Genomic DNA, 144,179 nt, shown 5'->3' with positions numbered 1-144,179 from the left:
AACTTTCCTGTTCCCCAGCTTACTTAGTATGGACCACAGTATATTTCATTCTGTGTGCTTTATGTGCCTACTTTTCTATGTTTGGGGGAGCTTTCAAAATGGTTTTAATAGGAAGTGAAAGTCACTTCGTGGAGCAGAGTCCCTGTTTCACCTCCCCCACCCCTCTCTCTCAGCCACCAGGCCGTGGCCACACCTTTGGCAGCTGTTCTGATTTGCCCTAGTGGGCACCTGACCTTCTTTTCACAGATGGTGCATGGTACACCGGATTATTGACGTTCTAACTCTGTGACATAGGCGTATCACCATTGCACACACGGACCTGGCTTGCAAGATATATCCTGAGTGAATATTCATCAGGTATATTTGTATTCATGTGGCCTGAGAACCAGGTTAATTTGCACGGCTGGGTTACCCAGAAACGCCAGATCTAGATGCAGCCCTCGAGGAGCAGGGCTGTACACCTAGCGCTAATTTATTATTTATTTTATTTATTTAAGGATTTTTATATACCGGGGTCCGTAAGAAACATCACCTCGGTTTACATTCAAACATTAATTCAGCAAAGAGCTTTACAATATAACATAATAACTGTATGAATATAAGACTAATTATAACTTTGTAAAAAAAAAAAAAAAAAAAAAATTATTTATATAAGAGTGTCTGTAGAAATATTCTGAAAGGTATATAATAGAACTCAGTTTATTGATAAAAGGCTTTTTTGAATAGCCAGGTTTTTAGGTTTTGTTTAAATTTTTTGTGGCAAAGTTCCTGGCGTAATTCAGAGGGCATAGTATTCCATATTGTAGATCCAGCAATGATGAAAGAACGTTCTTTTGTAGTCGAAAGTTTGGTCAAATTAGGCGCAGGGATCTTCAGTTTCGCTAGATGTTGGAATCTGGTAGGTCGGATTGATGTTTTGAATTGTAATTGATCATTGAACCATTGCATTTCTCTGTTGTGAACGGCTAATAGATTTGTCTCATAAAGTTTTCATGACACTGTAGCTGCAGGAAGCCGAGAGACCCTCAGACGTATATTCTTGCTGCTCTTGCGGAGTACGTCTAGGGCTCATGTCATGAGACATCCGGTGATAAGAAGAGGCACAGTTTTCATTTAACAACCCTTTCATGTACTTGCTTTCCCCTCTGAGTACGTGTAAGTCGCCCACATTTTTTTCTTTTTAATTTCACACTCAAAGTTTGTGGCTTTGTGTGTGAAAATCTTGAAAGGTGTTTGGTATACAGCTTTTTATTTTACCTCCTAGTTCAGCAAATATTGTCAATAGCTGCTGTACATTCTCACACACAGCATAGGATATGACACTTCAAACATTTTTTTCAGTGCCAATCAGTGTTCTTTATTCTGTCTGACAGAATTGATTCTTTACACTTTTGGCTGTCATCAGCTAGGAAACACATCTATCGCCCCCCCACCCCCACGCGCCCCCACTTCTTATATAGTTCTTATTCCTCTGCTGTGATGCCACTTCTGACAAGTCCCATTTGACCTCTTGGATTCATCCATCAGATTGGAAAGATTACTTTATTATTATTTCCAGTTGGTTTGAATTAGTGTTCCAGGGATTGCAGACTGGTTGGTTCAGGGGCCAGTCACTTCTAGGAATAGAGATGGACATAAGGATACAGAGCCTGTCACCTCTAGGACAGGAGGGCTCAAGGATTGGGGACAGGGATTCAGAGCCTGTCACCTCTAGGACTGGAGGGCTCAGGGGATGGGCGCAGGGATAGAGAGCCTGTCACCTCTAGGACTGGAGGGATCAGGGGATGGATGCAGGGATACAGAGCCTGTCACCTCTAGGACTGGAGGGCTCAGGGGATGGGAGCAGGGATACAGAGCCTGTCACCTCTAGGACTGGAGGGCTCAGGGGATGGGAGTAGGGATACAGAGCCTGTCACCTCTAGGACTGGAGGGCTCAGGGACAGATGGGTGCAGGGATACAGAGCCTGTCACCTCTAGGACTGGAGGGCTTAGGGGACAGATGGGTGCAGGGATACAGAGCCTGTCACCTCTAGGACTGGAGGGCTCAGGGGATGGGTGCAGGGATACAGAGGCTGTCATCTCTAGGACTGGAGGGCTCAGGGATTGGGGACATGGATACAGAGCCTATCACCTCTAGGACTGGAGGGCTCAGGAGATGGGTGCAGGGATACAGAGCCTGTCATCTCTAGGACTGCTCAGGGATTGGGGATATGGATACAGAGCCTGTCACCTCTAGGACTAGAGAGCTCAGGTTATGGGTGCAGGGATACAGAGCGTGTCATCTGTAGGGCTCGGGGATAGGTGCAGGGATACAGAGCGTGCCACCTCTATTACTGGAGGGTTCAGTAGATGAGGGCAGGGATACAGAGCCTGTCACCATTGGAACTGGAGGGCTTGGGATGGATGCAGGGATTACAGAGCCTGTCACCTCTAGGGCTGGAAGGCTGAGGGCTAGAGAGTCTATCACCTCTAGAACTGGATGGTTTGGAGATGGATAGAGGGAGTAACAACCTCAGCTCAAATCCATTCTATAGCTGTTACCATCTCAAATCCCATCATGGCCTTTGTGACATAAGAACATAAGACATTGCCATGCCGAGTCAGACCAAGGGTCCATCAAGCCTAGCATCCTGTTTCCAACAGAGGCCAAACCAGGCCACAAGAACCTGGCAAGTACCCAAACACTAAGAAGATCCCATGCTACTGATGCCAGTAATAGCAGAGGCCATTCCCTAAGTCAGCTTGATTAATAGCAGTTAATGGACTTCTCTTCCAATAACTTATCCAAACTTTTTTTAAACCCAGCTAAACTAACTGCACTAACCTCATTCTTTGGCAACAAATTCCAGATCTTAATTGTGCATTGAGTGGAAAATAATTTTCTCAGATTAGTCTTAAATGTGCTACTTGCTGACTTCATGGATTGCCCCCTAGCCCTTCTATTATCCGAAAGTGTAAATAACCAATTGACATCTACTCGTTCAAGACCTCTCATAATTTTAAAGATCTTTATCATATCCCCCCCCTCAGCTGTCTCTTCTCCAAGCTGAATAGCCCTAACCTCTTCAGCCTTTCCTCTTATGGGAGCTGTTACATTGCCTTTATCATTTTAATTTAATTTAAATTAATTTAATTTAAGGCTTTTATATACCGATAACCGTTTGCACATCGTATCGGTTTACATGGAACAGGGTGATTAAATAATTATAGGATAACATTTACATGGAACATTTGGTAACATTATCAAAATTAAGATATGGTACAAACTGTAAACATATTAATAAATAAACGTGAATGATATCAGGATTTCAATAGAAGAAAAACAACAACATGTGGAGAACTCAGAAAGGATTACAGTTATAGAGGATTAAAGTTTGGGGGGGTGAGAGAAAGCAGGGAGAGAGGGAAACATCAATGTGTAGAAGGGAGGGTGGGAACAGAGAAGGATCAAGTGCCCTGTACCTTCTCCTTCGCAACTATATCTTTTTTGAGATGCCGTGACCAGAATTGTACACAGTATTCAAGGTGTGGTCTCACCATGGAGCGATACAGAGGTATTATGACATTTTCCGTTTTATTCACCATTCCCTTTCTAATAATTCCTAACATTCTGTTTGCTTTTTTTTTTTTTTAATTCTTTATTTTTCAATTTAGTCAAACAACATTTGACATTCTGGCAATATTTATTTTATTTTTTATTTTATTTATTTATTTAGTTTTATATACCGACAACCGTTTGCACATCGTGCCGGTTTACAGATAACTTACAACCAGATTATATGTAGGCAAAGCCTTTACAAGGAACAGTGTGTAACATAAACATAGTAACAGAGTAATAACTAGGTAACTAGGGGAGGGAGGGGTGGGGATGATCGAGACAGAGGGGGGAGCAGGGGGAGGGTAAGACAGATACATGAGGAAAAAATATGTACAGGGAATATGTACAGGGAATATGTACAGGGAATCAATGGGCAAGTGATATGTACATAGGTTTTATACGAGTATTGTATAAGCGCATAAACAACAGTGAATGAGGTGAGAGGATGTGTATCTTAATACACAGCAAAAAAGAAAAGAACTATTACAAGCAACGTTCATTTTAAGACCTCCATTTGGGGACTGTTAATCTAGACACTAAATTCAAGAAATTCTAGCTTTTTTTATCTATTGTCCATGTATTATTACTCTTTCTTCCTTTAACACTTAGACTATGAGGAAATAATTGAGGGGATTTCTCTATTCTGCAAAAACGTTTCCAACTGTTCCGGGTCAAAAAACAAATACTTTATAGTTCCTATTTTTATTAAGCATCTGCATAGAAATTGTAATTGAAATGTTGCTCCAATATTTACCACCCACTATCTCATTGTGAGAAATGTTTTCTTCTCATTTGTGAGCTTTTGGCTAGATCTGGAAACAATGCTAATTTCTGGCCATAAAACATTTTCTCAGAAGATCTAAAAACCAATTTCATGGTCCATATTTTATCGTGCTCAAGAGCAAACACTACAATTAATGTTGCTTTTCCCACAATCTCATTTTGTGATTCCTGCAGAAAGTCAGTCAAATTTTCCAAAGGAGCTTGTAAGGGAATATTATTCTGATTTTCTGCTTTAACAGGAATATAATAAGCTTTAGTTATTGGGGGTATAGCGTCATGAGATACTTTTAACACCACTGTATAAAACTCTCTAACCATCTCAATAGGAGTCTTTGTTATAGATTTTGGGAAATTTAAAATCCTCAGATTTAACCTCTTAGAATTATTTTCCAAAGCCTCCTATCTACGCTCATTGACTTCCATACCCTTAATCAAAGCTAAATCACACTTTTCCAATTTTTCACATTGTTCTCAATCTTAACAATATATTCTATATTACTTTTAATGTTAGCATCATGCTCCATAACTATAGGTTGTAATGTTTTTACATCTTTTGAAATGCCCTCAATTTTCACAGCAAGGGAAATTTCAAGACTTTTAATTGCTGTCCATAGTGTTTCCAATGTGATCTGCCTTGGGATCTCAAGCAAGCTTGGGACAGTTTCTGACAGATCATTAACCACAGGATTAATATCTGCCATTAATGCCCGAGATCTTATATCTGCAGACTCTCCCATCAAAGATGAATTCAAAGGGACACCACTAGTTTGTCCCAGGTTCACTTGCAGTCCTGGATTCAAGACTGAATCCAAAATTGGTGGAGTACGGACTTCGAGGCTTAGGGAGATGGAATTCCCTGAAGTAGAGGGTAAAGGTATTCCTCAACTTATTCCATTATCCCATATTGGTGTGCTGGTCTCATTAGGTTGCAAAAAACCAACTATGGACTGCTGGGACATCGAAAGAGGAGGTGCTGTGCAAATTGATGGGTATACTCTCACAGTTCCTTTTCTCTTCTTCCCCATAGACCAATCGGTTTTGTAAAAAGAGAAGTGAGGTGGTGACTTACGTCTGGGGAGTGGAAAGTCCGTTGCTCCGAACCACCTGTTATTTCGAGACAAAGCCGTGCGCGACTTTGGCAACTCACTGGTGGCGGCTGCGCGCCGCAGCTAGGCCGATTTTATGGCTTTCCTGGCTCACGGTGATGACGTCGGGATCTGACCACTTCTCAGTCGCTTGCTCTGTCAGAGGTCCGCCCAGCTGAACGCTCCCGGTAGGCACTGTTGCATCCGTCGGTCTTCGACGGCTTCGCCCCGCCTACCTCTCTCTACTTGCGGCTCCTCCCGCTCACCTTGGACTAATGGCTGCTGCGGCGTCTGCTTGCTATTCTCTCCAGCGTCCCGGACCGGCTTTGGTGCTGCCTCTCTCCATTCTCCTTCAAGGTACCTCTAGGGCGCGCGTGCACACACCGCCCTCGTCTTTAGCTCTACGTTGGCGCGAACCTCAGGGGCGTCCCCCTGTTCTGACGTCATGACTCCATGGTATATCGGCCTACAGCATTTGCTAGCTCGTTGAGTTAGCAACGGAATTCGTAGGGATGGGATTCGCTCTCCGTTCCTAAGCTATTCTGCCTCTCCAGCGCTATCTGGAACTCTTTACTACTCTTCGGGGTCTCTAACAGGGTACCCGCTCCTCGGGGGCCTCTCTTCTTCTTTCAGGTGCTATCAGGAAACTGGTATTCGCTCCTCGAGGGCACATGTTCCTTGAGTCGCTTCCTGCAACCTCTTCACTTCAACTTGGAAGAACTACCTTACAGTTACCATCAGTGAGTATAGATACCATCTCTTTCCACAGTACTGCTTCACTGGAACCACGTACTCGTTCCTTGAGGGCCTGTTCTCTGCTCCAGTGCCAGACCTCTCGTCTAGTAGAATCTCTGTTACTGCTAAGTCAGTACGACGCTACTGAGTCTCTCTGCTCTAAGGGATCAGGTACTCACTCCTCGAGGGCCTGCTCTCCCTGCCTCGGAGCCTCTCCCATTTCTACATTGGGACTCTGAATGTTAATCTTATTGTGTGCTCATATCTCTCAGTCTCTTTCCACTACAGCACTGCCCTGCAGAGGATCCGCTGTTCCAGCATTCTGTGTGAGATGCGCCCAGCTGGGCTCTACAACCACTACTCACTACTGCCACCTCTGGTGGCCATTCAAACTGTTTAAATAAAGATTCAAATCTGTGTTTGTCCGGAGTCTAGCCTGATACCGTGGTCCCTCACGGGACTGCCCCCCGTGGGCTTGGTCAGTTGCCACAGTGTCCAAGGATCCACCCAAACACCATTAACCATAACAGGCACCAGGTCTCTCCTCTCTCAGTCCCCCTGTTTGCTTTTTTGACTGCTGCAGCACACGTAGCCAATGATTTCAAAGTATTATCCACTATGATGCCTAGATCTTTTTCCTGGGTGGTAACTCCTAATATGGAACCTAATATTGTGTAACTAAAGCAAGGGTTATTTTTCACATTAAATTTCATGTGCCATTTGGATGCCCAATCTTCCAGTCTTGCAAGTCCTTGTTGCGCTCCTCCCACGGCTGGAGCCATGGGAGGTGCTTACCTTCACCGCCCGGGCCGCTGCTGCTCCCTTGCGGCCCGGAGGCCACCCTGAAGCCTTGCTCCTGCGGCGCGGAGGCAGCGTCACCGCTCCTATCTCCGCAGCTGGGGCCACTGATGTCACCCGCTTCTTCACGGCCAGGAGGCCGCATCCCCAGTATCCTCTTCGTGGCTGGAGCCGCCCTCTGTCCTCCGTGCATGGCCCAGAGGCCGCCTCTCACTTTGGGGCCTGCCCTGAGGCCCAGCTTCCTCCTGCCCTTCAGCCATTCCTTCAGTGCCTTGGCAAGGAGCTAGTCATCTGGGAGTAGTCCTCCCTAGGACTCCTTCGCTTCCTGTTCCTGCCTGGCATTCCTGGTCTCTGGATTCCATGTCTCGTCTTCCAAGTGGTCCCATGTCTCATCTTCCAAGTGGTCCTATACTTCGTCTTCCAAGTGGTCCTATGCTTCGTCTTCCAAGTGATCCTGATGTTCCGTCTTCCAAGTGTTCCTGAAGTCTTTGTTTCCTTGGCTGCGCAAGTCTCCTGTTGATCCCGGTTTTTAACCTCCCTTCCACTGAGTCCCGCCTCAGTGCTGCGGATCAGAGTCCTGTCTCTGAGTACCTGGCTCCGAGTCCCGTCTTTGAGCTTTATCCTTGAACTGTGTCCGGATCTTTGGAGCTCCTTGCGCTTACCTCCTTCTCCTACATGTGTGAGTTCCGTCTTCATTCCAAGATCCAAGCTCCAGTGCCTTTGGCCTTCGTCTTTCTTGCGCCCTGCCTCATGTCCAGCCTGCCACCTCTGCTGCTTCCTGTAGCAGGTCCGAAAGGGCTTGGAGTAGTCGGAGGACCACTCAGAGGCCAACCTTGTGTGGTTGGTCTCACCAAGGCGTGCAGGTTGGCCGGGGCTTGGCCGTCTCCACTCCCAGATGAGGCACGTTCTACTGCAGGGGCACACAATTCTTGCCCCCTAGCGCTTTTCCTGTCCCAGCGCAACAGTTTGCCAAGGCCATGTGCCCGGTGGGGCTGCCTTGTCCCGAGTTTGTTTCCTGGACTTGTGTTCGTACCCCAGAATTTTTGTTTTGGGACTTCCTTCCTTCGACCTGCTGGAGGCACCAGCTGTCTGGATTCTTTGACCTGCAGGAGGTGCCCTCATCCAGACCTCCTTCCTACATCTTTCCCAGGTTGGGGCACCACGACTTGCAGGAGGCGCCCTTCGCTGGAGCCGCCCATAAGCGGCCCAGAGGCCGCCTCTCACATCGGGGCCTGCCCTGAGGCCCAGCTTCCTCCTGCTCCAGCTCCTGTGTCTTCAGCGGCAGGGACACTGCTGTCCCGGGTCCTGCCCAGCTTCCTCTAGGGACGGGGCCCGCCTCTCGTCCCCTGATTTAAAGGGACAGCGCAGGTGTGGTCCATCTGGAACTCCTCCCAGGGAGTTGCCATCTCAGCGCTACAAAAGGGCCCTTCAGCCATTCCTTCAGTGCCTTGGCAAGGAGCTAGTCATCCGGGACTAGTCCTCCCTAGGACTCCTTCGCTTCCTGTTCCTGCCTGGCATTCCTGGTCTCTGGATTCCATGTCTTGTCTTCCAAGTGGTCCCATGCTTCATCTTCCAAGTGATCCTATGCTTCGTCTTTCAAGTGAGCCTGATGTTCCATCTTCCAAGTGTTCCTGACGCCTTTGTGTCCTTGGCTGCGCAAGTCTGTTGATCCCGGCTTTTAACCTCCCTTCCACTGAGTCCCGCCTCAGTGCTCCGGCTCAGAGTCCCGTTTCTGAGTACCTGGCTCCAAGTCCCGTCTCCGAGCTTCTTCCTTGAACTTTATCTGGGTCTTCGGAGCTCCTTGCGCTTGCTTCCGTCTTCTCCATGTGTGAGTTCCAAGTCTTCATCTTCATTCCAAGATCCAAGCTCCAGTGCTTTTGGCCTTCGTCTATTTTGCGCCCTGCCTCATGTCTGGCCTGCCGCCTCTGCTGCTTCCTGTGGCAGATCCGAAAGGGCTTGGAATAGTCGGAAGACCATTCAGAGGCCAACCTTGCATGGTTGGTCCCACCAAGGCGCGCAGGTCAGCCGGGGCTTGGCCGTTTCCACTCCCAGATGAGGCATGTCCCACCACAGGGGCACACAACTCTCACCCCCTAGCGCTCGTCCCATCCCAGCGCAACAGTCCTACTGCAATGTTTCACAATCCGCTTGAGATTTAACTACTCTGAATAATTTTGTATCATATGCAAATTTGATAACCTCACTCGTCGTATTCCTTTCCAGATCATTTATATATATATTGAAAAGCACCGGTCCAAGTACAGATCCCTGAGGCACTCCACTGTTTACTCTTTTCCACTGAGAAAATTGACCATTTAATCCTACTCTCTGATTCCTGTCTTTTAACCAGTTTGTAATCCACAAAAAGACAATGCCTCCTATCCCATGAGTTGGTGGTTTTTGTCCAGTTCTCAATGGGCAGGTGAGGTAAATAAAAAAAACATTAAATGAGAATCACTATTACAGTCACAAATGATCACACCACCCTTGTTTGCAGAAAGAGTCTGGATTGTGCCAGAATGAAAGCAGTTTCTCCAAAACCTGCCTAACTGCACGAGGACAGGTTGTTTCCTTCCCCTCTTGTGTTCTAGTCCTCAGCTGAGTATACAAAACTACAATACTACTGTATCTCGTTAATCCAAAGCTACTGACTCCCCTTCAACAGTTAGCAAAGTACAAGTAGCCGATTTAATTCTTAGTCTGTTCTGGTGCAGAGCGCTTGTAGCCCCTTCAGTCCCTTCCTTGGATGTGAGATGAGGAGGTTCTTGTGAGCGACAGGATGATTTGGGGACTGGAGGTAGGCCATAGCTGAAAAGGAAGTAGGCCGGCAGCTCATCCTCAGTCTCCTCTCCTCTGTGTCCTGATTACAAAGTAAGTGCACATCATGGGGGAAGAGCAGCTGAGAGGATAGCTCACCATGACTTGCTGCTCCTGAGAGGAACCTCAAGGAGGTGTGGAGTGATAGGAATCTGAGAAGGAAGGGGAAGATGAAAAAGAGCCTAAGGGAAAGGAGGGAAGAGAGAACGAGGAGTCCAAGGGCAGGGTGAGATGGCGAGATGAGGTGGAAAGGAGCATGTAGTTGTGTGAAGAGAAGATGGAGAGAAACTTTGTGGGAGAGGAAGAGGTAAAAAGGAACTTAAGGGGTGAGACGGAGAGGTGCCTGAGGGAGATAGGAGGAGACAAAGAAATGGGAAGGGGGTAGATGGATAAGAAAGTGGAAGAAAATATAGCAGGAGGAATAGAGCAAGGGAGTGATAGCAGGAGGGGTGAGGATGCACCACACCATCTGCCCCCTTACTATTCCAAATCCTGGATCTGCCCATGTGTATCCTGAATGATATTCAGTCACATTTCCTTTATGGGGGTGGAGGAGGCCCTTGCAAATTCCTCCTGCCCCATCGGGTTTCCAGCCCAGTTGGAACCGGGGCTGGCATCTGATGCCAGGAGCCTTCATCTGCCACTGCCTCAGGATTTTTCCCTTTTATTTATTCCCTCCCCGTATACTTTGGTCCTATTCTTGTAGCAACATTCATGGGCCAGAGCCCATGCACCAGGGCTCCATTCAGGAGCTGTAAATCCAGCCTCTGGGTGTCATTGTTGCAGAATAGTGGGCCTCCCACCCACCCACCAGATTCTTTGATCGCTACCTCTGCAGCACTCCCAGCCCCGACGAGCCTCGGCAGTAGAAGACCACAGTTGAGAGTCGAACCCAGGTCCCTCTGCATGGCAATGCTGGCCCACAAAGTCAAATGTATTTGTCCTTGCACGAGCAGATTGAAACATTCAGTGGCGGGTGCTGTTCTTGCTTAACTTGCTGCATAAAGCAGGACTCCTGGCCAGACTATGTTCTCAGACTCCCAAGCACCACACAGAGGAGAGGAACGCACTGCCGGATGTGTTCTAGGGGCTGCTGTTTCATTCAGAAAATGATCTGGCACCCGCTCTCACAGTTTCCAGAAAATTAGCCGCACTACTGAGAAACAGTTCCATGATATCAAGTGCCCTATACGCAGCGCTTAAACATAACACCGAGCCAAACAGGGGTATCTGTAGCTAAGTGGTACAAAGTAGCTCCATGGCAACCTTGGCCATTTCCTCTCCATCTCGGTTTCTGTTTCCCCTGGTTTGTCGTTTCTGAACATGAAAACCAGATAACATTTAATGCCTGACCTTTAGATCAAGGTTTCAGTTCTTGCTGTTCATTTGTCTATAAATTCATTGAAACCAGCAAACTTGTTTTTTTTTAAATTTTCTCTTTATTACATTTTTATTTAATACAACAAAGTAAACATACTTTGCAATGGAAATACAAGTGCGGCCAGCAATAAGTAATCCATATCAGAAGAAAAATGTAAACATTGTTATCCTGCACTTTCCCACATCGTAGTAATATTGGGAGGGGGGAGGAACAGAAAAATGAGAAGTATTTACTTTAATCATAATTTACAATATGTAGGCAAAAATGGCTAGCTTTAGGGTTCCCACGTTTCTCATTAATTAGATCCACTACCACGTATATTGCTGACAGGACTTTGCCTTCTAGCCTCCAAGAACTCTCTTAACTGGACAACATCAAAGAAAATATACGTATTACCCAACAACTTCACAACACATTTGCATGGGTACTTTAACAGGAAATTTGCTCCTAAAGAAATTACTTCAGATTTCATCTCTAGAAAAGCCTTTCGGCGTAATTGGGTTGCTTTAGCTAGATCAGGGTAGATTCTCACCAAGCAGAAACATTGTATTCATGACCTTCAAATAAGAACGCAAAACAGTATTCAATTGTTCCAGATAAAAAGTCACTAGCAGTGTTACCCTGCCCATGACTCATCCTGGGACTCTTTCAGGTATTTTGTTAAGTTTAGTAAATTTTCCGGAGGATTTAATCTAGATGAACTTTGCTTTTGTGACAAACATATCATAATTGCAGGAATTTTAACCAGTGGGATTTTTAAATTTTCCCCCAGATACTTTTTTAAAGTAATAAGAATAAGTTCATCTTTTACTTTCGGGAAATTTAACACACGAAGATTTAAATGATGAATAGTGTTCTCCAGAAATTCAATTCTTCTTACTGATGCAAAGTGTTCCCATGTGATCACTGAAGTTATATCTTTCAAATTTTTGACATCCTCCTCCAATTTTTGAATAGCTGTATTTTGTTCCAAAAGTATACTTTGGTGGTCCTGGGCTACCATATTCAATTTTAAAGAAACTCCTTGTATAAACAAAGATTGTTCCTGAAAGGTTGATGAAAGGCCTGCCACCAAATCCCAAAGGGATTCCAGTGTCACAATTGCTGGTTTAATGATCCCCACAGGGTTCTGACTCACCCCTCTATCACCAGGTGCACAATCGATTCCACTCCGCTCCTCCAATAGACCTTCCCCCGTGACACCTCCTCTATCTCAGGGGGGGGGGGTCAGCACTCTGATCTGGGGTTGAAGTCCTGGCCCTCTTGAGGCCCATCCCGTTGGCTCTGTCGGCTGGTAATCCTCCTGCGTCTCCAGCACCTAGGGTAGTATTCAAGGAGGAAGCCAAGAGCAATTGTCGAGGGTCTGGGGGGCTCAAAGATATTTCCCCCGGTGAGAACAGAGCTCCTCTCTCTGTTCCACCAGTGGGGGTTGCCATCCTCAAAGTCGCCATGGGAAACGTGAATTCCCGAATCAAACTCTGATCTGAGGGGAGGCTGGGTTCGGGCGGATACACCCTAACCTTCCCCTTTCTCCTGTGTGGCATATCAACGGCTTCGACAACTTCAAAACCGCAAACAGCAAGGAAATATTCAAAGGAGCAGCGCCAAGTGTCTGCGGCTCGCTTCCCTTCAGGTCGCCATGTTGATTCCTCCCCTTCCCTTAACTCTTGTTTTTTTTTTTTAATACACTTTATTTAACAAATGGTGTACACACCTCAACTCATAAATATCACACGGTGCAGTATGGCTTATTAAAACAATCTTCGAATTACCAAAATACTTACATACTCAGATCATTTCCCAATCTCCTCATATGGCAATAGTCATCCCCACCTTAATTCCCCATTAAAACAACACAGATCAAGTATGCAAATACTGCCAATACTTCCCCAAATCTGTTGATGCTTATCTAGTTTCCCCCCTCTTTTCAATGAGTGTGATATCAGTTAATGAGGACTGCCATTTAAAGATGTTAGGAGTCCCCTTCCAATATACCTCTATTGATGACGAGCAGCATGAATACAGTGATTAATCAAAGTCATATCCTTACCACCCAAAATTTACATTTACATCTCACCACGGTGTTAATGAGATTTTAGATTTACTTATCAAATGGATCTCTCTCGCCACATCCCCCCAAAAAGAAAATACCATAGGACATGCCCACCACATGTGTATATATGTGCCCTCCTGCACACACCCCTGCCAACAAAGCGGAGAAGCAGAACGAGAGAACGTCATAAAAAAGGTAGGATATCTATACTCTCTATGGAGTAACTTCACCATAAGATCTGTTATGACCACAGGCCGCGGCCGTCCGCGACAGGCTCAACTCACATCATGTTATGCCTGGCTCTCCAGTTCCAGTGCTCTCGCGGCGGTGGCCAGTCACCACCGCCGCATTCCTCCTGGTTCTCTGCGCTCCATGTGGTGGCTGGGACGCCGCCGACTGTATTACATCCCAATCAGTATCATCCCAATCAGTATCATCTAATGCAAGTTGCAAATCTTCATTCCATTTTCCTAATAAAGAAACCATCGTCTTTATTGGTTATATCAGTATACATACGTGCTATGGGCTTCCCCTCAACCGAGTGATCACTGACAAATCTTTCCCGAATTGCCTAGGCTAATGGTTTGATAGCAATTACAAACAGCAACTAAAAACTGGTAATGCCTTGCCAAAGCATAATAGTACCTGTTCATCACCTGTGCTGATAACAAACCAGCATCCAATCATTGGTGTATACCTATCTGATTTTCCAATTACCCAACCTTCCACCCCCTCCCCAGTACCCCAACCCCCCCCTTGATTACATCCACCATAAATTCCAACAAATGAACCATTAAGCTCAGAAACAATTTCCAACATATGACCAGTCTGTCAGGATACCCACTTCCTGACACCCTTACCCCTAACACGTATATAGCACGTGCTCTCAGGTAGGACCGATGTCTAGATCTGGAAACACCAAAACTCTCTGTACAATAATACCTTCCCCCCTCCCACTCCCCCATCCCCACATCTAAACATCCCCCCCTTACTCCCTTCAACTCCTCACCCCTGCTATCATGCAGGCCGATGCAATACCATGTGCTGGCCGCAGTGTACGACTCAACATGCGATTGGACGCGCATCCATATCTCCCCCGATGCAAAACAGGGGTCAGCATGTCCAATCATGCACATAGGTAATAGCACTCATCACATGTAAATGCATGTTGATCAGCTACTATATATTTCCCCCGATGCGAAAAATAGAATGTGCGCCCGACGTGTACATTTTTACTCACCAAAATTAACATCTGCCCCGAGCAGGTGTTAATTTTGGAGGAGTCCAAAAAGTATACAGAAAAGCAGAAAATACTGCTTTTCTGTACTTCCTCCGACTTAATATTGTCGTGATATAAAGTCGGAGGAACTAAAAAATTAGAAATGTCCCCCCAAAAAATTAATTAAAAAAAAGGGCGCCGGCAGTCAGATTAGGAAAACGGATGCTCATTTAACTGAGTGTCCGTTTTACTAATCAGCTGACAGCCACCTCTGCCGGGCACCCGCTCCTGAGGAGGCACTAAGGGCATGCAGTTTCCCCTAGCGCCTCCTTTTTACCGCAGCACCTGATTTAAATATTAAATTGAGCGCCCGGGAGAGGTGGATCGGCGTGCATTAAGGGAACGGGCGCTCAATCACAAGCACCTGTTTAATGTGCGCTGATATTGCATCAGCCTGTGTGCCCAGTAAACATCACTACTTCTTCCCCCAGAGAAGAAGTACTTTCTTGAAAAAAGTCCATAAGAAAAATATTCTCCTATATCAATCTGACCCATTAGAAACCCCTCTTCTCCCCCACCCCATTCATTCCAATATTAACCTTCTAGTAGTAAGAAAAATATTGTACAGATAACAATAAACTTGTATCCCCATTGCATATTTATGTAGTAAATCAGCCGCCTGCATTTCAAAACTAGAAAACAATGTTCTGGAACCACTAAACAGTGTTCAGGAGGACCACAGTCCTGACAGTTGTATCACTCAATAAATGCTGGCAGGCTCAACGGACCAAACTACAACTGTGCACTCTGGATCAATATGTTAAACTCATGATAAATTGGACTGCTGTGAACTGAGATCCTCAGATGCAGTCTGCGGCCTCCCTTCCTGACACGCTGCCATTTCGGTTTTTCCTCCAGAAGCATGCTTGATTGATGTTGCTCTCCCACAGGGACAGTAAGACCTGGCACCTTTAGTATCACCCATGCTACCTCTTTCGTTTTAATCTGCGACGTTATGCTGCTTATAGTGAATGCCAAACCACCAGTGAATAAGGAGCGATATTGTATATTTCACAATATCTCTGTAACTGACTGGAGCTCTTTTTGCTTACGAATGGTGATGGAAGACAAATCATTGTAGACACTAATAGAGTGACCTTTCCATAAGATACTCCCCATCTTCCTTGATTGTACCATTATTTTCTCCTTCACACTATAACTGTGCAGACCGGCAATGATGTCTCTAGGGGCATTATTGGGGGGGCGCTCTATGATCCCAATCCAGCAGAATATCCAACTGCTCAGTCCAGCCCTATCCATCTCACTAGCTTTTAGAGGCACACTGCATATTTTTTGCAACATGTGGTGAATGTCCATAAACCCCTCCATCTCTGGCAGGCCCCACAAGCTTATGTATGATTGGTGGGACCTATTCTCCAAATCTTCCAATTTATTATTTAACTCCTGGTTAGATTGGTGGAGAACTATCATCTATTTCTGCAGCTGCATCACTGCTGAGGATTGCTCCTCCATGCTTACTGCTACTTCCTCTACAAGCTGCCCGATTCAGCAAGTCTGTTACGTCCGTCGGTCTCAGACGGCTGCGACCTCTCTGCCTTACCTCTTTCTTTCCCCTTTCTATTCCTCTGGGCATGATGGCTGCCTCCGGTGCTGAGTGCCGTGGGCCTTGGCGTCCTCCGACGAGCATGGGCATCCCCATCCGCCATGCTCACTCCTGTGGCCTCCTAGGGCGCAAGCACGCACACACCAGATGCTCAAATACATGTCATGGTGGGAACCTCGGGGGCGGCCCCACCACATGATGTCAGTACCTCTGGGTACTTCAAGCCTCCGCTTCCGCTACACCAGCGAGTTAGCAAAGTCTTCCCTTCGCTACTCTGCCAGCTCTAAGTTGTAGCTTAGACGCTACTCTCCAGGGCCTTGATCCTCTGAAGCTCCAGACACCCGCTCCTCGGGGGTCCTTCGCTTCTGGTTCCCTTCGGGGTCTTTGCTAACTTAGACAACCGCTCCTTGGGATTCTATCTCTCTCTCTATCTTTCAGGGTACTCACTCCTCAAGGGCCCTTCTCTCCTTATCCTGCACCACGGACCTTCGGTCCTAACTACCACCTACAGGAAGATGCATCTCATTCGTGAGCACCTATACGAGCCGGAGCTCCAACTCCACCCACCAGCCGCGGCACCTCCCGCACTGCGGGCTTTTGCCTATTGTGACCACCTGGGTGAGATACCATCACTGAGCCTGTTGAGCATATTGGCACCTCTGGGATATGTGCCTTTTCTTCCTGCCTACCATCATCTACAGTAGTACAATAAAAGACTGAACTATCTGTGTCTGCTAACTGTGTCAGCCAATCACAATGGCTCCCCATGGGGCTCCTCCAAGGGTCCACAATGCCACAAACACAACAGATTGCTAACTCCATGGACTCGGCTCAGCTTGCAGCCTTGCAGGCCATTCCTGGCCTAGCCCAGCGGATTACAGAACAGCAAAAGTCTTTGGAGAATCTTGTTACTGCTTTCAGTCAGTTGCACGCTCAACTGAACTCCACAGCGCCTCCTGTAAAGGAGTTGCTGACACCAGTGGTAACCCTCAAGACCACTGTGCCTCTCTCTACACTTACCCACTTCACGGGAGAAGCCAAGATGTGCAGAGGATTCCTCAATCATTGAGGCATGCATTTTGCTTTGCAGTCTACCCTCTTTCCCACTGAGGATTCAAAGACCATCTACATCCTGTCGTTCCTCGAAGGCCGAGCCCTGGCTTGGGCTTCACCATTATGGGAACATAAGGACCCTATCCTGGATGACCTTTCAGGATTTCTTCAACTATTCAAGTCTGTATTCGATGACCCGGCTCGCCAGACCATCGCTGGATCTGCACTGCTCAACCTACAGCAAGGTAACAAACCACTCACAGACTTTGCTATTGAATTTAAAACCCTTGCTTCCGAATTACATTGGGACACTGGATGTTTACGTGCCATACTTATGGAGGGTCTCAGCTCCTGCATAAAGGACGAACTAGTGGCTCATGATTTTCCTGAATCCCTAGAGTCCCTGATGGAATTAGCAGGGAGAATTGACTGCCGCATCCGCGATCGCACTCTAGAAGCTAAGAGTCCATGAAAGTCCACAGCGGGGGCTAACCATCCAAAACCTGTGCCCACTACTTCCAGCTCATCATCTGCACTTCCGGAGGAGGATGAGCCTATGCAATTAGGCCGAAGCCACTTGATCTCTAAGGAGAAACATCACCAAAAGTGCATGGGCCTGTGCATGTACTGTGGCCAATCGGGTCATGCAGTCCAAACTTGTCCCATTTGTTCGGGAAACTGATGGGCCTGGGATCTGCAGGAGGACTTCTCCTGGGCCTTATATCTCCTACTCCTCCATTGTCCTTTAATCAGCTGCGATTCTCAAGATCTTCCAGTTTTTTTTCAAAATCTTTCAACAATTTCTCTAAACTATCTGTCTTTCTCCCTTAAGCAGTATATGCAATTTCTAAATCATTCACGCGCAGATCCAGGTCCTCCAGCCGTTCTTCATTTTCTTTCACAGACTCCACCAAGGTAGCTGCCTTTTCCACCACAATAGTTAGTTTAGCGTTGATATGTTTAGTCATTTTCTTAGAAAAAGCATCAAAATATTGTTTAAAAGTTTTCACAGATGCCGATATTACCTGAGAAGAGTCTCGAAGATCTTTGTCGGAGGAAGAAACATCCCTTGCATTGTAAGTATCCTTCTCAGGGTTGTCTTTATCCAGTGCCATCACTTTCTGTTTCGCCTTTTCAGCCCATATTTTGGGTATAGGTCATTTCCCTGAGTGCTTAACACTCATGGCAGCAAAAAAAGGGACACATTGTAAGCTAATCTGCAGCAAAGAAAGAAGGATTGTAGACATGACGAACCAGAGCTCTCGAGCAAGCTGCTCACTGGCTTACTACATCACGTGACTCCCCTTCCAAACCCTGTTTTTGAATAGCTGCTGTCAGTACTGTATTCATGCTTTGCACATATCTGTGGAAAGCCTTTGATGATGGTGGGGGAGAGGGGTTTCTGATGATGATCAGTACAGCAGTATCCCCTCACCTGGATTTTCTTATGCAGTAAAAACTCTTGTATGCAGCATCCATGGGGGCGCTGGTTAATCAAATATGACAGTTACCTGAGAGCTTTCTGCTCCAACCCCTCCCCTCCCCTCCCCTCCCAGGCAACAGCAGCATGGAGGGGGATGAAGCTGAAGTAGACTTGTAAAGGAGTGGCCCTACTCCTCCTTCTTAATCTGTGTGGGACCAGGCTAGATGCCTGGTCCACCTTAAAACCCAAAGAGAGAGAGAGCTTTGTGGGAGGATCCTGCTGGGCAGGATAAGAGGCAGAGCCCAGCTAGGCACAGGAGGCCCCCTGTCTCTAGGAGAAGCCAGTTCCTGAATCTTCTCTAGTGGAAGTTAAGGTGAAAGAACACTGCTGGAAGGTAGGCAGTCTACTAGTGTTTGTAAGCTTATTGTTAGAATAAAGTTGAAGGTTGCATGAAGAAAGGCTGGAGTCAGTGTGGTTCCTGCCTCCAGCCTATGACGTTTATCTCAGCTTATCCCACAGGACTGTATTTCTAATGACGGGAGCTGCTGAGCAGGAGAAGTTATCAGAAACTCCAAACATCAATTTCATCTTGGTAATCATTACTTGTGTAGTCTAACTTTGCTATTTTCCAGTGCTCCTGGCAGACTGCAGCAGTCGGAAATTCATTACAAAGATTAAGAAGTCTGAACCAGAGCCAGCTTTGTGATTCACTGGCTGTGTTACATACTGCTGTGTGGAAGTCCTAGGTTCGGCCAGGATTGGGGGTGCCGAGGAGGCAATGTTCACAGCCCTTGGGTGGGGAGGGAGTCTCAGCCATTGCTCAATAGTGACAGCTAGTGGCCAGACTTAGCATGCACACTTAGAGAGCTGGGCAATTATTACTGTTCCTACTCCAAAGAGCTGATGATCTTAGTTTGATCATGCAAAGTGAAGCAACCTGCTCATGGTCCCCACACCATAAGCAGGTGGATGGGGGGAGGGATAACAATCTCTTCTGGCTTGTAGCTCATATGCTGCACAGTCACTCCATTATAATGCCATACTTGTTTGTTTTTTTTGCTTCAGGTCGGTGGTGATTTGTGTGTTGCTGACTGTATTACAACTGTTGAGCTTGCTGATGATTGGATGGCTGGAGTTTGGTCCTAGTTTATCCTGCTGGCAGTGGGGTTTGGGGGTCTATTAGAATTTGATTTTTATGGGGTCTGCCAAAATGTATTTGCTGGCTGGTTCACTTTCATAAAACTCTTAGGTGATGAGTATATCTCTGGAAACCCTTTGGATTATATACTCTTTGGGTGGAGGAGAGCACGTGCTTTTGTTTTAAGTGGCGGTTGGTAACATCTCATGTTTTTTTTCTTTACGTCATTGAGATTTTAATGATTTATATTGATGTGTGTTTAGTTTTCATCTCATATTGTATTTGAACTTGTGTGTTGTAAACACATTGGGGTAGATTTTAAACGTTGCGTGCGCTATCCGGTGCGCACACATGGATGTGCGATTTTATAACATGTGCGTACACAAGGGGGGGGGGGGGGGGAACAGATTTATTGATTTATTTATTTATTTACGCGGGTTTTTTTTATACCGAGGTATAGCTAGCGGCCATCACTCTGGTTTACAATTACAGCAACCTATTACATTTAACAGTATAACGTAAACAGAGAAACTTACAAATTACAAACGGCTTCAACGTTTATAACAGTGTATATCTGTGAACAAAAAACGATGTAATTTCAAGCATCAAGCGGACTGTGTCATAGTCTTAGTAGTACTGTAGCGTATCCGAAAAGGATATGCATTATGGGGCGCCGGGGCGCAACCTGGGGGCGGGTACGGAGGGCGCGGCCACGCCCCCGACCGCCCCAGGCTGTAACCACGCCCCCGGACCCGCCCCCAAAATGCTGCTGACACGCCCCCTAAACGCCGCGACGACCGGGCCCGCCCCCCCCCCCCCGACACACCCCCGACACGCCCCCCTCGGAGAACCCCGGGACTTACGCGAGTCCCGGGGTCTGCGCGCGCCGGTGAGCCTATGTAAAATAGGCTCACCGGCGCGCAGGGCCCTGCTTGCCTAAATCCGCCCGGATTTGGGCGGATTTAGGCGAGCAGGGCTCTTAAAATCCGCCCCATAATGCATATCCTTTTCGGATACGCTACAGTACTACTAAGACTATGACACAGTCCGCTTGATCCTTGAAATTACATCGTTTTTTGTTCACAGATATACACTGTTATAAACACACATCAATATAAATCATTAAAATCTCAATGACGTAAAGAAAAAAAACATGAGATGTTACCAACCGCCACTTAAAACAAAAGCACGTGCTCTCCTCCACCCAAAGAGTATATAATCCAAAGGGTTTCCAGAGATATACTCATCACCTAACAAGTATGGCATTATAATGGAGTGACTGTGCAGCATATGAGCCCTGCTCGCGTAAATCCGGGCGGATTTACGTGAGCAGGGCTCTTAAAATCCGCCCCTTGGGTTTTACGCTCGTGAGTTTTGAAAATCCGGCCAATTGTCTTTCATTCATTCCTTTCCTTCTCTACATCCGTCCAAAAATTGCTAAAGCGTGTTGTTTCTTCCTCTGTACAATTGCTAAAATACATTCTTTCCTTTCAAAGCATGCTACCAAACTGCTCATCCACTGCCTTATCACCTCCCACTTTTGATTATTGCAACTTGCTCTTCTCAGGCCTCCCACTAAATCATCTTTCTCCAAATTATTTAAAATTCAGCTGCACGACGTCTCCTCCAGTGTCCCTAGGACCATGCAACTCCAACGTTGAGTTCAAGTTTTTCTCCTACAAATGCATTCACTCTGCAACTCCTCATTGCCCTTTTCTCCTTCCCTGGTGACCTCCCTTTATCGGGCAAGTGGCTCTTCTCTGTGCCCTTCTCTAGTCCCAGCTCCTTGCTGCACCGTATGCCTGGAATAGACTTCCTGAGTTGGTGTGTCAGGCTCCCTCTCTGGCCATATTCATTTCCAGTCTGAAAGCCCACCTTCAGAGGCTGCTTTTGATTCGTAAACACTTCCCACAGAGTTTTGTTTGTCTTCATGTTTGCCTTGATTAGAGTGTAAGATCCATGGAGTAGGGACTCTCTCTTATGTGTATCTGTACAGCTCTGTGTACATCCAGTAGCACTTTATTAACAATAAGCAGTAGCAGCAGTGGTAATAAACTGCTTTGGCCAGTTTTTGTTTTTTTTCAGGGGAGACGGTATAAAAATATTTTAAATAAATACTGCAAACATGACAGTAAAACAGATGGATGCTCAGACCACGCCACTGTGTGGAATAATTTATACTTGGAATAGATGAACAGATCGATGTATCTTACCGCACTGCCAGTAATTGCCATTAAAGAGCTGCTTGCTCATGCCCCAAGCCGCTCTGCTTTCCTCTGCTAATTTAATTCATCTTTGTCTTCTTTCTTTATCCTATGCACTTTCTAACCAGCAGTATTCAAATATTTATATATATTTTTTAAGTGTTTTTCCTTCATGCCCTGTTCTCCATGAGGACTGCTCTTCCTTGTCTGCCTTCCTGCCTTGTGAGGCTGGAAAATTGGGCATCAAAATGGCAGATGAAATTTAATGTGGACAAGTGGAAGGTGATGCATATAGGGAAAAATAACCCATGCTATAGTTACACAATGTTAGGTTCCATATTAGGTGCTACCACCCAAGAAAGAGATCTAGGCTGTTGTGAACCCTCTGCCTGCAGGACTTTTCCCCACGAGCAGGCTCTCTCACCGTTGCTGTTGCTTCTTCAGCCGATGCGGCAGGACGCCGCCGTTGGCCTTCCCTCGCGGCCCGGAGGCCGCCCTGCTGCTTGTCTTCGCCGTGGCAGGAGCCACGGACTTTGCTTCATCTCTTCACGGGGCCGGGACTGCCCCTGACGCTACTGCTATCTTCGCGGCGCAAAAGCCGCATCCCTGGGCTGGAGTAGCGGCTGGAGCCGCCCCCAGGGCTCCCTGCAGCGGCCAGAGCCGCTGTCGTCATTGGGCCTGCTCCTCAGGCCCAGCCCTGCGCTCCTGGCATCTGACGTCGGTGAAGGCCACTGTCCATGGTCCTGCACAGCTCTCCTGCTGCTCCTTAGGCGCCGGCGTGCGTCTCTCTTCTGTATTTAAAGGGCCAGGCACAGGAAGTGTGCTGGCTCCACCTAAAGATTGGACTTCCTGCTTCAGCCCTATAAGAGGGCTGCTCCGTCAGTACGCCTTGCATCGGAGTGACATCTCTCTGGAGGCTCCTGCCTGCCAGAGCCTTGTAAGGTCTCCTGTTCTTCGTGGAGCTCCTCGTCTTGTCTCGTTTGCCTTTGTACCAAGTCTCATGTCTTGATGTCTTGCCTGAGGTCCCTGTCCAGGTATCCTAATGTTCCCGTCTTGATCTTCCATGCCCAGATGTCCCGTCAAGACCCTCCACGTCCTGATGTTCCTGCCTTTCCAGATGTTCTTCCCTGCGTCTTCGTCTGTGCTCCTGAGCCTTCTGACCTGCTGGGCCGTGGAGTGGCCTGCAGGAGGGAGTTGTCCCTGTGCTCCTGAGCTTCCGTTCCTGCCAGCCATTGGAGCTTCGGATGTCATTGGTCCCGTCATCGGAGTTCCTTCTCGCCTGGATCTTCCCTGCGCATGTTCCGCTCTCCTAGTGGCCCGTGACCAGCCTCCGGTTGGTGTAGGGTGCATAGTGGGACAGGGTGGTCCGCGACTCAGTCCCGCAGGTGGGCTGAGTAGGGTGCCCTGAGAGACAGTGCAATTGTCCTTCCTCCCAGTTGCCCAACCCAAGTGTCTTCGTCTGTGATGCCGCTGCATCAACCCAAGTGTCTTTGTCTGTGATGCCGTTGCATCAACCCAAGTGTCTTCGCCTGTGATGCCGTTGCATCAACCCACGTGTCTTCGCCTGTGATGCCGCTGCATCAACCCACGTGTCTTCGCCTGTGATGCCGTTGCATCAACCCACATGTCTTCGCCTGTGATGCCGTTGCATCAACCCACATGTCTTCGCCTGTGATGCCGTTGCATCAACCCACGTGTCTTCGCCTGTGATGCCGTTGCATCAACCCAAGTGTCTTCGTCTGTGATGCCATTGCATCAACCCAAGTGTCTTCGTCTGTGATGCCGTCGCACCAACCTTTGTCCTGTCTACGTGCAAAGGCCTCCGTCTGCCCTCAACCTCAGGCCAGGCTTGCTGCTCCATGCTGTTTCTCGCAGCAGGTCCGAAAGGGCTCGGAATGGTCGGAGGACCATTCAACTTCCAACATCTCCTTGTTGTTGGCCATGGGAGCCTGCAGGCCTGGTGGAGGGTAAGACCGCCAGCCATGCTGTATACACCGTCAACCCTCGGCTCGGCTCTGGGGTTGGACTGAGGCCAAAGGGCACACTAAACACCCCGAGTGGGGTTTGCCGTAGCACCCCACTCACAACATAGGCATCATAGTGGATAACACATTGAAATCGTCGGTTCAGTGTGCTGCAGCAGTCAAAAAAGCAAATAGAATGTTAGGAATTATTAGGAAGGGAATGGTTAATAGAACGGAAAATGTCATAATGCCTCTGTATCGCTCCATGGTGAGACCGCACCTTGAATACTGTGTACAATTCTGGTCGCCACATCTCAAAAAAGATATAGTTGCGATGGAGAAGGTACAGAGAAGGGCAACCAAAATGATAAAGGGGATGGAACAGCTCCCCTATGAGGAAAGGCTGAAGAGGTTAGGGCTGTTCAGCTTGGAGAAGAGACGGCTGAGGGGGGATATGATAGAGGTCTTTAAGATCATGAGAGGTCTTGAACGAGTAGATGTGACTCGGTTATTTACACTTTCGAATAATAGAAGGACTAGGGGGCATTCCATGAAGTTAGCAAGTAACACATTTAAGACTAATCGGAGAAAATTCTTTTTCACTCAACGCACAATTAAGCTCTGGAATTGGTTGCCAGAGAAGGTAGTTAGTGCAGTTAGTGTAGCTGGGTTCAAAAAAGGTTTGGATAAGTTTTTGGAGGAGAAGTCCATTAATGGCTATTAATCAATTATACTTAGGGAATAGCCACTGCTATTAATTGCATCAGTAGCATGGGTTCTTCTTAGTGTTTGGGTAATTGCCAGGTTCTTGTGGCCTGGTTTTTGGCCTCTGTTGGAAACAGGATGCTGGGCTTGATGGACCCTTGGTCTGTCCCAGCATGGCAATTTCTTATGTTCTTATGACTATTCAAATCATGGTGTCTGTGGAATATGAGACAGATCCTCTTTCTGTTCTGTAGCTTCCCTGCAAGCTATCTCTCTGTTCCCACGCATGTGTCATATTTCAACAGAAGCACTAGCTTCTTCTTTTACATGAGAGATGGTGCTATATTTCTTAATATAAATGACAAATAAAAATCCCCCACTCTGGAAGTGAATTCCTCTTTGTCATTTCCCATCAGATACAGAACCACCAGTTCCAGCAAAATGTAGTCATCAAAGTTACAGCCCAGAGATCATACACAGCCCCGTTCTCTCCTGCAGAAAAGAAAACTTTATTCCACAAAGAATGGCCTTGCGCCTTTTAAAAGAGGATGAATGCATAACCACAAGACTGAAAACCAGCTGATACTGTGACTTACAGAGTCACGTGAGCCCAGTTTCTCTTTATTTCTATTAATATTTCTCTCTTTTTTGTTTGTTTTGCAATAAATGTACAAACTTCCAAGAGTACTGACACATCTTTTTGTATCAGAGTAGAATAGTCATTCCAGCCTCGCACAATAAGTAAGATTTTGCTTCAGTCAGGTGGACTAAAAGATGATCCAGGACCTCACGTCTGATGTGGTTATGACACAGCCTTGCCAACTGGTCAGGCCTGGCTTTTGCCCCATTTCTGTACTGGCAAGCGAGGAGGGAGGGAGGGTGAATGGTCAGCGAGGAGGAGATGTAGGGATGGAACTTGGGGCATTAGAAGGGTAGGTTGTACTTGGTCATTCTTCTTTACACATGGGGGTGTCAGGTGCCAACAGACCTGGGTTACCCCAAAGAAACTAAGCCAATCCTGGGCGTTCACCACAGCATGCCTGGAGGTGTACTTGTGATTTCCTTAAGAAAAGCAGGCACTGCACCTCCTTGCATGCAGTGGAAGAAACTCAGGACTGGATCAGCCGGCAACCTTATGCAATACATGTATTTATTTATTTAGATTTAACTCATGCTTTTTCATTGGTAGCTCTAGACAAGTTATCTCCTGTACCTGAATGTATTTCCCTACCCCAGGACAGCTTACAGTCAAAGGGCCTCAGTTACTAAACACTTTTCCCATAGAAAGAAAGGAAGAAAAGCCTTAATAAATCAGGCCTTAAGTTTGTACATGAGGCAATGGTTTGTGAAGGGCCTTGCCCAAGATGTTATTCAAAGGGGCATGGGAAAAAAACACTCTGGATACCTAAAGGTTAGAGGACAGAAATGAAGACATAGGATAACCTATGATAACTTTAGCTGTAACGTTTCTGCATAGGGGTAATCTGCAGGGAGGAGCAGCAACTTACTGGGCAGACTGGATGGACCATTTGGTCTTTATCCGCTGTCATTTACTGTATTATTACTGTATAAAATCACAAGGTGTGTCAGTAGAATTTGAATCCTGACTCTCAGCTTGCTGCTGTAATCTATAGGCTATTCCACCACTCCCACTCCTTCCGAGGGCCCTGAGAATGCCTCATTTCTAGGTGGGCTAACAGTAAGGGGGCTCTCACAAGAGAGACTGCTTCTCAGGCTTCATGAAAGAGAGAAGTGACCCCGAGCTCTGGAGACGCTAGTGAAACTTACTGGAAAAGCAGAGAAGAAATGGAGGATGCTGCGGCTTCTGTCCCCAAGCAGGATGCTGCTCCTATGCAGATGCTCTTCCTTGGTGCCCCATCTTTACCTGGACCTGGTCTGCTGCGTGGGGTGGCAAGGGTGACTCCCGCCATGGCACCTCTACAATGGATGTCAATGGGTACTTCTTTGAAATCAAATTTTAAAAAGTCCAAAAATGGGGAACAGTGGAAAGAGAAAACCTCAGGGCCTGATTTTCAAAAGCAATTACATACTTAAAACTAGGTTTTACATGGGTAAATGCACTTTACCCATATGGGCTTTGAAAATTGCTACAATATATACTATTGAATTGTCCATAGGTTATACCTGCATTAAATGCACTTAATGCAGGTAAATGACTTTTGAAAATTGCTATGATATTGTTACATTTACTCCTTTGAAAATTTCACCTGTCAGTATAGTAATGTGTAACTCCTGGTCCATCTGGTGAAAGATTTGAGGACCCTTGCTGCTGTGAAGAGGTTGACTTAACCTATGGAGTAGGCTCTATAGGTTCTCACCTACAGCTGGCAGAGCTATGCAGGAGAGAGAATGAACAAGAGCTTCACCAACCCCTTTCCCCTTGGGTTGAGCCCTTGGGTTCCAGGGGCTGGCAGGTCTTAGGTGAGAGTCTCTATGGAAGTGGCGTATGCGTAGGTCCAGGGCCATGCTAGGGTCAGTGGCAAGTGACAAGCAAGAATAGTCAATGTTCAGGCAAGGGTCAGATCCAGAAGTCAGTCCAAAGGCAGGCCTGGGAGACGAGGAGAAGGACTGACACAGCAGGGCAGGCAGGAAGGCAAAGGGCTGGATAAGATGAGACTGGACAGGCAAGACTAGACTGGACTGCAAGTTATCATAGGTTATCCTATGTCTTCATTTCTGTCCTCTAACCTTTAGATATCCAGAGTGTTTATCCCATGCCCCTTTGAATTCCATCTTGGACAAGTCCCTTCACAAACCATTGGACATGAGGCAGGAACAGGAAGCAGCAACACACAGTATTTATTTATTTATTTAAAGACTTTTATATACCAAAGATCATGTACTAGTACATATCGCTTCAGTTTACAGATAACCAGCATTAGAATTACCATATACATGGTGTACATAGAACCATAAACAATCAACAGTGTACATTAATAAATAAGGAATACATTAAACATGGAGTATTACGCATTAAAAAACGTTAAATTTGAAACGGTAAACAATTAATGAATAAGGTATACATTGAACATGGCATATTATGCAAGTAAAAGCATTAATATGTATGGTGCAGTATAGGTAGTGTGGTGCTTTATTGGTAGCATGAGGATTTAAGTGAAGGCTTCGGTAAAGAGCCAAGTCTTCAGTTTCTTCTTGAATGTCCGCAGGCATGGTTCTAAGCGCAGGTCCGAAGGCAGATTGTTCCAGTGAATAGGGCCAGTATTGAGAAGGCACGTTTCTTCATTGACGACTTAGCAGGGGGTACATAAAGGGTGCCTAGATACATTGTTCTAATGGGTCTGGAGGCTGATTGAGATCTAAGAGGGCAATTTAATTCGAGTGTGGTTTGTGAGTGGATGGTTTTGTGTATTATAGTTAGCACTTTGTATATAATTCTGAACTTAATGGGGAGCCAGTGTAGGCTCTTAAGTATAGGGGTGATGTGTTCACCTCTGCCGGTATTGGTTACACACTAGGATGCAGGAGCCCCGTTGCTGAGGCGATCTTAGTGTGCACGAATGGGCCTTAAGTACCCAGCCGCTTGATGTCATCGGGAGGCGCCGGCAGTCCAGCTTCCCACCGCTGGCCTGTGCACCTAGAGGCACAGGCCAGCAGTGGAAGGTGGATGAAGCAATGGTGGTGTCTTGTTGCGACAAATTTGCCAAATGTCTCCCCAGCGGCAGAATGGTAAGTGCTGCCAGTCATGGGTGGCTCTCGCAACCAGCAAACGTAACATCTAAGGTCACCTTCTCAGCTTTGGGGAGCACTGGGGCCTCTCTTCCAAGGTGGGTGCCTAGTTTCCTAATAAGAACTTTTATTGGTGTTCTAGGGCCTGGTATAATATCTGCAATATCTGCAATGTTGCCAATGTTGTTAGGGTTGTTTTAGTATGGGAGGTTTACTAGATTGTAATGGTAATTCTGTTTGTTCATTGCTTTCGGAGGGCCAAGCTCATATCCAGTAAGCATTACAAAATGTCTAATTCCATAGGAGCTCCAAGTGTCTTTTTTGCAGAGTTTTCTGGTTGGCACCACAAGAGTGCATGTAAATATTAACACTTAATGAACTAAACAAATAATTCAAATAATTCCCACTCAGATACACTCAACCTAAAGTGAAAAACGATAATTTATGCATTCTCTACATCATGAACTATTTCTTTTACTCACGATATCATGTACTATTCCTCTTTCAAGTATCGACCTGAGTTATGAATGTATTGAACTGACCCACGGATTTATAGACCCAAATTATGAATGTCTCCTCAAACTATCAAATAGCCATAATCTATGAATATCTCTTGTGAATCATTGGGATCTTTATTAGCAATGATAGTATAAAATGCTTAAGTAAATATGCATGTTGTAAGTGATATTTTTGCTTTAGCAGACTGTACTCTTCAATGTTCTTTTTCATGTAAAATGTGTTATAAATGCATAATTTCATTGTGTGTGTCTGTAAAGGGTGTGGGAGTGTGTGGGGGGGTGGCGTGTGTGCAAGGCTGTAACTTTTGCCTAGGGTACCTAATACACTTCCTTATCCATGGGTTCTGGACAGGGGGGCTGGTCAGTTTTTAAAAATATAGATTGCATGTCGGAGCTGGGCTTTATTTCATAGGCCCGGGACAGGCACTAATTGAATGGGGGGGGGGGGGGGAGGGAGGGAGGGAGGGAATGACACAGTAAATTTTCCCACAGAGCAGCAAAAAAAACCTAGCACCTGCCCCGAATTTACCTACTGGTAGCAGCTCCAGCACAGCATTCCCTCCTACCGGTGAGGGTGTCTCCAGCATAATGCTCCCTTCTTTGATGGCACTGATTCTGGCACAGCACCTCTCTGGGCATCACACTGGTGGGATTTTGCTGCTCCTGGCAAACATGTGGTTTGCCTAATGGCCCTGAGTTTACGCTGATAACCAATTCCCCCTTACTCTGATAACCAAAAATATGCCCAAAACCATACCCCCATTCTCTCAACCCTCCCCTATAATGGTTACAATCACATTTTAGGTGTCTGTCTCTGAAATGCACCCTTAGAATAAGAATATTTACCTTGTTTATCTCCTGTTTGTATGCCTACCTCTGTAACTCATCTTTTGTTTGTAAGTGTCAAACTTGTACATGGTTGTGAACTAGCGATTCTCACATGGAATGACAGTATATAAAACACTCAAATAAATAAACTCAAGTAAATGTCTTTATTTGTGTGCAGAATCAGGAGCCAAGCATGATCCTGACTAGCTAAATGGAGTTCCTGAACTCCTCCCTCCAGTTTAGTCTAGAGAACTTCCACTCAGCAATTTTAGTCAGCACCTTGAGACATCCTCCCTGATGTTGATTGACTTTGCTGAGATCTTTACCAGTCTGGAAACTGGATAAAGTAAGGGGTTAATTTTGGAGGCCTTATCCCTGGGTAATAGCCTTTGTGAAAATTATCTGCCCCATATGCAAACAACAGTACAGATCTAGTGCCAGTACTTGTGCAGTTAGACTGTTTGTATTTTTAAATAGTCAGTAAGGCAGCTAGTAAGCAGTGTGTTTATTTTTAATAGTCTGTAAGGCAGCTAATAAGTTTGTATATTTAAAAAAAAACAAAAAAAAAAGTAGAAGCTAGAAATAAGCTAGGAACATTGAGTTGCTTATTCACCAACCCCACCCAGCATCTCCTTTTTCTCTCTCCCAGCATCTTTCCCTCTCTCTCTCTCTCCTTCCAGCATCTTTCCCTCTCTCTTCCCCTCCAAATCTCTTTTCTCCTCTCAGCATCTTCTTCTTCCTGTCTCTTCCCCTATCTTCCCTCCAATTTCCAGCATCTTTCTCCTCTATTTCCCCCCCCCCCCCCCACACACACACACTCTCTCTGTCTTTGTGTTTACGAAATTAAAGGTCTACTAGCAGGGGAGAGGGAAGGGCGCTGAAGAACTGCCAGCTCCTGCACTGCAGCGGGCACCCTTCCGGCAGTGGCACCTGTGTGCATAAGTCATCTTTTTGTGTGCGCTTTTTTTTAATATTCACATTTTCAGGTTAGCACGCTTTTTTAACTCCCAATGTATTTGCATATCATTAGCTTACTGTATTGCGAGTTACATTATTTTTCAGTGCATGGGTTAAAAAACTGCTGAATTTCAGCGCACAGTTTTAATGCAAACAGAAACATGATTCCAGAAAGGGTGGTGGTTGTATGGAACAGCCCCCCGAGTGCTGACAAAGGCAAAGTCTGAATTAAAGAAAGCATGGGGTAAACACAGGGGATCTCCGAGGGACGTGTTGGGAATTGGAAAGCTAAATTAGGTGCTGCCATCATATTTTTATTAAATTGTGTTTTGTATAACTAAAACTATGCACACTATGTTTTATAAACATTTGTTAGTGCAGAAAACAAGATGTTTGTGTACACAAAACATGAGCTAGAAGGATAACCTGAGTTAGGGGCACGGTTCGTGCTTTGTATGCACAACTTTTTTGTGTATAAATCATGTTCTGCACAGCAATGCACACAAACCAAGTTTTATGCACCAAAAACTGTGGATGTAGCCCCATAGACTGCTCCGAACTAGTGAAGGGCAGGTTATAAATAAATATTGTATATTGCATTTTCTTTATTTTAGCCTTTATATTTCACCCTGATGGGTTTTAAGCGATTCTGTATTGCCATGCCAGTGCTGCTGTTGCTCCATTTCGGGTCCTTGGGAGCGGCTTGGTCTGGGTTTTGCTGTCAGCAGGAAGGGGGGGGGAGGGAGGGAGGGCGCAGCCTGTTCGTGGCTCTGTTTGCAGCTGCAGTGAGGATGGGGCTGGCGGACCTCCTGTGGCTCCCCGGGGCTGTCCTTCTCCTGCTCTCCGGTGAGTAAGCCCAAAGCGCCCGGGCACCTCAAATCTACCCCCCAAAATATCCCGTGTGCAGCGACGAGGCGGGGCGATTCCCCTCTCTCTGTCCAGCTGTGCAAAACGCCTTGGGCGAGGCTGAGCAGCTATTTTAGGCAATAGGGATGGTTTGCAATATTGTCTCCCCGTCTTTCTAGCTGGGAGAACATTTTTTTTTTTTACTGCATCTACAATTTCACTTACCAGAGGGTGTTGAACTTTCTTAGGATGCAGGCTGTCAAAGGGTCCCTTCAACTTCAAGTTCTATAACACAACCAGCTCATTTAACTGTTGGTTGTAAATATTTAAAATGCTATTAACCTTTTCTTTTTCCTTCCTCTCCCAGTTTAAGCACCCCTGTTTTTTGTAACTGCTTTCTTCCGCACTACAGTTCCAGTTTGTTTTTTCTTTCTATGCACCACTGTTTTAATGTAAACCAGCATGATGTGATTTTATCATGAATGCCGGTATATAAAAACCTTAAATAAAATAAATAAATAAAACTAAAGAGAATGGGATATCAGGATAAAGATGAATGTAGATTGTAAGGAAGGGTCCTGTACTTGTGCAAAGCTGCCACATTCATCCAAGAGCTACTCCAGCCTCGATCACAGTATTCAAATCCATTTAACCTGGTATTCTATAGACTCTCTTTACTTTGTTACCTTTATTGTCCCTTTAATGTTGCTCTTTAGAGTGAGGTTGAGGTGGAAAAGGGCTCCCCTCATGCCTTGGGTCTGGTTTCCAGCATAGGGAGCTGAGCTGCCATTGCCTTTTTTCTTAGAACAAAGTGCCTCCGTAATGTTCCTTCTTTCAACAAGGTTAGGCTCAATTAATTCTATGTTCAGGATCCATCTAGAATTAAACGAAGAGAGCTCATTACTGAAATTCAGGAAACTGCTAAAATCATTTCTATTTGACTTATTATAGGAGAAGAGCACATAAGAATGTCCTCCATAGTCTGAACTGCAGATTGCTAAATAATTCTTTACTGGGACTTTTCTTACACTGTCTTAGTAGAGATTTGCAGCCTAGTTGTGTTTGATTGGTTTTATTTTTTGTTTTAGTTTTGTTCTTATTTTGTTTTTATTGTGTTTAAATAAGTTACTTTTATCTATAAGATTTGTGTTTTTGTTTTATCTGCTTCACTTTTTTGAAGGAGTTAATAAACATGTAGATAAAGGTAAACCGGTAGAGGTTGTATATTTGGATTTTCAGAAGGCGTTTGACAAAGTTCCTCATGAGAGGCTTCTAGGAAAAGTCAAAAGTCATGGGATAGGTGGCGATGTCCTTTCGTGGATTACAAACTGGCTAAAAGACAGGAAACAGAGAGTAGGATTAAATGAACAATTTTCTCAGTGGAGTGCCTCAGGGATCTGTATTGGGATCTGTACTTTTCAATATATTTATAAATGATCTGGAAAGAAATACGACAAGTGAGATAATCAAATTTGCAGATGATACAAAATTGTTCAGAGTAGTTAAATGACAAGCAGATTGTGATAAATTGCAGGAAGACCTTCTGAGACTGGAAAATTGGGCATCCAAATGGCAGATGAAATTTAATGTGGATAAGTGCAAGGTGATGCATATAGGGAAAAATAACCCATGCTATAATTACACAATGTTGGGTTCCATATTAGGTGCTACAACCCAAGAAAGAGATCTAGGTGTCATAGTGGATAACACATTGAAATCGTCGGTTCAGTGTGCTGCAGCAGTCAAAAAAGCAAACAGAATGTTGGGAATTATTAGAAAGGGAATGGTGAATAAAACGGAAAATGTCATAATGCCTCTGTATCGCTCCATGGTGAGACCGCACCTTGAATACTGTGTACAGTTCTGGTCGCAGTATCTCAAAAAAGATATAATTGCGATGGAGAAGGTACAAAGAAGGGCTACCAAAATGATAAGGGGAATGGAACAACTCCCCTATGAGGAAAGACTAAAGAGGTTAGGACTTTTCAGCTTGGAGAAGAGACGACTGAGGGGGGATATGATAGAGGTGTTTAAAATCATGACAGGTCTAGAACGGGTAGATGTGAATCGGTTATTTACTCTTTCGGATAGTAGAAAGACTAGGGGGGGGGCACTCCATGAAGTTAGCATGGGGCACATTTAAAACTAATCGGAGAAAGTTCTTTTTTACTCAACGCACAGTTAAACTCTGGAATTTGTTGCCAGAGGATGTGGTTAGTGCAGTTAGGATAGCTGTGTTTAAAAAAGGATTGGATAAGTTCTTGGAGGAGAAGTCCATTACCTGCTATTAATTAAGTTGACTTAGAAAATAGCCACTGCTATTACTAGCAACAGTAGCACAGAATAGACTTAGTTTTTGGGTACTTGCCAGACCCTTGGTCTGACCCAATATGGCATGTTCTTATGAATGTATTCGTGTAAACCTCCTAGAATTTCAGATAGGCAATCTATGTTTCAATATAAATAATGTTCTTTACTACCATTTAATTTTTTTTCTTTTAACACAGATTTAAATAAGCTGCTTAATATACAAAATTATGCTAATCGGATCATTTAAATTTAGCATGGTTCATGGTAACACAAAACTGTGTTAATTCCACTGTTAACAGGAACTGTACACTTTTGGAGTTGTAGTTAGTTTTTTATGCCAAATGATTTTAATACATGTTGCTGCATGGTAATGCACTATTTACCAAAGCCTTTAGTACATAAAACATGAGATTTTCCATACTGCATCAGACTGAGGGTCCATCAAGCCCGGTATCTTGTTTTCAACAGTGGCCAATCCAGGTCACAAGTACCTGACATGATCCCAAGGGGTAAATGGATTCCAAACTGCTTATCCCTGGACTAAGCAGTGGATTTCCCCAAGTCCACCTTAATAATGGTTTCATGATTTTTCCTATAGGTACATTAACAGCTTTTACTACATCTTCTGGCAATGAGTTCCAGAGCTTAATTATGCATTGTTTCTCCTATTTGTTTTGAATATACTTCTAGTATTGTAGATAGGTGGGCTATTGATTTTTTAATAAATAAATATTGTGTAACTTCATTGTGTGTTCCTTAGTTTTTATACTTTTTGAAAGACTAAACAACCAATTCGTGTTTACCTGATCCACTCCAGTCATTATTTTATAAACCTCTATCATATCTTCCCTTAGCCATCTCTCCTCCAAGCTGAAAAGTCCTAACCTCTTTAGTCTTTCCTGATAAGACAGACTAAGAGAGAATTTGAAAAACTCATAATAAAAACTTTTAAAAATATATCAGAAGCAGGAAGCCTGCGAGGGAGTTGGTTGGACCGTTAGATGATTGAGGTGTTAAAGGGGCACTTAAGGATGATAAAGCCATCGAAGAAAAAATAAATACATTCTTTGCTTCGGTGTGTTCGGATGAGGATGTTGGGGAGATACCTGTTCCGGAGATGGTTTTCAAGGGTGAAGATTCAGATAAGCAAGTTTGCTTACCGTAAACGATGTTTCCGTAGATAGCAGGATGAATTAGCCATGCTGTCATGGGATCTGTCAATCAGGTCTGGGAGGCGGAGCTTGTCAAAGCAGAGATCAGAGCTTTGCTCTCTGTGGCTGCGCGTGTGTTCCCGCGCTGGAAAATAACGGATTCTCCTCAGTCTGTGATTAAGCTGTAGTGTAGTCGAAGACTAGGTGACTGCCAGGGAGGAGGGTGGGTCAGCATGGCTAATTCATCCTGCTATCTACGGAAACACCGTTTACGGTAAGCAAACTTGCTTTTTTCCCGTCGATAGCAGGGCTGAATTAGCCATGCTGTCACGGGAGTCCCAAGCTCCCGATCACGTTATTTGTGATATATATATGTTTGTACTTGATCCTGAACAGTGTGGCGGTCACCTTGGACAGGAGGATAGAGATTGCAGGATTGCTTGCCCTATCTTCGCATTAGTGGGCTGCCTGTTGATCAAGGCAGTAGTGAGATGTGAAGGTATGAAGCGATGACCATGTAGCTGCCTTGCAAATGTCTATGGGTTGCACATTCTTCAGGTGTGCCAATGAGGCTGCTACTGCCCTGACTTGGTGAGCTTTAGGCTCCGAACCTAGTCGTCGTTTCTGTTTATCGTAACAGAATTTGATGCACTGTGCTATCCAGCTGGAGATGGTGCGTTTAGCTACTGGTAATCCAGGTGCCTTTGGATCAAAGGAGACAAAAAGTTGAGAAAACACGGGAATCCGAGTTTGTCCTTTCTTTGTAGTATGCTAAGGCTCTTTTACAATCTAGTGTGTGCAGTAGTTTTTCTCTATCATTTGCATGAGGTTTAGGGAAAAAGGTGGGTAATTCCATGGTCTGATTGAGATGGAATTGAGAAACCACTTTTGGTAGGAAGGATGGGTGAATTCGGAGAACCACTTTTTGATGATGAAACTGTAGATATGGTGAATAATGGACCAAGGCCTGTAATTCACTAACTCTTCGTGCCGATGTTACTGCAACGAGGAATACCACTTTCCATGTGAGATATTTAATATGTGCCGAGTCCATGGGTTCAAACGGGAAAAGCATAAGCTGTTCCAGAACTATATTGAGGTTCCATGGAATCGGAGGCTTAGCGATCGGAGGACGAAGATGAGTGAACCCCTTGATGAAACGAGATAGTAAGGGGTGATTGGATATAGGAATATTGTTAACTGGTCTATGATAGGCACCTATGGCGCTGAGATGAACTCTGATGGAAGATGTTGCTAGACCAGCTGCATATAGTGTATGCAAATAATCAATGAGCAATTCAAGTGAGCAGTCCAATGGTGGTACCCCTTTGGAATTGCACCAGGTAGAATAGCGTTTCCATTTATAGCTATAATTTTTCCTGGTTGTTTCCTAGATTCTAACAAAATGAATTGTGCCGAAGTGGAAACTCCCTGTTCTGTTAAAAGGAGCCTCTCAATCTCCACGCCGTCAAGTGGAGAGATGAGTGAGCGGGTGTGGAAGCATCCCGTGATCTTGGCAGAGAAGATCTTGTCGATTTGGTAATCGAATTGGATCCATGATGGATAGTCGGAGAAGGAAACTGTACCACGGTTGCCTCGGCCAGGCTGGGTCAATGAGTATCAGTTGAGCTTTGTCTGCTATGCACTTTTGAATTGTCCTTGTTATGAGTGGTATGGAAGGAAAGGCGTATAGGAGGCCTGTCGTCCATGGAATGAGGAAGGCATCTTGAGCGATCCTGAATTGGCTTGGTCTTATCGAGCAGAATTTGGGCACTTGAGCATTGATCTCTGTTGCAAAGAGATCTATTGAAGGTGTCCCCCAGTGCGTGAATGTGTCTGGGGCTATTTCTGTATTGAGTGCCCATTCATGAGGATGAAAGATGCGGCTTTATCTGTCCGCTCTTGTATTTGACACACCTGGTAGGTAAGCTGCTTGTAGATGTATGCAATTTTTGTGAGCGTGTTCGAATATTTACAGGGTCTCCTTGCAAAGGGACCATGAACCGGACCCTCCTTGTTTGTTGATGTAAAACATTGCTACTTGATTGTCCGTGTAGATCATGACCCTGAGGCCTTTCAGATGGTCTTGGAACACTTGTAAGGCCTTCCGAATCGCTCTGAGTTCTAATAAATTTATTTGCAGGTTCTGTTCCGAGATTGTCCATAACCCTTGTGTCTCGTAAATCTCGAGGTGTGCCCCCCAGCCCTTGCGAGACACATCTGTGGTTAAGACTGCGTTGTGGGGAGGGGCGCTGAATAATGCTCCCTTGGACAGGGTGGAGTCTAGGAGCCACCATGTTATGTCTTTCCTCATGTCGGAGATCAATGATACTTTCTGTGTCAGTGGTTGAAAGTGTTGTTTCCACTGACGTTTCAAGCCCCATTGCAGGCGTCTCATGTGCAGCCTGGTGTTGGGAACCGTGAAAATAGCCACCGCCATGTGGCCTAGGACTACTAGAACTTGTCTCGCTGAAGGTTTCTGAGTAAGATTCAATTCTTGTAGAAGGTGACGGAAGTGTGATATTCTGTCGTTTGGTGGGTATGCCCTGTTGCAAGTGGTGTCCAGGCATGCTCCTATGAATTGTAGCTGTTGTGTGGGTTATAGGTGTGATTTCTGAAAATTGATCACTAATCCTAACTCCTGTAAGCATTGTATCACCCGATGGAGGTGATCGAGTAAGATATTTGGAGTTGGGCCAATTATGAGCCAATCGTCCAGATATGGAAAGATGGTTATACCCTTTTGTCTGAGATGAGCCACCACCACTACCATGCATTTGGTGAAAACCCTGGGTGCAGCCGATAGTCCAAAGGGAAGAACTTTGTACTGGTAATGTTGATGCCTGTAGCGAAAGCATAGGTAACGCCATGAGGATGGATGGATTGGAATGTATGTTTAAGCATCCTTCAGGTCGATGGAACACATCCAATTGTTGGTTTGAATCAGAGGAAGGATTGATTTCAATGATACCATTTTGAATTTCTCTTTAGTGAGAAACTTGTTCAATTCCCTTAGGTCTAGGATGTGACAAAGTCCACCCGATTTCTTGGGTATGAGAAAGTATGGGGAATAAAATCCTTCTGATTGGGTCTCCGGGGAAAGTTGTCGAATCGCTTGTTGTTTGCAAAGCAAAGCAATTTCCTCCCCCAATTGTGGTTGAAAGCTTTGAATTTTGAGAGTGGAAAGCTGAGGTAATATGGGTTTTGTGACAAATTGGAGTTGATAACCGCCATTGATCGGATGTTATTCTCTCCCAGGCTGCCAGGCAAGAATGAATCCTGCCGGGTGGTGCTTGATGTTGTGGTGGTGGCTGGGTAACTAAAAAGATGGGGTCGATTTTACTGTAGTAGCCGGCTGTTGTGCCTGCTGTCTCTGGTTACGTGGTTTACCTCTACGTTGGGTTGAGGTATTCTGTTGTGGAGTAGGACGCTGGTAAGAAGGGTATACCTGTGTACGAAAAGATTGGTAAGATCTGTAAGGTCTCCTGGCATATGATTGCCGACGAGTAGATCCCATATATCGACGTGTGGTCGAATAGTGAGGATGTGTTGTTAATGATTGTACTGCTAGAGTCTCCTCCTTCAGTTTACCTACTGTGTCCTGGAATCGTTCTCCAAACAGGTTATCTTCTGTACATGGGAGGTTTGTTAGTTTCTCATGTAAATCTTCACGTATCGAACTTGAGCGTAACCATGCTAGTCTTCGGGCTGCAATGGCTGTTGCAGATGCTCTGGAAGGTGTTTCATATGCTTCATAGATCGACCTCAAAAGGTGTCGAGAACACTCTTCCATGTCATGAAGAGGCGGAGGTATTTGATCTGCAGTCGAAGACAACATACCTTTTATAGCTTGTATGCACTCATATAGGTATTGTACCATGTAGAATTGATGATGCATAATTCGGGCATTCAACATTGAGTTATGGTATATTTTCCTGCCAAACTTGTCTAAATATTTGTTGTCTTTCCCTGGTGGGTATGAGGAATGCGACTTCGCTTTCTTGAATCTTTGCATCGTCGACTCTACCACAATTGAAGCATGAGGTAATTGTGGTATAGAGTACGGTGATGTTTTCCTCATACAGAATTTTATGTCCGTTTTCCTGGAGACCGCTGAGATTGCGTAAGGTGTTTCCCAGGATTTCTGTAAGACGGAGTGCAGGATTTCTTGTGGTGAAAGAGATGTTGGTTCCCCTGGAGTATCAAAAATCTTTAGGAGACCAAGGGTTTCTGATCTAGGGTCTGTCTCTTTCTGGACCTCTAGATGCAGTATTGTACCCAATTTTTCCAGAAATTTTGGGTATGTAAGGTCTTCCGGAGGGGATAACGGCTCCTGAGGTTGTTCCTGTGGATCCAATGGGAATCCCATAGATGATGATGGGAATGTTTGCAGTGAAGGAGAATCAAAAGATGTATCCTGTTTATAAATTGGTGAAGTTGGTCGGTTGACTATAGGAGATGTAGGAGGCTCCACCGACGGTTCTCTGTCAGTCTGTGTCTTATGTTCCGGAGAACTGCCAGAGGCAAGATTAGTCATTTTGAAGGATGACTGAAGTGTTTCATAAAATCCTGCCAAAGACTGTGACAATTGATAAAAAGCCTCTTTTGTACGAGGGGGCATTATTGTCCGTCCATCTGGTTCTTGTGACTCACACGCTTTTGATTGCATTGGAGTGGTTTGAGTTAATTTACTAGACCCTTTATGGACTTTCTGTTTCTTTCCACAGATTGTATGTATTGAATCCTCCGAAGCTGTAGAAGCGTTAGAGGAATCAGCTTGTATTACCTCTCTGTGAGAGAAGGTGTTTGAAGCTACATGAGATGTTTTAGAAGTCGAAGGGCTTACTTCCCATGTTGCACTCCTTTTTTCGGACTTTCTGTGGTGGGAGTGCCATGAGTGCTTATGATAATGGTGTGAAAACGAGTCTGTGTGACTTCTACATGAAGACGATGATCGTTTTCTACGTTTTATTGTATACTCTGTCGAAGTAACTCTCGAAGAGAGGGAAGTACCTGAATGAGGTGGGGTTAGCAATGGAGAGGTGGAATAAGATCTTCTGGAATGTTCATGTCGTTGCTTTAACCCATGATATGGTGATTTGCGCGCCGATTCGGGGTTGTGCACACACTTTTGCACATACCTTTTTTGTTTTATGCGCACAGGAGTGATTGGCGCCGATGTCTCCGGCGCCATGCTTACAGACATGTCCTGCGTCGTGCGTGTAGATGTCATCGGCGCCATGCGCGCAGAAATCTTCGGCGCCATGCGCGCAGAACTCTTCGATGTCTTGTGCGCAGAACTCTTCGGCGCCATGCACGCAGAGTACTTCTGCGCCGCGCGCATAGGGTCTTTTGGCATCCTGCGCCCGTGTCTTCGGTGCCGTGCGCACAGTCTTCTTGTGCGCCAATACCTCTTAAGGCGCAGAAGTGTTTATGTTATGCACATAAGGCATCTTAGGCGCAGAAGTATTAGGCCCTTGGATGTTTGGTGCCGATGTTGCCTGTGCCGGCGATTCTGGGTCTATGGATTTTTTTAAATCCAATTGCTCTTGCTGGTTCATCAAGTCCTTATCTCCAAGTTTGGAGGATTGAGGATCCCACGACGATGCCCTCTTTTTTGAGGGAGCCTGTAAAGAAGCAGGGCCGAGCCTCCGATGAGGCAAAAAGTTCCTGAAGCCTATAGGCCCGTTGTTTCAGAGCTCTCGGAGACATTTTTGAACAATACTCACAATCCTCACGATTGTGATCTGGCCCCAGGCATCGGTTACATCGGTCATGGCCATCTGTGACCGACATTACCTTACCGCAATTACAGGGTTTAAACCCCGATTTTGACATTTCTATTCTTTAATGCTGAGGAGAAGAACAGCTCCGTGTGCGATCCCGCTCGCGGAAAAAACAGACTAAGGAGAATCCGTTACTTTCCAGCGCGGGAACACACGCGCAACCGCAGAGAGCAAAGCTCTAATCTCTGCTTTGACAAGCTCCGCCTCCCGGACCTGATTGACAGATCCCATGACAGCATGGCTAATTCAGCCCTGCTATCGATGGTAAAAAACTGAACCAAATCACAGTGAACCTGGAACATGTGGTAGGCCAGATTGAAAAACTGAAGAGTAGCAAATCACCTGGACAGGATGGTATACACCCCGGGGTTCTGAAAGAATTAAAAAATGAAATTTCAGACCTATTACAATTAATTTGTAACTTATCATTAAAATCATCCGTTGTACCTGAAGACTGGAAGGTGGCCAGTGTAACCCAATAGTTAAAAAGGGCTCCAGAGGTGATCCAAGAAACTATAGACCGGTGAGCCTGACTTTAGTGTTGAAAAATTGTGGAAACTGTTATAAAGAATAAAATCATATGGTAGATAGACATGGCTTATTGGGACACAGCCAGCATAGATTTACCCAAGGGAAGTCTTACTTCTCAAATCTGCTACATTTTTTTTTGAAGGGGTGAATAAACATGTAGACAAAGGTAAACTGGTAGATGTGGTGTATTTGGATTTTCAGAAGGCTTCTAAGAAAACTAAAAAGTCATGGGATAGGGGGCAATATCCTTTTGTGGATTGCAAACTGGTTACAAGGAAAGAGAGAATAGGATTAAATAGTCTGTTTTCACAGTGGAAAAAGGTAAACAATGGAGTGCCTCCGGGATCTGTTCTTGAACCGGTTCTTTTTAATATATATATAAATGATCTAGAAAAAAGGTTTGATGAGTGAGGTGATCAAATTTGCAGATGACACAAAATTTATTTATTTTATTAATGTATTTATTTAAAATCTTTTTTATACCATTGTTGTTAAATACCATCACAACGTTTTCCAGGAAGGCACATAAATTAAGTTGGTTAATGTACTGGAACATATATTCTACATAGGTGCCATAAAGATTCGGTAACATAATTTTGTGATCAATATTATTTGGTGAAAGTGATAAATCATGTCCTTTTATACAGGTTTCATTCTAGATTACATGTTTAGTTTATAAATTGAATATTTCTTCTATGTTAACAGTGTGATAAAATATTAAAAGCGCACATATCAAGTTAAGTGTTGTGCGCGGGTGTTCTACCGCCTGCTCCCTTCTATTTTCTATTCTGTATTCTCCATTCTCTTTGTGATAGGCTTGTTTAGAAAGCCAGGTTTTTAAACTCTTTTTTAAAATGTTTTGAGATCTCTTTGTAATCTTATCTCAAGTGGCAGGGTGTTCCATAGTATAGGTCCTGCCAGTGATAATGCCCGTTCTCTAACTTGTGTTATTCTTGCTGTTCAGACAGAAGGGATGGTTAGTAGTGCTTTGTTGGCTGATCTCAGGTTTCTATGTGGGACATATACCCGTAGTGCTGTGTTCAACCATTCTGCTTTTTCATTGTGTATTAATTTATGTATAGTGCATAGTGCTTTGTATTGAATTCTGTGTTCAATGGGTAACTAGTTAAATCACAAGTGGATTGTGATAATTTACAGGACGACCTTGCAAGACTGGAAGATTCGGTGTCCATATGGCAGATGAAATACAACGTGGACAAGTGCAAGGTGATGCATATAGGGAAAAATAACCCATGCTGTAGCTCACGTTGCCCCTTAGTCAGTTGAAGAAATAGCGTTATCACCTGTTCCTCATCTCCTAGAAGCAAAATGTCTCCCACCATTGGTAAATCACTAAATTAGATTACTAAATTAGATTACTAAATTAGATCACTAAATTAGATTACTGTAATTCACTCCTGCAGGGCCTTCCAGCATACACTACCAAACCACTCCAGATGGTACTGAATGCCACTGCAAGAATCCTTACCAATGCCAAAAAAAGGGACCATATCACCCCGATCCTCCAACATCTCCACTGGCTTCCCATCAAATATAGGATTCAGTTCAAGACCTGCATGATGATTCACAAGGCACTTCATAACATCTCCCCACTCAACTTAACTTTCCAGCTTCAACTACACTCTTCTAACAAACCAACCAGAAGGGCATACCAGAATAGAATGATCACACAACCTGCAAAATCTACCCTGAGGAAACGTGCTCTATCCACAGCGGGCCCGTCTCTCTGGAACTCACTACCACCGGACCTCCGCCTTGAACCATGCCACATTACTTTCAAGGCGAAACTCAAGACTTGGCTCTTCCATCAAGCTTTCCCAGAGAGCTAAAAGCAAGAAGAACAAACATCCAGCCTTGTCTTGCAGCAATAATGTAATGTTCATCTTGCTTCAGTTATATGTTCCAAGTTATTTTCTAAGTTGATTTCAGTTGTTTCAAATTAGATTGTACTTTATTATAGATTATCCGTTCACTTTATTCGATATGTTCCATGTTCCATGTTCCATGTAAACCGCCTTCCCGGCGATAGTTATCTCTGTTAATTGTGAACCGGAGTGATATGTATTGTATACAGGAACTTCCGGTATATAAAAACCAAAAATAAAATAATAAATAAAATAGTGTCACCTGAACACATGTTTCAAAGAAGAAATAATCTTTTGCCAGAAAGCAGAGGTTGTAGCTGATTTTAATGATAGTTTACAGATTACTAACAGTAAGTGTGCAGTTTAATTTTTCTGTTCTTTCAGCACTCTGGGATGTATACCATCTGGTCCAGGTGATTTTCTACTCTTTAGTTTGTCAATTTGCCCATTTACATTTCCAGGTTCACTGAGATTTGTTTCAGCTGCTTTGAATTATCACCTTTAAGTATCAACATCTGGAATGGATATCTGCCTTCCATCTTCCTCAGTAAAGACTGAAGCAAAAAATAAATTTAATCTCTCCACTATGGCTTGTCCTCTATTGCTCCTTTTACCCTGATCATCTAATGGTCCAACTAACTCCCTTGCAGTCTTTTTGCTTCAGATGTACTTGAAAAAGTTTTTATTATGAGTTTTTGCTTCCACAGCAAGCTTCTTTTCAAATTCCGTTTTTGCCTTCCTTATCAATACTTTGCATCTAACTTGCCAGTGCTCATGCTATTTCCTGTTTTCTTCATTCAGGTCCCTTTTCCATTCTTTTGACTAAAATAGCTCTCTCACTTCACCTCTTAACCATGTGGACAGTCATTTGGCCATCCTTCCACTTTTTTTAATGCATGGAATATATCTGGTCTGGGCTTCCAAGATGGTATTTGTTGTGAATCCACTCGTGGGCCGGCCCCATGAGTGGCTCATTCACCCCGGGAGGTTGCCAGGCCTCTGACATGGCTTGGAGCACTGCCAACATCGCCGAACTGTGCTGCTACCTTCTGCCGCGGCCAGGACTGCCGCCGATGCCTCTACCTTCCTGCGTGGCCGGGATGCCGCCCCAATGCTGGTTCCTGCTTAGGCGCACGTGCACCTCTCCTCAAGATTAAAACGGCCCATAATGGGAAAAGCCTGCAGCCTCATTTGATGACGTCAGCCTGCTTGCCCTATAAAAAGGCTCTTCAATTTGTCCCTCGTTGCCTTCGCAAGTAGTTGGGTGTTCCTGGAGTTCCTGGTCCAGCTTCTCACTCCTGGAGATTTTCTTGTTCCAGTCTTCGCTTCTTCAAAGCCTTCATGTTCCTCAATGTCCTTCGTTCCATGTTTCTGGTCCCTCGATGGTCCCTGTGTCTTCAGGGGCAGATTTTTAAAAAGTATGCGCAACCGGCGCAAACAAAAGTATGCCAGATTTTAAAAGATATGCGTGTAGCCGCGCGTATCTTTTAAAATCCGGGGTCAGCGCACGCAAGGCTGCACAAAATCGGCAGCCTGCGCGCGCGGAGCCGCGCAGGCTGCCTCCGTTCCCTCCGAGGCCGCTCTGAAATCGGAGTGGCCTCTGAGGGAACTTTTTTTTTTGTCCCCCCCCCCACCTTTCCCTCCCTTCCCCTATCTAACCCATCCCCCCCTACCTTATTGCGCACGTCACTGGCTCCCTGCCCCGGCACAGGCTGCTGTGCCGGAGCACTCGGCCCCGCCCCTGGACCGCCACCACGCCCCCGGACATGCCCTTGAACGCCGCGCTGGCCCCGACACGCCCCCCAAGCAAAGCCCTGGGACTTACGCGCGTCCCAGGGCTTTGTGCACGCCGGCGGCCTATGCAAAATAGGTGTGCTGGCGCGCAGGGCTTTTAAAATCTACCCCTCAACTTGTTCCTGCGTCTTGATGTTCCAGTCTTCATCTCCTCATTCTGCTTCCAGGTCTTCTCTTCATCCACTTCTCCAGGTGTGCCACTGTTGTGGTCCATGACCAGCTCACGGGTGTGTAGGACGCCTCGTGGCACAAAGGCCTTCCTTCAAGTCCACTGTTCAAGTCTCCAGAAAGCCCTTACTTTTAAACGCTGGAGCCCCATCCCTGCTTCTGAGTTGCTGAATCTTTGAGTCCTATTCCTGGTCCAGCGTCCATTCATTTCCAACAGTCTATGCTAGAGTCTGCTCCACCTCTGCGTGGTTCTTGACCAGCCCATGGGTTGTGTAGGGCGCACATGGGACAGAACTCTCCCAGAGTCTACGTCATGTTTCCAGTATCAGTCTTTGTCATGTTCCAAGCCTGGAGTCTGCTTTGCTTGTGACATGGTCCACGACCAGCCCACAGACTATGTAGGGCATGCTGCAGCACAGCGCTCTATCTGCATCTAAATCCTGAAACCAGAACCTTGAGCTTGAACCTTAACCTGAATCTTCGTCTCGTCCCAGTCTTCTGTACCTTCTTCATGTCCTTCTGTCCTCAACCTCCATCTGTCCTGACACACTCGCTGTTCCCAAGCAGCAGGTCTGAAAGAGCTGTCGAGTGGCCAGAGGGCTACCCTAGAAACCAACATTGCATTGCTGGGTCTCACTCCCGTGCATAAAGATGCAGCGGAGGTCCGAATGTCCCAGGTCTCCAAGCTTGTCCAGCCTGTGCTCGGATACACCTCGCCTACCCACGGCATATACCCTGGAGCCATACCCTGGGGTTGTGCCATGGTCCAAGGGCTCACACTATTGAGCAAGTGACAGCACTTTCCCGCACTCACAGCAATATTTTTAAACAACGTCCATGTCTGATGTAAATTTGTGACCTTTGCAGCTGCTCTTTTCAGGTTTTTCCTAACCATTTTTCTCGTTTCATCATACTTTCCCTTTTGAAATTTAAATGCCATAGCAGTAGATTTCCTTAGTGTCCTCCCTCCAGTTATTAAGTCAGATTTGATCATGTTATGATCGCTATTGCCAAGTGGCCCCAACACCACCACTTCCTTCTCTAAATCATGTGTCAATTCTGGTACCAGCTCATCCATGAAGCAGCAGTATATTTAATCTAGAAACTTTACCTCCTTAGCATGTCCTGATGTGACATTTGCCCAGTCAGTACGGAGGTAATTGAAATCACCCATTATCACTGTGTTGCTATTTTGGTAGCATTTCATTGTCTGTCTGTTCACTCTGGCTGGGTGGATGGTAGTACACCCCCTGTGTTATTCTAGTCCCCTTATCACATGGATTTCTATCCATAAAGATGCTACAATGCATTTTGTTTCCTGTAGAATGTTTATCCTGTCACTCTGTGCCCTCTTTAACATATAGCACCACCCCTCCACCAATTTGATCCATCCTATCATTGTGATATAATTTGTACCCTGGCATCACAGTGTCCCATTGGTTAACCTTCTTCCACCAGGTCTCTGAGATGCTAATTACATATACCTCTTCATCCAATACTTATATACTCTAACAAGGAGTAGCCAAGTGGTTAGAGCAGTGGGCTTCAAACCAGGAGACCAGTGTTTGAGTCCTGCTGTCACTCTTTGTGACCTTGGGCAAGTCACTTTACCCTCCATTACCTCAGGTATAAACTTAGGTTTTGAACCCTCTGGGGATAGGGAAATACCTACAGTACCTGAATGTAATCCACTTTGAAGCACTGCAAAAAGCGGAATATAAATAAAAATATTTTTTTTTAGATTTATAGTATTTGTTTACAGACATTTCGACAAGCTGCTCATCAGTTGACGTGATAATTTGGAATCTTTCTGCTCTGTCTGCTCATTACTTAAAGGCACATGGGCTATTTTAACATTTATTGCAACCTCTCTACTGGGATGCCCTAATTTTCCTGTTCTGTTAATATCCATCATCTAGTTTAAAAGCTGCTCTATCTCCTTTTTAAAGTGCCAGTAGCTTGGTTCCACTTTGGTTAAGGTCAAGTCCATCCTGTTGGAATAGGCTCCCCTTTCCCCAGAATGTTCCCCAGTTCCTATCAAATCTAAAAACCCTCTTCCCTGCACCATTGTCTCATCTGTGCATTGAGACTCTGGAACTCAGCCTGCCTCTGGGATCCTGCACATGGAACGGGGAGCATTTTTGAAATCTAGAACCCTGGTGGTTCTAGATTTCAGTTTCCTATCTAAGAGCATTAATTTAGCCTCCAGAACTTCCCTCCTTGCACTTTCTTATGTTATTGATACCCACATATGTCACAAAAATCGGCTCCTCCCTAGCACGCTGTAAAATCTTACATAGGTGGCACATAAGGTCTGCTAACTTCGCACTATGCAGACAAGTTACCAAGCAATCCTTATGCCCACTAGTCACCCAGCTATTTACATTTCTAATGAGCAAATCACCCATTATATTGATATTTCTATTTTAATACAGTCCCCTACTTGAGGTCTCATTAGGACGATTGCTTGTATTATTTTCTTGTACTTTTTTTTTCTGTTTCTTTCTAAGATTGTTCGATATTCTGTGTATGTCAAGTTTTGACTAGAATTTTGGAAAATTATGAAAAAAAAAAAAAAAATCACCCATTATAACGGCCATCATAACCCTTCTCTCCTGGACACACGGCTCTGGAGACACATCCTCAGAATGAGAGGTGATAGTCTCCAGTCAAGAGCTGCTTGACTGGAGTTGGGACCGCTCTACTATGTCCCTGAAGGTCTCCTCTATATCCTCTCTGTCTACCTCAGCGTCTCCAGGTCTGGCACTCTGGCTTCCAGAGATCAGACTTGTTCTCTGAGAGCCAAAAGCTCTTTGCACTGGATGCACACATTCATCTTGTCAACAGGCAGATAATCATACATGTGGCACTCGGTGCAAAAGACTGGATAGCCCCCAACTTGCTGCTGGACTATTGTCTGCATCTTCATTTTATTAAGTTGCTAAAATTTTAAAGCTGATTATGGAGTAGGTATGTCTCTCGGTTTAAAGGGTTGTAAATTATTTGGTGTCTTTTAAAATCTAGGGTTTTTAAATTGATAACTGGGTGCCTTTTGTTAGCTTGTAAATTACCAGCAACAAGACTAAAATTAGTCAATCACAGGGAGAGCAGCTCAAAGGCTCTTATCATCAGCCTCTTAGTCCCCCTGGGCTCTGGAGCTTGCATCGCCCCTTCCCAACATGGCACCGAGTGGCAACCTCACCTCCAACCCTTCTTACCTCATCCGAGAGTCTTCCCCAATCACTCCTGCTCCACAGATCTGGGGTTTTGTATCCGGGTAAGGTTTTTTTGGGGGTTTTTGTGCAAGTAATGAGTTGCCCAGAGCAAATGTTGCCAAGCAGGGGAAATATTCAAATCTTGGGTTTTCTCAGTGTAATTCCAAATGTTAGCTGGACAAACTCTTTGAATATTGATCTCTTGTATTTTTCCTAGTGCAGGAGGGAAATACACTGCTTCTGTTTCTATTTCTGCAGTGTTGCACTGCATACAGAGTCAAGCTTCTTGGAGTTTCCAGTTCAGTTTCTGTCTGAAGGTTTCTGTTTCTAATTTGTGGTCACTTTGCACTCATTCTAGGCAATCTGAATGCCAGACTCAGCTGCGGCTGAGCATCCAGACAGCCTGGGCTGAGCCCCTAATTTCTATCCTGCTATGCTAAACTACCCGCTGCCTCTTGAGCTGCAGCCTGCTGAAACCAATGTCTTTTGATATTTTTAACCCACAAATGTATTTCACCTGTTTTTACTAGGTGCAACACATTCTGCTAATTCCTCTCTCTAACAGAATATGAGCCCTCCCTGATTTTCTCCCTTGTGTATTTATTTTTCCTTATGGCTGAAATTAACATCTATTCAAAGCTTGCAGGACAGGGTATAGTTGGATCTTTGCCTGTTCAGGTTTCCTCTATTAGGACCATGTCATGTTTTATTACGTTATCTCCTAAGACTGAGGAGGATTTCATTGTACAGGTGCTAATAGTGTACATATAATGGTACATTGATAAGGTAAAAAAAAACCCACCAGTTTCTAGTGACAGGCTATTTATACTCATGTATTGATAACAGTAACAAACTGTGCAGACGTTTATGAACAAATAAGCTACATATCGGTTTCCAGCAGAGTCTACTTCTGTTTTATGGACTTGCTCACACAAGAAGTTCAGCATCTCTTTTATGCCTTTCAATTTATTTTTTATGTAGGGAACCTTTGGTTTCCCCCATTAAAGGAGTGTACCATTTAACTGGGGAGGTTCAGTATTGGAATAGTGGAGAGAGGTTTGGGTTTTAGTCCCCCATGTGGGAGCTGCAGATGGTGTGACCTAGCTGTTTATCATCCTCAAGCACCATCAATCCTCGTGGATTTTGACTTGGACTTTCTTGCAGACAAGAGCTCACTGCTCCTGCTGTACAATTTTTTTCCTTATTTATGGGAAAGGAGTTGGGATTTTCTCTGTGAGATCCTGGTCCCCCCTTGTTGCAGTGGATTGGGGCATCCCTGGATAGTGGGGTAGGAAAGACCTGCAGTGCGCTATCTCTCCCTCAGAGTAAAGACCTGACAGTGACCCAATGCAGAGAAATTTCAAGGTTAAATTACCTCGCTTTGGATTATCTCCTGTGTTTGAGGCAAGGAAGTTTTATTCCACCCTTCCTGTCTCTCGTTTGATTTTTCCCCTTTTTGTTCCACTGGTTGCTGATGGCCCTTAGTAACCAAATCCTTGAGAGAGTGGTGTCTTTAATTCTGGAAGAACCTGGAAGAGGAATTCATCTGGTGTAAAGGGAAGGAAACTAGAAGATACAAAGTGATAAGGAACTAAAGGTAACAAGAACTTGGTTGCTGTAACTCAGGTATAATACAAGTGAGAGTAAAAGTACCTACCAGGTCCTTCATAAGGAGTCAAAGGATTTAAGAGAAAATATATTAATATTTCCTAGCAGTGCAAATGAAAGCACTTGTTGAATGGCATTTGAGGGAGCCCATAAAACAATGGGTTGCTATAGAGCAAACATTAGCTGGTGGAATAAAATTAGCGGGCCAAATTTGGCTTCCAAGAAATAGCAGGTTAACTGAGAAAATTACTTCCCCTTATTCCATATTTACTTTCAAATTGTGGGATAATTGGAAAGGTTGCCTGATTGGAGACCAGTCAATATTTCAAGGTACAAAAACTTTCCACCAGGCCTTGGTCCCGGAAGGTTCCAACATTGGTATAGATTAGGCATACGGTCTTTGGGACAACTATGGGAGCAGGGACATATAATGAGTTTTGATCAACTTAGGGACAAATATAATTTGTCCCCCACAGATAAATTTATGTATTTACAACTAGTATACTATGGGGCAGATTTTAAAACATACGCGCGGGCATAGATTTGTTCGCACAACCCGGCGCGAACAAATCTACGCCCGATTTTATAACATTCGCGTGCTGCCACGCACATGTTATAAAATCCAGGGTCAGTGCACACAGGGGGATGCACAATTGTGCAACCTGCGCGCACTGAGCTGAGCAGCCTGCCTCCGTTCCCTCCGAGGGCACTCCGAAATCAGAGCGGCCTTGGAGGGAACTTTTTTTTTGTCCCCCCCACCTTTCCCTCCCTATCTAACCCACCCCCCCAGCCTAACTAAATCCCCCTCCCCTACCTTATTTTGTGGAGTTACGCCTGCACTCGGCCCCACCCCCGGACCGCCGTCACGCCTCCAGCCCCGGGACTTATGCGCGTCCTGGGGCTTGTGCACACCGCCAAGCCTATGCAACATAGGCTCGGCATGCACAGGGGGAGGCAGGGGTAGGTTTTCGGGGGTTGCGCACGTATCTTACGCGCGCAACCCTTTGAAAATCTACCCTGTATCCTTTCCTCTAATGCCAAGGTTCAATTGTCACTGGAAAGGTCACTGTTTGAAGGCCTATGCTTTACGGTGGGGAAGCCTAAGAAATTGATTTCAAAACTATATTCGCTCCTGGCAGGGAAAGAGAAAAATATTCCTAATCACATTCGGGTATGGGAAAGAAACCTGGGTAATCCTCTAGAAGAAGCAGAATGGGATACCTGTTTCTTCAGTGTTAAGAGAAGTTCAGTGTCCTCCATACTAATGGAGAATGGATACAAACTACTATATAGATGGTATTTAACACCTAATAAATTAGATAAGATGAACCCCAATGTGTCCATTGAATGCTGGAGAAAATGTGGACAAGTTGGGACACCAACATATGTGGTGGACATGCCCTAGAGTTGCTAAAATTTGGGACTCTGTTTTTCAGTTCCTGTCTGACTTACTAGGGAACACAGTCGTTAAAGACATTAAATGTTGCCTACTCACACTTCCAATTCAGAATTTGGAAAGAAACCAACAGACATTAACAGCCCAAGTGATTATTGCCACCCGGTAGGTTATAGCTGCAACATGGAAACAAGTGGAGTGTCCGGGACTTGCAGATGTGATACGGAAATTAGCCCACGTTTATTACCTCAATAAACTGATAGCCACGCGGCATGCCACGTCGGAGAAATTCCATAAAACATGGAAGCCGTATGAACAATGGTTATCAACAAATAATAATGAATCGTGAAATTGTGGGGTAAAATTGACGATTATTCCTCTCTTTGGATATTACGCCTTCTCTTAAACAATAATCTGCTCCAAGGCACAGGGAAATGTAAAGGCTTCTTTATTTTATTGTACATTTTTGTTTGCACGTTTCCCACAGATAAAACCACGAGATATGATGAGACGATGTAATATTATGCAAAAATATTGGACAACCTAGGGAGGGGCGAGGGAGGGAGTTGGGACATTATGATTGTAAAAATTTGGTACATGTTATAATTGTTGTGTTGCGCGTCCCGGCCGTGCTGGTGCTGCGACCGGGCCTGCTCACCTCGTGCTTCCTTCCTCCAGCTCCTGGCAGCCCTCCCTCGCGTCTGCAGACAGCTTGCGGCGTCCCCGATGATTCCCCCAAACGGGTCTTCCTCGCAGGCCTCACAGCGGAGCTCCCGTCAGGGCTCCGCGTCCTCGGCCCCACCCCTAGGCACGCGTGCGGCCCACGCTACCATATTTAAAGGGCCCAGGGTGGGAACCTTGGGCTAGGCGCTGCCAGATGATGTCACCTGAGCTCACTACTTAAGGCGAGGTACCTGCCCCAGAACCTCGCCTTGGCAAATGGGTCGACTCATTCGTGAGTAGCTAGTTGCCATCCGTGTTCGTGTTCCATGACCTTGTGCTTGTTCCAGTGTTCCTGCGTTCCTGTCCTTGCTCCAGTGTTCCTGCGTTCCTATGTCTGTTCCAGTGTTCCTGCGTTCCTGTCCTTGTTCCAGTGTTCCTGTGTTCCTACTTCTGTTCCAGTGTTCCTGTGTTTGCTCCAGTGCGCCTGCATTCCTGTGTTCCCGTGGTCCTTCCTGTGCTCCGGCATCTGTTCCTGTTCCACGTTCCGCTACCCAGCTGTACCTTCTTGGACTGGTTCACGGTACTGACCTCGGCTCACCTTTGACCATGTTTGACCGCTGCCTGGAACTGACCTCTGCCTGCTATTGACCACGCTCGGACTGATACCTGGAACTGACCTCTGCCTGCTATTGTCCACGGTCGGACTGACCTGGAACTGACCTCTGCCTGCTACTGACCACGCTCGGACTGATACCTGAAACTGACCATTGCTTTGGCTGACCACACTCAGACGGATACTCTGTCTGTGACCCTTGTGCTCCATTCGGTCACTCTCTTCGCTTCTCCTGTGACCTCCAGACCAGCCTGCTCTGACGCTGCCTGCGGCCTACATCAAGCTACACCAATAGACGCTGCCTATCCTGACCGTAGGACCTTCAGTTCCTGTCTTCTTCCAGTGGTCTCCGGGACTCCTTGTTCCGGTCTAGCTCTTGTACTCTCCTTCAGCCACACACCTTTGCTCTTGGTGGGCACACCTCTTCGCTACCTCTCCGGAGACCCTCAGAGGCCCATCTAAGCCCAGGTGGTCCGGGTACCCAAGGGCTCAATCCGCAGAAACCCCGGACTGGTATTGGTGAAGCTCCAGCTAGCCTCTGTCTCCTCATGTGCTCCGCCTCCTGGTGGCAGGTGCTCTTTGGGTCCGACCAGAGGGCCGTACCAATCCTGCACCAGACCAAGGGTCCATCTCCAGTGCAACATGTTGTTGACAAATATCGGTTTGTTGTATCAATAAGTACAGGCTGTTATTGTTCTCTCTGATCACAATTAATCTTTAAATTATAAAAAGAAAAGAAAAGCAGTATTTTCTACTTTTCTGTACAACTTTTTGGTCTCCTCAGAAATTAACGTCTGCTCTGGGCAGGCGTTAATTTCTGAGCAAAAAAATGTGCGGGCCTGGCGCACATTTTTTTTTCTGCATGTGGGGTGAATAATAGCCTCATCAGTATGCATTTGCATGTGATGAGCGCTATTAGTTTCACTGTGCATTGGACGCGTTTTATGGATGCACTAATCCCCTTATAGCATAAGGGGCTGTGGATGTGCATCCAAAATGTGCAACCAACCGCGGTTAAATAGTGCACTCAGCTGAGTGCACTGTTTTGCATCGGCCCCTGGTAGTTTAACTGGTCTTTGCCCATTGTCTTCTGACTGAGGAGCCAGCAGGTGACTCATCTGTTTAGTCCAAGTCAGGAGACTCTCGGCAGTGTTTCAGGGATGCTTTCCTCACCTTTAGCATCAAGGCTGAAGAAAAAAGACCTCCGACCTCCATTTGTGGCGATAAAGTTGGAAAGCATCACTTTAACCTTCTGAGACCCTGCTGCTCTTCTGCGCTCTCCAAACTGAACTTCTTGACCTCTGGATGTCTCAGACAGGTGAGGCTTAGGTTGTCTTTTAGGCAATATTCCCCCATTGAAAAATCACCTTGATTGTTTGGAGCTGCCTTTACAACAGATCAATCGTCAATGTAAAACCTGTGTGTAGTTGATTTGTCCCATTACACATTGGTGAGCAGGGTCTTTGAGGTCTATATATTATAGATGTGTGTTTGAGTGCCTGGAGGACAGGTGAGTGGGAAGGGTATAAAACAGGGATCTCCCTGCTATTGTACTAACAACAAACACATTATTTAGGTAACAAATCCACTCTAACTAATGGGAATGGGCAGGAGGCCGACAATGATGCATATAAAAGTATTTAGTTGTTTGTTAGTGTGAGATAGACTTGTGGTGATGTATAGAGAGTTAAAGCAAGAGTAGGCAACTTCAGCCCTCAAGAGCCATAAACAGTTCTGTTTTCCTGTATATTCATAATGAATATGCATGAGCTATATTTGCATGGGCTACCTCCATTGTATGCAGATACTTCTGCATATTCATTGTGACTATCCGGAAAACCTGGCCTGTTTGCAGTTCTCAGAGTTGCCTGTCCCCAGTTTTGAAGTGGTTTAGGTCGTTCCTATTTGAGTGTTCCTATCGAGCTAACTGGGGTTGCACACTTCCAGGAGAAAGACCGTTACTTTATGGAGTGCCCTGGGGACTGATTTTAGACCCAAACTGGTGACTTTGATCCAGCGTCATGGGTGTAGTTGGGAGGTTGGCAGATGATACACAATGAGTTGCCTATGTTGATCTAGCACAAACTGAGGATTTGAATAATTCTAATCTATGTTTGGCGATTATTTCTTCTTGACTTCTTTTTTTTTTTTTTTATATATAATTTTTATTAATCTTTCCATTTTACAAAAGAAATACACAGTTTTGTATACTTAACTTGTGTATAGAAACTTACATTTAATTTTAACAAAAACATAGTTTACATTCTGTGCATTCTAGAAAAAATAATTCACTAGTAATTGCAGAAACTGGTGGACAGAAATTTGAGCAGGCTATACCAAAGAAAAATCTCAAAGATAATGTGTCTGATCCATATCTTTCTTAATCCCCCATATTATACTAGGAGATACTATAGGACTAGGAGTCCAGGAAAGCTCGTAGCTGGTCAACCTGATTAAAAATATATCTATTGTTTTGATAGAGAACAATACATCTACAAGGGAAACGTAAGATAAACTTAGCTCCCCGCTGTGTAACTTGTTCCCTCAATACTAGAAATTATTTTCTTCTTAATTGAGTATTTAAGGACACATCAGGAAAAATCCTAATAGGATAACCATGAAAATTTAAACTCTGATGTTTAAAATATAATCTAAGAATTATATCTCTTTGTGAAATGTCTGCAAATTGGACAACTAATGTAGCTCTTGATTTTATTTCAGTATCTGAAGACTTCTCCAAGAGTTCTGATAAATTTATATCCTCTTTCACCTCTTCCTGGTTCTGTTTTCCTAAACCATAATTATTTTTAGCTTGAGTGACATAGTATATTCTGGATATCACTGGCAAAGTTATTTCAGTGTATTTCAATATATTAATTAAATAACTTTTAAACAATTCTCGGGGCGAGAGTAAATGTGTTATAGGAAAGTTTAGAACTCTTAAATTACTTCTTCTAATCTGATTTTCAATTTGTTCCAATTTTTCTATATGAATCTTCTCTGATTTAATCAAATTTAATTGTATTTTCTCCATCTCTTCAGTTTTTATACTCAGACTATTCACTGAATTTTCTACCTTCTCTACTTTTGTTTGCAGAGTTTTATTAACACTCAATCCCTCTTGTACCATTGTAGCTAAGTCACTAATTGATTTCTGCATAGAGATAATCATGTTCCCTATCTCTTCTAATGAAAATTTTTTAAATGTAACAACAGGTATCCCAGCCATTTCTTCCCCCCGAACTCCCTCCGTTCCCTTCTCCTTAGATATCACCACGGTATTCAAGTCCTCTTTCTGATTTTTTAAGAACTGAGACCCAGAGGCTATGGGTGAGTGATTCAAATTACTTAACACTCCTTGTTCATCAGGTGGTAAGATGTTCAAGCTCAGGATCTGGGAATCATCAAATTTTAATTCTCCTCCTTCTCTTCTCGTAGGTGGATCTGGTGTCAATGGGGCACCAGGGCTCAAAGATATCTCATGGGTCAGGGTGTCTAGTCCCTGCTCCTGGACTTCAACTCCAACGACCCCGCCTTCTGGTGACAATATATTGGATCTCCCAAAAAGATCTTGAATACTTGGTTGGTTTAAACTAATTACTGGGGTAGAAGTAATTAGTTTCCCTTTCCTTTTGGTATGTGGCATTACCAAAGGAGCTCAACCAGGTATATTTAAAGGAAAAATTTGAAGAACAGTACCTCAAATCCAGATCTTTGGGACACAATATAAATTCCAACCAGTTCCCGATGGCTGCTGATCAAATATAAGTAACTTTCCTCTGGGAATTCCGTCGTGGTCCGTCTGCGTCCGGCTAAGCCAGCAAAGCCGCACTCGCCCCTTAGGCTCGCGGCTTTGGCAACGCGCCGACGGCGAGAGCGCCGTAGGACGCCGATCTTGTGTGCGTCTAGGGGCTCCTCCCACCGACGTCAGAGCCCGGAAGTCAGCACAGCATGGGGGAGCAGCTGTGTAGCTTTAGCAGTGAAGAAAAGTATCGCAAGTCTTCTTCTTGACTTCTAAGACATAAATTTAATGTTAATCCTCAAATGTCAGAGGTATTGTGGGTCAGCAGAGGTAACTTCCTCTCCAAATTTTTCAATGAATATTTATTGTAAAGATATTTCTAATTTCAGAATCAAATTGGACTCTAAACTCAGTATGCATAGCCAAATTTCAACTGTGATTGGGACTCTGCTTTTCTATTTTTGATATTTATGCCAGTTAAGAATTTTATTAGAAAACCAAGTTCTTGCCGTTATTGTTCATTCTCTAATCCTAAACTGTTTAAATTTCAAGGCTTGCCAGCTATTCAACTGCTTCCAAATATGGAAGCTAAATTTATCTGAAGGGCAAAAAGGCAGGACCACGTGACCCCCTTGTTGATTCAGCTTCCCACATCATGTACAGTGAAGTTTAAAATGTCGACTACTGTCCTTAGGTGTTGCATAGGGGTAGTTCCACGTATCTGTTGGATGTTTTGCTTCCTTGAAACCTCTGCATTGGATCTGCTTACTGTGCCTTTACCTTCTTGAATTGGAAACTCTTCACGGCTCTGTTTGTAGTTGTCGGGCCTTCTTCCTTTGCAGCACAGACAGGAGCATAATGACTTGAGATTTAGGATGGGTGGTAAGAGGTGGCTCCTTACTCCAGGCTTTTGACTGCTAGAAAATTCATAGTTGATTTTGTGTTTAGGCTTCTCTCTCTCTCTCTCTTTATATTTATATTTCTAATCTATTTTCATGGTTTGATTAGTGGACGTAAAAGCATGTTTGATGTATGTACGGTTTATAAAATTCGTAAATGTGTGTGTCCTTCCAAACCCCATCCCGGAACACCCTTGAAATGCCCTCTCTGCATATGCAGACTTCCCATATATCAGTGACAATAAACCTGTATTCCCACATGTCTGAAAGTTTACTTACCGTACACAGAGGCCACATACATGGTGATTCGACTCAGACAACTCCTGTGCAAGTCTATGGAAATTCACCCCTAAGTATTCAGTTGTTCCTTATATGTACTGTTTTATGTGCTGTATTTGTTTTATTATTGTTTCTCGTAAAGCACTCAATTTTTATTATGGAAAAGTGGTTAATCAAATAATTAACTAAATGCTCATAGACAGAATGGGATTGTGGAATGGATTGCTGAAAGGAATTGTCACAGTGCTACATACCTTTAGGTCCCAGTTCAAATCCTGCTCAGGGCAACAAGGCCTTAAAAAGTTGCCTAGGTGCAATTTGTCAGTGGTGCCTCAGCAGAAAAATTCACATTGCATTCCCTCTCAGATTCCTGCAAAATCTGGGACTTCAGCTGCACTCCTGATCATTGATTTATGAGAAGGACACGTGGGGAACAAGACCATGGAGGATAAAACGACCCATAAAGGCAAGCCCCCTGCATCAGCTTGCAAAGTGTTGTACCGTTCCGCTGTGGTTGACTGTATTTACTCTCCGTGCTGCAGGAAAACAGACTCCAAGGGGTTAACAGTCATTAAACCAGTGAGGCATCTGCATGAGAGCCATACCACAGGACAAGAGCCTCCCGAGAGCTCGTTCACCAGTTGACTTACAAATTTGAGTAGACGTAACCATGATTCACTCTGCTCATGTCTGGTATTAATTAATACATGTATTGCTGTATGCCAGGCATATGATTCACTATGGAGTGAAGCTGACAAATAATAAGGCAGCAAGGTTTCTGAGGCTTTGCAACCGTGAAATTTGTCATAGACCCTGCTCACTGCACAGAATCTCTCTTTTTTTAATCATTTCCTTGTTTAAAAAACCTATTATATTGAGTTAAAAGAAGGATAATGACTGAAATTGGTTAAAAAATCCAAAGGTTTCTTCTTCAGAAACAAACTTAGTGAATCAGCATGCTTAGTGAGAGCTTAGGTCAATTTCGAGCACCAATACAAACATGTAGCAGACAGATTGTGTTTTTTAACAAGGTAGAGAATCCTTTTTGCTTTCTCTGGAGGAACCAGAATCAGAGCACAGATACCCTGCTGCAGTGTGAGCTGCCCTCACCTCTGTGCCTCAGGGACAGTTTGGAAAGGCCACCTCCAAGCGTGAGATGGTCATTCAGTCTCCAGCTTTCTTCTGAAACTGCAGATACTGGTGTGGTGCCAAATTATAAGGATGTCATTTTTTAGTGAATTGGATACTGGGAGGTGGGAATCGGACTTATTTCATCCAGGTTGCCACTTTTGATCACTGCTGATCTTTGGTGGGTTTAAACTGGCAATCTTGAGATGAAAGGGCTCTGGACACCTATGAAAATGCACCCAGCCATTCTGTCCAGTACCTTGTTAATGGGATGACTGGTTTTGGTGGTGAGGGGTGGGGGCAGGGGCATTCCTCCCTCCGAGCCCTTTATTGAACTAACAAGTGCAGGATAATATCAATGTGCTTACACTAAGGGCTGATGCTGCTGTCTTTGAAATGAGATGTTAAAAGCAGGGCCAGCCGGTTTATCATCCTGTGCCTGAGTTCTAATCCTGACCCTGCTGCTGACTCTATGATCTTTCAAGTCCCAGGAGAGTGAGAGTCCTTGACTCTGTGCTTTACACAAAGGGATCTGCTGATATTACTGTGTAATCAGAGCTATTCAAGATGGCGTTTTAGGGGGCGTGTTTCAAACTGTCCATGGTGAGACAAAATCCGAGGCTGCTTTTTATCTCTTTGCACCAGTTTTCAAAGAGAACGTATGTGCATCCTTCCCTTTCTGTGGCCATGGTCACTGCCCCTATTTGTTGTATAGATACTTTTTTTCTGTGGAAAACAACTTCCATGGAGGTGAAAATGCAATCTTTCTGTATTTTCCTCCCCTGATCTAAACTCTAGCCCCTCCTCTAAATGCAACAAAGAGTAGGAGCGTTGTGGGGCACCCACACATGCTTTCAGCCATAGTGAGGGAGGGCAATTTCCAGATGGCAGACATAGGGGCATAAATCACTGTTTACTTGCAGAAATGGCTTTGGAACTAGTTCCCCCCCCCCCCCCTCGCCCAGTGTGAGGTGGGTGCCTGCCTTGGACTTCTTTGTAAGCTGCGATCGCCCCTTGCATTATCAGGATGCAGGAGGACTGTGCTGCTTTAAGTCCGTGGGCTCCTAATCAAATCCTGCAGCTTCTGGTTTGTGTTTCCTGGGTTGTGAAGCAATCACAAGGTTCCAGTTAATGTTTCTTTTCTGGTGGTGGGCCTCATGCAGAGAGCAATGTAAACAGGAAATTGTCCTAAAAGCTCTTCCTAAGCAGACTCCAAGTTAAGATAAAGGCTGCCTCCCATGGGGCCCTCTCAGTGGATCAGTGGCAGGGCCGTGTGGAGGGAGCTGGGTTCAGTTCCAGGGGTGACTCCAGAGGGAAGGCAGAGGAGGGGGCGAGGACTCCCCCCAGACAAGAAGATTGCTTCCCCAGCTGCTCCCCCAGTCTAGCTAAACTACTTTGTTTAGATGGAGGGAAAGCAATTGGTGGTTGCCCACTCTGACATTCACTGTGCCCCCTAATACAAACATTTCTGGAGCCACTGTTCAATGCTTGGCTCAGATAACCCGGGACTGGGGGAGTCCCACTCATCATGCAATGGCGACACCCAGTGGCTGGGTTTAGGGCCCGTGATTTCAGGCTCCCAGAAGGAGTTCTAGTGCCTTGGCCCCTGGCCCAGGACTGTTGCTGCAGTGACTGGGCTCAGTGGGTTGCGAGGAAAAGCCCTGGGCAGTGGCTCGTGGTGCCAGATGCCAACCCTGCTTCTGACTGAACTGGAAATCCAGAGAAGGAACCCACCAAGTTACCCCTCCCCCCACCTCCAAGAAAGGCAGACTGATTTATCATCTTTAAGATCATCTCGTGAGAGCTGAATCTTGGAGGTAGATTTTGGAAAGGATCCAGCCACCTTATTTCAGGAGTTAGGCAGCTAGACCCAGCATTTCAAAACCTTAAACCCCACAGAGCAGGGAAATATTGCCCCCTATTATCATTAGGCAGTTATATACAGCTGCTTTGTAAAGTGGGCATTCCTGGGGGCATGGCTTGGGTGGAGAAAAAACTTAGCTGGCTACAGCAAATTCTCAATGCCTGCTGGCTAAGTTTAGCCACTTATGTCTGAGCCCAGAAACAGCAGCAGTATAACTAGCCAGCTAGGCACATTTTCAACTGCAATCCAGCCAGCTATCTAGCTGCTGAGTGGTTAACTGGAAATCTACACCTTGATATTTTAATTTCCCGAATTCCTACCTGGGTTCTTTGCAGTCTTTGGTCCAATGTAAAAATTATGCAAAAATAGTGTTGGTCCAATAAAAGTTCACAGTCTGAAAACAATAAGATTTCTCTAGGATGGATCCAGCTACTGTCCCTCTGCACCCAACAGTCTCAGGTTATTTCCATTTTAACTATTGACAAGTTCATTGTCCGGTCCCTGGAGCAATGGTCTCTGTGCTCTGATCATGATAGTGACCAGGGACAGAAGCCTCTGCTAACATCGTAGATGTCCTGGCTGGCCGAAGTTGGTGCTGGTACTGCTATGAATTAGTTGCGCCTTTCTGTCCCCTTATGTCGTGATATCACAGAAGACTTGGCCAACATGACAGCTTGTGTCCATTCCTTGTTAGTCACTTAATTCTGAGGTTGCCCTTCTTTCTCTTCTCCCAGATGTTGTGATTGTCCAAGCAGAGAATCCGCCTCCTCGCTGGGTGAATGGGATTCGGGGAGAATCTGTCCTCCTTCCTCCTGATGAAATCCCAGGACGACGTATACAAGAAATAGAATGGTTCTTTGGTTCTGGATTACGTGTGTCCATTGGGAAATCGAAAGACGGAATGCTTGAGGAATACAATTATACAAACAGATTTCACCAGAGACTAAAGATGCAGAATGAGACGGCGCTGAGGATTGACGGACTGGAGATGGGGGACACGGGGACTTTTCAGGCTCTTGTTAGATTTACAACAGGGACCGTGGTATCACAAGACTTTCACCTCACTGTCTATGGTAAGTATCATTATTCTATATTTAGCCAAATTTTCAAACAGATAGTGTTTCATGCTCACAAAATTCACAACCCAAAAGCCCAAACAATCGGAGGCAGAGCAAGCTCGCTGTCTGATCAGGAGACCCTTTTAGAGGGTCCCAGATCTCCCTGTTTACACAATCTGCTCGCACAGGCCAGGTATTGACGGTCAGTATCGGGGCAGAAGTAGGAGTGTGCACTGCTATTGCAAGGATTAGGTGATGCAGATAAACACTGCTCCTTTCCTCTCTATCCCCTTCAGAAGCTACCACACAGGCTGGGCATCAGAAATGAGCTTCCAAGCCATGCACACTGGAGGTGGCTGCATGACTGTTAAATTGTAATGCTCGGAGACACTGCTGGAATTTAAAAGAGCCTTATACATTCTAATTTTCTTCACATTGCTGTATCTACAAGAGAAAGAGCTGTGAATTTTTTAAAAATTCACAATGGAAATGTTGAATGTGTGAGCAAAAGCCTTTATATATTTCAGAATTCCCCCTCCCCCACAAAACTTTTGGGAAGTGCTGAAATGCCTGCGGCAGTTATTGACTTAGCAAAACTACAACTTAATTTGATTCTTCAAGACTGAGAAAGGTGTGCATACAAAATTGTTTTAAATCTTGTACTAAAAATTCTCCCACAGTTTATTCTGAGAGAAAAAAATTCATATAAAGTTGCTTTTCAGTTATTACAAATATTTTCATTTGCGGCCTTGTAAAACAAACAAATAAATATATATTTTATTTTTTTCTGACCATTGTGTTTTTTTAAAACATGTTACATCTGTACAAAAACTTTAATTCCAGTTCTGTGGCCATTTTCTATTTTCCACTTTCAGGGATGTCCTGGTTGCTCGCATGCTTTGGCTTTCTAATTTATTCATCTGTGTTTGTTTCTCTGCTTTTCCCCATCTGCCCTTCTACCGACCCCCTTACCCTCACCCTGCCCGGTCTCCAGGATGGATCACATCTAAACTTTGTACCTTCAGGAATGGGGTTTGTGAAAATAGATTAAAAAAAAAAAGAATTGGACGACAATTTATCCAGTGCTGCCTCACAATTTCTTTAAATCAGGGCTGGGGTGGAAATGCCCTGCTTTGAAATCTTGTTCTGAAATTGTGGCCAACTGGAAACTGCAATGACTGGGCTCCTCTGCAGTCAGCAGTGACTCAAAGTCCTTGCCATCTGAAAGCCGTTTGGTGGCCTAGGTGAAATATATTGGTGGTCTCAGTCCAGTTCCTGGGGGCCCACAGCACTTAACTGACACCACTGCTGGCAGTCTCAGCAGAAAGGCCACAGACTACACCAGCTCGGACACCGTGTGTGTGTGTGCGTGTGTGTGTGTGCGTATGTGTGTGTCTGTCTGTCTGTGTCTTTCAGTCCTGCTGTTCGGGTTTTACATGGGAGTAGGTCCCTATCCCCAGAGGGCTCTTGATATAAGTTTATACCTGAAGCAATGGAGTGAAGGTCCAAGGTCACAAGGAGCATTAGTGAGGGAAGTGGGATTTGAACCCTGGCTTCCTTGGTTCTTAGCCCACTGCTCTAATCAGTAGTGTGTGTTAGCAGTTCCAATTTCTGATCACAAGATGGGAAGAGTTTCCTGTTTATCAGCAATTCAAAATGAGTTTATAAACGTTCTTGGTGTTGCGGCCGGGTTCTGCGGCTGAATAGTGGACCCTTGGGCCAACCCACCCCGAGGGGCGGAGTAGGTCGGGAGGCGGAGCCAAGACTCAGAGGGCTGGATGTTAGTAGCAATAGAGTCTGATACAGGATCTTCACCCGGGTACACAGAACCCCCCAGGAGGAGCCCATAGGGTTTCGGTACCTTGGGACTTGGGCCCCCAAGGGAGAGTCCAGCAACAGAGAACCAGGAAGTCCACAGATGACAAGGGCTGGCACAAGCTCTTCACCCGGGCACCCGGAACCCCCCGGGAGGGGCCCGTAGGGTTCCAGCACCGTGGGACTTAGGGAACAGCAGAGACAACTCTATCTCACAGGCGAAGTGCAAGAGGCGCCTGACGTGGAGTCCAGGGTCGTGGCGGAGCAATGCGTAGTCGGGACGAACCAAAGTCAAGGCAGGCAGCTGGCAAGGTGTAGTCAGGATGAACCGAAGTCAAGGCAGGCAGCAGGCAAGGTGTAGTCAGGATGAACCGAAGTCAAGGCAGGCAGCAGGCAAGGTGTAGTCAGGATGAACCGAAGTCAAGGCAGGCAGGGAACACAGCAAGGAACGCAACTCAGAGCTACAGGACTGTAGTGAACCTCGTTGCAAGGCGAAGAGGCATAGTCTGAGCGCCGGTTATATCTGGGTGGCGGGTGACGTCATCACTGCGGGCGGAGCCAGGCTTCCGGGTTCTGGGCGCACAAAGAGTCCGTCCTCGCGTGCGAGGCCACTGCAAGCGGAGCAGGGAAATGGCGGAGGCCACATGGGCCTATGTGCATCCCTGGGAGGCGGAGGATGGTGAGCGCGGCGTTCCCTGACCCGAAGGTAAGCGCCGGCCCAGGCGGAGAGAGGGGAAGCGGAGCAGACCGCAACACTTGGTAACACTGTCAGACATGAATTAGCCTGGCTAAGTACTTCTCCATTATCTTGAATGTAACTAGGAAGACAGGTGATGGTCTCATTGCCCAGCTAATCGGCAATGAATTAGATCTAGACAGGAATATGACAACCCAGCAGACATGGCTGTAAAGTATACAGGGGCACAGGCAAGTGAATGACCTGACTAGATTTGTTCCACATTCAGCACACTCACTGAATCTGTTTGGAGTTCATGCAGCCTTTTCCTCTCTGAATAAAATACTCTAAAATAGAAAATCTTAACCAGTATTCTTAAGATTACATGGAAAAGCCGTAGTCATACCAGCTGGTCATCAAAAGCCTGTGCTATCAAGTCTTTGTGTCAGCAGCTGGCTGGCGTTCTCTAGGCATTAAATCAGATAACAGCACAAACAAGTCCCAACAACTGAGAGCCTCAAATTGATTTGCACACTGCTCATGTGGGAACACATTTTAAGCAATGTTGACTACATCTCTCACCTTTGCAAGGTAAAGGATTGTGCATTAATCCTAGCTGCAAAACTGGTAAACAGATTGCAGAATCATTTGCAACCTATGTATGTTGAAGGGGCATGGCTGGATTTAGGCAGAGGTAATACAGGCACATGCTTTGGGTGTCAAATTCTGAAAGCATCCAAAAACTGATTTCCTCTGCGCCTGTCTGATTTCTGAGGGCAAAATCTCCACCTCTGAGCCTCTGTTTATGGGGCCATAATCCTAAATCCAGTCATGTGAAGAGGCAAATGAAATTGTAAAGGATGCAGGAAAACATGCTCAATCCCTGGGTTTTATTTCATAATTTCCTAAAAAGAAAACGGATCAGAACAGTAAGAAGGCTGGACTCTGATGCTTTCAAAATCACAGCAGAGCAGGCTTTCAAAATACGGTTTAATAGCGTTATGGACGCTGACTGCACATCAATTAGAGATGCTTACTGGCCCTGGCGTCTCCAGCGTGCTTCTTAATCAAATGAGAAAGTGTGCAACTGACTTGGCAATGGAACCTCCTAAGGATCCGCATGCAGTCAAAATCCAGAGTTTCAAATTCCCAGCCACTGCCCCGCCCCAAACTCTTATGTTTGTCCACCGGTGGTGTCTGGGGGCTGCACATCCCAGCACTGAGATAGCTTGGCTTATCCTTGTAGGGGTAGCATCTTGAAAACTGAGACTGGAAAAGAATGAACTGAGGTCTTGAACTGGACCATAGCATCTCTCTAATTTGGCAGTTCTGGCCATGAAACAAACTTTAAGCAGCTTAAGAAGTGTTGATGCTGTAATAAATGTTTACAGGTGTGAAGGGCAGGAAGGTTCTTTGTAACTGCATCACCTGGTCAGCGTTTCAAGCTTTTTTTTTTTTTCAGTGATATGATTTAATTAGAGATTGCCTTACTACAAATGATTTTTTTGTTAGCCATGTAAACAGAAATGTGAATTTTTGTCTTTCTAAATAGGCCATCTTATAGAGGTGCGGTTATCAGAGCTTTGTTAGACCACTTGGACAGTCCATGTGCAAAATATTGTGTGTGTGTATGTGTTGCTGGCACTGCTGCTGCCTGTGCTGTACCTATTCTGTGGATAAATGGCTGACTTTGGTTTGCAGCGCTGTCAATCTGGCACTTATCAAAAGCACAAAAATTCACTAGGACAAAAATGCAGATAAGTTGATGAATATTTTTCATTGAAATCTTAGATTTTGTCCCACATGCTGCTTTTGTAAATACATTGGTTACTGTCCTGCTGACACTTCTTTTGTAGTACTGTACAAGTCAATACCAGAAAAAGGCTAGAACATGATTTCAGTGGCTGAAGCCTTCTCAGAATTGGTGCAGCCTGCCGTGTTCGAGCAAACTGTGGTTGACATGGATGCACATGCACTTACATGCTATATCCTCTGTGGCTTTTCTTTGATACGTTTCACTTAACACCCACAGGAACCAATGGTGCTTCTGAGACACCGAAGCACACTGTTCAAATTAACCAGTTCCTGTACCTCTGGTGTATGATTATTGTCACTTTGCAGGGTGATTGCTTATCGATCTGAGGCCCTCTGCCTGGGCACTCTGTCAGTGCCCAGGCAAAAGCAGGGCACTGACAGAGCAGAAAATCTGCAATTGGAAATGTTAAATAGTTTTGTTCAGTGTTCACTAAAGAAGGGATGAGAGAAGGACAGTCAAGAATTAGCAGGGATAATGGAATGGAGTTATTTCTGACTACTCTGGCTGAGGATGTATTAGGGGTTAGGCTGTATGGATTCCGAGATCTCACCCAGACCAGTTTGAAGACCACTGGCTAACCTCCGAGTGAACTCATTCTTACTGTTTTGCACTCTGAAATGTTCACGAACAGCCAAGAATCTAAGAACTGTAGAGCCAGGTCTATGGTAAGAAAGCAAGCAATTAACTGATACTAAAGCCTGAGAGAGAATGAAGGCCACACAGCTGTGCCTGATAAGAACTCAGAGGGAGGGAGTATTGCTGTGTTTCCCAAGCATTTAGTGTATAAGGAGAAATAACAGCTAGAGAGGGAGAGAGCGCTTCCGGACGTGATAGCACAGACTGATCCTTTGGAAACGTATAAGCTTTATATATATGCAGCAACTAATTCTTCTGTATGATCTGATTTTATTTGTTCTGTCCTCTTATTGCTCAAATAAACCTACTTTCCTAAATACTGGAACCAAGATGTACTAAATGAAAGTTTGTGTATGGCTATTTGTGTGGGGAATAAGTTCCTGGGTTCAAGCCCCCATATATAATCCCAATGGTTGGAATATGTGTGTGTGTGTGTTTACACTGGGTAAGCCTCCCGAGACAGTCCTGTGTGCATGCAGTTGACAAGCCCCTCAGGTAACTCCCTGTGTAGACCCCAGTGAGATTAGCCCCTAGGTCAGAGCCCCTGAGCAGAATGCCAGTGTGCACCTGGTGTCACACCTGTCTCTCTCCTAGGTGTAACTATGAAAGCAGGGGCACACTCAGTACCAGGGCTTTGTCCACATACAGCTCCACTACACTCTGGCATGTGTTCTCCAAAAGGGGGGAGGATTGACCTCCAAGGCCCAAAGCGTAGTGCAAATGTCTCTCCCGTGGATGTGAACTCATTCTCTTAGTCTCTGTACTGCTGAGTGCCAATAAAGAGTTGGGACATATGAGTAGGGGGTTCAGAATAAGTTTACTGTTTTGAGTGGCTTTCAGTACATTCCTCTTCTTGCTACATCTATTATCATAACAATAAACAAAGTCCAAAATGATCTGTATCTCTGGTCCCTTAATCTTTTCCTGTTTTCCCTTGGATGGAACGTAGACTGCCTGAGTTGCACTGGAATGGGTTTTCCTATCCCTAGAGGATCTTCCTTTCCAAATACCTATGGTCCACTGCTTGAGCCTTCTTTCTCCGCACCTCTCCTGCCTGAAACTCCAGTGTGGGGTCCAATTTCTTTCCAGTTGGTATCCAGTCCTTTTCTTCACAGCTCTTTTAGATGATTCTGGGATTTTTCAGTCTGAAAGATTGAAGAATCCAAAAACATTCTGCAAAGAGGGGGGAAATTCTCCTTCCTTCTCCTCTACCTCTGGCAGGAAGGGTGAACAAAATCTCCCACACATAAATTCACACATAACAATATGCTAAAAAAATCAGTGACATGCACTTTACCAACCTGTTTCGTTTGGCTGGTTGTGGGACAGCCCCGTAACTGGCTGCATTGATCCCCAACACCTAAACCAGGATACCGCTAGAAGACCGCCATAGGGCTCCTTACATGCCACCTACTCCTGGGGCACATGCGCACACATTGGCAGGAAACAGTATGAGGCATGCTCCAATGATGTCAAGCCATTTAAACACCGTGGAATACTCACTCAGTGCCTCAGCAAAGGGTGTCCTGCTTTGCAGTGCAAGTTGCTTCAGCATTGTCTCGTCCTTGCTTTGCTGCCTTGTTTCTCCAGCCTGCCGAACCTTGTTTTGTCCAGCCCAGCCTTGTCTCATCAGTCCCTCTTGTCTTGCTCCTTTCTAGATCCAACTAGATCCTGGACATTGACTATGCTTGCTTGCTACTGAGCCTGGCCTGGCCCTTCTACCAGTCCATATCCTGAGAGACTCGCCTAAGTCTTGCTGGCCCCCGGAACTCAATGGCTCAACCTGTGGGGAAAGGGGCTGGCAAAGGTGAAGCCCTGACCAGTCACATCCCAGGCTACATCTGCCAGCTGTCAGCGTGGGCCTACGGGGCTTGTTCCCTAGGTAGTGCCAACCACAACAACAAGGGTCCGCTTCTGTTACACAGCAACTGAGCATGGGGCAGCAAAAATGATCTTTTCCTGCCTAAACTTATTGTCAAAGGTGTTAGACCCAATACTGAATAGGATTAGGGGAATTATTTATTTATAAATTTATATACCACTTATCAAATGTCCTAAGTGGTTCAGAAGGTGTTTGACAAAGTCCCTCATGAGAGGCTTCTACGAAAACTAAAAAGTCATGGGATAGGAGGCGATATCCTTTCGTGGATTACAAACTGGTTAAAAGACAGGAAACAGAGAGTAGGATTAAATGGTCAATTTTCTCAGTGGAAAAGGGTAAACAATGGAGTGCCTCAGGGATCTGTACTTGGACCGGTGCTTTTCAATATATTTATAAACGATCTGGAAAGGAATACGACAAGTAAGGTTATCAAATTTGCAGATGATACAAAATTATTCAGAGTAGTTAAATCACAAGCGGATTGTGATACATTACAGGAGGACCTTGTGAGACTGGAAGATTGGGCATCCAAATGGCAGATGAAATTTAATGTGGGTAAGTGCAAGGTGATGCATAAAGGTAAAAATAACCCATGCTATAGTTACACAATATTAGGATCGATATTAGGAGCTGCCACCCAGGAAAGAGATCTAGGTATCATAGTGGATAATACTTTAAAATAGTCGGCTAAGTGTGCTGCAGCAGTCAAAAAAGCAAACAGAAGTTAGGAATTATTAGGAAAGGAATGGTTAATAAAACGGAAAATGTCATAATGCCTCTATATCGCTCCATGGTGAGACCGCACCTTGAATACTGTGTACAATTCTGGTCGCCGCATCTCAAAAAAGAATTAGTTGCGATGGAGAAGGTACAGAGAAGGGCAACCAAAATGATAAAGGGGATGGAACTGCTCTCTTATGAGGAAAGGCTGAAGAGGCTAGGGCTGTTCAGCTTGGAGAAGAGACGGCTGAGGGGGGATATGATAGAGGTCTTTAAGATCATGAGAGGTCTAGAACGGGTAGATGTGAATCGGTTATTTACACTTTCGGATTAGTAGAAAGACTAGGGGGCACTCCATGAAGTTAGCAAGTAGCACATTTAAGACTAATCGGAGAAAATTCTTTTTCACTCAATGCACAATTAAACTCTGGAATTTGTTGCCAGAGGATGTGGTTAGTGCAGTTAGTGTAGCTGGGTTCAAAAAAGGTTTGGATAAGTTCTTCGAGGAGAAGTCCAGTAACTGCTATTAATCTAGTTTACTTACGGGCCAATACAGAAAAACCTGCGATTCAGAAAAACAAAAAATGCAAATGAGGGCCTGCAGTAAAAGGAGGCGCTAGGGACACTAGCGCGTCCCTAGCACCTCCTTTTTGACAGAAGCGGTGGCTGTCAGCGGGTTTGACAGCCGACGCTCAATTTTGCCGGCGTCGGTTCTCAAACCCACTGACAGCCATGGGTTCGGAAAACGGACGCCGGCATAATTGAGTGTCCGTCTTCCAGGCCGCAGGCAGATTTTTAAATTTCTTTTTAATTTTAAATTTTTTTTATTTTGAGGGCCTCCGACTTAATATCGCTATGATATTAAGTTGGAGGGTGTACAGAAAAGCAGTTTTTTCTGCTTTTCTGTATATTTCCCCGGTGCTGGCCGAAATTAACGCCTACCTTTGGCAGGATTAATTTCTGAGAGTAAAATGTGCGGCTTGGCCGCACATTTTACTTACTGAATTGCGCAGGAATAACTAATAGGCCCATCAACATGCATTTGCATGTTGCGGACGCTATGGGGTAGATTTTAAAAGAAGCGCGATCAGCCTACTTTTGCTTGCGCATCAGACTCAAGCAAAAGTACGCTGGATTTTAGTAGATATGCGCGGAGCCGCGCGTATCCACTAAAATCCTGGATCGGCGCGTGCAAGGCTATCGATTTTGTATAGCCTGCGCGCGCCGAGCCGCGCTGCCTCCCCCCGTTCCCTCCAAGGCCGCTCCGAAATCGGAGCGGCCTCGGAGGGAACTTTTCTTTGCCCTCCCCTCACCTTACCCTCCCTTCCCCTACCTAACCCACCCACCCGGCCCTGTCTACACCCCCACCTTACCTTTGTCGGGGGATTTACGCCTCCCGGAGGGAGACGTAAATCCCCGCGCGCCAGCGGGCCTGCTGTGCGCCGGGCCGCGACCTGGGGGCGGGTACGGAGGGCGCGGCCACGCCCCCGGGCCGTAGCCACGCCCCGTACCCGCCCCCAAAACGCTGCCGACACGCCCCCGAAACGCCGCGACGACCGGGCCCGCCCCCCGACACGCCCCCCTCCGAAAACCCCGGGACGTATGCGAGTCCCGGGGTCTGCGCGCGCCGGTAGGCCTATGTAAAATAGGCTTACCGGCGCGCAGGGCCCTGCTCGCCTAAATCCGCCCGGTTTTGGGCGGATTTAGGCGAGCAGGGCTCTGAAAATCTACCCCTATTAGTTTTGGGGGGATTGGCCGTGCATTTTCGACGCGCTAATTCCCCTTACTGTATAAGGGGTAAAAATAGTGCATCGAAAGCGTGTGGCCAAACCCGGTCTAACAGTGCGCACTATACTGTATCGGCCTGAAAGGGAATAGCCACTGCTATTAATTGCATCAGTAGCATGGGATCTTCTTAGTGTTTGGGTACTTGCCAGGTTCTTGTGGCCTGGTTTGGCCTCTGTTGGAAACAGGATGCTGGGCTTGATGGTCCCTTGGTCTGACCCAGCATGGTAATTTCTTATGTTCTTATGAAATGAGACTTAAGGCTCTGGATATGTATATCTGGCCTGGAGAAAAGAAGAATCAGCGAAGGTGGGAGATGTGAATATCTCCTAGGTATAAATGAATAGGGTGATGTGATAATGAGCTGAGAGACAGTGGTAGCTTTTCTGATCTCCCACTAGATCCCTTTTTATGAAAACTTTGAGCCACATATTTTGCTGGAAAAAAAATGGACAAAGAAGTTGGGGAAAGATCTATAGCTTCCCTGTGGGCCAAACAAATAGCAAAAACTAAACGGACTGGATGAAAAGTAACTTTCTGATGTTCCCACCTCTAAGGAGGAAGCAGGCCCTGCAGACGTGGCTGAAATCGAAACGGTAACGAGCAGCTTGTGTGACAAGATAATGGCAGGTTTGGAAGAAATACTGTAACTTCTAGAATGGCTCAAGCGGCGATGAGACTTCACGGAGCCGTGGCTGGAGGAGCTGGAACTAACAGTGAACTCGCCCAAGATAGAAGCGCCAGAGCAAAAGGTCAAATGGCAAGAAAAGGTGGAGAATTGAGACCAAAGGATACCAGAGAAAACAGAGGACCAGGACTGAGTGCAGATTTTATCAGGGTCAGTGCAACAATATTTGGTGCCTTAAGTGAACCTTGGTCATTTCCCCTCCCCCACAACTTAACTGTTGTCGTAAGCTCCAGCACAGAGTTCCCTCCTACTGCTGGCAGTGGCTCCCATGGCCATCAACAAGTTAAACCATAGCCATAATCCATGCACACACTTTTCAGGGTAAACTTACAATTCTGATGTGAGCCCAGGGAAGGGAGCGAGGGGCCATTTTGAAACGGAAAAAAATATTAATTATTGCCCATGCTTTCTCTGCTGACCTCTAAAATTGGCAGGAAAGTTTTACTGATGTCAAGAAATCTCTCTGTCAGAGTGGCATCAAACATGCCATGTGGTACCCAGGCAGGCTGCGCTGAACATGGGAAGCCTTCTTACTTCTCCAAAAGACATATCAGCCTGCTATGAAGGATTTAGCGACTCTGCACCGGCGAATTAACATGGATACCACCCTCATACCTCAGAACAATGTTTGTGGACTTGTTAACCTTTTTTGCTTCTGGTTGTTCAGTGAACTCTGCTTGTTTAGAAGAACTGGGGATGTGTGTGGGAAGGAAGAGATGCTGGAGTTTTTTTTTCTTTTTCTCAGTGTAACATTTATTTTTAAGGTTTGGTCTGTTGATATTGTTATGCTTCTTTAACACCTGGATTACATCATTTCATTGTATTTGTTTTACCCAGCTCCCTTCCCGACGTTTCTGGCTGCTGTTTTGCCTCATAACTCCTTCGCTCTTGCAGAATGTCACCAGATGTTGTTCTTTCATGGTTGCAAGTGCAGCGTTTTATAATCCTAACGTCAGATACACAAAGCAGGGTTCCATATTAGGAGTCATCATCCAGGAAAAGCATCTCGGAGTCATTGTGGACAGTGCATTGAAGGCATCAGCAGCGGTTAGAAAAGCAAATAGGATGTTATACATTATTCAGAAAGGAATGCAGGATAGAACTGTATGGATCTGTGGTGCGACCACACCTTAAGTATTGCGTGCAGTTGTGGTCACCCCCATCTCACGAAAGGCGTAACAGCTAGAACAGGTGCAGACGAGGGCGACCAAAATGATGAAGGGGATGGAACGGCTTCCTTACAAAGACAGGCTGAAAGAGAGGTTAGGGCTCTTCAGCTTGGAGAAGGCAGGACTACGATGCAGGTTTATAAACTCATGAGTGGGGGGAACAGTCATTTACGCTGTCAGTAAGGGACACTGCATGAAACTGGGCAGTAGCAGATGTAAAACAAATGTAAGAGAGAATTTTGTCAGTGAATATACAATTTAAGTTGTGGAGTTTCTTGCCAAAGGATGTGGTGAAGGCTATAGCTGTCACACTACACGGAAGCAGTCCTAAAGCTAGCCAGAGAAACTTCTCCTGCTCACTTTGAGACAGCCGGATATAGTCAGCAGTGCTCCCAAGCTGCTGAATATTCATTCTCAAATATTTAGAGCCTGCGGAGCCGAAAGTCTTGTTTTCAGTGGGGTAAATTATCATAAAATACACATTACAAAATACAGCATAGTAGAAATACAGACAGACATAACATGTCAGAAGTATAAACGTGTTACCAATGCAGCAATTGAATCCTTCTTGAATTGTGGAATCTGAATTTATTAAAGTTTATTATCCGCACTCATCTCAAACATACATAAAACAGCGTGAGAAGTCCCTCGGATCCTCAGCCTGCTCGGTTACATTATTAGAAGTCACTTTCATGCAGGCCAGCAAAAAGGACCCATATTTGGCACGGAAGGCCCACAACTGGGGGTTACAGTGCAAGCAGGGGTTTTTTTTCCTGCTGTTTTGCGTTTAATCTGCTTTAATAATGATCTTGCCCCTCCCCCTCCCAAATAATTGAATACTCTTGACGTGCTGCCCTCAGGATCTCCATTTCCTGCAGGTAATGGAATGCTTTTATCATGAAAGGTGTGGGGAAAATGCTGAGCTTGTGTAACATTAACCACGTACCCTTTCCACCTCAAAAGGCCTGGGAAAGGAAATCTTTAGAAGCTGCAGTAAAAAACAAAATAAAACAAAACACTTTCAATAAGTTCCACAGGGCTCAATTCTTCCTTCTATCCCCCCTGCAGTTTCTCCTCCTGATGTCTTGTACTTCCAGGGCTTGCTTGTAGTCGCTGTGAAATCTTGTGTCGCCCTGGCTCACTCATTCACATGAGGCGGGTGCAGGGGTCTTTTCTGTATGTGTGTGTGTGTATGGTGGGGGGAAAGAACACACTTCCTGCTTACCTCCAGCTAATATCTCAAATGAAACGCACCACGCCTGGTTAATGTTTGCAAAGACTTCTCCTTTTACTTGAGCTGGATGGCAGATAATACTTCTTTACAACAGCAGATGCACTTCCTCTGCTCCTCTGGGTCAGCTGGCAGGGCTCGTTGGAAATACAATGAAGAAGCTGTTTGAGCAAGAAAGTCCTTCCCTTTTCCCAGCATAATCTCCAGCACCTCCCTGCCCAGCCTGTAGTTTCCAGTAGGATATTCTCCTCTGCGCTTGGTTCCTCTCTTCCTTTCCAAGCAGGCATGGGTTGCAGGGGAGATGGTTTCCCGCCTGAAGTTGTGCACTTCCTTGACCTGTACTGGATGCGACTTCATTCCAAAAGCAGACACAACGTCTGAAGTCCTCAGGCATGCCGATGCAGGGCTGAACCATTTTCTGTCTGGCCTGGGACCGAACTCTCCTGCTTCTCTAGTGGGAAAGATCATGAGTGGACCTTTTCCCAAGAGGAGCTTCTACTGGCAAAAAACACCCACTGTGCACCCAAAAGGGTGTGGAGGATTGTATGAAAGAGTGTGTTTCAGTAATGCAAAGTGCCCTTACACTTGCTTGAAAGATGGGCATTTTTGTGTTCCTTGATGTTACCCCCTGTTTGATCTCTTGGGTGGCAGCATGGTTTTCTGCCAGCATTACTATGGGGCCAATGCTCAGCCAAGCGCATTGTTTAACCCGCGGTTGGGTGCACGTTTTGGATGCGTGTCCACAGCCCCTTATGCTATAAGGGGATTGGCGCGTCCACAACGTGTGTCCAGCGCACCGCGAAACTAATAGCGCTCATCACATGCAAATGCATGTTGATGAGGATATTACTGTCACCCCACATGCAAAAAAAAAAATGTGCGTCCAATCTGCACATTTTTATGCTCAGAAATTAACGCCTGCTCTGGGCAGGCGTTAATTTCTGAGCACCCCAAAAAGTTGTAAAGAAAAGCAGAAAATACTTCTCTTCTGTACATCCTCCAACTTAATATCATGGCAATATTAAGTCGGAGGAAGGAAAGTTTAAAAGATTAAAAAAAAAAATTAGAAAAAAAAAAAAAAAGTACAGGCGGTTAGGTTAGGGAGACAGATGCTCAGTTAACCATCGTCCCTTTCCCTAACCCGTGGTTGTGCAGCTTCCGTTTTCTTAACCCGCGGACAGCCAACCTCTCCTGGGCACCCACTGCCAAGGAGGCACTAGGGGCGAACAATCGACAGTAGCGCCTCCTTGGCAGTGCGACCCCCAGGAGGGGTGTCTAGGCGCGCATAAGGAAAGCGGGCACTGAACACTCGCACGCATTTTTTTTTTTTTTTGCATCGGCCCCTTTGTGTTTGAAATTCCCTCAGGATATGGACTTTGTTGGAGGTTGTTTCACTGGAGATGGTAGATCCTTCGATTTAGCGAGCTTCACCCCCAAACCTGCAGACACATTCAAAGTTGTACTCAGAATACAAAAAAAGGCACTTTAAATTGTGAAAACAGAAAAACAGGGTTTTCCTGTAGGGTCCCTCTGGAGCTCACGAGTACCCCCCCTCCCCCCAGGGATCTTTCAACCACTGTAATGTATTATTATTTTCTTGTCTTCATGCAGAGCCGGTCCCAACTCCAGAAATAAGGATATTATCCTCCAGTAATGACATCTGTAACGTAACCCTGGGATGTGTGGTCCCGGCCGAGGCGGCTGTTAACGTTACCTGGAAAGCACCAACGCACCTGGAAGGTCCGGATCAGTACCAACTGTCACCGGACAGGACCATCCTGCACCTCTCACTAAACCTCAGTGCACTAGACAGAGTCTTCTTCTGCGAGGCCAGCAATCCTGTTCAGATGAAGAGCATCTCCATTAATGCGAGCAGCCTGTGTGCAGGGAGAGGTGAGCTGCAGTGTTTATGATGTTACATAGATTAATAAGGGAGGGATTAATTGTCCCCTAATCACAGAGTTGAACACACAGGGTATCACACACACTAAGCCTAAGCACAGTGGACAGCTCCTTCTTCTGCCTGGCCAGCAATCCTGCTGAGATGAAGAGCGTCTCCATTAATGCGAGCAGCCTGTGTGCAGGGAGAGGTGAGCTGCAGTGTTTATGGACTCCCTGTTCCTTAGTTGAATATCAAAAAGTTTAACTGTCCCATATATGCAGGTAATTTTTCAAGAGAAAGTCTATATGTGACGCCCTAGTTATTCTGCAATTTTAGTTGAACTGTAGGGGTAGAAACTTGGGATTGGGGTTATTCTTTGCTGATTCCCTCCTTGGCAATTAACCTTGCTGTTCCATAGTGAGCCACCTTTGCCAGGCACATAGTCAAACCATGCTGCAAGGCAGATGCCTACAGTCAGGAAGTCTCTTTTTTTTTTTAGCCTCATCAGTTCATCTGTTGTACAATTCCAGGGTTGATTAGATGGAAAGAAGATGAGAGGTTTGTCCTGTCCAGCTACATATAAATGGCATATAGCAGGGGTGGACAGACGTTTGTTACTGAGGATCTGGTTCAGGTGGTGGGGAGGGGAGCAATAGGTGTGTGTGTGTGTGTGTGTGTGTGTAGGGGTGGTCTTCTTCAGAGTTTCTGGTTGAAGAGTGGAGGAGGAAGAAAGAGAGATTCAGTTGTGAGAGGATGAACAGGACGAGCTTTTCTTACACCAGGGAAGTGCACCTCACCCTGCACTAAAAAATAAACCAGGCTTCCATTCAGGTCACATGTAAAGACCGAGGACTGGGGTCCTACCTCCAGCCGGGATGCTTCATAATAAGGGAAACACAGATATTATTCTGACCTTCAGAGTAAGAGCATCCAGCTTTTCAAGGACAATTTAGGATTTGAGGGACATTTTATTAAGCCCCGTTGAATTGCGTTGCCCTGGATGATTTTTTCCTGAATGCAGTACTTGTTTGTTTGGTTTGTTTTTTAAACCAAACGTGATACACAGCAGGACAGTTGGCTGCCATACTGCAAAGGCAGGGAGCTTAATACCCCTCCCAGTGCCCGAGGTCTCTTCTTGTTCTGTGTCACGATCCCCAACTATCTAAGGCCTGGATTCAGACATAGGCAACATAGGTGATTGCCTAGGGCACCAAATACCCAAACCAACAAGGAGTGCAGCTGTGCCAAGGAGGAACCTGCTCTAGCAATCAAAAGGGAACTGCTATGGCATTCTGGGACTTTGGGGAGGTGGTCTAGGGAAAGGGATTTCTCCCTCACATATTTTCTGATCTCCAATGTCTCCCTCACTCTTCAGACCTGCCTATGGCCACAAAATTCTTAAATCTGGCCCTGGTTGGCAGTGGAATCAGATTCATGATCCAGTCATCGGGGTCTCTCTCTTTCTCCCTTTGAAAATAAATATTCAAAATATGTATAGATCCGAGCTTGGTTGGGGAATGATTGTTTTTGGTCAAATTCTGAATGGTTAAAAAAAAACAAAAACCAGTCCAGTGGTTCAACAGTGGCCTGCGTGCTGCCATGCCTAAGATCTGGGGTTGATGCCCTGAGCCGGCTGGGATGTTTCCGAGGCAGTGTACACAACACCTGGGGGTGGGGGAGTCATAGTTTTTTGCACAGTAGTGACACATAGTGGCTGTATTTAAAGCTCACAATTGCAGCAGGGAAGGAGCCAGGGTGCATGACCCCTGGCCAAAGGCTGCCACAGCAATGACCGGGCTAAGTAAGCTGGGAGGGGCTATAAAATAGGGGGGAAAATCCCCAGGTAGTTGTGCATGTAGGCGACTGGCACCAGATCTCAGCCCTGTTTCCCACTGAGCTAGAAGGAATAGCAGAAAATTGCTGGCTCGAATAAAAACCCAACTGTACTGACCTTCAGTTCCAGGTGGAAAGCCAAGGATCCTAGAGTATGTTCTTCTGCCTGTTATTTTCTGTGTGCTCCTAGTCCTGATCTTCATAAGTCTCTTCTATTGGAAGAAGAAAAAAAGAAAGAGCAAAGGTGGGTAACTTGACGTCTACTGGCCTTGACCGCCTTCCCTCTGCTCCACTCCTCCTCCTCCACACCTCTCCTCTCCTCTATCTGTAAAACAAGACCAACGTATTTTGCCTGAAAGGACAATTCAAAAGAACAGTGGAAAACTGTATTAACTCCCCCCCCCCCCTGTCAAAATGTAGGTTGGGGGGATTGGAAGAGGCAAGGGAAGGCTCATTGTCTCAAAGGTCCAGTTCCAGACCTTTCTGAGGATCCTCTGAGGGTCCCATGAAAGGAATTCAGCCCACAAGCACTGGCCGCATTCTCCAATACTGCCCAGTGTCGACGAGGCACTGAGCACATTTTCATGTGGGAGAGGACTAAATTTGGATTTCAGGAGCTGGATCCTGTTTTTATCTTTATTTCACAGTTGTGGCTCGCCAGGGGCCAGGCTCTGCATGATTTACCAGACGGTTTTCTATGGAGAGCACACCCAAGGCAAGTTTGTTTTGCAGCAGCTGACTCAGTCGAGGCATACCGAGTGATCTCTCTGGTTTTTCTGATGCTAGAGGTCCACTTTAGTCACTTAGATTTATTCTCTTATTCACTAACACAACAACCCAGAATCCAGTAGCATAGTGGTGACTGTTAAGTTCAAGGAATGCAAGCAAAATGGTTTAAAGATTGTGCGCCACCGGTAGCACTGGGTCACGGAAGTGGCTTGTGCCTGCAGCTCGGTGCTGTTCAGGTTTCTGTGTATTCCAGGGTTAGTACTGGGAGGCGGAGAACACCCTTCACTTCCCTGAGTCCTGTCCTCACCCACCCCCAGGTAACTAAGCAGCGTTAGGAGTGGGTGAGTGACAGTCTCTTATCATTTATTCACATTCACGGGCCAGTGACCGCTAGTCACGCTGATGGGATGGAAAGATGGTGCAGTAGAAGGCAAGGAGATGGAACATTTTGTTTCCTATGTGATTTCAGCCACAGCTTTGAGGTTTCTCATTCTTTGTTCCCATAAATATAAAAAATCAGATCGCATGCGGGTGACGTCAAGGGGGAAACTATCTTTCTCTCTCTCTCTCTCTCTCTCTCTCTCTCTCTCTCTCTCTCTCTCTCTCTCTCTCTGAGTATGTATATATCTGAAGTTTCCAGCTTCAAATTACAACATGAACGATTCAGGAGTTTGTAACCAGGACCCAGTAACTGTGTGCTCGGTCTGTGAGCCCTCCTGGCAAAGGCGCTGATTTTACATTTTCAAAAGCTTAGTTGGGACGTATGCATCTAAAATAAGAATATACCCTCTGTACATATTGTAGGGATTTAACATGATAAAAATATGCGTGCCGAGTTCTTGCATGTATGTATTTACCACACACACACGAAAAAGGCAATCTGGGAGGTATGTGGGCCATGTCGAGGATTTCCAAATGTAGAATGAACTTTCATAAAGTTGAACGTATAGACCCTGTGCTCCTTACATGTATAACTTTGTATCGAGCCCCCCTCTCAACAGGTCAAGCCGTGCTTGTATATTTAGACAGAGACTGGATCTTCCGGGCCCGCCTGTGCGCACTGAAGGTCCAGCTGGCTCTGTGCGAGCTTGCAATCCTGCAGTTAGGCACAGGACTGAAGATTTAGTCCCAATATGTACAGAAAAGGGATTTCCCTGTACGTACCAGGATCAGTCCAGACTCCTGGGTTTTGCCCCCCCTCTAGCAGATGGAGACAGAAGTTTACAAACCAAACTCCGCCCTATCTAGGCTGGTGCCATCTACAGTCCGGCAGTATTCTTCTATCTCCTAGCAGGTGGAGAGGGTGCAAAACCTACAGTCTGTGCTGAGGCCTAGTTAGTTTAAAACAAAAAACATAGCTAGAAAGTGGTAGTTAGGTTAGTGTTTGGACCGCAGTGGCTTGCCTGCAGGTCCAGTTGCCTGCCTCCCAGGGAGTTGTGAGGTCCTGAGGGGACCACCCCCCCCCCTAGTTTCAGAGGCCGCTGAAGTGTGGGGTTTTCTCACTTGCCAGCGTCTGTTTTCTGCGCTGGGGGTGATACCGGGGAGCCCGGCTCATTCCCCCTAGGTGGTCCTGGAGCCGGTGGCGATCGGTAATGGTATTTAAAAAAAAAAAAAAAGTTGTCTGTAATTTTTCTGTATTGCTTTGCTTGGCGCCAAAGTTTTCTTATCGTTGCGGCCCGGCCGTGTTCGGGGGACAGTGCGCCGGAGGTCCGTGAGCTTCGCGGTTCGATTTTTTTTTTCTCTCTCTTTCCTCGCTCACAATCTTCAGTGATGGGCATGCCGCGATGGACGGCTTGCTGAGTTTGCAGCACTGCGCGGCGCCTCTACCGAGACAGCCTGTGCTCCAACTGTGTCTCGGGGAGCGAAGGGGCATCTTCGCTCCCGGATGGAACACGGGGTCGAGCGCCATTAAGAGCCGCAGCTCCGGGGAACAAGCCCGGGTCCCGGTCAGGCCCGTTCCCGCAGAGCACAGGAACGGGCACCATTTTGGGCGCTAGGGACTCTGCGTCGGCAGGAACGTCCGCCATTTTGTTTCCTCCGGGTCCAGCGGGGCCTGCGTCCCCGTCGCATCGGGGGGAGGAGGACTCGCCGCCGCGTTTATCGCCCCAACGCAGGGTCCCTGAGGGGGGAAAACCTGCGAGGCCACGTTGTTCCAATGATTCTGAGGTCCCTGAGGGGGATCCTGTAGATTGGTCATCGGATTCATCTTTTTCATCAGAGTTTGTGTTATTAATGCACAAGGCATTTAAGGCACATAGATTAACCAAGAAAAGACCACAGGGGTCTCAGGACCCAGACCCTTTGGCAGGATCGGGGAAGCGGGCTAGGCCCGTTCAGGCATTGGATCCCGCTGAGGGGCCCCGGCCTTTCAGGCTGCGGCTCCTTAGGGGGATCCTGATACTTCTACAGACACTGATAACCCAGAGGAGCTGGGTTATCAGTGCATTTCTTTTGTCTCTGATTTAGCTTGCAAAAGGGACACCAGGACCTCTGTATGAGTGTGAGTTCTTAGTTCTCCTGTCTATAAGTGATGTGAAGTTCTCCTTTTAGGACCACTGCCCTATATGGTGTCTTAGATTGGAGAAGTGCTCTCCCACTGGTGTGTCTGTGGCCTAGTTTCTGACATGACACATTTCATTCTTTCTGAGTGCTCGTTCACTTTCACCCACACAAAACCCACTGTCTGCGTCTTTGACTTGTGCAGTAAGATCTGGGCTGCTGAGTCATTTGATGTCTTCACATGGCCACACTGCTGAGCCAACAGTTCCTGGTGACCCAGCTGGAATTGGAAGGGGTCAGGAAAATCAAGCAGCTTTAGCACAGCATGCAAAGGACATAAGATTATAAGACATGTCATGCTGGATCAGACCAAATTTCATCAAGCCCAACATCCTGTCTCCAATAGTGGCCAGTCCAGATCCCAAGTACCTGGCAAATGCTAAAATATATTTATTTGTTAGTAATCCCAAGGATAGCAATGGCTTTCTCTAGACTGTCTGGCTAATAATCTTTTATGGACTGTTCCTCCAGGAACTTGTCCCAACCTATTTTAAACCCTGCTATGCTAGTCACCTTGACGATGTCTTCTGGCAACAAATTTCACAGCTTGATCAGTGTTTAGTCCTAGATTTAGAGGTAAAACGTCATCACAGTGTTGACAGATATAATGTTGCTATTGTTGACATCACCTTAATCTCACATAGAAATAGATTGGACTAGAGGAATTTATTTGCAGGACAGAGATGGAAGTTGGTTGAGATTTCCTCCATGTTGGAGGAGGACTTTCCCTGCTAGTCAGTGAGTAGCCCTATACATGTACTCCCAGAGGCATCTTATGGTTTGAGGGCAATGTCGTGCATGTGTAGAGCAGGGCATGGATTTTGACAAATGAGTGAAAGAGAACTCAGATCTCTAAGGAGTTGGCTGCACAGACTCTACAAGATAGCAAATCAACCGCCTCCCAAACTGATCCTGTCTCAGGGGTTAGAACGCATCTATTTCAGCCCTGAGCTATCATAACCTTCCATGAGTAAATGCAAAACAAATCAAATCCAGGTCCCGTCAGATTTAATGTACCTATTCTGTAAAAGATTACCAGGTTGTTTGTGACCATTGTTGGGGACTGTGATTGGACCAACTTGACTGTACCTAGTGTCCTGCCTCCATACGCTCGTATCTGTCACCAAGAGAGGGATGCTGACATAATTTTCTCCTTATCTTTGTAAGGCTCTGCATCTATTAGCCAAGTAATGGAAAGTTCCCCCGGCGTTGAGTACGCTGTGATCAAGAGGACGCCTCCAGAAGGAAATGATGAGGTAAGGCCTTGGGCTCACAACCTTCCTGTTCTTGTAGGTTATGTCCAAGAACTTTGGGTAAAGGTCATAATGCTGTAGGTCGGATGCAAGCAAGCTTTGTAGAACCTGCATTAAATAGGGATGGCTGCTCACTTAGAAGTAGACTTTAAAAGCCCGGCGCGCACCAAAATCGGGAGATGTGCGCCCACTGAATTGTAAAAGTCGCCCAGATGCGCACGTGTATCCCACTGCGCACACATCTCAAACGTTTTCATAAAGGAGCGGGGCGTTGGTGTTTCAGGGCATGGCCAAGAAATGCGCGAGTAAATATTTACGCGCCTGGGTGTGCGCCCAGATCCCCTGCTGTGTAAGTTTAAAAAAAATTTAAAAACTAGCCATGCCTGAGGGATAAGGGTCTGGGGTAACGGATGGATGTAATGTATTCAACTAGGGGAGTTTGGAAGGCCTAGGTGTTAACTGGGGGAACTGGTGGAGGAACTGGTGAAATTAGCAAGGGCGTGGACGCGCACCCTTTTAAAAAATTCCCTGAGTCACATGGTAGAAGTGGGATTTAGGCGCATATTCGCACGCCCACTTAAAATTGGGCGTACATGTACATATGGTTAGGCTACTTTATAACACACAAGTTATAAAACAGCCGCGTATTTGGGTGCGCAGCCACGCACCTGCGCTAAAGTGCACCTGTGCGCAGGTTTGAAAGGTTCCTGATCCACTAAGGTTTTTTCCCATAGACCCAAAATGGGACAAAAGCCTTAATGAATCTGGCCCTAGATTGGGAAGGGACTTATTGTACCTGAATTCTAACAATGCTGTAAGATGCCTTGAACACAGGGAGGTTCATTTTCAGCTTGTCAGCTTAGAAATTCCCGGGTTGGCCTGCATGCATACATCTTCCAGACCCATCAGAAGCGCTTACAAAGGATCTTTGTATGCACCACCAGCAAAATCACTATTAAGAAAGAGAGCACTATCAACAGCAGGTCCACACCAGACTTACGCCTTGAACCCAGCCAACCTGAGTTTAAAAAACAACTAAAAACTTGGCTCTTTAGACAAGCGTTCCCAGACTCATAATGTAACCAGGCTTCCCGACCTCCTTCCTCTACCCTCCACTTCCACACTACCCATTGCTCATTGCTCAGTCAATCCTTTGACAAGCTATTCAGCTCCAGACTTTCTCCAGCCATAACATTAATTCCATTAATGCAATCACCATTATTGTCTCCTCAAGACATACTGTTGTAACCATTATTGTATAGTGGGGAATCTCATGGCCTATCGGCTACTTACTTTGATCTGTATATTTAACTGTTTACTATGTTTATCTATTACTGTAAATAAGCCATGTTCAACTGTTTCAATGTAAAAAGTTTTAAAGTTTTAATGCAATGTAATGTAAATTTTAATGTTTTAATGTAAAAAGCCCCGGCCAGACAAGCCCCGGGCGAGTTCCCGTTCTCTGTAAACCGGATTGATTTGTATCTCATACAGGAATTTCGGTATAGAAAAATTAAAACTAAATAATAAATAAATAAGTTTCACCTGCTCCCAAGCAGGTGCAGCTTTCTGCTTTTGAAAATCAACCGTATTTGCATAAATACGTTCCCCACCCCACCGAGAATGCCTGCTGCCTTAGTGTGATGCACACCTGCAGCCTCTGCATCACTGTCCACGCACAAAATAATCTTCTGCCTGTATGTTTCCCCACATTACCATTAACATCCCCCCCCTCCCCCCGAGTGGATTTTCAAAAGCCGATTTCCGTCCACAAACTGGGGATTATGTGTATTAATTGTTTTGAAAATGACTCCCTAATTGGAAAGATGGGCTACAATTTTTTTTAAAAAAGCTTTTGCTATACACTACATGGAGGGAACTAGGAAATTCCTTTCTGGGTTTTTTTTCAACTACAGAATCTTTTAATTTTAGAAATACAAGAAAATTAATTTCATTATAAGGAGAATATTAAGTGAATAAGTATAATTTTCCACTGCTCTTTATTTAAAAACATTTTTATACCACTTTCTCCATGGGTTGTTTGATGCAGTAAAGGAGCATACATAATTGATATAAAATAGCAAACATAACTAAAAGCAGAGCAAAACAAACATAAGACTGCAGTTGAATTCAAAATTTGATGGATAACGGTTATACACTAAGTAGTATCGAATAAAAAAGAGACATGGCGCCAAGGCTCGGGAGGACTCTCAAATGGGAGCTATTGATCCAGTTATGGTAGGTCTCCGTGGTCCGACCCAGTCCTTCCCTTTTCATCTTTCCGTCACTGACCTGTTTCGTGAGTGGGACACTCCTGATTTAGGTTTGAAGCTGTACCCCCCTGCCAGAAGAAGCCCTGGACCTCCTCAGGGTTCCCAAGGTAGATGTGGCGGTGTCAGCTGTCACCAAGAAGACCACCATCCCAGTGACAGGCACTACAGCCCTCAAGGATCTCCAAGATCAGAAGCTCGAGGCACAGCTTAAGAAGATATTTGAGATCTCAGCGCATGGGGTGCACGCTGCCATAAGAACTTGCCATGCTGGGTCAGACCAAGGGTCCATCAAGCCCAGCATCCTGTTTCCAACAGAGGCCAAACCAGGCCACAAGAACCTGGCAATACTAATACTAAGAAGATCCCATACTACTGATGCAATTAATAGCAGTGGATATTCCCTAAGTAAACTTGATTATTAATAGCCGTTAATGGACTTCTCCTCCAAGAACTTAACCAAATCTTTTTTGAACCCAGCTACACTAACTGCACTAGCCACATCAAAGCTTGACTATTACCTACTTTTCACCCCCTCCCTTTTTCCCTAAGCTGGATTCAAACTCACGGCCCCTGGCACTCAGAGGACCAAGCCCTTACTGCCCTAGCAGCCAGCCATGTGCAGCAGTTTTACCCTGAGGGCAGGTCTTCGCTGGGTGCAGCAATTGCAGAGCGACGAGTCTTTCTTGAAGGAGGAGGCTGTTCAGGCTGGGCGACTGGAGGCTGCGGTTGCTTACAGTGCGGATGCGCTCTACAATCTGCTACAGACTTCAGCCCGGTCTATGGTTTTGGCTGTTTCTGCCCGCAGAAACAGCCAAAATAGCCGGTTCCAGTCGGTCTTCGGGTTCCTCGGTTTCGGGTTCCTCTGGCTGAGGAATTGGTCAGCAGATGTTTCCTCTAAGGCCCAACTGGGTTCTTTGCCCTTCAAGGGCAAACTGCTCTTCGGGAAGGACTTAGAGGACATGATTCAGTCCTTGGGGGAGAACAAGTTACATCAGCTACTAGAGGATAGACCCAAGTCGAGAGGTTCCTTCCCTCCTCGCTCACGTTTCCGTGGAAATCGCAGGTTCTGGTCTATTAGATCGTCAGGATCCTCATCTAGGCAGAGCTCAGACAGGTACCAGTCCTGGTCCCAGTCCTTTCAGGGCCGGTGCCTTGGCAGAAACAGTACCTCCCAAACTGCGGGAGGAATTAAGTCCTCCCAATGAGGCGAAGCCAGTTCACTCCTCTGTTCCGGTAGTAAGGGGCAGGTTGGCTCTGTTTTACGAAGAGTGGACTAAATTAACTTCAGATCAGTGGGTCCTCAATGTCATAAGACACGGCTATGCTTTAGATTTTGCTTGGCATCTTCGGGACCGCTTTCTCATTTCCCCATGCTCATACACAGAGAAGCGTCAGGCAGTATGGGACACATTGCAGCATCTTCTCAAGCTCAGAGCCTTTGTACCAGTTCCTCCTTCGGAACGAAGGAAAGCCTGCTATTCCATTTACTTTGTGGTGCCCAAGATAGAGGGAACGTTCCAGCCCATACTCGATTTAAAGAGGTCAACAGGTATCTTCGGGTTCCTCTGTTTCGAATGGAGACCCTATGGTCGGTGATTGCTTCGGTGCACAAAGGAGAATTCCAAGTGTTGCTGGATCTGACCGAAGCGTACTTGCACATCGGAATCCGGGTAGACCACCAGAAATTCCTGAGGTTTTCCTTCCTGGGGGATCATTTTCAGTTTTGCACTTTGCCTTTCGGGCTCGCCACAGCACCCAGGACCTTTACTAAGGTAATGGTTGTGGTGGCAGCGGGACTCCGGAAGGGGAGACTCTTGGTTTATCCTTATCTGGATGACTGACTGATTCAAGCGAAGTTGGAGTCCCTCTTTCGCTCTGCCGTGCAGCGGATTCTTCAGCACTTGAGGTCATTAGGTTGGATAGTCAATCTGGCCAAGAGCCATCTGGTTCCCTCTCAGTCCTTGGAGATCTTGGGAGCCCTGTTCGACACAAGTTTAGGCAAGGTTTTCCTCACCGAGGAGCGAATCATCAAGTTGCAGAGGCAAGTTTGGGCCTTGTTGTCCAAGCGTCTCCCCAGGGTTTGGGACTACTTGCAGGTCCTCGGCTCAATGGCTTCCACCTTGGAGCTAGTCCCCTGGGTCTTTGCTCATATGAGATCTCTTCATTCAGCATTGCTTTCCCATTGGAACCCGAAGTCCAAGCAATTTCATCTTCCTCTTACAGATTCTGCACGTTCCAGCCTCGATTGGTGGCTCCTCTCGAACAATGTATGCCAGGGTGTGGACTTGGAGATTCCCTCTTGGACGGTGGTCACCACAGATGCCAGTCTCTCCGGCCGGAGAGCGGTGCACGACCAATGGTCAGTGAAAGAATCAATCGTTTGGAGACCAGAGCAGTGCGGTTAGCGCTACAAGCTCTTCTTCTGGTGCTGCAGGGGATGTCAGGGTCCTGTCGGACAATGCGACAGCAGTGGCTTATATCATTCGCCAGGAGGGGACCAAAAGTCAGCCAGTGGCGATCGAGGCGCGGCAGTTGATCAGCTGGGCAGAGCAGCACCTAGTTAGAATTGCAGCCTCTCACGTTGCCAGGGTTGACAACGTTCAAGCCGATTTCCTCAGTCGTCACCAACTTGATCCCAGGGAGCGGGAGCTCTCCGACAAAGCCTTCAATCTCATATGTGACAGGTGGTCCAGACCGAGCGTGGACTTGATGGTGATGTTTCAAAATGCCAAGGCCACACGGTTCTTCAGTCGGCGCCGGGAGCCAGGAGCAGAGGGGGTGGATGCCCTAGTTCTTGCTTGGCGAAGGAGCATCCTACTGCATATGTTCCCACCTTGGCCTTTGGTCGGCAGGGTTCTGCGGCGCATAGAAGCTCATCTGGGAGAGGTAATCTTCGTGGCACCGGAATGGCCAAGGCATCCATGGTTTGCGAATCTAGTCAACCTAGCAGTGGACGGATCCCTGAGGTTTCAAGGACTCCCAGATGTTCTGCGTCAGGGACCCATTTGTTTGGAAGAGGCAGATCGCTTTTGTCTAGCAGCATGGCTTTTGAGAGGCAACGACTGAAGAGTAAAGGTTATTCAGGTTATTCGGTCAAGAAAAACATCTACCTCCCTGGCCTATGTCAGGGTGGGGGGAATCTTTGAGTCTTGGTGCATGGAGCACAAGGTGGAGTCTACTTGGGCTTTGGTAGCAGATATCTTGGCCGATTTACAAGCCAGCTTGGTTAAAGGCTTATCCTGTAGCTGTCTAAGGGTACAGATAGCGGCCCTCGGTTGTTTCTGTGGTAAGATCCGAGGTGTAGCCTTGGCTGCACTCTAGACATGGTGTGTTTTCTCCGAGGGGCAAAACATTTGCATCCTCTGGTCCGGAATTCTTGTCCTTCGTGGAGCCTGAATTTGGTCCTCAAAGCTTTGTGTGGGGCACCTTTTGAGCCTCTGAAAAGGGCAACGTTGAAAGATCTTACATTAAAAGTGTTTTTTGTCGTGGCTATTTCTTCAGCACAGAGAGTGTCTGAGCTTCAGGCTTTGTCCTGCAGGGAGCCCTTTTTAAGGATTACAGATTTGGGAGTCTCTTTGAGGACAGTTCCCTCCTTTCTCCCAAAGGTAGTATCCTCCTTTCATTTGAATCAGTCAGTTAAACTCCCTGACTTTCAGACTTGGACCGCTCTGATCCCCAGTCTAGAGATCTGAGGAAGCTGGATGTGCGGAGGATTCTGTTGCGTTACTTGGAAATTACAAATAGCTTCCGCCTGTCGGACCATCTTTTTGTGTTGTGGAGTGACCCCAGAAGGGGGCATAAGGCATCTAGGGCTACTGTTGCCCACTGGTTGAAAGATGCTATTGGTTCAGAGTACCTGGTTCATGGCCGTCCGGTTCCAGCCGGTCTTCGGGCGCATTCTACCTGATAGCAGGCGGCTTTGTGGGCTGAGTGTCAGCATTTTTCGCTGCAGGAGATTTGCAGGGCGGCTACTTGGAAGTCTTTGCACATCTTTGACAGGCATTATCGCTTGGATGGATGCCCATGAGGGGGTAAAATTGATAATTGTTTGTGTTGATCTTAATCATTGTGCTTTGACACAGTGTAATACTGACAGACTGTAGGTGGCACCTCAAGGTATAGGGCAGAGTCAGTCAAAACTTCTCTGTCTCCATCTGCTGGAGGGGAGGCAGAACCCAGGAGTCTGGACTGATCCCTGGTACTACACAGGAACGAAAATTAGCAGGTAAGAACCAATTTTCCTTTAATGCCTCTGCAGCCCTGCTAGGGGACAGTTCTAACTGAGCTGGAAACCGGTAGGGAGCAGGAGGAAACTGTGGGAGCAGGAGGAAACTGTCCAATAAAAAAAGAAAAAAAGAGAGATAAGAAGTCCCATTGCTGGTGCCAGCAAGTCTCTGTAATGTGTGTGTGATTGATAAGAGCAGGATGCTTACATCCTGTATGTGTCTCTTACAAACACAGCTGTCTGTTAGTACAGGAGATTTATTTATTTTATTTATTTAACTTCTTTTACTATACTCAAGACCAGGTCTTATCGTACCGGTTTACAATAGAACAGGGGGAAAACCAAATTAACATCTAGGTAGAAATGAAAAGTTACATTAAAACAGGGAGCGTAAAACATGGAAGATGGAAGATAGGGCAGAATTAAACTATAACAATAAGGAGTGAGAAATATAATCAACAAAAAACAATAAATTAGTAATACATAAACAGAGATTTATCCTCAGCAGTTATTAACATGGTATGTCCGGTGGGAGGAGTGGAGGGGAGGTGAGTAGGGGGGAGGGATAAGGGAGAGGTTGAAGGGTGAGAGGCAGTGTTGGTCGAAAGGGGTTCCTTCAACGGTAGGCTTGAGCAAATTAGATTAGAACCCACTCTCACTGTACCAGAAACTGCAGTATCCCAGGGAAACAGCAATGGCTGCGTCTCCAGGCAAATGTTTCAGAGGGAAATAGGGAGGCAAATTAGGTCTTTGGGGGGGGGGTATTTTCTTGAAACCATATCCACCCACTGGAGGAAACTTGATGAGAGGTTTGGAGAAGCAGCAGCACTGGAGAGAAGCGCTTCCTGCCCTCTCCAGTGGCCGCTGTGAGGGAGGGAGTGGGCATATAGCACTACAGTATAGTGCTATCCTCTCTCACCAGGAGAAAACAACTGTCAAATGAAAAAGTTCTTTTCTCTGTGTACTGGGGTTTGCTAAGGGCTTGGAGTGTTGAGGAAGGACCCAATGTCTCGCCATTTAGAAAATTACTCATTTGAATTGAAAAGCTGTGTATTTTTGTGGTTTAGTGCTAGAAACCCTTAGCCAACATGCAACGCCAGGTCTGAGAGTGACCTCTGGAGTGTTTTTTAAACCCAGGGTGTGCCATACCAGGAGAAACTGCCTCTCCTGCTCCATGCTAAAGCACAGCTGGGGAAAAAAGTGAGAGGGCCAAAAGTGAACAAAAGGAAGATTGTACCCCGGAAATAAAGCAGACTGACATTTCGTGGCAAGGTCTGTAGAGGCTACCCCACTGATTTTTAAATTTATCTCCATTTCCAGTTCTTCCACAAACAAGGCAGCGCCCAGAAAGTAAATTCATCATCCTTCACAAAATATGCCTAGAACAAGTCAACATTTGTACTTACATTATTTTTTAAATTTCTTTTTGCAGGTTCTTGCGAACCCAGAGACCAGCCCCATGGGGCTCAAGCACCCACCACAAAAACTAAAGACAATCTACGATGAAGTCCGGTTCAGCCCGAGGGAGAGGCCTGCGGAGGTCATCTAGAGGGGAGCGTTCAGCAACTGGCAAAGGTGTGGGCTCCGAGACCCGATTCAGTGCTTAGAGCTCTGGAGAGGTAGCGAGGAGCAGGATCCAAGTCCAAACCCTCCCCGGACTTGCAGGCCACTGCTGGAGAGTGAGAGAGAGAGAGAGACCGTGTAAGGCTTGTAATGCCCTAGATCCCGGTCGATCTTTGGCTTCCCCTTTTCTCCGTAGTTGCTAAGATTCCCCCGTGCTTATCCCAGACTTTCTTGAATCCTGTTACTGTACACTGCCACCACTGCCTCCCCTGGGAGGCTGCTTCTTGCACCCACCACCTATTGTAACATAGTCGATGATGGCTCGTTGGCCCACCTGGTCTGCCCACATTTCTGTCAAGGAGTGGGGCTGAGTTAGTGCCGAGCGGACCCCTCTCTCTGAGCTCTGTTGAGCGTGCGGGACGTTTCCGCTGGAGCACTGCCCCGTGAGCCCCTCAGTCAGTTTTTGTGCATGCTACAGACCGGACATGCACCTCTCTCTCTCACCATTTTTATTTTAGGCTTCTCAGGTTATCTTTTTTCAGTGCTTTTTTCTGCTTTGCTGCCTCAGCAGCCCTTCAACAGCAATTTTTAGTGCTGAAAAGAAAGAAAAAGCCAGGTCCCATAAAGCCGATCGGTGGCTGCATCTGCAGTGTCTGTTACTGAGGGCCACAACATCTGTTACAAGCGTCTGGGTCCCTACCATGACTCTGCCAACTACTATGATTGTGGCCGCATGTCTCCCAGAGCACAGAGGAACCAAGCCTCCGAGACGGCTGAGCTCCGCTTCATCTGGTGAGCAATGGGACAAAGAAGGGCTTCTCCCACTTATGGCCCAGCCTGGAGGACAGGGTCAAGCGGGTCTAGGGAGCAGCATGCCTTGGATCATGCAGAGGCTTTGACAAACAGCCACTGGTTTCCTCGGTGCCAGGGGCGCAGGACCCCAATGCACCAGCTGGAAAGGTCTCTGTTTCTCCAGGATGGCACTGTTGAAGCACGGCAGGCTGGAGCACCCGTGCAGTCGTTGAATGGAGCACTGGTATTTTTTTTTCCTATTCTGCATATGCATAGATAAGCATGTTTAAAAAAGGATTGGATAAGTTCTTGGAGGAGAAGTCCATTACCTGCTATTAAGTTCACTTAGAGAATAGCCACTGCCATTAGCCATGGTTACATGGAATAGACTTAGTTTTTGGGTACTTGCCAGGTTCTTATGGCCTGGATTGGCCACTGTTGGAAACAGGATGCTGGGCTTGATGGACCCTTGGTCTGACCCAGTATGGCATGTTCTTATGTTCTTATGTTCATGCAAATTCCCAAGGTTAATCCAGCACCCAGGTGAAGGTGCCAGCTGGGTTCGATTCAGTGACATCCAGGAGATGAAGGGCTGGAGCCTTAGCGACAGAGCCAGCCAGGGACCTGGAAGTAAGCAGGGATAAGGGTCAGTTGAGACCATGAAGGGAGAAAATGGCCATTGCCCCTTGGGGACGGAGGGGGGGAACCAATATGGCCAAATCCAAGTTAAAGATTGAACAGGAAGTTGTTCACAGCAACTAGAAGGCTACCCAATATCTCCCCTTTCACTGAAAAGCTCTGCTCCTGCTGCTGCTCCAGTTCCTGTTCTAAGTTGTAGCAGCACTTTCTAACTCTTGTCCCTGCTTTGCTTCCAGCCAACCTTTGCTCCAAGCTGCAGATCCTCTGGTCAGCTGCTGGTTTTTGTGAGGGCTCTCTCTCTCCTGTCTTTCAGGTTGAGCTGGCACTGGACAGCTCCCCTCTGCCTTAAGAGAGCAGAGGCCCTGTTTTTTGTGATAAAGTTTAAAAAAAAAAAGAACACAGTGCCTGTTTGTGCAGGAAGCAGCTGGAGCTGAGTGGTAGGTCTCTGGGTTGTACGGGAGGCTTTTTGGTGGTTGGGGGCGGCGTTTTCAGGGGGTCTAATTCGTTGTTCGCGAGGGGCTCTTGTTTTGTCCGCATGCACATGGTTCATGGCTGGGCCTGCCGCGCGTGTGGCGCGATCCCTGCACACCTCAACTGTCTCTCCCTTTGTTCTGCGTGTGTCTCTGGCGGTGGAGGACCTTGTCTGCCCCCTTCCCCCACAAAATGTTGGCACGTTGAGTCAACTTCTGCCGCTAATGTTGCTGCCACCAGGGACGAGGTTTCCCGCGTCGGGCCGTCCACTTTGGCTGGTGTGGGAATGATGGCCATTTTAGGTTCCCTGACAGACTTGTTGGTGTTATTGGGGGGGATGGAGGACACCCCCCTGCGACTCTCCCCAGTTCACCCGGGCCCTATAGGGAGGCAGGGGAGAGAGGACGAGGCGCTGCCTCTCGGTTTTACTCAGTTGGGGGACGGCAGGCCTATGGGGTCAGCTCCCCGCAGTTTCTTGCCTGAGTTTGTTTTATTGCTCCACTGCGCCTTCTTGGCCCTTGAGAATATAGGCTGACCCAATAGCCTCCTTGAGCCTTGGAAGCCTGGGTACCTTTCTTTGCGCCACCCCACAAAACAAACAGGTGATCGGATCTCCAAAAATCATTCGTCACCTCAGCAAGGCCCTCCAGATGTCCAAACATCTGTGTTCTCATGCATGAGGAGAAGAAGCATCCAAATTTGGAAAAGCTGGAAGCTCCACCGTCTGATTAACATGAAAGGCCGAGACCACCTTGGGATGGAAGGATGCAACCATCTGCAAGAACACACCTGAATCTGAAATCTGCAGGAACAGATCACTATAAGATAAGGCCTGCAAATCTGATATTCTCCTCACCAAACAAATGGCTACCAGGAAAACAACCTTTAAGCTCAAATCCTTAAGAGTCGCCCTGTGAAGAGGCTCAAAAGGTGGCTCACACAAAACTCAAAAGGACCAGATTAAGATTCCAAGATGGGCAGATCCTCCGTACCGGAGAAAGTAAGTTCCCACCGCTGGCCCTTTAAAGGAAGCAGAGATGCACGCGTGCCTAGGGAGGGGCATGGTGCTGGATGGCGGCGTCTCTCCACAGACCACAGGAGTCAGTCGCAGAACCAGGAGCACCGGGGACGGAGCCGGCAGCCTGCAGCCGTGAGGGAGGTGGAGCCAGACGCTGGATTAGGCAGCAGAGGGTAAGAGAGCCTGGCCGCGGGCCTGCCGCAGCCAGCACACGCAACAAGATGAAGTTTCATTAATGACCTGTTCATAGGCATATCATCTCCCTTTTTCTGCTAGGTGTACCTCTCCCTGGCTTTTGCTTTATTGCACTTTTTCACTACCTTGAGGTCATCGGAAATGATCACCCCAAGAGCTTTCTTCTGGTCGATGCATGTCAGTATCTCACCTCCTCATTGTGTACTGTCCCCTGGGATTTCTGCACTCCCCTCATCCCCCCACCCAATTGTATGACTCTGGAGAAGAGACGGCTGAGGGGGGATATGATAGAGGTCTTTAAGATCATGAGAGGTCTTGAACGAGAAGATGTGACTCAGTTATTTTCACTTTCGAATAATAGAAGGACTAGGAGGCATTCCATGAAGTTAGCAAGTAGCACATTTAAGACTAATCGGAGAAAATTCTTTTTCACTCAATGCACAATAAAGCTCTGGAATTTGTTGCCAGAGGATGTGGTTAGTGCAGTTAGTGTAGCTGGGTTCAAAAAAGGTTTGGATAAGTTCTTGGAGGAGAAGTCCATTAATGGCTATTAATCAATTTTACTTAGGGAATAGCCACTGCTATTAATTGCATCAGTAGCATGGGATCTTCTTAGTGTTTGGATAATTGCCAGGTTCTTGTGGCCTGGTTTTGGCCTCTGTTGGAAACAGGATGCTGGGCTTGATGGACCCTTGGTCTGACCCAGCATGGCAATTTCTTATGTTCTTATGGAATCTTTTATACTAAATCTTAACTGCCAAACACTCAACCACTCCTCGAGCTTTCTTAGATCACTTCTTATTCTGTCTGCTCCCTTGGGGGCATCCATTCTTGCATGGAGCCTTGGGGTGGGTGGAAAACAGTGGGGCTCAGCCATGCCAATGGACAGCTCAAGCAGAATTTATTTTGTCAACTTTAAGGTTTCTAAAGATAACAGTATTTTTTATAATTAAGGCGTCTTATGCTGCAGAGTGGAGGAGTAGCCTAGTGGTTTGAGCAGCAGGCTGAAAACCAGGGAAGCGGGGGTCAAGTCCTACCGCTGTTCCTTGTGACCTTGGGCAAATCACTTTGCCTCCATTGGCTCAGGTACAAACAGAGGGGCCAATACATTATTGTGAGCTCAGGTTAGCCCGTGATTGGCCGCATTAGGCTAACACCCAATGCAAAAAGGGGATTAACGTATCCAAACACACTTGTAGCTAGTAGTGCTTATCACATGTAAATGCCTTGTAGATGAGGCTATTAGCTACTACCCCTGATGCAAAAAATAACCCTGCACCCGATGCGCACATTTTTACATGCAAAAATTAATGCCAGCCCTGGAGCTGGCATTAAGTCTTGGCGTACATCAAGGGCTGAAAAACAAAGCAGAAATTACTGCTTTTCTCTGGTTCCTCCTACTTAGTATCATCGTCCCGATACTAAGTAGAAGGAACCACAGGAAGCAGTATGGAAAAAAAAAATCTTGACGGCAGTCGGGTTAGGAAAACGGACACTCAAACTGAGCTCACGGGCTAACCTGGGAGGTAGGGGGAGGAGGGAGAAAAGCAACAGTAGGGAGACTAGTCGAGTGAGAAAGATATATAAAATGGAAAAAGACTTAAGGAAGTGCTTGCGTGGGCCACGCAAATTTTCAGAGGCTCCCTGCCAGACGTGGTCTTGTGAGACTTAACCTTGACTGGTGATTCATTTCGGCAGCACTCCCTGTCTCTAAGAACTACAGTCATAGGGTAGCACTTTTCTATAATCACAAGGCAGCAGTGTCGGCGTCTTCATACAACCGCTGCTATGAATGCCCAATCACTATCAAAAAAAAAATCCCATTAATTAATGACCTGTTAGAAGACCAACAACCAACAATTTTTTGTATAACTGAAACTTGGATGACTGATACAACCAACTTACCCATCCAAACTATGATTTATTTCACATACCAAGACAAAAAAGGAAAGGTGGAGGTCTATTAATAATCTGCAAAAAAAGACCTTAAACTAGTATTAAGCAAAATAGAAATTGACCCACCGTATGAAGTGGCAATACTAAGATCTAAACAAATAAACATAGGATTGGTATACTGCCTCCTGGCCTACTTCAAAAAGATTGCCCACCATTAATTGAACTGTTTACTAATAAGTTCAAAACTTCAGAAAATACTTTAATAGTAGGTGACTTTAACCAGAGTCTAGGTGGACAAAACACCAAAGTCACAGCATGTGATATATTCCTAGAAGTAATGGAAGCCTTAGGATGGTCACAACACGTCTTGAAAACAATGCATAAAGCAGGCCACACACTTGATCTAATATTCGCAAACGCTAAAAATTGCCTAATCAAAACCGAACACATGATAATACCTTGGTCGGCCCTATCAGCAACACTATTTAATATATACCTGCTGCCACTATGTAAACCTCTGTTTGACCTCGGAATAAAATTCCTCCTATATGCGGACGACCTACAATTCTATATCCCTCTAACAAAATCTTTTGAAAACACTGCTTCATTACTCAAAAACTATATGACAACAATACAAGAAAAACTATCGCAACTTAAACTTATGCTAACCACAAAAAAAACCAGAAATCATTTGGCTGAACAGAAACTCACTTAAATCCGTACCACTTGCACTGGACTTAGGAAACTGTCAAATTAATCTATCAAATCAAGTACGGGACCTAGGAGTACATCTTGTACATATCAGTAAATTGATTAAATCGGGCTACAACAAGTTGAGGATACTAAGCCGATTGAAACCTTTACTTACGATCACAGATTTTCGCACTCTATTACAAACTAATATTCTCAAACCTTGATTTCTGCAACTCCTTACTTCTGGGTCTTTCAGATAGTCACATAAAATCTCTTCAACTATTACAAAACGCTGCAGCAAGACTAGTATCAGGAACTAAGAAAAATGCCACATTACACCCACTGATGGCACTACATGGGTTACATATACGTTCAAGAATCCAATACAAAGTATTAACAATAATATTCAACAGCATTAACCCCAATAGCAATGGCCTACTAGGAGTGACACTTCAACAACACAATCCCCATCAAACTCTGAGATCGCAAAATCAAGGTCTCTTAGCAATCCCCACAATAAGAAGCACTCATTTGACGTAAACTAAAGACAGAATGCTGTCAGTCACAGGCCCAAAGCTCTGGAACACTATGGGGCAGATTTTCAAAGGCTACGCGCATAACCCGAGAAAATCTGCCCCTGCGCGCGCCGAGCCTATTTTGCATAGACTCGGCGGCGCATGCAAACCCCAGGACGCGCGTATGTCCCGGGGCTTGCAAAAAGGGGCGGGCTGGGGGTGTGGCGGTGGTCCTGGGACAGGGTCGAGTGCTCCGGCACAGCAGCCTGTGCTGGGGCAATGCTCGCCGGCAGCCTGCCGGCACGCACAAGTTACACCTGCCTTGGGCAGGCGTAACATTTGGAGCAAAGGTAGGGGGGAGCCGGAAAAAGTTCCCTCCAAGGCTGCTCCGATTTCGGAGCGGCCTTGGAGGGAATGGGGAAAGCCATCGGGGCTCCCCTCGGACTCGGTGCGTGCAAGGTGCCCATGTGTTCACCCCCTTGTGCGCACCAAGCCTGGATTTTATAAGATGCGCGCGGCAGCGCACGCATGTTATAAAATTGGGCATAGATTTTAAGATCTGGCCCTATGCCTGAGGAACCACGAATAACAACTGATAAAGAAATGTATGCGTGACTTGAAAACATGGCTATTCAAAAATGCATAAACCATCAGAATAAGCAGTTTTATAAAATAATCAGCCAACTTGGTCATAGACTGGAATAATAAACTATCTAGACCAATTATCAGTATTATTGATAACCACTGTTACCTTATATGCTTGTTTGTTTTTTGTGTTGACGTATAGCTATGAATATTAATGTATAAACCACCGGGATATTGTGAATTCCATATGGAACGACAGTATATAAAATGTATAAATAAAATAAATAAAAACTTCAGACCTTTAAATGGAAAATGAAAAACCTTTGCATAGGCCCGGCGACGCGCGCAAGCTCCGGGACACGCGTATGTCCCGGGGCTTTGTGAAAGGGGCGGGGGTGGGACCGAGGCCTCTGGCATAGCGGCCGTGCCGGGGCATCACGCGCCAGCACTCGGCAGGCGCAACTTATGGAACAAAAGTAGAGAGATAGTGGACGCCCTGCAAGGGGCTCTGCTCAAACAAATGGCAATGGATCCCACGAGGCACAGTGTAATCCTGGACCTAGTGCTCACAAATGGGGATAACGTCTCTAATGTCCAGACAGGCGCCCACCTGAGCACAAGTGATTATCAGACAGGATGGTTTGATATTGCGAATAAGATCCCAAGAAGTCACACAAAGACCTGAGCTTTGAATTTCAAATATACGGACTCTGACAAAATGGGGATGTGCCTGGAGGAAGAACCAGAAGACTGGGAGAAATGGGCGAGGTGGAACAACAGTGGGCTAAATTAAAAGGAGCTATATAACAAAGGCAACAAATCTATATGTTAGAAAAGTGAACAAAAGCTCAAGGAAAAAGGAACCGGCTGCAAAAATAAAGGCAAAAGGATTAGCGTTCAGGAAGTATAAAGAATCCCAAAAAGAGGAACTCAAGGAACAATACCTCGGAAACTGAGGGAGATGAAGAAAGAAATCAGGAAAGCAAAAAGTCAGGCGGAAGAAAGGATTGCCAAAAAGGTAAAGCGAAGAGACAAAACATTTTTCAGAGAAAGAAGGAAGGCCCGAAGTGGTTTAGTGAAATTGAAGGCTGAGGAGGAGCAATGTGCCAAGACTGACAAGGAAATGGCAGAAATATTAAACAAATACTTCAGTTTGGTGTTCACTAAAGAAGGCCCTGGAGAAGGACTGTTTCTGTTTGACAAGACCGTAGAAGGGAATGGGCTAGACACAACTCCCTTTACGGAAGAGTATGTATGGGAACAGCTAGGAAAACTGAATGTGGATAAGTCCATGGGGCCGGATGAGGTACATCCCAGGATACTACGAGAACTCAGAGATGTCTTGGCGGGTCTGCTAAAGCAGTGGTCCCCAACCCTGTCCTGGGGGCCCACCAGCCAGTCGGGTTTTCAGGATATCCACAATGAATATGCATGAGAGAAAATGTGCATGTTATGGAAGCAGTACATGCAAATTTTCTCTTATGCATATACATTGTGGATATCCTGAAAACCAACGGGCTGGTGGGCCCCCAGGACAGGGTTGGCGTTCAATAGATCCCTGGAAATGGGAGTGGTGCTGCGAGATTGGAGAAGAGTGGTGGTGGTCCCGCTTCATAAGAGCGGTAGCAGAGAGGAGTCTGGAAACTATAGGGCGGTTAGCCTCACTTCAGTGGTGGGGAACTTAATGGAGATGCTGCTGAAAAAAGGATACTGAACTATCTATAATCCAGTAAGTTGCTGAATATGAGGCAGCATATATTCACCAGAGGAAGGTCCTGTCAGACAAATCTGATTGATTTTTTTTGATTGGGTGACTAGAGAATTGGATCGAGGAAGAGCGCTCAGTGTTATCTATTTGGATTTCAGCAAAGCTTTTGATACTGTTCCACACAGGAGGCTTGTGAACAAAATGAGAAGCTTCAGAGTGAGCGCCAAGGTAGTGGAGTGGATTACAAACTGGTTGACTGATAGGAGACAGCGTAATGGAACCTACTCTGAAGAGAGAGCCGTGTTAAGTGGAGTGCCACAGGGATCAGTATTGGGACTGGTTCTGTTCAATATCTTTGTGAGTGACATTGTGGAAGGGATAGAAGGTAAAGTTTGTCTATTTGTGGATGATACCAAGATCTGCAATAGAGTGGACTCGCCTGAAGGAGCAGAGAAAATGAAAAGTGATTTATGAAGGCTTGAAGAGTGGTCAAAGATTTGGCAGCTGGGATTCAGCACCAAGAAGTGCAGAGTCAATCATCTGGGATGCAGTAATCCAAAAGAGCAGTATGAGATATTGTGTGTGTGTGGGGGGAGGGGGGGGGGGGGGAGGGGAGGCTGATGTGCATGCACCAAGAGTGGGATCATGAGGTGATAGTTTCTGGAAATCTGAAAATGATGATGCAAGGCAATAGGTAAAGTCAGAAGAATGCTGGGCTGCACAGAGAGAGGAATAACCAGTAAGAAAATGGAGGTGGTGATGCCCTTGTACAGGTCCTCACCTGGAGTACTGTGTTCAGTTCTGGAGCCCTTACCTCAAAAGGGATAGAGACAGGATGGAGGCGGTCCAGAGAAGGGCGACCAAAATGGTGAAAACCTATGAGGAGAGACTGAAGGATATGAATATGTATACCCTGGAAGAGAGGAGGCGCAGGCTGATACGATACAGACCTTCAGATACATAAAAGGTTTTAATGATGGGCAAATGTGAAATCTTTTCTTTGGAAAAAAATCAGTAGAACTAGGAGTCACGAAATGAAACTCCAAGGAGGACACCTTAGAACCAAGGTCAGAAGATATTTCTTCATGGAGAGGGTAGTGGATGCCTGGAAGGCCCTTCTGGAGGAGGTGGTGAAAACCAAAACAGTGAAAGAATTCAAAAGAGCATGGGATAATACTGTGGAACCCTAAAGGCTAAAGGATTTATTTTATTTATTTATTATTTTTATATACCAGCATTCGATCTGAGATATCACATTGGTTTACATTCAGGTACTGTAGGTATTTCTCTATCCCCAGAGGGCTTACAATCTAAGTTTTGTACCTGGAAGAAAAGAGTGCATGCAATAGCTTGATAGTGCAGCTGTTATTACCCTTGACCAATAAGCTTGATGCTCCAATGGCAGGGGCAGAAGGGGAATTGGATTCGTTCAGAAACCGAGGGCCCCAACGTTTTCGGTCTGGGGAAACAAGTGCAGGGGTAACTTGCTGATGCAGTGGTTACTACCCTTAAACAAGTTTGTTATTGTGATGCAACTCAAAGATTGCTCTCTGCTTCAGCAGCAAGGCATAGCAGGGAATTGGATTCAGCAGCAATCAACAAGGGCTAGTGTGGGAAACTGATAAGCATTGGGGGGGGGGGGGAATGGGATTCAAACAGGAACCAACGAAGGCCCTGACTTTTATGGTCTGAGAAACATATAAGCATGGGGTAACCTTTACAATGCAGGCTTTCTGGGCAGACTGGATGGACCATTTGCTCCTTTTCTGCCTTCAGTTGTTTGTTTCGGTGTTAAGAGATAGTAATGCATTATTAAAGCTTAAGCAATATAAACTTATGTCACTCAACATAGTATGAAACAACTCCAGAGAAGAATATATAGCCAAAACATCTGTTGACCATAGCATCCAGGCAGAGCTGCAAGCCCCTTTAGGTAACAGCAATAAACAAATAAATGGAAAACGAAAAAAAAAGATCAGTCACAGGATTTCCAAATTAAATAGAGCCTCACAAGCCCATTCTCCAGTATAATGTATCCAGATATTGAAATAGTGAATGGAAATCTATGTGCTTGGTTTCATACTTCCCCAGGTATTGGGATATGGGGTTCTGACATGGACATAGTCAGAAATGAAGCGAAAATCACCTTAAGCGAGGCAAAAGTCCCCTCCGCTGTTATGCCTTAAATAATATATTGCCATAACTTCTCCACAATCCCTTCATGAAACAGTCAACAAGAAACAAAAAGTAAGAAAAAAAGAATATTTGCCGGCATCCGGATATCCTGGGAAATTTTTAAGATGCGTCAACTCAGGCCTGCCCAGCTATCCTTAACACTCTGCAGGTATTCATCCAAATGTTCTCCTGGAGGAAAAGTCCATTAACCATTATTAAGGTGGAGTTGCAGAAATCCACTGCTTATGCTTGGGATAAGCACATTGGAATCTATCTACCCCCTTGTGTTGCAGTCCCGGTCGCTAGGTTAGCGACCGGGTCCTTACCTTGCCTGTGCCCTCCTGACCGCGCTGGGATCCTCAAAACGCAGAGGCCTGTCTGGCAGCATGGCCCGATGCTAGTCCCACCCCCGCTAGGCAACGCGTGTGCGAAGCCCAGCGTTTTAAAGGTCCAGCACCCAGAAGTGCTGGACCGCCTTCTGACTGATGTCAGACGCCGGCAGGATACTTAAGCCGGCGTCTGACACTGGTGCCTTGCCTTGTAACGAGGTCTCTCCTTTCTGGAGTGCTAGTTGCTGTTCCTGCTCTTTCTGGCGATCCTGTGGTTCCTGATCTGTTCCTGTGGTTCCTGATCCTGCAATTCCTGATCTGTTCCTGTGGTTCCTGATCCGTTCCTGTGGTTTCTGATCCTGCAGTTCCTGTTTCGCTCCTGTGGTTCCTGTTCCTGCTTTTTCGGCTGATTCCCGGCTCCTGACCTTGGCTTGCCTTGACTCTCCGTGTCTGCTGCCTGCCTTGACTGCCTGTCTGTCCTGATGCCTCTCCACTGCCATGCTCCTAAGTCCCAGCGGTCCGGTTCCCTACGGGCTCCTCCTAGGGGGTCTCGGATCTCCAGGGTGAAATCCAGCTCGTCTGTCCAGCTGCGTGCTGCCTCCCGGCCTTCTTCTCCCCATCGGAGCGGCTGCTCCGCCTGGCCGGCCCAAGGGTCCACCTTCCAGTCTTGAACCACAACACCTTGCGATCCTGCCAGGTACTTGTGACCTGGCTTGGCAACTGTTGGAAACAGGATACTGGGCTTGATGGACCTCTGGTCTGAGCCAGTATGGCAAGTCTTATGTTTTTATGTTCTTATCAAAGCGAGCCACATAACTAGAAAAGAATTCCATTCAGCATAATGAAAAAGTACATTAGCGTGTAAGTTTAGGTACTCAAAGCAGCCAGATATTTTGCGCTGTTTCGTTACCACCAAAAACTTTTTATAGAGATAGGAAAAAGGAAAGAGAATCAGAGACCCTGCCGATTCAATTCAGAGCAAGTTGGTGCCATCGGCCTTCAAGCCTCTGACACCTTTTAGGAGAAATCGTTGAAAAGAAACAATTTCTGACCTTCATATTCCAGAATTCTCTTCTGTTTTTTATATGTTTGCATTATTCAGACCTTAGCCACAAAATGAAGTATCCGGGCGATGACCGGTCTAGGTCGCTGAGTATTGTCTCTCACATGGCCTATTCTGTGCACTCGTTGAGGTAGAACGAGTTTCCATTGAGAGGCCCAGTGTTTGTGGAAGCCAGACTTGCATAAAGTGCATAAACTCTGCCTCTTTGACCCGCTCTGACAACCCGATGATCCTTACGTTTCCTGATCTTCTGCCGCTCATTTAACATGGCATTTTCTTTTTTGAGGTCAGCTAACTGCATCACCAGTTGATCCGACGCCATTTCCTGCGCCAACACTCGATGTTCAAGATCCGCTAGCGATTCAGGGTGCTTTTCCATGCCTTATTCTGTAATTTGGATAAGCTGTCTTCTAGATTCGCTGAAACCAGTTTGGAAATGTCTCAAACAAGAGCCCCCTTTAGGTCAGAGATTCCTTTTTCACGCTCTGCCACCATATTGTTTTCAGAGGTCTTTGCTTTTTCTTTCTTCTTATCTTTAGCTAGTCTCGCAGATTTTTACCGACATCCCAGCCGAGACACCACTAGAAACATTGCTAAAGTAATGTTAGGGGTTTTTAAATCGCAAAATGTGAGTAAGTGCTCGCGGAGCTCTTCCGTATATGACTTTGCAGTGACTGCACATTCCCGGAAGTCCCAAAGCCATCTGTAGGCTGTAGCGAATGGTGCAACTTCACTGGAGTGGCCCTATAGTGGCTGCACTGCACATAACTAAAGAGAGACTGCATCATGGGCACATACTAGATGAAGTAGCCAGTGGATAGAAGAGCCACATGGCTCTAGCAGGCACAAGTACCTGCACCCATGCAGATTCAGCAGGAGGCTTGGGTCTAACAACAAGGCAGAGAAGAAAGAAAGCCAAGGGGGAGGAGAGGGGAGAATTAATGAATGGGTAGGAAGCAAGTTCCTGGGGATCAGTAACACTATCCCAGTGTCCTTTGTATTGAGCAGACTCTGTCAGAGTGAGTTACACCTACAGGAGAGCTTCAGGTCCAAAGTCTATCTGCTGGTGAGAACAGGTGCTATGGTGCCTGACAGATGGTTAACGAGGGGATTTGCTATGTTTTGTTTGCTCTTGTGGGAAGCTGGAAAGCCTGAGATCTGCAGGTGATAATAAGTGCTATAGTGCCTGACAGATGGTTAAGGAGGGGATTTGCTATGTTTTGTTTGCTCTGGTGGGAAGCTGGAGATAAGGTGTGATGCTTCTTGCTATAAGAAGACAGAACAGCTCTCTGGTGAGGTTAGAAATAAACATTTATAGGGGTGACTTAACCAGAGGTTTCACAATATCCAACCCAAATGAAGGGGGCCCATGAGACAGCAGTAAGCATCTCTGGATGCTCCCAGGAGAGCACCCAGAATCTCTGTGGTCCCCAGGACAGCTTTCAGAATATATGAGGCTTTGAAGTACTCCCAGCAGATCTCCAAGAGGTCGTCTAGCTGATACATCTAATTTTTGCTTTCAAGGAATGGATATAGATTTTATCCAAACATCTGACTCTTGGGGAGTTGGAGAGAAGGTGAACCAAACCAGAACTCACAATCAGCCAGGATAAGTCTGAACTGTTGCATATTCCATGGTCTCCTGGTTCTGATTTTTTTCAGCCCAATTGGGATGCAGATCCTCACAGATTTGCGGTGACTGTTCTTGTTCAAAAGATCTGCATGCTTCTCCATCGTGTTGCAGGACGTTGGTCTCCCGACTGGTGCATGCTCTCAGATACTCTGCAGTGGAAAAAGAAACCAAAGATTAAAGTGTGGGGAAACCCATGTATGTAATAATAATCCCATCTGCTGAGAAACATACTTCTTCCTTCAAAAATGATTGAGACACATAGCAGGAGATTTGGGATCCACATTGAGCTTCTTGTAATCGCTCTGTCCCAAATAATGGAGCAAGGATGTTACAAGTACCAGCAAATGACTGTGTTTATTTCAGGGTGGTCTTTGTTCTTATTATACAATTGAATTGTCTCAGTCTTGCTGCTGGCTCTTTCCCTTTTATTTATTTGTTTATTTATTTGTTCGCTTGTTTTTATATACTGACATTCGATCGAGATACCACATCGGTTTACAGTAAACTGTTAGGTCAAATAAGACTTAAACTTCTTATTTCTTTCAAAGTAGCTTAGTAACAGAGTTAACGCCATAGGGCCACATTTTAATAGCTATGCGCAGGCGTAGATTTGTGCGCACAACCCAGCGCAGATAAATCTATACCTGATTTTATAACTTGCGCGCACAGACACACGCATGTTATAAAATCCGGGGTTGGCGCGCGCAAGGGGGTGCACACTTGTGCACGCCGAGCCCTAGGGGAGCCCCGATGGCGTTCCTCGTTCCCTCCGAGGCCGCTCCGAAATCAGAGCGGCCTCGAAGGGAACTTTCCTTCTGGCCCCCCAGCCCTACCTAAATCACCCCCTACCTTTATTTTATAAGTTGCGCCTGCCTCCGGGCAGACGTAGGTTGCGCGCGCCGGCCAAATGCCTGCGCGCGATCCCCCAGCACGGCTGCTGTGCCGGCGGCCTCGATCCCGCCCCCACGTGTAACTATAAATTATAAGGGTAACTGAGAAACTTACAGAATAACTTAGAAATTTACATAACTTACACATTTACCTTTTATTACATAGGTAAATTTGCAAACGTGCATTATCCTCACTGCTTCCTTATTATCTGTAAATAAGAACAGAATGCAAGCTCTGCCATGCTGGGTCAGTCCATAAGTCCATTGAGCCCAACACCTATCTCCTAATCTGGTTCATTTGGTAATTATCTGCTGCTTATTAAATAAAAAGTTATTTAAAACAAAGATTACATGCTTTCAATCTGTCACACTTTATAGTCCTGGGGGAATTCTGCGGAGCACAGAATTTGCGCAGAATTCCCGCCCTGCACAGAATTGCCAAATTCTACGCAGAAAATAGAGACGACCCCGGCATGCTGCGAACGGCGCATGCGAAGACGAAGGCCCGCTTGTGCAGCAGGTCACGCTCCATTTGCAGCAAAGATGAAGGCTCGGGTGCGCCGTTTGTGGCGAAAATGGAAGGCACCCGTGTGCCACGAACAGTGTGTGCTCCACTCACGGTGAAGATAAAGGCCCCGGTGAGAGAGAATGTGTGCGTGTGTGTAAGAGGAGAGGAGTGTTAGAAAGGGGAGGGGATGTGAGAGGGGAGAGGGTATAGGGAAGGGGAGGGTGAGAGCAGGGAGAGGGGTGTGAAAGAGGAGGGTGAGAGAGCATGGGAGGTAAGAGAGGGGGGATGCTTGAGTGTGGGTTTCAGAGAGGAAGCCTATATTTATTTATTTTTAATTTTTATATACCGACATTCTTACATCCGATGTAAATCATACCGGTTTACATTAAACAGAATAGCAGGAATATTATATGAGGAGATTGTGAAGGAGTGTGTATGTGTGTGAGAGATCGGGAGCTTGTGTGTATGAAAAAGGGATCATGTGTATGTGAGGGTGCTAGCCTGTGTGAAGGGATTGTGTATGTGTGAGAGAGAGAGCCTGTGTGAAGGGCTGCGTGAGAGAGTCATAGGTAGCCTGTGTGAGGGTGTATGTGTGAGAGAGAAAGGGAGCTTGTGTGGGTGTGTGTGCAAGAGAGAGGGACCCTGTATGAGGGGATGTGTGTGTGTGCGAGAGAGTGAGGGAGCCTGTATGAGGGTGTGTGTATGTACTAGAGAGGGGGAGAATGTGTGTGAGAGGGAAGGACAAGAGGGAGCCTGTGTGAGGGGCAGTACTGAGAACGGGGTCAAACTCTGGGACTGGCGATAGATTGAAAGGGTTGAGCCTAGAGATGGAGGGGAGAGATACTGGCAGGTGGAGGAGTTGGGGCCTGAGAGGGCATAGTGGCCAGGGGAGTAGGGAGAGAGAGTGGAAGGGACACTCTTACAGTGAATTTCTATTTAAAATTCTGCATATTTAAGTAATAACCTTTTTTCTGTATTAATTTAAAATGTAATTACTTAGACTGTCATGTAAATTGTGTTATTTTGACCAATATAAAGTTTGCAGAATTTTAAGTTTTTGTGCACAGAATTCCCCCAGGAGTAACTTTACATAGGTACAAATCTATATGAGTAAATCCTGATTTTCAACCCCAGAAAAAAAGAAAAGAAAAACTCAGGAGATGGATTTGAAGCTATATCCTGAGTGAGTCTGATGAATTTGAGACAAAACTACAGATCTCATACTCAAAATTATTCTGGAGCGGTTCTGCATTCTAAAGCTTAATATTGTACCATTTTAAGGGACATGGGGCCCTGTGGTGAAGAAAAACACTTTGCATAAAATCAGAGAGTGAGGCAAAGAAAAAAATCTGTAGTAGCATGAATACAGCACGGACAACTGAAGAGCAGATCATTATCAGAGGCCTATGTCAGTGTCACATTGATACACCCAAAGCATGAATACAGCACGGAGAGCTGAAAAGCAGATCTTCATTGGTGACCCCACGGGAATCTTCCCTCTCTCTCGCTAGACAGCAGCATCTGACCTCTCTTTCCCTCCCTCTCACTAGCAGCATCTCTCTTTACCCCTCCCTCAACCAGCAGTACCTCCCCTCGTTCTTCTGCCACCCCCCCCATTAGCATTTCTTCTTTGTGTCTCCTCCATCCTTCCCAGCTGGATGCTGAGCTCCCTTCCCCACTCTTGCTGGTGACATCAGCGCTGGAGGTGCCACTTTTGCACTCTGCATCTCGCAATGGCAGTGACGTTGATGTTGGAATTCCCCTCTTCCAGTGGCAGCAAAGGCAAGCATGTGCTACCCTCTTCTCTTAAAGCTTCACCTCACGCCACACACGCCATCATCTGGGAAAAGGGAAGGGGGAAAAACACACCAAAAATGCACCAGTGAGCAGGCCGCCACTTCCTCCTGATTTTATTTATTTATTTATTTGTTGAGTTTTATATACCGTCATTCGGTGAAGCCATCATAACGGTTTACAAGATTCAAATTGTAATTCTCTTAACAATTGTGAAAAATAGGTATAACAGGATGCATATTAAATAGAGGTTAATCATTTCTGATGATCTCGCAACACTGTAGATCAGCAACCAGGATGTTCCAGCTCAGACAGAGTGAATCCATGGTGAGCCACACTGTGGCCTTGTCTGGCCAGATTGTGGCATCCGTGGCCTGCGGGATGCATTGGACATCGAGAGAGCATGCATCGGACAACGCAAGGTCACAGTATGAAGCTGCAACGAGGTAAACTTAAGAGCACCATAAGGAAATATTTCTTCATGGAAAAGGCATTGGATTCATAGAATGGCCTTCAGAAGTAAGAACAGGAGCAGAATTCGGGAAAGCCTAGGAGAGGCGCAGAAGATCTCTAGGTACGAAGAAATGAGGGGAAAGGCAGAGATCAACCGGGGTCTGCGGTACTGCAGTAGGAATTAAATTGGGCAGAGGCGAGATGGGCCACATGGTCACATTCCTTTTGTCTCTGTTAATAAATCTGGGAATTTTCTGTGGGGAGGGGTATTTGTTATAATGAACAGAAGGGTCTGTAATAATTTGCATATTTTTGGTTGTACTGAAACCTAGGCCCACTGAAGCTGATCACTGAGGACAGCCCTTTATAGATGTTAATAACCCATTATCTCAGGCACCAAGATCCCCTCTATCCCCTACTCCCCTCCATAACTCTGTAGGTTACATGAAGAACTAGTTTTGCAGAAGCTATGGTGATTACAAAGGGGTAGGGTGCAGATTTTCACTTGGCCATACGGGCCAAATTGCTTAGCTACAGCACTAGCTGAAGAAATGGAAGAAGTGTTGCTGCCAGAACCCGGGAGAATGATAGCCGAGAGGAAAAATGAGGCCACGAGCTGCAGCCGGAACCCAAGCCAGTGACGGTCCAAGAAAAGATGACAGAGGCCATTGGCCGCCGCCAGAGCCCAGGTTGATGGCGGTGGAAGAATGGGAAAAGGCATAATTTGTGTGTGTGTGTTGTCTGTTGTGTGTGAGGCAGCCTGCTAGTGTGTATGTTTTGTGTGTGTGTGTGTGTATGAGAGGATGGTAGGGTGTGTGTGTGTTTGAGATGGTGGGTATATGTGAATGTGGATTTATGAGAGGGTTTTTGTGTGTGTATGTGTGTGTCTATATGAGAGTGCCTACGCATGTGTGTGCGTGAGTACCTGTATATATATGTGTGTGTGAGAGAGGTTAAAGTTTGTGAACCCTCCTCCAATCTACAACAATCTCAGGACTGGGAATCTAAAGTTCTCAGGTATGGGGAGTGGGAGATTTTTTTTTTATCCTTGTTTGTTTTAATTATTGGATGTGATGAATCTGCTGTTTTGAAATATTTTATTGTTTGGTAGTATTTTAAACATTTTTATAGGTGTTTTTAATTGGCTGAATTTATCAGCAGATTTGACATTCTTTTTCTTGATATGTTTAATGTTTTATATTTCTTGATTGTAAGCAATGCAAAACACTGAGTTTGGCTTCTTGTGATTTCCAGTTCAGTTTTTGTCTGCACCTTTCTATTATACTTTATGCTCTCCTTATTCTGTATTTGGTGAGAGTCTGTGTTTTGCATGAGGCTTTAAGTATTCTGCCAGCCTGCAGTTTCCGTGTAGGGATTTACAACAACCTGGTTTTAATCCGTTTTCCTAATAGGAGGTGTATTGGTGTTTAGGGCCTGATGTAATGTTTGCAGTATGGCTTTTTTTATAGTTTGAATACTGGCAATTATGACATGGAAGGCTTACTATACTGGAATTGTAGTTCAGTTTATTGCTGGCTTTCTGTGGGCCAAGTCCACACCCAGTGCACTTTACTATAGGCCAAATACCATATGGGATCCATATGCAAAACTACAATTCTTCATGTAACCTAAAGAATTAGAGGGGAGTGGGGGATAGAGGGGATATTGGTGCCTGAGATAATGGGTTATTAACATCTATAAAGGGCTGTCCTCAGTGATCAGCTTCAGTGGGCCTAGGTTTCAGTGCAACCAAAAATATGCAAATTATTATATTCCCTTCTGTTCATTATAACCAATACCGCTCCCCACAGAAAATTCCCAGATTTATTAACAGAGACAAAAGGAATGTGACCATGTGGCCCAACTCGCCTCTGCCCAATTTAATTCCTACTGCAGTACCGCAGACCCCGGTTGATCTCTGCCTTTCCCCTCATTTCTTTGTACCTAGGGATCTTCTGCGCCTCTCCCAGGCTTTCCTGAATTCTGCTCCTGTTCTTACTTCTGAAGGCCATTCTATGAATCCAACGCCTTTTCCATGAAGAAATATTTCCTTATGGTGCTCTTAAGTTTACCTCGTTGCAGCTTCATACTGTGACCTCGCGTGGTCCAATGCATCCCGCAGGCCACAATCTGGCCAGGCAAGGCCACTCTGAGCTGGAACGTCCTGGTTGCTGATCTACAGCGTTGAGAGATCATCAGGAGGAAGTGGCGGCCTGCTCACTGGCACATTTTTTGTATGTTTTTACATATATATATTTTTCTATTTTATTTTAATTTAATTTTTTTTTTTTTTTTTTTTTTTACATTTTCTCTCTTCTCTGGAACTTGGTAAGAAGATAGTAGCAAGTGCAGACCTCCCCCAAGGGCTTTATCGTCCCAATAAGGCCTCCTCCTGTAGGTTTAGGAGTGTAAGGTTTATTTATGTAATTACTTAATACCCCTTTTAATCCACTTCCTCAGTCGTTAATTAAGAAAAACGTCCAAAGTGGTGTACAAACCTTAGCCAATATAATGTGTCCTTTTCACATTTTTACTTTATTCACCATGCACGAGTGTGACCAGAAGTCCTGTATACAGTATAAACAGCAGCTCCATCATGTGCGGGTATAGGCAAATACTGAGCCGGAAGGGGCTGAGTCTGTCTGGTTTTGGCCCATAGGAGTCTGGATGTGTGTGAAACCTTTTTATGGGACTGCATGCATGCATGATGAGCTTTTGAGAGCTGCGCCTCTGTGAGCCTTGGATGCTGCTGCTCAATAATGAATATACAAGCAAAGGGCAGGCTGGGTGGGGGAGGGGTGTTTCCAAGGATGGAGAGGTGCAGGAGGACTACATCTGGTAGTGAGTAAGGCAAGCAGGCTCCCTAATAAGTCCCTTCCTGGCTCTTTTCATTTTCATTTCAGACGCATTCTGTGTCCGGGGCGGTTCTGAAGTTCCCTTTTCAGTGTTCCTGCTGACTGATATAATGGTCCGGCCCCTGATACATTCCCCCCACCACCTTGTTCTTCCCTGGGATGAGTTATCTTTTGCCTGTGAAGGCTTATCCTGACACGTTGCCTGATGCCTTTCACATTAAGAACATAAGAACATAAGAAAATGCCATACTGGGTCAGACCAAGGGTCCATCAAGCCCAGCATCCTGTTTCCAACAGTGGCCAATCCAGGCCATAAGAACCTGGCAAGTACCCAAACACTAAGTCTATTCCATGTAACCATTGCTAATGGCAGTGGCTATTCTCTAAGTGAACTTAATAGCAGGTAATGGACTTCTCCTCCAAGAACTTATCCAATCCTTTTTTAAATACAGCTATACTAACTGCACTAACCACATCCTCTGGCAACAAATTCCAGAGTTTAATTGTGCGTTGAGTAAAAAAGAACTTTCTCTGATTAGTTTTAAATGTGCCCCATGCTAACTTCATGGAGTGCCCCTAGTCTTTCTACTATCCGAAAGAGTAAATAACCGATTCACATCTACCCGTTCTAGACCTCTCATGATTTTAAACACCTCTATCATATCCCCCCTCAGTCGTCTCTTCTCCAAGCTGAAAAGTCCTAACCTCTTTAGTCTTTCCTCATAGGGGAGTTGTTCCATTCCCCTTATCATTTTGGTAGCCCTTCTCTCCATTGGAGCAGGAATGTTACCCCTTTGTGCTGAATGTTTGTTTTTTTTCCTACCTAACTCTGCCCCCGCAGGTTTTCACTCAGCTGAAGCCATCTGGCCTCATCTCATGCAAAATTTTATGTAAACTTGTGGTTAAAGGCAGTTGACTATTTACATAACATTTGTGAATTTGCAGCGGGATCAGATATAATTTCAGTTGCTAAAACCTGTGTTCCCTGTCTGAAGCAGCCCCCCCCCCTCCCCCTTCACTCTCTCCCCCTTCAGACTTAGGAGTACCAGCAAGCTCCAGGGCCAAAGGGAACAGGCTGAGCAGGTCCTGGTTTTACACCCCAGCCCATTGCATCTAGGGACTTGTAGTTCCAGTGTTTACTACACGGTCAGCAATGAACACTGGGGGTAAAACCAGGACCAGACTTTAATCCCTCTGTCCTGCACACTGGATAAAGAAAATGTCGCCAGGCAGGCAGTGAGAAAACGCCAACAATTTCAGTCCGAAAAAAAGAGGACTGTCTCCAAAACAGGAGGACTAAGGACTTTCATTGAAGTATCAACTGGGCCTCTGAAGAATCCCCCTACTGGCATTTTATTTTATACTGTTCTTTTTTTTTTGTGATCATAATCCAGGTTTAAAAAAAATATTTTTTCTGAATCTCAATTTTCAGCTTTACATACTATATTCATGTTTTACGTGTATCAGTGTGACCCTGCATGGGGCCCTGATGAAGATCTGCTCTTCAGCTATCCGTGCTGTCTTCATGCTTTGCATGTAGCAGTGTGATGCTTGCATGGAGGATCTGATAAAAATCCACTCTTCAGCTGTCTGTGCTGTATTCATGCTTTGTGTACCAGTGTGAGCCTTGCAGAGGGCTTTGACGAAGATCTCATCTTCCTTTGTCTGTGCTGTATTCATGCTTTATGTGCATCAGTGTGATGCTTGCAAAGGGCTCTAATGAAGTCTCACTTTCCAGCTGTCCGTGCTGTATTCATGTTTTATATGTATCGGTGCAATACATGCATGGGGCTCTCAGGTGTGTATGGGTGTGTCTGTGGGTTCTGCCCCAGCAGCCCCTGCAGTTTGTGGGGGCTGGTGGGGGAGACCCAAGCAAGAAAGAGGCCTGCCACCCTATCACCGGCATCTGCAGCAATCTTCAGCCAGCAGCAGCTATGAGAATCCGTGCCAGGCCCTGTGGCAGCGCCACTCATTACACGAGTTTCCTTCTGATTGGTGCCACTAGCAGTGCTGCCTGTAGATTGCAAGCTGCAGGGCCCAAATGAGGGGAGAGGAGGGCTGGAAATGGACAAGGAGGGCCTGAGAAGGAGCTGTGAGGAGTGGGAGGGAAAGAACCTGGGAAGGGTCAAGCGGAGGGAGAGGACATAGGAAAGGGGCATGGGGTGAGGAGAAGGGGGAGAGGACCCGAGAAGGGGCCTTGGTGAGAGGAGGGGAGTAAGAGGGAGGAGAGTTAAATTGGGGCAGAGATTCGGAGGAAGAGGCCATTGGGAGGCGAGTAGGAGGGAAAGAGCCATGGTGGCGAGTGTAGGAGGAGGGGTAGCACTGGCACACAGGATTGCAGTTGCCGGTGCCCTGAATGTGGCTGCACCTGTAAGGGGGTAAGGTTGGATAGGATGCTCCCACCCTTAAAATTATGTTGGCTTACCAGCCAACTCCAAGCGCTGAATGCAAGAGCCAATTCTTCAAAGGGGGCACCTCACACCCTTGGAAGACCAGGAAGAAGCCATTGGGGGGCGGGGTCCTTTTCCAAACTTTTGCTTGAGGACCCAGAATTTGAACTTATGCCGCCGTGGGAGTGAAAAGGACTGAACAAGAGGCAGGTGCATAGAGGCAGTTGCTGGACAAAGCGGTGCCCCAGAGGAGGGATGCCTTTGGTGCCCACCCCTTTTCCCTTTAGGCTCGGGTACTCGCTGATGTGGCAGCCCCTCCCCACAGCTTTGACACATGAGGTAGTCATCCTTCTTGCTTACCCCTTGTTCAGTAGCGAATAAGGTAATGCTGGGCCAGGCTCTTATTTTTTATTTTACTCTGCCTCATAAAAGAAAATGATGCTCAACGTGGATAAAGGAGAATAAATATAAAATTACACATTAAATCAAAACATGAAAAATATAACGAAACAATACATAAAATCAACGGGCAAAGCATTAACATGCTCTGAACAGTAACCGAGACATTATCAGATATAAAGCAGGTACAGCTCAAAGTGAAAATGGACCTAACGCCAAATACCAAAGCTTGATAATCAACAGACTGAAAGAATTAAAATATCAAAGTCGCACTAACAAAACAAAATGCACATTGAACAATAACAGCAAGTCAAGAGAGTTATCCAGAGGCCATTTTTGCAAAATGAAGCTTTAACCAACCTCCTGAAGCCCAAATAATTCTCCGCAACCTGACGTTCTTTGGGCAGAAGGTTCCATAACATTGATCTGCCAGCAAAGGTGCAGCCTGCTCTCTTTCCTCACCCCTTATTTGGCATTCTAAATCGTCTTGTTAGGGAAACCTAAACAGACTACCTTACGATAATCAGTTCTCCACAGCACAAGAGATTGAACCACTATGGACGAATCTCAGCTGTCTAGGAGCGGGCGAAGCAAATATGAAATGGACCAGACCTAACTACAGCCGAGATCTGACTCTCCATTTTTAAGTGGGAGTCAAGTTGGACTCTTTAACAGCCAAACACCTCCAAAAAGAACAGATTGGCTCTCGCCCTGTTGAGGATCTGGACAAGACCTAGCTGGAGACGGTTTCCGCACCCCGTGCTATCGGAAAGAGTTTAACGTCCATTCAACACATCCACGCCCCGACTCTATCTGCACCCAAGGAAGCACGAGGGTGGATGCTGGCAGCATGAATTAAGAAGGCTAATCCCAAACTTGAGATCACCTTTGCCACTGGTGGAAGATACAAACTAAAGAGAACTGGGGATACGATAGCTCAAGTGGTGGGGGAGAAGGGCAATCCCCCCAGATTACTCATCGAGTCTGATCTTTTCAGATAGGAGACAAATCAGTGTAGGGAGGCCTGGCAGATTCCCAAATTCTGCAGACACGCTTCCTCTTTCTACTGGAAGGTCCCTGCTCCCTGGATTATTTCCCACTCACTTCCCACGTACAAAAAAAATCCCTCCCTTGCAAAGGGCTCATTGTGTTCTCTTTTCTAAAGTCTGTGCTCATAGCTGGGGATTTCTGAGTTCTAGTCATCAGTTTTATTTATTTAGTTTGACTTTTAACCAGTTCCATGATTATAAATCACTCCCAGCGGGGTAAAAAAACAAACAATACATGATGCATATATAACTAAGGTACATATCATAATTTTAGTACTACTTCTGCTTCCCTGGGCCTGGCCAGGGGCAAGGAGCACAAATCCTCTCCCCCTCTCCAGATTCAGATCAGTGTGTATTAGCAGGGACAGAGGACAAACCTTCTGTCTGCCCTACTCAAGCCTGGAAGTGGAGGGGGGGTACTTTCTCTCTTCCCCCCCCCCCACACACACTTTCTGCCCCCAGGCCCAGTCCCTCCAGACTGTGACCCACCCATCTGTTCATCTGTAGCTCTTTCCTCTTGGCTCAGGCAGGCAGCTTAAACGCCACCTCCTCCTCCTCCACTCCGCGCAGGTGGCCCCAATACCGCCTTCTTGAGGCCGTCCCCATCTTCTTCTGGCCTTCTTAGGCTGATTCAGCCAGCGCCGTTATCACCTGGAGCTCTTCGGAGCCCCAGCAAGAGTTTCAGAGTCCTGGAGTGTCCAGCTAAAAGCAGGAGAACGCCCAGGCATGTGAAACCAAAGCACACGCGCACAGAAAGACAGCCAAACACATCAGACGCACACGCATTGCTCAGCCATTCTACCTCCTGCAACCTACTCTGGAAGGGCCACGTCAAGGGGTGAGAGGGTCATTCACCTCTGTGCCCAGACTGCCCATTAGGGTTCAGCTCAGTGGCAACTAGGGGTGGTGGGTTTTAATGATATGGTCACCTGTCCCCTGGGAGCTTGTGTCACACTGGCTGCCTTTCTGAGCCCAGACTGAGCTTCCAGTAAACCCTGGGACGGCTCCAACAGCTTTGGAATGGGAGTCGAGCGACAGGGAGGAGGCAGAAGCTGGGATCCCTGACCCGCAGCGTTCTCCTGGGGAGATGACGAGCCCAGAGGAACTTCCTCATGTGTGGTAGATGCAATGCCAAAGCTCCTTTAATGCTTCTCAGACTCTGGTCACAGGGCTTCGAGACTTTCATTAGCAATGTGCATTTGTTTAAAACGAAAGTGCACAGCGCAACAAATAAGGACAATTTGTTTCATCTGGGGGGGTCTCGAACTGAATCAGGCACCCTCCCCAAATAAAGCAAACCTTATTTGTTCCATTCATGTTAAACTAATGCATTGGGCCTAGGTCTATGCCCGAAGCCAGGGCCTCACCTAAGGCATAGGCTGAGGCCCAAAGCACTAGGCTGCAGCCTAGGACCAAGCGTGATGCTGGGGTCTCGGCGGAGGCATGGGCCAACACCAGGAAACTGGCTGAGACTCATGAAAATTAAAAAAAAAAGATCTGTCGGTCGGGTATCCGATGAGGGCTGGGTGCCGATGCGTAGCACTCAGCACCGCAACCCAACCCGAAGGCTGGGTCCCAACAGCAGGGCCGCCACATGGACCCAGGCTCAATGCCACGACCCAACCCAGAGGCCCGACCTAGGCCCGACCCAGAGGCCGGGTCCCGAAAACTGGGGCTGAGCTCAGGCCTGGCAGCTCCTCTTCTTCATTGTCTGCTTTTCTTCGTCAATTGAAAGCCAAATTGGGCTGTCCACTGGGGTCGCACGGGAGTTAATTAACTCGCGCATTCACCCCTGTGGACGGCACCATTTTGATGTACGGCAAGGCCGTACAATGCCTGGGCCTAGGCCTCGCCGACAGATCCCCACCAGACCGGGTAAGTGGGGACTGGGGGGATCCTGGTCCCGGCCTTTTTCCAGGTAGGTAGGTGGGAGGCCTCGTTTTCGTATTTTGGCCGTTGGAGAGTTTTTTTTAATTGTTTGATTTGGGGTTTTTTTCACCCTAAATGAAAAGAATAAAAGCAATCCACGAACCAGAAACTTATGGGGAAAAAATCTCCCGAAAACAAACTTTTTTCCCCTGCACATCCCTGATTGCCATTCAAATTGTATCCCTCTTCCCCCCCCCCCCCCCCCCCCCCCCCCAACACCAGGCATCCATTGCCACCACAATCTCTCCAGCTCCCTGTAGCTTTCTCCCCCTGGGAAAAGGACTCTGTTAACAGAAGACGTCTTGCCAGCTTCCACTTCTCCCACAAGATGGCTTTTTATTTTTCTTGGAGGGCAGGCGGCATTTCTTGGAACATGGAGCAGAAGAACCGGAATATTGCAACTTAAGGAAGGGCACAAACAATCATCCCATTCAGAGGCCATGCCCCTCCCACCATGTGCCCCACCTCCAAGCAAACAACTGTAAACAGAAAATGATTCCCATACATAGCTATGAACGGTTTTAGTAGGGGGGGGGTGTTTCAAAAGATTGTTTTTATTTTACAGTTTTCCTATTGCCATGAAGGGGGGGGGGGGGTAAGTTTGCTGGGCAAAGTCCTTGTCTGTAAGGAGGGGGGGAGGATCCTTTTCGAACCCGTCCCTGCAGCTTGTAGGAATAACTGTGAGTTAACAGCGATGGAGGAGCCTCATCATCCAACTCTACTGGCGCTCAAGAGGTGCAACGTCCACCTAAGAATGGATGAACGACCCCCCCCCCCCACCCCTGCACTGGCGTTAGTATCCACCATCCTAATAATTCCAGAGCTTGTGCTACTCGCAATCCCGCCTGCCCCTCCCCCCGAGCTCACAAAGCTGCGTGGTCATGGTTTTGTGTCTTAGAAATCAGCATCCCATGTCCTGCCCGGCCTGAAGCAGTCGCCCCCCCCTCCACCGTGGAGTGTCCTAGATATTGCCACATTTGAAGGGTGCACCATTTTTTTTGCCACTTTGGTTAGTGCTCTACCGCGGCCCCAGTGGGGATGCCTGGGTTTGGTGCTGTTTTGCTGGGACCAGCCCCAGCACTGCTCTCATGCTGACACCCAATCTAAAAGGTTGCGAAGAGGCTCTGCAGTGGACGCCAACCTCTGTCCCATGTGCCGAAGTAGGGACAATGGCCAACTGAACAGAGTTACCTGATTGGTCAGGGCTTCCCAAACTGGTCCCGGTAACCCCCCAGCAGGTTGGGTTTTCAGGATATACCCAATGAATATGCAGGAGATATATTTGCATGGGCTGGGTCTCCAATGCATGTGGATTTTATTCTCTCACATTTCTGACTTGCTACAGGGTTACAAGGACAGATTTGGAAGTCCTGGTCTAGGGGGAAGCAAATGGTCCTAGGTTCTGTAGGACAGGCTGAGCTGGACCTGAATTTTAACCCTTGACATCTATAGATTTGCAGTCCAACAAGTCCATGACAGAGCTCTGTCACTGGCAGGTCCAAAAATATGGCACTCACTACCAGTTGACATAAGACTCAAATCACACCCACACACTTTAAAAAAAACAACCTCAAGTCATGGCTCTTTGAACAGGCATTTTCGCATTGAAGTTGGCCTCCTAATTATATCATTTTAACTCAATGAATTTGCTTATCTTTTAAATATTAGTTTTATGGGCAGTTAGAGTTTTGTTAAAAAATGTATTGATTGTATTATTTAAAGATATTTTAAATGTATTACCTGTTGTTTTATGTTTTACCTTTGTATTATGTTTTTCTTTTTATACTTTGGTTTTAATGTCTTATGATGTAAACCGATATGAAGCTTTTACGAATATTGGTATATAAAAAGCGAATAAATAAACAAATAAAATAGTCTTGAGAAAATTAGAAGTTCAGGGAAATGCATATAGATGTTGAATTCATTTTCTTCTGACTGACCATGGTGGGCACTTATATGTCTGGGGTGGGTCCTGGAGGGATGGAAACTATCAAATCAGCCTGCAAAACAGCAGCCAGTTACGTTTGATACATGAAAGAAAACATTTCTTCCTGGTCCCAAAGTATACAATCGGGGCGGTCTTTGAAGTAACATATATTTCTACAACTCTCCATGAATACCCAGAAATACCATTAACCCAAAACGCATCCAGCTTTATCTTTAGCACGTTTACTGAAGTGGGTAAGAGCTCTTCCGGCTCTCGTTATATATCGACAGTTTTATCCTTAATGGATGATGTTCCCCATTACCCAGTGCTCAATGGGTATAACCCCTACTGCCAGCTCGTGACGAGAGCTGGATTGGGAATGGATAAGAAGGGCAAAATAGGAGACCAGCTCGATGGCAATGCTATGCACTGCCCTGCAGCGGGATCCTGGTTCTATGCCAGGACTCTGGTCAGCAGGGGAGAGGGTAGCCTTGGCCATTGCTCAGTGGTAGCACCTGGGGCCAGGCTCTGTGGTGTGGTCCTCCTGACTGAGGTCTATCACACAGCCTTATAAAACAGGGGTGAAATACTGAAGGGTAGTGGGGTATGAAATTCTCTTCACTTCCTTAGAGATCCCCCCCTGTATTCCATGCTTTCTTGAATTCAGATATTGGTTTTGTCTCCACCACCTCCACTGGGAGGCTGTTCCATGATCCACTACCCTCTCTGTAAAGAAATATTTCCTAAGTTTACTCCTGAATATGCCCACTTTAACCTCATCTCATGATCCCTCATTCTAGAGCCTCCTTTCCATTGAAAAGGTCTCACCTGTGCCTGGAAACCTTTGAGATTTGAATCTCTATCATATTTCCTCTATCGTGCTTTTCCCTAGGGTATTCATGTTTAGATCTTTAAGTCTATCCCCACCTGCTTTAGAATGAAGACCACTGACCATTTCAGTAGCCTCCCTCTGGACCGACTCCATCCTGTTTCTATTCTTTTGAAGGTGCGATCTCCAGAACTGTACACAGTATTCCCAGTGAGGTCTCACCAGGGATCTATACAGGGGCAATATCAACTCCCTTTATCTGCTGACCATTCCTCTCCCTGTGCATCCAAACATCTTTCTGGCTTTTACCATCACTTTATCTATCTGTCTGGCCACCTTAAGATCATCATATGCAATCATCCCCAGATCCCGCTCTTCCTTTGTGTTTAGAAGAATTTCACCTCCAATACTGGGCCTTTCCCTTGGGTTTTTGCTTCCTAAATGCATTACTCTGCATTTTTTTAGCATTAAATCTTAGTTGCCAGACCTTAGACCATTCCTCAAGCTTTGCTAGATCCTTCCTCATGTTTTCTACACCTTCCTGACTGTCCACCCTCTTACAGATTTTGGTATCATCAGCAAAAAGACAAACCTTTCCCGACAACCCTTCTGTTTGTCACTCACAAAAACGTTGAAAAGAATCTGTCCAAAGAGCGATCCCTGAGGCACAGCGCTAGTAACAACCCCCTCCTCAGAGAAATCTCCATTTACCACTCCCCTTTGTCACCTCCCACTCAGCTACTCAGTCACTCTAGGATCCATATCAAGGTCGCACAATTTAAGAACATAAGAAATTTCCATGCTGGGTCAGTCCAAGGGTCCATCAAGCCCAGCAGCCTGTTTCCAACAGAGGCCAAACCAGGCCACAAGAACCTGGCAATTATCCAAACACTAAGAAGATCCCATGCTACTGATGCAATTAATAGCAGTGGCTATTCCCTAAGTAAACTTGATTAATAGTCGTTAATGGACTTCTCCTCCAAGAACTTATCCAAACCTTTTTTGAACCCAGCTACACTAACTGCACTAATCACATCCTCTGGCAACAAATTCCAGAGCTTTATTGTGCGTTGAGTGAAAAAGAACTTTCTCCGATTAGTCTTAAATGTGCTACTTGCTAACTTCATGGAATGCCCCCTAGTCCTCCTATTATCCGAAAGTGTAAATAACCGATTCACGTCTACTAGTTCAAGACCGCTCATGATCTTAAAAACCTCTATCATATCTCCCCTCAGCCGTCTCTTCTCCAAGCTGAACAGCCCTAACCTCTTCAGCCTTTCCTCATAGGGAAGCTGTTCCATCCCCTTTATCATTTTGGTTGCCCTTCTCTGTACCTTCTCCATCACAACTATATCTTTTTTGAGATGCGGTGACCAGAATTGTACATAGTATTCAAGGCGTGGTCTCACCATGGAGCGATATAAAGGCATTATGATATTTTCCGTTTTATTCGCCATTCCCTTCCTAATAATTCCCAACATTCTGTTTGCTTTTTTGACTGCTGCAGCACACTGAGCTGACTATTTTAAAGTATTATCCACTATGATGCCTAGATCTTTTTCCTGGGTGGTAGCTCCTAACATTGCGTAACTACAGCAAGGGTTATTTTTCCCTATATGCAGCACCTTGCACTTGTCCACATTAAATTTCATCTGCCATTTCGATGCCCAATCTTCCAGTCTTGCAAGGTCTTCCTGTAATGTATCACAGTCTGCTTGTGATTTAACTACTTTGAATAATTTTGTATCATCTGTAAAATTTGATAACCTCACTCATCGTATTCCTTTCCAGATCATTTATAAATATATTGAAAAGTAAGGGTCCCAGTACAGATGCCTTATTTATAAGTCTTCTGCTGGGCCATTGCCAGAGCTCGAGGCACATCTGTCTCTGTTTACACAGGTGAAATACACGATAGAGCCAGTAATAAAACTTTTTTTTTTTTTTTTTTTTTAATGGCTCATGTGGCAGTGGAGAGCCAGCGCTTATCCTTTGGAGCGAGATACAAGAAGTAGATCAGCTATCTGGGATCTGCCGGTACATGTGACCCGGACTGGCCACTGTCGGAGACAGCAAGCTGCGCTCGAAGGACCTGGGTCTGACTCAGCCTGGCACTCCTTATGTTCTTAATTATTTCTAATAGGCTGGCTCTTCTGCATTGGATATCATCTCGTCAAGGACAGGCCGAGCCAATCCTGCTGCTACCCCCAGTGGAAATCTAGAGCTGAACTTTCCTGCCTGTCTTTACGAGACACTGGGACTGCAAGCTTTTTTCGGGGGGAGTGGGGAGTGGCCAGGGACATTTCTCCCAACAGAGCCGTTGTGTGGTCCAGTTCCTGGAGGAAGGCTTTTGGCCAGTCCTGGGTTTAGAGTTCACATTCCCAGTACATTACAGGATCTGAAGCCCCTGATGTGGCCATGGGAGCTTGGCTAATATGGACACCAAAATGCATCAGGAGGTGAGGAGTGGGACAGGCAACAGTGGTGGTGTCAGTGTCAAGAAAACAGGAGCAGCCTACAGTCCTCCTGCCAGATTCAGCCGGGCAGATGTAAAGTGAGACCCTGGGATCATGGATTGTCCCAGGAGATTATGGAGTGGGGGGTGGGGAAGAAGGGAGGTCCTAGGCCTGGCATCCAATCTGACATCCGAGAGGAGCTCCCCACCCTTCCCTGGGGGAGGGGCTAGGAAGGGCGGGGGAACCCTGGCATGAGAAGAGGGGCTCATGGCTCTTCGTCCCAGATGGACTTGCTGACAGATGGATGCCCCATTAATCAAAAAATATACAGAGGATTGTTCCAGGGAGGAAGGCAGAGCTGGCCCGTGACCCAGCTGCTGGCAGATTTTGAAATTTGCATGCAGGGTGCATCATGGGATCTGTAGTCTCTGCTTCTTCCATGCGAAACTGGCTCAGAGCTGAAAATCCAAGCAGTCTGGTATTTGAGGATTTGGCTCCTTTCCTCCCTTGTGACTCATTTTCCGGCTCTCCCTTGCTCTAGATCTGTTCCAGGGGAAAGGCACAGACGTGAGACTCCTGGATCCGGCCTCTGCATTCCTTAGGATGATTCTGAAAAGGAAATCGCCCCCAGGCTGCGTCCCTTCAGCCTATTTATGGAAATGTTACTGCAGATGCTCCAGTGCGTGTGGGCTAAACTATTTGACAGCAGTGGGACTAACTCGGGGGGGGGGGGGGGGGGGCTCAGAATAGGAGCTTGCGCCCTCTTTTGGTCTTATTCCCAGATCTCCTTTCCTCTGTGCTTTAATATCTTTTATTTTCAGATATTACCGCCGCCAGTCATCATCTCTCTAGTGCAGAGCAGCAGGGCCACGCTTAGAGAGGTGCTCCTGATCCATAGAGCTTATGTGCTGGCCAGGATACAAAGGCAAGGTATGCTGTACCAATAAAGCTTCCTGAATCCTCATGTGAGAGCTGGAGGGAGCCTGCAGAGTGCAGGGAGGAGTTGGCACGGGAGAGGGCCGGGACCTACTGACTGCCTTGCAGGGTGGCCCCCTGCCCCAGTGGAGGAGGATAAGCTCCCTGGGGAGAGTTTTGGGGTCGCCCCTGAGTGGGTGAATCACTTCCCTGGCTGCTTCTCCGACAGTCTCCTTCTCCCCTTGGCACTGTTGGCAGACTCCTGTGCCCAGTCCAGGTGTTTTAACTCCTGGCTTTATAAGGCTCTGATTGTATTACTGATGATCCTGAGCCATCTCCTTCAGGTTCTGGAGATGTTCTACCTGGAGGCACTCATATTCCCCCTCCCATCTCCTGCCACAACCCCACCTCGGGCGCAGGCCGCCCGGACTGGGTGAGTGCATTCTGGCCCTCTCCAGGCCAAATTCTCCTCCCTGCACGCTACTGGCGCCCTCCAGACTTCTCTTCCCCTCTTTCACTGACTCCTCCCTTTCCCTCACTCCCGCCACCACCCCAGCTGCACGGGTCCCACTTCAGGGGTGTTCCTGGGGCCTGCTACTACCTCGTATTTATTTGCATTTAGCTGTTACTGCATGAGATACTGTAAGAAGCTACAAAAAGACCAATAAAACTGTACAATTCAAGCAGTCGCCTTCAAAAGAAAACGAAACATTTAAAGGTGAGGAACATTTTTCAGCCGCTGCTTAGCCTGCTCGATGTAAGCCAGACGACGGTGCGCACCGGGGCAGCGCCCTAACTGAGCCGGCTAGGCTAGCACTGGAGATTCACAGTTAGCCAGCTAAGTTCTCGCTCCTTCCCCCTTCCTAGCCCAACTGACTACGCCCCCAGGAACACCTGGTTTTTTGAGCAGCTACACAGGCCTGGCTAGCAGACGCAGGTGCCTTGGCTAGAATTAACCACTCTGTAGAAGAAGCTTTCCTTGAAGTTAGCGATTCCGACCTGCCGCATGGACTGCCCAAGGAAGATGATCTTGTGGGATAAAGAGTCCCCCAGGGATGGCGCAAAGGCCCAGGGCTATCCAAACTTGTCCTGGTGGCCCCACCCTCCCAAAGCCTGTTGGGTTTTCAGGATATCCACGACGAATATGCATGAGATGAATTTGCATACACTGGAGACCCAGTACATACAAATGTACCTCATGCATACTCGTCGTGGATATCCTGAGAAGCTGATATTGTGGGCGGGATCGCATTGGGACAGGTTTGGGAAGCCCTGGCCTAAGAGGATCAGGAACGACCATCTTGGGGAAACAGCAAGGAAGCCTTGCAAACGGAATAGCATCGCTTGTAAGCTTCAGTTCCCCGCAAGGGACCGCAGCGGAGATGAAAGCCAGCGCCTGAGGATCCACCCGTTTGATCTTTCACTCGCCCCTTGCGTTACCCGCCGCTGGCGGGTCTCGCTGAAGGACCCTGCGCCACAGTCACGCTCGTGCGTGGCTCCGCCGCACGCTCCCAAGCACGCCAGAGGGCCACGTGGTCGTGCAGTCGTGCACGAATGGAACTATGGAGGTGACGCCGCTTCCTGGCTGAGCTCCATCGTACAAAGACAGAGCCAAGGGGTGGTGATGGGGGAGGGGGGGGGGTTTACAGTCCCGAGGTGAGCACTGCTGCAAAAAAAAAAAAATCCACATGAACTTTACAAGCCACAATCATTTTGGGAGAAGAAGCAGGTGCTTGTAGGTCAGAAGTAAGCGAGTTGTATCGTGGGCTGCCAGACAAAGGTCTGTTTTGTTTTTTTTTCAGAATAGCCACAATAAATATGCACGAGGTAGATATGCACACACTACCTCTGCTGTATGCAAATCTATCTCCTGCATATTCAGAATGGATGTCCTGGAAACCAGACCTGTTGCCTACCCCTGTGGTGAGCGATGATGTGGAGTGGGTGAAGTCACGAAATGACGTCATGTCATCTATAGATGGTTTTACCCGTATGCTCACTATTGCTTTTGTGTGAAGGAAAGACAGGGACTCCCAGGTCTGAAGGGAGGCTCTGGGTGCTGGTGCTGAATCTCACTCCTCCCTCCCCCCCCCCAGCCAACGAGACCTCCCTACCTAGGGGAATCCCCAGCAGAATGGCTTCTGAAGGAAAACATTCATCGCAGCAGAAACCTGAGATGGGGATGAGACATGGGAAACTGAGAACCAGAACCCTAACCTCGTTAGCCTTTCCCCCTAGGGGAATCGTTCCATCCCCTTTATCATCTTGGTCGCCCTTCTCTGTGCCTTTTCTAATTCTGCTGTATCTTTCTTGAGATGCGGTAACCAGAACTGCACACAATACGCAAGATGAGATCGCACCATGGAGGGATACAGAGGCAATATAATATTCTCTGCTTTATTCGCCAGTCCTATTTGCTTTTTGTCTGCCGCTGCACACTGAGCCAAGGATTTCAAAGTATTGTCTAGACCAGTGCTTCTCAACCTTTTTTACGGCCGGGACACACCTGACAGATGGTTCTCACATGCGTGACACACTGAACACTTGATCGTCACGGGGCTAAATGTAAACATGTACTCTGTACAGGATCCACCCTGACCTTCCCAGCAATGGCTGCAGAACAGAACTAGGACATTCCACGTTCAATTTACCATACAAAAAAGATATTTCTGGTGTCATCATAAACACTCTCTCCTAACAGATGCAATAGCCATCCTTATCAAAAAATAGTAATCTACCATCAATTCATGTCCTCTAGAGAAAACACAACAAATAATATGGATATAAATGCCTACATGCTAGTAAAATACTTCACCTTGGGCACACACATAGAATCGACTTTCACCAAGTACAGAAAGACCGTAAGGTACAAATATGGAGACAGAAACTGGAATGGAAACCCAAAAAAGCCACTCTGCATTCTGTGCAAAACAGAAATATAGCACCTAACAGACTCCCAGGATCTGCAATAATGTACACAAACTAATGCACAAAAAGTTACACCTGCATTATAGATCTCAAACAGTAACAACCCTACCTATGAAAAGGCAACACTACAAAACTTTAGCCAGGCCCTAAACACCAATACACCTCTTAGTAGGAAAACAGAATAAGCCAAGCTCCTATAGATCCCTACCAAGAAACCTCAAGCTTGCAGAACACCCTTACCTGAGTCACACACGCAGAACACAGACAGACCCTCACCAAATACAGAATAAAGTGACCATAAAGCTAATGTTTTTGTGTTGTTGCACTGCATATACTCAGTCTGGCTTCTTGCTGTTTCCAGTTCAGTTTCTGTTTCCACATTTCTATTTATACATTTCTTAAGTAATTTAAAATAATAATTCTAAAACTAGACTAATAAATATAATAAATGTTTCAAAACAACTGATAAATAAAATAACATCCAATCTTAACAACTTACAAAATTATTAAAAATTCTCTAAACACCAATAAAATATTTCAAACATCAGACACATCACATAATACCCAATAATTAAAATGGCAGTCAATCAAGGAAGATAAACTTAAAAAGCCACCTTTACTTACCCTCTCCAGCAGCTCTCCTACTCCTTTCCCTTGCAGGCCAAAAGCACACACCAGAAGCAGCAGTGGCAGCGGAAGCTCTGTCCTCACATACACACACACACTTTCTGTCTCTCACACACCAGTCACCTCCCTGACTAATCTCTTTCTCACACACACACACACACACACACCAGTCACCTCCATGACCAATCTCTCTCTCTCACACACACCAGTCACCTCTCTGACCAATCTCTTTCTCTCACACACTCACACCAGTCACCTCCCTGACCAATCTCTCTTTCTCTCTCACATACACCAGTCACCTCCCTGACCAATCTTTCTTTCTCTCTCTCTCTCTCACACACACACACAAACACACACCAGTTACCTCCCTGAGCAATCTCTCTCACACACATACACACATACCAGTCACCTGCCTGTCCAATCTCTCTCTCTCTCTCTCACACACACACACACACACACCGGTCACCTGCCTGACCAATCTCTCTCTGTCACACACACAAGTCCCCTCCCTGACCAATCTCTCTCTCTCACACACACCAGTCACCTCCCTAAACAATCTTTCTTTCTCTCTCTCACACACACACACATCAGTTACCTCCCTGAGCAATTTCTCTCACACATACACACATACCGGTCACCTGCCTGACCAATCTCTCTCACACACAAGTCACCTCCCTGACCAATGTCTCTTTCTCTCACACACACTAGCCACCTCCCTGACCAATATCTTTCTCTCTTTCTCAAAAGCATACACATACTAGTCACCTCCCTGACCAATGTCTTTCTCTCACACACCAGCTCCTCCCTGACCAATATCTTTCTCTTTCTCTCTCACACACACAGTCACCTCCCTGATCAATATCTTTTTTTTTATCACACACACGTCACCTCCCTGACCAATATCTTTCTCTTTCTTTCTCACACACACGTCACCTCCCTGACCAATATCTTTCTCTTTCTTTCTCACACACACGTCACCTCCCTGACCAATATCTTTCTCTTTCTTTCTCACACACACGTCACCTCCCTGACCAATCTCACTTTCACTTTCTCTCTCACACACACACCAGTCACCTCCCTGACCAATCTTTCTCTCACACACACCAGTGACTTTCCTGAGTAGTCTCTTGCTCTCACACATTTTCTCTCTTACATACGCACACAGTCTCAATCACATACATTCTCTCATACACACATACTGGCTCACTCTCTCTGTCTCACTTATTCACCCCCACCCCCAGCACACATGACAGCTTCAGCACAAGGTAGCTGGTATGCTGCTATTAAAGCAGAGACATGACAGGATGGGAACTGCAACAGGAGTGACCTCCCCTGCCCTGCAGCGGCACGAAGGCAGCACTCAGCTGTTTGCTCCTGCTGCAATCGCGGCACAGAGCAATCAGCTGAGAATGTAATTCTATGCTTTTTTTTCTCCCCACCCCAGCCTTTTTTTTTTTTGCAGTTTGATTATTATTAATTTTAGATTTTCTTGCTGGTGTCGCGCTGGCGAGAGAAGGGAAGGTCGGAGCCGGGCCAAAGCGAGGGGGGGGGGGGGGGGTGAGGGCAGCAACACCGTACTCCTGTAGCCCCTGGCAAAGTGGCCAGCCAGCACCGATCTTCAGCTCTGGGTCCAGGCAGCTGATGGACGGCTTTCCCCAACAGCCACGTGGCAGGAAATCCCGGCGGCCACATTCTCAGCTGACTGCTCTGTGCCATGATGATCACAGCACAGGCAAACTGCTGAGTGTAGCGGGGCTGGGGAGAGCCTTGGGATGTGATATCTGCCGCAATGGGATGCGATTTCTGCCGCAACAGCATGCATGCATGGCCTTTTCTTCTTCCCGCGTGCCCGGTAAATATCACCACAATGCCGTCAATGCCCAGTCCAGTGCTGCTGTAAAACCACTACTCAGACATTCCACCCCAGAGATGGCTGCACTTAGGTTTCTGATGAAAACATGGAACACATTACAACTCTGTTTGGATGAAATGTGCTCTATAAATCTCAATTATTGTGCTTGATGGAGGAGTAGGCTAATAATTAGAGCAGCGGGCTGAGAACCAGGGAAACCAACGTTCACATCCTGCTGCTGCTCCATGTGACCTTGGGCAAGTCACTTTACCCACCATTGCCTCAGGTACAAATAGATTCTAAGCCCCATGGGGACAGGGGACTACCTTCTATGCCTGAATGGAACTTGCCTTGAGCTACCAATGAAATGGCTTTCTCTAAATCCAAGTGAATAAATAAAAAATATTATTCAAGGATGAGAGGCAAAATAAATTATGCTTTGGCACCACCTTGTGGTGAGAAATGAGAAGTACCGCCTTAAATAAAGATCGCCACGTTGCAGGAATCCAGCATTCATTTTTCAGCCCTCGGTCCTCAGGAGAAGCCCAGCTAGTCAGGTTTTCAGGATTTCCATCATGAATATGCATGAGAATTATCTGCACATCACGGAGACAGTGCATGAAAATCTCTCTCATACATATTGACTGTGGATATCCCATAAAAGAACGGAGCTGAGAACCTCTGTATTAATTCATAGTAACAGTAGATGATGGCCGAGAATGATTAACAAAGAAAAAAAAAAATATATATATATATATATATATATATCTCAGGTGCTACCTTTCTTTTGGACTAACTTAATAGATTTCTTGACTAGTTTTCAGGTACTAATATTCCCTTCTTCAGGTCAGAGCAGAATGAGCAAAAGATGACATTTACCAGGAAAGGTTATGTGAATCAAAGCCATTCCAAGGATAGTGTGAAGAAGAGGGTTGTGGTGGGAGGGGTGTTGATGGATGATAAGGTTACAAGCAGTACAATTTATAGCTCGTAATGAATTAAGAAACTGTCAGGGGAAAAAAAAAGGATATTTGGTAGGACCTTGAGCCCAGTCAAAGACTGATACCCTGCTAGGAAAACTACCGAATGCCAAACTGAGGCAGCCTAAGATCTTTATTATCTCAGGACACAGCTGTAACCCCCACCACCCCAAGGATCCCGGTTGGGCTGGGGGAGAGAAGCTTAAAGGGGGTTGCTGGGAAAGGCTCCGTGATTGGGCAACTCGATGGCCGAGGGTTTCCTGTGACGTGGAAAGGTGGAGTCTGAACAAGGGAATACAGGGGCGAGCTCGGTGTGAGCAGACCTGGACAAAACACCCACGGTGAGTAACAGGCAATAGCGAAGCAGACTCTGTGGGACCTTGTAAAGGGAACCCCCGCCCCTAAATGAAACCCTGACATCAATGTTCCCTCTAATTTCTGACATGCTATGGGGCAGATTTTATAAATCTGCGCACACGCGTACTTTTGTTCGCGCACCAGGCGCAAACAAGAGTACGCGGGATTTCAATAGTTACGCGCGTAGCCACGCGTATCCATTAAAATCCGGGGTCGGTGCGCGCAAGGCTGCCCAAAATCGGCAGCCTGCGCACGCCGAGCCGCGCAGCCTGCCTCCGTTCCCTCCGAGGCCGCTCCGAAATCGGAGTGGCCTCAGAGGGAACTTTCCTTCGCCCTCCTCCCACCTTCCCCTCCCTTCCCCTACCTAACCCCCCCCCTGATCTAAACCTCCCCCCTACCTCTATCACGAAAGTTACGCCTGCTCGAAGCAGGTGTAACTTTGCGCGCGCCGGGCCGGCTGCCGTGCTCCATGTTCCGGTCCGGGGGCTGGTCCAGGGGCCGCTGTCACGCCCCCGGACCGGAACCACGCACCCGGACACGCCCCCAAAACACCGAGTCACTCCAAACACGCCCCCGAAACACCGCGTCACTCCCGGCACGCCCCCCGACACCCCTCCCAACATGCCCCTCCGTGCAAGCCCCGGGACTTAACGCGTGTCCCAGGGCTTAGGCTCGGCACGTGCAGGGGGGGTTTGGGGTAGGTTTTCGGGGGGTACACATGTATCTTACGCGCGTACCCCTTTGAAAATCTACCCCTATGTGCGCAAAAATTTTGTTGTGCAATTTTTCTGAAACTTAACTTAATGTTGTGCGTCCAAACTTACAACTCAGCCTACTGGAATTAAAAAAGAAGACCAAGTGAAATGTTAACATGTTTATATACTTCTTAAATAAAGAGGCTACAGTTTATTTGTTTTATACCATATATACTGGGCGACTGCGCCTCATAACTCAGTTCACAACTTCACAGTCCATAATCTTTACATTTTTTTCCCTGTGGTCTTTGACATTTGTCCATTTGTTATAGATAATGTCAAGATCTTTATTTCCGCCATCTAGTTGATAGTTCCTCACACGCATGATCATATCCAAATTCTCTGTCTGTAACAGATTCTGCGATTTGGTTTTCGTAGTGTTCATTAAACTGAAGCCACGTTCACAGCCTACACTGGATGCCATAAATGTTCCTCCAATATCCATCAACACAGCGAGGTCTTTGAATTGTTCATTTTGAGTTACAAAACGACAACATAGAGACAAATTTGAAACAACTTTGTTTTTGATTTTCTCAGCAACAACGAATCTGAAGTCGTTGTATTGATCAACTACTGTTAACTCCTCAGGCAGAAACTTTATATTGAGCACAAAGTGATTTTATGTTATCAATTCCGAAATCGAAGTCACAATTGACAAGTGACCCAATATCAAATGCAGCCCATGCCTGTACTTCCTCTTCTGGAAACCTTTCATCCAGACGGACACAGAAGAGATAAATGTGATCAGCGAGCTTGTGTTGACTGGTTGGTACCTGTAATAGTGCTTTAACACTTTGACTCCACTGAGGTGAGCTTGTTAGATATTGACTTCTGATCTTGTTCAGTTTGCCTCGAGCTAGATGGTGAGCTTCTAGAGTTGTTAAACCCTTCTTCTGAAGAAGAAACAATGAAGTCAAATCTGATAAAACATCATTCAAAATTTCCAGAGCTACCCTAAACTCAGAAGTGCTCAGCTTCTTGAAACAGTACTTGGCAATTGGGTCTTTTCCCTGCTCTTCCTCAAAATATTGTAACAAAACAGCATAGTTTCGAACTGTAGCTTGCACAGCAAAATGCCTCGACAGCCATTGCACTTCATTTAAATGTCTGAATGCCACTGAATCATGCTCTGAGGCGTCAACGATTTCTTGAAATTTAACTCTTTTCGAAATAGATCTACTAAACATCGAGTACACAGTTCTGATAAGAGTTTCAATGTCTTGCATCAGTTTGACTTCTTTCCATGTAGACTTCTTTACGATGTGCTACACAGTGTTGCTGAGTTAGGTATGGGATTTCTTTTTTCAATTGTGCTGCTACTCCATTTTTTCTTCCTAACATAACAGAGGCTCCGTCCGATGTAAACATAAGCATCTTCCTTATATCAAGCTTGTTTGCTGTATAAAAGAGTTTGATGGCAAATACAATTAAAGCAGCACTGCAATGTTCTAATCGCAAAATGCCACCAAACAATACTTTTTAATCCAAAGCATTACTAGGCCGATACTTAATGTAAAGTACTAAGCATTTAGTCAAAGATATGTCAGTGCTTTCATCAACGGTTAAAGTGTGGAACAATGCCGAAGAAATTTCTTGCTTTATATCATTTTGAACAACGCTGTTGATGACTTCAAGAAATTCAAATGCGCAATTTTTACTTCTCCAACTATCTGGCAGCTTTACAAATTTGGCCATGTGTTCATTTATTTCTGTAACAGCCAGCAGAGTGGAGTTCAATTTGATGGCTAGCAAGACGCTGTCAATCAGGACTTTTATCTCATCTGGATTTGAATGCTTCCGTTCTACAACGATTTGCCTCCTTTGCTTTTCTTCTGGAGTCCCTAGTAACAGGTTCTTCAACCCACCATGAAATAGTGGATTCATATTTTTCAATTTTGTTACACTGTCAGTGTTGCAGACGTAACGGTGGACCCTTGGACCGGCCTGGCGGAGTGGGATGGAAGAAGAATAGCACTCTGTTGTGAAGAGGTAGGCCGGAAGGCAGAGCCAAACTGGATGTAGAGCCGAAGTCTTCACCCTAGAAGCCCGAGATCCCCCCGGGAGGAACCCGGGAGGACCCGGGCCACTGGGACTTAGGTGACAGTGAGGCTGGAAGAGGAGATGACGTCTTCACCCTGGAAGCCCGAGATCCCTCCGGGAGGAGCCCTTGAGGACCCGGGCTGCTGGGACTTAGGCGAAGACAGCGAATAGATGAGATGGCAAACCAAAGGTCGAGGCGGGCGGCAGACACGGAGAGTCAGAATCAGGCTGGAGTCAGGAACCAGGGAAGCAAGCCAGGAGGAGTCCGGAACGGGAGCTGAAGATCCAGAGCTGGAACTGAAGCGGGACCAGGAACTTGAACAGAAGATCCGGGGCTGGAACTGAAGCGGGACCAGGAACAGGAACAGAAGATCCGGAGCTGGAACTGAAGCAGATCCAGGAGCAGCAAGCAACTGAAGATCCAAGCAGAGAAGAAAACAGCACATAGCAATTAACACCCAAGCAGGGAACCTCGTTGCGAGGCGATTTGATCAGTCAGACGCCGGCCTTAAATACTTGCTGGCGTCTGACATCACTTCTGGGGCAGCCCGCAGTCTGGCGGGAAAAGCCCTTTAAATAGTCCCTCCTTGCGCGCGCGCTTAGGAGGGGAGAGGCCTGGTTCCGAGGCTTGGCGGCGTTTCCCTCGTGGAGATGCCGCCGCGGGAAGGCCTGAGCAGGCCCGGCCAGCAGCGGGTCCCGTCGGCAGCGGACCGGGAGAGGAGGCAAGAGCCCGGCGAGCAGCGGACCCCGACGTCAGCAGCCCGGAGGAGGAGGTAAGGGCCCGGTCGCAAGACTTGCGACCGGGACCGCAACAGTACCCACCCTCTTGAGCCTCCTCCTAGAAGGACCAGGTTTACCGGGGTGATTTAGATGGAATTGATGAAGCAGGGACTTGTCCAAGATGTGATGGGCTGGCTCCCACGTGTTCTCTTCAGGGCCACACCCCTCCCAGGACAGCAGATACTCCCATCGCCGATGGTGAAAATGGACATCAAGAACATCACGAACCTGATAGGTTGGATCGGCCTGAATGTGTCCATGGGATCTGGAATTTTATAATGGTACCTGGAGAGAATAAGAGGTTTTAGCAAAGAAACGTGGAACACATTATGAATGTGCATGGAAGAAGGAAGACGCAGACGGTAAGACACCAAGCCCACTCTTTCTGCAACATGAAACAGCCCACAGTACTTTGGAGCCAATCTTCGAGATGGGACCGAAGATATATATTCCTGGTGCTGAGCCAGACTCGATCGCCAGGAAGAAAGACCGGTAGAGGTTGGCGGTGTCAGTCTGCCCACTTTTTAGCTGTGCCTGTCGCTTTGGTGAGCTTGCCTTGGATAGAGACCCAGAGAGCGTGCAGCTGTTGAGCAGAGAGTTGAACTACTGGAGAGGAACTAGACATGGGCAGGGGCAATGGTGGTTTGAGTTGCTTGCCAAATACTGTTAGACTAGGTGATTTCCCCATAACCGAATGGGTATGGTTATTGTAGGAGAACTCTGCCCACGGCAGTAGTCTCACCCAGTTACCTTGTCTTTCATTGGCGAATGTGCGGAGAAACGTCTTCAAAGAACGATTGGTGCGTTCCATCTTCCCATTACTTTGGGGATGGAAGGCTGTAGACAAATTAAGTTGCACATCAAACCTTTTACACAATGCCCTCCAGTAGCGGGCCGTGAACTGGGGTCCCCGATCAGATACTATATCTTGCGGGAGACCATGAATTCGGAAGATGTGTTGTGCGAAGAGCTGGGCCAGTTCTGGTGCAGACGGTAACTTGGGAAGTGGAACAAAGTGGGCCATCTTGGAGAAGCGATCCACGGTTACCCAGATGACTGTGTTCCCTTCAGAAACAGGCAGGTCTACCACAAAATCTGTGGCAATGTGCATCCAGGGTTCTACAGGTATGGGCAAAGTTGCAGCAACCCCCACGGTTTTCCAGTTCACGGTTTTTGTTTAGTGCAGGTGGGGCATGAACTGACGTAGGCGCAGACATCTTGCCTTATGGTGGGCCACCAGTAATAGCGATTTAACAAATCAAGCGTTCTTTCGCGGCCAGCATGGCCGCCTGTAAGGGATTCGTGGGCCCAAATCAGAACTCTCCTTCGAGAGCATCGTGGAACCACAGTCCTCCCTAGAGGACTTACAATCATACTGAATAAATTAACTTTTGCAGGATCTAGAATATACTGAGGAAGTTCCCCCTCCTCCTCCAACTCAGAGGTACGAGATAACACATCTGCTCGCACGTTTTTGGATGCGGGCTGGTAGCGAAGCACAAAGTCAAAGAAGTTGAAAAAAAAGAGACCAACGAGCTTGCCTGGGATTTAAGCATTGCGCCTGACATAGGAACTCCAAGTTCTTGTGGTCCGTGTAGACTGTGACAGGATGCACAGCCCCCTCCAGCCATTGTCTCCATTCTTCAAAAGCCAGCTTGATTGCCAAGAGTTCTTTATCTCCTATGCTGTAATTACATTCAGCTGCGGAGAATTTCTTAGAGAAGTACAAGCATGGTAATAATCTCCCCGAACTGGCGCTTTGGCTAAGCACGGCTCCTACTGCTATGTTGGAAGCGTCCACCTCCACTACAAAAGGGCGAAGGGGATCTGGGTGACGTAGGCAAATATCCAGTAAAAAGGCCTTCTTAAGGTCTTCAAATGCCTGACAAGCCGCCTCCGGCCATTCCACAGCATCAGCCCCCTTTCTAGTGAGCGCAGTGAGTGGCGCCACCCTGAGGGAGTAGTGAGGAATGAAGTGTCTGTAAAAATTCGCAAAGCCGAGAAAATGCTGCAAGGCTTTTAATCCTCTTGGGCGAGGCCAATCTTTAATAGCTACCACTTTCTCGGGATCCATCTGGAACCCAGTTGCCAATACTATTTATCCCAGAAAGGGAAGAGACTCCTGCTCAAACATGCACTTTTCCAGCTTTGCATACAAGTGATTGTCTCTGAGGATTTGCAAAACTTGTCTTACGTGCTGTCGATGCGACTCCAGGTCCCGGGAATAAATTAGTCATCCAAATATACGACTGAAGAATGTAGTAGATCACGAAGCACTTCGTTCATTAGGTGTTGGAAGACTGCGGGGCGTTGCATAATCCAAACGGCATGACAAGGTACTCATAATGCCCGTCCCTGGTGTTAAAGGCAGTCTTCCACTCGTCACCAGGACGAATCCGGACCAAGTTATAAGCACCCCGCAGATCCAGCTTGGTGAAGATTCTGGCTCCTTGTAACCTGTCTAGGAGTTCAGGAATCAATGGAAGGGGATAGCGATCTTGCTTGGTAATGGCATTAAGGCCTCTATAGTCGATGCATGGACTATAGGGAACCGTCCTTTTTTCCTACAAAGAAAAAACCCGCTCCTGCAGGCGACTTGGAGGGTCTGATGAATCCTCTAACAAGGTTCTCGGCAATGTACTCTGACATAGCTCGTGTCTCTGGCAGGGATAAGGGATACACCCTCCCACGAGGTGGTGTGGTCCCCGGTAACAGTTCAATTGCACAGTCAAAAGGATGATGTTGTGGCAGAATCTCCGCCTTTTTCTTGGAAAATACATCTGCAAAGTCTGCGTAGGATGCAGGAGGTGAAATGGAAGTGTGCAGAAGGGAGATGCATGGTGCGCACGGAACTTTGAGACAATTGGTGAAACAAAAGGGACTCCATTTCACAATCTGTAAAGTGTCCCAATGGATGACTGGAGAATGTTGCTGTAACCATGGTAATCCCAGTACCACGGGGTGGATGGCTTTCTCCAAGATCAGAAAAGATATCTCTTCTGAATGCAGAACTCCGGTACGGAGAGTGAGAGGAACCGTGGAGGCGGAGATATTTCCTGGAAGGAGTGTCCTCGGATAGAGGTAATTCATAAAGGAGGTTCACGTGGAAGGATGGGAATTTGTAGCTTTTATACTAGGTCAGCCAAAATAAAATTCCCACCTGCCCCAGAGTCAATGAAGGCGAGAGTCTCAAAAGAACCACCAGGATATTCCAAAGTAACAGGTACAGTACATTGAGGGGCAGAGTTGACACAGCCTAGGAGCAGCTCCCCTATACATCCTAGGCTCTGGCGTTTTCCGGGCGCTCCTTACATTGGGCTAAAAAGTGGCCCTTATTGCCACAGTAGAGACATAAGCCCAAAGCTCAGCGACGTCGCCTCTCCTCCGCAGATAACGGAGTGCGCCCCAACTGCATGGGCTCCTCCGCTGACACTTCAGAGCGCGCTGCTCCTTGGCTCGACACAGACGTCATGGGTCTAGAGAACACAGGGGCTAACGGCACTCTACGCCGAATTGGATGGCCCTCTTTTGCCCTCTGCTGTAAGCGGTGGTCAATTCACCCAGCCAAGTCGATGACCCCATTAATATTGTCAGGGATATCCCGAGCTGCCAATTCATCCTTGATACATGCTGACAGGCCCTCCAAAAAGACTCCTCGCAGACTATCCTCCCGCCACCCTACTTCTAGAGCGAGGGTACGGAATTCAATAGCGTAATCTGCCAAGGAGCAGGACCCTTGTCGTAACTATAATGGCTCCGATGTGGCTGTGGATAAGCGTGCGGGTTCATCAAAGGCTTGTTTGAAGCTGGTTACGAACTGTGGCAGGCTGTTTAGCAAAGGGTCATTTCGTTCCCATATGGGTGAAGCCCAAGTCAGCGCCTTCCCATCAAGCAAAGACAGGATGTACACCACCTTCACGGAGTCGGTAGGAAACTGGTTGGGTAAGAGAGAGAACCTGATGTAACATAGGTTCAAGAACCCTCGGCAAGCTTTAGCCTCCCCAGGAGTAGCGAGAAGTTGCCGGCAGCTGAGTAGGCGTGTGCACACTCACCACAGGAGCAGGAGGTGGCACCTGGGGAGGTTCTGGAGGTGTGGCATCCAAACGGTTCGCCAAGCGTTCCACAGTAGCTGCAAGTACAGCCAGGCAATGTTGCTGCTGCTGCAAGCACTGAGCCATTCCGGGGATGGCCTGGAGGCCAGGTATATCCGCCGGGTCCATGGCATGGCAGAGTGGGATGGAAGAAGAAGAGCACTCCACTGTGAAGAGGTAGGCCGGAAGGCGGAGCCAAACTGGACGTAGAGCCGAAGTCTTTACCCTGGAAGCCCGAGATCCCCCCGGGATGAGCCCGTGAGGACCCGGGCCGCTGGGACTTAGGCGAAGACAGCGAATAGACGAGATGGCAAACCAAAGGTCGAGGCGGGCAGCAGACACGGAGAGTCAGAAGCAGGCTGGAGTCAGGAACCAGGGAAGCAAGCCAGGAGGAGTCCGGAACGGGAGCTGAAGATCCGGAGCTGGAACTGAAGCGGGACCAGGAACAGGAACAGAAGATCCGGAGTTGGAACTGAAGGGGGACCAGGAACTGGAACAGAAGATCCGGGGCTGGATCTGAAGCGGGACCAAGAACTGGAACAGAAGATCCGGGGCTGGAATTGAAGCGGGACCAGAACAGGAACAGAAGATCTGGAGTTGGAACTGAAGGGGGACCAGAAACTGGATCAGAAGATCCGGGGCTGGAACCGAAGCGGGACCAGGAACTGGAACAGAAGATCCGGGGCTGGAACCGAAGCAGGACAAGGAACAGGAACAGAAGATCCGGGGCTGGAACCGAAGCGGAACCAGGAGGAGGAACCAACCGAGGATCCAAGCAGAGAAGAAAACAGCACACAGCAACTAACACCCAAGCAGGGAACCTCATTGCAAGGCAATTTGATCAGTCAGACGCCGGCCTTAAATACTTGCTGGCGTCTGACGTCACTTCTGGGGCAGCCCGCGGTCTGGCGGGAAAAGCCTTTAAATAGTTCCTCCTTGCGCGCGCGCCTAGGAGGGGAGAGGCCTGGTCCCGAGGCTCGGCAGCAACTCCCTCGTGGAGACGCCACTGCGGGAAGGCCTGAGCAGGCCCGGCCAGCAGCGGGTCCCGTCGGCAGCGGACCGGGGGAGGAGGCAAGAGCCCAGCGAGCAGCGGACCCCGACATCGGCGGCCCGGAGGAGAAGGTAAGGGCCCGGTCGCGAGACTTGCGACCAGGACCGCAACAGTCAGTGTGAGATTTACTTACTAGATGTCTTTTGAGGAAATCCAGTTTCCAGACCTCGTTCCAACTTTTACCCATAGACAAAACTCTCCTACAGCTTTCGCTTCAGTGCAGATCAGACAAATGAACTCTTTATCTTTATCATACGAAAAACTTTTGCGCAGGGCTATACAAGTTAGGCCGTGCGACTTCACGGTATTAGTTTCAACAGACTCATCTAGCCATTCGGATTTAAATGATGGAGCTGTTCTCTTGCGTTTAACACCTTTACTCATTTCTGTTTTTATTCGTTCAAATCTTATTTTCTTATTTGTAATTAACTTCAAAGAAACCTCAAAGAAACTTACGATCAGCCAATAAAGGTCTCTTATCCATTCCCTCAATGGTATCAGCAAAACTAACGGCAGTAAGAGAAAGAGCTTTATCTCTGGCTGGCCCAAGAATCTGGAACAGTTTACCTGTCGAGATGCGATTGGAAACAAATTTTTTTTTCCCCTTTGTGCTCCCCTTCGTGCAACCCTTGGTGCCTCATTTAATATCCTTTTTGTACATTGTCTGTTATATAAACCTTTTCCAAGTTATGTACCCTTTTTAGTTTGTTAACAAGTTTAATTTGTAATTGTTCACTGTATCAGACTATGGAATTATTCTCCAGCTGTGTTTTTGTTCTATGTAAACCGGTATGATTTACATGTAATGTAAGAATGTCGGTATATAAAAATCCAAAATAAAATAAAATAAATAAATACATATGGCAACTTTTAGAAAAATGGTTAAAACCTGGCTGTTTCACCAGGCATTCAAGGAAGGCAACAGTACTTGAATATTTACGAATCCATCCTGGAAAACATGATGAGTAAGAATGTCTGCTGAATGTCCCACACTATAGGGCAGATTTTCAAAGGGTTACGCGTGTAAGATACGAGTGTAACCCCCGAAAAGCTGCCCCTGCACGCACCGAGCCTATCTTGCATAGACTCGACGGTGTGCGCAAGCCCTGGGATGCGCGTATGTCCCGGGGCTTGCAAAAAGGGGTGGGGCGTGGGCGGTCCAGATTTGGGCAATGTTCTCTCCATCTAGCTTGATGTTACCCAGGTAGAGAGTCCATCAAGCTAGGTTGCGAGAACATTGCCCAAATCTCATCTTGAAGTGAGTTTCCTCACTCCGAAGGCCATTAGATCTTCACAAGAGACCACTGTTCTGTTCGTACGTGTCACGTAGAATGTCAAAGTGGCCCCTAACCCACTACACTCATACCTAAACCCCACCTCGAGTTACTAGGTGGGCCTACCATAGGGATACAAATACCTACCTAAGGGGATGACATTATGGCCAGTCTCTCTCTCTTTCTCTCTCTTTCTCTCTCTCTCCCCAAAACTAACAAACATGGTCCACCCAGTGGTCATATGCAGGAAATACAACAGATCTGATAACTTAGCTCTTCACATAGGTAATTAGCACAAATTGCAATAAACTGAATTTTTGCATAAACCACACCCCTTTTGCAATCACATGCAGTACTTACCGCATTTTGATGGATCCTAACTGAGGAGGTTCTGGATAAGAGGGGTAGAACTAAGAAACTTTAAGCAATATATGTAAATTTTGATTCAAAATTCAAATTATTACGCACATAATGGCCCTCCTTGGAAGAAATTGAGGTTTGTGGAAAAACAAAGCCGCGCGCCCCTTTGGCGTGCGCGGCTTCGGCATGTGCCGGTGGCGGCCACGCGCTGCACGGAGGGCGATTTTATGGCCCTCTTCCGTCGCAGCCAGATGACGTAGCTCCTCGTTGATTAAAGAAAACAGCTGTAGAACGCCGTCGGGGCCAGGTAAGCACCTCACCCCCGAAGTCCAGAATATAGCTCGTCTCCCCTCTTTACCTCCTCCTAATTGTACTTAACTTAAATATTATCAACTTAGTGTCAACTGGTTAAGTTTAAATATCTTTTTCTAATGTTCTTTATAAATTATTTATATTACCACATGGCGTCATATACACTCAGTCATCTAGCTGCTGATGCAGAGCATAGATTCTTGAACGCGTGTGTATTGTGTAGCCTAGCAATGCTAGCATCCCTCCCATCCACACTGAGCCGCTGTACCCTGAACTGCTGCAGGCTGCAGCTATGCCATTGGAGGTTGGGAGTATGAACTCTCCCTGACCTCATCCCATCAATGACCTAGCAGGCTAGCAGTCAGTTCTAAGTAACAGGTGGCATCCTGGTCTCTGTCAGAGAGCCGCATCAGTGTGTGCACTTAGGCCTAAACTCACTGGGGTTACAAAAACTTTGGAGCAAGTGTTTAAACCAATGCTATGGACTGTGTAGAGAAGAGTCAGCGATCTCTTAACCCACAGAGTAGCACAGACATTATGTAGCGCACGTTAGGTGTCTCCCTTCATTGCTGGTCCAAGAAAACAAAGAGGTAGGCGATCTATAATGGCCGTCAGGTAAACACAAAAGGATAGATGCCTTGATCTTTTTCAAACCTTTTATTGAAGTAGAGACGTATTCGTAAAAATTTCCCGACTCAGGCTGAGTTTCGCAGCACAGCAGCTGCTGCCTCAGGGGCTACCAACAGACCATACATTAATCAATCATACAGAATAAATATCAATATCCATTTGCCTTGTAAACAACAACATCCAAAATTATATCATTAAAATCTTATAAATATTAAAAAGATTTTTTTAAAAAAGATAAAAAAAAACACTTTTTAAACATCCTTAAGATCTAATAAATGTTGAATAAATAATAAAAACACATTTATATTGAAGTTAAAAATGGTGGCAACAAAAATTAATTGAATGACATAGTTCGGTTAACACATAGCATGCCAAAATAGATAATCAGTCTAGGACATGTCATTCTGTAAAAATAATTAATAATATTACCTCAGACACTCCAAAAACTTAAATGAGATACAATAATGTAGTATCATCTCAAAACAATTCATATCATTCTATAAAAATTAATGATTTACCTCAAACACTCCAAAGTAATGAATAAAATACAGTGGTGTAGTATCATCCAGTAAACAGTGATTGTATACCAGCAATGCAAAAACAACTAGAAGAAATGTGCAAACCATTATTTAAATATTGCATTTCATTATTACACATTTAAAAATTATATCTTACATAATGATAATCATCATCCTAATTAATCACGTGGCAAGACTGATTTTATAACAATACCAAATAAATCAAAACTATAAAACATATTAATGCAGTATTTTCCCCTTCATATATACACAAGGCACATGTATTGTTATAAAATCAGTGCTGTGTGTTAACCGAACTATGTCATTCAATTAATTTTTGTTGTCACTATTTCTAATTTCAAGGAGAGGCCTTAACCTGGCAGAAACTCAGGTCTTTTGACAGTTCCAAAGTATCCGATCATTTTAACTTCAACGGGCTTATGTTCCTGGATTGTTCTGATCCTAAGATCATTGATGCAGTGATCCACCACGGTGTCACCTTGGTCTTCTCTGTAATGCGATAAAGAAAAAATGGCCCGGCCTGTTATCCCAGGCCCCACTGGGATAACAGGATGGGCTATATGCACAAGAATACTCTAGAACAGAGGTAGGTAAGCCATGGACCACAGGCCACATCTAGCCCATAGGAGGCTTCCATCCAGACCCTGGCAGTGCGATGGCTCCCAGCCTCTGGTGGCAAGATCATCTCCCTTCTGCCCAGAAGCTACATCTGTGGGCCTGGAGAGGCCTTGCCACCATGGGCTGGATGGACACTTGTGGTGCACCTCTCTGCTAGAACTCTCCAAGGGGGATCTCCACCACCATTCCTCGATGCAACTTAAAATGTACCCCTCCCAACTCCTTGGCTGAAACTCAAAGGGGGGACCCCTTCACTGGCCCCTGCATCCAGGCAGGGCCTTTAATGTGGCCCTCGGGCAAAAATGTTTGCCCAACCCTGCTCTGGAACAGCTCAGTAAACATTTTGTCCTGGAAAGGGGTGGTGAATGCACGGAACCAGAGGTAGACGCCCTTGGATGAAACTTCAGCATTGCTTCCCCTCTCCCTCAGACTTTACCCATCGGCACCAGCACTTCCTTTGGCGATGGTAACTCCGGGCACAGCATCCCATTCTCTCTCTCCCTCCCCCCCCCCCCCCCCCCATGGTTTGGCACAGGGCTCTCTACTATGGCAGCAGTACCCCCCTTTCCCTCCCCCCAGCATCTGCCCTCCTGCCTCCTTCCCCAAAATCTGCTCCATGCCTCCTCCCCCAGCATCCATTCTCCCTCACTCCACCTCCCAAGCATCCTTCCCTTCTGTACCAGCATCTGGCCCCTGCCTCTCTTACCATCCCCCAGAAAGCTGCGTAATTCTTCAAGAAGACAAGCCGGTCTTAAAGACTTGTCATGGCAACACATTCGGAAGCACTTCTGCGTGTGCCAGCAGCGCCAGCCTTCAAGACTGCATTGCCTTTTTTGAAGAATTATTCAGCTTGTTGAAGAAACAGGCAAAGCTGTGACACTTGGAGAACTTTGTATTATGGGGGTGGTGATACTTTGCATTTATTCCCACAGAGAGTTTGGAAGCCTTTAAGATAGTACGTGCTTCTCTTCTGAAGCCTTAAATGCCTTCTCCCCTGACCTGAGGAGGTTATTTATGAAGGACGGTTCTCTTTCCTATTCCCATGCCAGGGTTTCATTTAGGGGCAGGGGTTCCCGTTACAAGGTCCCACAGAGTCTGCTTCGGTATTGCCTGTTACTCACTGTGGGTGTTTTGTCCAGGTCTGCTCGCCCCTGTATTCCCTTGTTCAGACTCCACCTTGCCACGTCACAGGAAACCTTCGGCCATCGAGTTGCCCAATCACTGAGCCTTTCCCAGCCAACCCCCTTTGAGCCTCCCTCCCCCAGCCCAACCGGGATCCTTGGGGTGGTGGGGGTTACAGCTGTGTCCTGAGATAATAAAGACCTTAGGCTGTCTCAGTTTGGCATTCGGTAGTTTTTCTAGCAGGGCATCAGCCTTTGACTGGGCTCAAGGCCCTTTCAAATACCTCCCCTTTTGTTTGCCCTGACAGTTTCATATTTCATTATGAGCTATGAAAAGCTTTCACTGTATACAGTCCTGATTGCTGGCAATGTGTTTCTCTTTTTTGTTGGTCCATGACTGCTTAATTGGGTGCTTTATTTCACGCGTGGACATTTGTTTCTAGAACTGCCTGGTTTCTATGATTGTGTGGTGTGGATTTTGGTTGATAACTTTTGTAAAGTTTTTTTTTTATTTTTTGCAAACCACCAAAAAACTAAAAAGCCCAAAACCTGTTTCAACATATAATTTAAAAACACAAGCGGAAACAGGATAAACTGAGCCCTTATTTCCACACCCCCCCCCCAAAAAAAAAAAAAAAAAAAATGTCAAGGTACTTAATGGCTGGTACCATACGGGGTGCAAATCTGCCAGTAAGCTCAGCTAAAGAGCACAAAATTATAATCATATACAGTCTTACTTAGACAATCTTATTAGAAAGATTTATCAGAGCATCCACTACTGAAAAATATTATTTTTTAAAGCATCTTTTGTATCATTACTACAGAATTCCACTATTAGGGGTTCAGAAAAGTCATTCATGCTATAATCATATCACCCCTTACCTCCAGCATGGCATCCCACACGGTACTGCATCAATGGCCCTGTCTAGAACTTCCTGCACTCTCGAGTCCTTTTTATAGGTCCTGATGGCATCACCAGCGCCACAGTATAAAAGGAAGCTCTCTGCAATCAGCCAGGGCCTCAGCGACATGTTGTCCGGTGCTCTTAGTTGGTGCTAGGCTGCTACTAGTCTTGCCTTGTTCTCTTGCCCTGTCTCTTGGTCAGCCTTTCCTTGGACTGCTCCACGACTGCTTGATCTCTGCCTGCCCTCTACCTGTGCCTTAGTTCTGCCTGTGGTGAGTCAGCTGCTGCCTGTCGGAAACAAGCCTGGGCTTGCCATGGCTTGATTGTGCTAATCTGACAGTTGTCCTAAAGGCTCACTCTCTCCAATCTGAAAGGTACTGGCTTGACTCCACTGCTTACCCATTAATTTTAGAATTCAGTGTAAGGTCTTGTCACTAATTCACAAAATCTTCAGCTCTGCTACCCCCTGGCTCGGAGTGACATCATGTATGTCCCTTCCCAGTGCACATTATATTCTGCTTATAAGGGTCTCCTGGAAATCCCTACTATTCATCATGCTCACTTAGGAGCAATCAGGGAGTGAGCATTTTC

General features: G+C 46.2%; 1 protein-coding gene across 2 annotated transcripts; it reads left to right on the top strand.

The window, feature by feature from the left end:
* The first annotated feature begins 31,349 nt into the window (after positions 1 to 31,349).
* LOC115078117 (SLAM family member 8-like) lies at positions 31,350 to 91,413 on the top strand. 2 transcript variants are annotated; one of them, XM_029580773.1, is made up of 6 exons: positions 31,350 to 31,437; positions 61,205 to 61,543; positions 75,558 to 75,839; positions 77,786 to 77,905; positions 82,117 to 82,205; positions 90,133 to 91,413. In XM_029580773.1, the coding sequence occupies exons 1-6, from the start codon at positions 31,383 to 31,385 to the stop codon at positions 90,247 to 90,249; spliced, it is 1,002 nt and encodes a 333-aa protein (XP_029436633.1). In that variant the 5' UTR covers positions 31,350 to 31,382; the 3' UTR covers positions 90,250 to 91,413. The 2 variants fall into 2 exon arrangements, with proteins under 2 accessions (XP_029436633.1, XP_029436634.1); XM_029580774.1 differs by lacking the exon at positions 77,786 to 77,905.
* The last annotated feature ends 52,766 nt before the right edge of the window (positions 91,414 to 144,179 follow it).

Source organism: Rhinatrema bivittatum, chromosome 16 (genome assembly GCF_901001135.1).
Source record: "Rhinatrema bivittatum chromosome 16, aRhiBiv1.1, whole genome shotgun sequence".
NCBI classification, from domain to species: Eukaryota; Metazoa; Chordata; class Amphibia; order Gymnophiona; family Rhinatrematidae; genus Rhinatrema; species Rhinatrema bivittatum.
The sequence above is the reverse complement of the archived record's forward strand: the minus strand, read 5'-3'. Positions and strand labels throughout refer to the sequence as shown.

Excerpts from the sequence above, each read along its gene's own strand:
- LOC115078117 (XM_029580773.1), top strand. The coding sequence starts at position 31,383 with ATGGGGCTGGCGGACCTCCTGTGGCTCCCCGGGGCTGTCCTTCTCCTG. Across the intron at positions 61,544-75,557 it reads CTTTCACCTCACTGTCTATG|AGCCGGTCCCAACTCCAGAA; the intron begins GTAAGTATCATT and ends GTCTTCATGCAG. Across the intron at positions 75,840-77,785 it reads CAGCCTGTGTGCAGGGAGAG|TTCCAGGTGGAAAGCCAAGG; the intron begins GTGAGCTGCAGT and ends ACTGACCTTCAG.